This window comes from Populus trichocarpa, chromosome 1 (genome assembly GCF_000002775.5).
Source record: "Populus trichocarpa isolate Nisqually-1 chromosome 1, P.trichocarpa_v4.1, whole genome shotgun sequence".
Lineage (NCBI taxonomy): Eukaryota > Viridiplantae > Streptophyta > Magnoliopsida > Malpighiales > Salicaceae > Populus > Populus trichocarpa.
The window spans coordinates 10142803-10285025 of NC_037285.2; the positions used below are offsets into that span (position 1 = coordinate 10142803).

The following is a 142223-nucleotide window of genomic DNA, read 5'->3' on the forward strand; positions in this document are numbered from 1 at the left end:
TTTATTTCATAAAAGGTTGTGTGTAGAGTTTTGTGTTGTGCAGGAACATGGAGAAATTCTTGGAGAAATTAAACTTAATGTAAAGCTATTATTTTTGTCAATAGTAAATACAAACTTCAAATTTGAGCTCCATGTATAATTAATACGCTCTGCATTCGGTGTTTGTGCATAAGGTGGAGAGCATTCTTCTGGCTCATTGTTGGCTCCCCACCAAATTCTTAGAAGCAACTGTTGATTTTTTTCTGTTGCAAGCTGAGTATGGCCTGCATTAGCAGTAACTATAGGGGATGATACATGCAAGAGGGGCAAGGGCTTGGGATTTAGTGTGAGGGAATTCAACAATACAGAGTAAGAGAGGGAAGATTGGAAGCAAACTACGGATAATTTCAATTTCACGCCTGAGTTGCTCTGCTGACTTTATGTGAACATCGGGCTACCATGCTCACAGCACTTTGCCTTTTCCAATTTCCATTCTACATTCACTTTTAATATGCTGTTAGACTCGTAAAAAAAATAAAAAATTCAAGCATACCATAAATTCTGTAAATCTTCATGTTGATATAGACTCTTGAACACAAATTGATCGAATAACTATTATTCCACTTAAGTAATGAGCTTAAGCTTGGCCTCTTCATATGAATAGGAAGATGAAACCGATAGGCCTTTTCATTGATCTCTTGTAGTACTTTAAAAGGATCAATCTTTCTCGCCCAAAGCTAGTTAGTAGTTACACTCCACATGAAACCTATAATGAGTAAGCAGTGAAAATTGTTTGTTTAACTTGATCTTGCACCTTACAAAGGTAATATGTCATATCTTCAAATTAAACACTCAGTCAACCAACATGAGGAATAGGTGCCAACTCAAGCACACTAGATGGATTTTATCGATAAACAATAATCTCAAATAGGCTCAACCGAGGAGCCTCCTTCCTAAACTTGTTATAGAAAAATTGTCTTCTGGCTTGTTTTGTCTATAGACTATATAGTATATTTCCTAGGCTGTGACTCACCACTCTGTTTGAGAGTGGTAAAGGAATACTGAACATCAAATAAGTTCCTAACTCACCACATAAACTCTTCTAGAAGTTGTTCCATGAACTTGATATCTTGGTCAAAAGTTACGGATATAGAAACCTTATGTAAGCGAATCATCTTCTTGAAGCATAGATGAATAAAATAGGAGGTATCCATGATTTTTTCTATTTTTTTTTAAGTGGGGTTATTTCGATCTTATATCTCGGCTCACATGTAAGTATTATTAATCTGGGTTGACTCGAGTTTTTTTAAAAATACTTTTTTTGAATTGATTTTTTTTTTCAATTTTATCCGTCGACATTAGGTTATTGAGCCTTGAGCTTTGTGATTTTTTTTGCTTTCTTTTCTGTGAGGTTATCCTGATCTCATACCCTTGATCACGAGTTAATCGAGTTAACTTGGGTTGCTTCTGTTTTTTTATTTGATTTTTTTTCAATTTTATTTTTTATCATTTATTTTACTTGATAGTTGACCTCCATTGCTTTATTCAATATTTTTTTTTGTATAGGTGATACTAGTCTCACGATCGGGACACAAATTTGGCATGCTGATTTAGGTTAGGTTTTTTTAAACATTTCTTAAAATGTTTTTCCTGGTTTGTTCTTCAACATTTAATATATTGGTAATTGACCTTTGATTTTTTTCAATTTTTTTTAACTCTTTATGAGGTTATCTTTTTCATTTTTTCATTTAATTTTTTACTTTATTATAAAATAAGATCGTTTAGATTTTTTTTCATAATATTGACAAATATTTATTTTTTTTTATTGGTCATTGGCATTCTCTTTTGGGTTTTTTTTTGTCCTTTATTTTCTTAATCATATTATTAAATTAACTGAGATTATTAAACTTATCTAAATTGATGACCTGAATCCCAAACTTTTCTTGCTCTTTTAAAATTGCTATGACATTCTTTTACATACAACATACCACATTACTTACTAGTTGGAAACTACACATGATTAAGTGATAAAAATGAAGGCCCAACTAGCCAAGTTGATCAACTCTTTCTTTAATTTTCTTATAACAACTTGCTTTATAGATGCCAATTATTGATTATGTAAGTTCGTAGGGAGTTAAACTCGAGTTATTTGAGGAAGAATTGAAAAAAATTTAATCATGGATAAATGAGTTTAAATCAAGTATAAATCAAGTTTCAAGATTCCTGAAGAAGAGTTTATTATTTCTCTTATGTAGAATGAAGAATACATGCAAATATATATAGTACTGGATCAACAAATCAGATCCTACAAATTACGAAAGAAATAGTATTATTCCTGTAATTAATCTATCACCATATACATTAATACTAAAAAAGAAAAGAATTCTGCAGAACAGGAAACCTGCAGAAAGGGAAAGAATCATAAGGAAGAAGAAAGAGTCATAATATTTCAACAAAATTAACATAAAGCATTATTTGCACCTTTTTTTTTCTTTCTAGAAGAGTAAAAGATGAGTATGATTAATTATAAAATACTTTTAAAAAAACAAGTTAATCCTATCCGGTAAAGTTGTAATTTTTAATAAAAAAAATCTTTAGTCATTAATTATAAAACAATGATAATCTTTTTTTATATATATAGTTCACGTAGAGGATATAAAATATTATTAGCTTACAAACTGTAATTTTTTTAAAAATAAAAGTATTACAAGTATCTTATAATTTATTTCATTTTATACTTTACTTTTTAATTTTAAATATTACAAAAAGCATCCTTGATAAAAAAAAATTCAAAATAAACCCGCGTAAATTATATTATAAAACCCACCAAGAGACAAACAAAACCTAATCCCTTTCTCTCTCTTCAGCTTACAATTTCTCCGCTCTCTCTAGAATTTTTAAAAAAAAAACCCTCATAAAACCCTCAATAGTTTCAATTTTTATTGTTGTTCAGAATCCAAAAGAGGTTTTCGATAGCTAGAAACAATCAATGTTGTTTTCTTGTAAACCCCTAAAAATCTCCAAATTAAAAATTAGAGTTACTGTTTATAGAACTCTAATTTCAATTCTTTTCCCAAATGCTGATGTGGGTTCTGATGGTCCAGTGACAAGAACAGAAGTAAGTTGAAGATTATTTACATTTCAGGCAAGATGTGCAAAGAGCTCTTTTGAGGGCTGATTATCTAGATCAAGTGAATGATGATGATACACAACTCAATGGAGCTGCCGCTCAAACTTCATTCTCATCGGGTGTCAACGATGGAGTTTCTGAAGCAACAACCATGACTGGAGGTGGTAAGGAAAATAACAAAGGTAGTTCTACAAACACTCTGGGTGGATTAGGAATGCCCTTCACAGACTTCAAAACACCATGTGATTCTTCTTGTTATTTCCCGAATTAAATAAGAAACTAGAATTCATTGCCAATGGCGAAGATAAGAAATGAGGGTACGGTTGAAGAAAGATTCCTTATGTAAGCAATAGTAAGAGCAAGATTGTGTGCAAAATAACCCTAGCTGAATTGGTTACATCACGAGTTTTTTCAGAATTATGGGAGATTTACATTATTATTAATTTTAATACTATAAAATTAGTTGAGATATACATAAATAAATAAAAAATAAAAAAGATTGTGTGTAAAATAAAAAAGAGTGTCCAAGAAAGACTAAAATCCCCTCGCAGCTACAAACCCGTAGATTTTCCCTTTATGAGGAAACTACAGAAGCTGAGAAATTTTATGAAAAAACTTTTGTTGAGTAAGATTCAAGTATCCGATTCAAGTTTTCTGGTCTATAACAAAACTGGCGAGGAATTATTTAGTTATTAAATTAAAAATAATAGCAAACTTGTAAATATTTAGATATTTTTAATGGAGTTTTTAATACCATATAAAGTTTTTATAAAATTTGAAAAAAATGTAAAATAAAATAAATTAGTATTTTTTTCCTATTAAGCTATTTACCTAAATTAAATTCTTCAATTCTTCAATTTTACAAGTTTTTGTTTTTTCAATTACTGTTATCAATCAAATATATATACGAACACTCTCTGTTAACCCAAAACTAGCACAGGTATTTAGAAAGACCCATTTGCCCGACCCGACCCGACCCGCTAAAGTTTCTCTTTTTCTACCACTACATTTATCTCCACCTTAAACCCCCGCACGCTAAACCTCCACACTCCTCCTCGGGTTTAGGGTTCTACCACATCGGGAATCAATCCACCACCATGACCCGATTCCAAAATGGATCACGCCTCCTCTCCTACACCTTCTCCCGCTCCAAAACGAAGTCCTCAGTGTCTCCAACCACCGCTCTCCTCCAGGGCAACTTCCAAATCCAGCACTCCCGCCACTTCTCCAACCTCGCAAGCGCCACCACAAAAGAAGAAAAGGAGCCATGGTGGAAGGACTCGATGGACCGATTAAGAAATATTGGTATCTCAGCTCATATCGATTCCGGTAAAACCACACTCACTGAACGCATACTGTTTTACACTGGTCGAATTCACGAGATTCATGAGGTTCGCGGCCGTGATGGCGTTGGGGCCAAGATGGATTCCATGGATTTGGAGAGAGAGAAAGGGATCACTATTCAATCCGCTGCTACTTACTGCACTTGGAATGGATATCAGGTGTTCCAACATTTCAAACCTTTCGAATATTCTCTGCTCAATTTAAAAACGTTTGCGAATTTTGTGTGAGTTTGTGCTTGTTTTAGCTTACAAACAATGAGCAGTTTCAATGTTTGTCTTCTTTATTTTATCTGGGGATTTTGTCATTGTCAATTGTGGGTTTTGTGAGGGTTTTCTTTATTTGGGATTGAAAAGATTGGATTTTTTCGGTTTGATTGGGTAGCTTATGTGTTAAAAGAGGCAGCTTTTGGAGAAGAGAGTTTTGCGTTTTTGTTATATTTGGTAAATTTAGGTTGATCTCTTCTTTGAGTTGGAGAGCATGCTATTTTACTGTTAATTGAGTTATATGTACGAGAGTCTGAGATAATATGAAATGAAGGATTTAGATTTTCTTTGCAAGGGGATTAATGTTAGCTAAGAGGTGTCAATGGGCAAGTTAGTGACTGGGTGGAGAGTTAGAGAAAGAATTTGCGGTTTGGGTGTATTACTTTGGATTGTTAGGTTGGTTTGTTGAGTCTAGTGCTTACAGAATATGGCTGGGAAATTGTTTTGATTTGAAACATTTTGAAATATTTTTACATGAATTCGGAATGTTTTGAGTATGAATTTGTTGAATTTTGTGCATATTGCATTCTGAACTGTTCTTATACCGGTAATGTATGCAATTATTAGCTAACAGATTCTGAAGCATTTATTGGTGAATTAGAGCCTGTTTTAAAATAGTGATGGTGTTTTCTGTGGTGGTGTAGGTGAATATAATTGATACACCAGGACATGTGGATTTTACAATAGAGGTGGAGAGGGCACTGAGAGTGTTGGATGGTGCAATTCTGGTTTTGTGTAGTGTGGGCGGAGTGCAAAGTCAGTCTATTACTGTGGATAGGCAAATGAGGAGATACGAGGTGCCTAGGCTTGCTTTTATTAATAAACTTGATCGAATGGGAGCTGATCCTTGGAAAGTTTTGAACCAGGTAAACTTGTGTTTCTTTTTAGTGTATTGTGGGTGTTATTTTATAATAATAAACTCAATTAGTGTCATTCTTTAGGTTTTTACTAAATTTGATTTGTTAATGAATGGAAGTTTTATGTTGTTTATTGTTTATAGTGTGGTTATTCAAATTATAGTCACCATAAGGTCATCAACGACACCAAGTAAAGTCCCCACTCTGGTCACCATTGGTGATCTTTCTTGATGTTGTTGCATTCGTCTCGCCGAGATCTTTTTGACAATACTTGTAGTTTCGTAATTGGAGCTTCGATGTGCATTAGAGTCTCTTTTTTTCTCTCTCCTCTTTTGTAAATGTAATTGTTCACTTGCCTTTGAACGGAAAGTGTGGCCCGCTCGTACACCGTTGGTGACCTTCCTTGGTGTCATTGCATTTGTCTCATTGAGATTTTTCCAATCGTACTAGTGGTTTCGTAATTGGAGCTTCAACATGCCCTAGGGGTTTCTTTCTTTTCTTCTTCCTCTCTCCTTTCTCTTCATTGCAATTATTCACTTGCCTTTGAACAAAGAGTGTGGCCCACTCTGGTCACCAACACCTTTCTTAGTGGTGTTGGATTCGTCCCGTCGAAATCTTTCTGATGATACCAATGGTGTTATAATCAAAGCTTTGGTGTGCCTTCGAGGTCTTTTTCTTTCCTTTTTCTCTCGTTATTGTAATTTATGCCATCTCATTTAACAATTTTTTTGAAATGTCGCGTTTCCCATCAACGACAATTTTAAATTTAGCATTTTCCAATCGCAACATGTACTAAACTGTGCTATTTTGCCACAAAAAATTTCAAATTGTCATTTTTTTTATACTAATTTTTTTTATACAAGGATATGAAAACATGTGTCATATAAAGATATATTGATAGGTTTTGCCTTTTTTTTGTTAGTCTCTCTCATTTCTGTCTTTTGTGGTTCATTTTCTTAGGCAAGGTCTAAACTAAGACATCATAGTGCAGCAGTTCAAGTTCCAATTGGGTTGGAAGAGGATTTTCAAGGCCTTATCGATCTTGTAAAAATGAAAGCTTATTATTTCCATGGCTCAAATGGGTGAGTACATGAACATATGATGTTGGATTACTTTAATTTGTCATGTAACTTTGTTTTAGAATTTAATTTCTTTTGCTTACTATTCATTTCCTCTTTTAGTGAAAAAATTGTCACTGCAGAAATACCAGTTGAGATTGAGGCCTTGGCTGCAGAAAAACGGCGTGAACTAATAGAAACAGTTTCTGAAGTTGATGATAAACTTGCAGATGCTTTTCTCGCAGATGAATCTATTTCAACCTCTGACCTTGAGGTATATCCAAAGACAAAAAATGTATTTCTAAAAGAAAAGTAAATATTCATGAACAATGATTTTTCATGCACCTCATCATCTAGTATAGGAACAAGATATCCAACCTCCTAAATCATTTTTTCTCTTTTCCTTGACTCGCCAGTTGGTGGGGCTTAACTTTAAATTTTCTGTTTGTCATTATTGTCAAATGTCTCATCAACAAATGCAGAGCTCTAAAGATGACTTCATTGCTCCTTGGAATGAATTTCATTTTGTAATTGCATGTATTTATTGTGGTCTTAAACTTCAGAATTTTTAATCTTGTTGAGTAGGAGGCAATTCGCAGGGCTACTGTAGCAAAGAAATTTGTTCCTGTATTCATGGGCAGTGCATTCAAGAACAAGGTATTTTATGTTCTCTACTACTGTATCTTTGGGTCTTGGGTATAATTGATGGTAATTATTTGTTGTATTTACTTTGCTGTTTATTCATAGTCTCTTCATATTTTGTCACCTTTTCCGTATAGGGAGTGCAGCCACTTTTAGATGGTGTACTTAGCTATTTGCCTTGTCCCCTTGAAGTTAGTAACTATGCTCTTGACCAAACCAAGGATGAAGAGAAGGTATTCGGTTTAACAACTTTATCTCAATTTATTTCTCACTATTTCCCCCTCAAAATACTGATCAAGGGGTGTGTAGGTTGTCTTGTCTGGAACTCCAGATGGACCACTTGTGGCATTGGCTTTTAAATTAGAAGAAGGGCGTTTTGGTCAGTTGACATATCTAAGGTATGGCTTATTGCTGGTTTAGTTTTCATTTAATGATCTTGCAAGTTTTGCATGAATATGATCTGCTAGATTAGTACTAAACAGTAGACATGTTAACATTTATTATTTTTGTTTTTTCTTGAATGAAGAATCTATGAGGGTGTAATTCGCAAGGGTGATTTTATAGTTAATGTTAACACAGGCAAGAAGATCAAGGTAAGTTTTGGGCACATAATGTGATCTGGCTTCTTTTTCATACTTGTTACAATCCTAATATTTTTTCATTGCAGGTTCCTCGCTTGGTTCGGATGCACTCTAATGAAATGGAGGTAAGTTTTTGCACTGAGATTTCTCTTAGGCCCCATTTATTTGCTGGAATATAATGTCTTTTTGAAAATTGAATTATTTTTCAATGTTTGGTAATGTCATGGAAAAGAAGCTGGAAAATGATTTATTAATGTTTTTTTCAAGTTTATTAAAAGAATGAAGATTAAATCTGACAAATAAAAAAGTTAAAGGAGAATGAAATTGAAAAAAAAAATTTCATAAATAATTTCAAATAAAATAAATAGAAATTAAAAAAATAAAAACCAAAGTTAACAAATAAAAAATTAAAAGAGGATAAAATTGAAAAAAAATCAATTTCATAAATTATTTCAAATAAAATAAATATCAATTAGAAAAATGAGGACCAAATCTGATAAATAAAAAAATTCAATTAAAAAAAGAATAAGAGAAAAACAAATTACTATCAAAAGAATGAGGATCAAAGTTGGTATAAAAATCAAATTAAATCAAATTCTAAGGAACAAAATTGCAAAAAAAAATTAAAATAAAACATATAACAATCAAAAGATTGAGGATCGAATTTGATATAATTAATAAATAACAAGATATTTTTGAATTTTTTGCAACTTCTAGAAAGTGTTTTTCGCTCAAAATAAAAGAAAATCAATTTTCTGAAAATCAAACTAAATTTTTCTTTGATTGAAAAATGTTTTTCATTGACTAACTTTTCTAATGATAAACAAACACATGAAAATTCGAAAAGTGGTTTCTAGAAAACCACTTTCCATGAAACAAACAAGCCTTAGTAGTCTGTCCAAATGAACCTTTTCCTTTTGTATTTATGTCAATATGAATGAAGATTATTACATGTCTTCTGCTATATGCTTAATACATTTTCTCTTCTTCGGGGAATTTTATGTTACAGGACATTCAAGAGGCACATGTTGGGCAAATAGTTGCTGTATTTGGTGTTGATTGTGCTTCAGGTCAATCCTTCACATGCCGAGTCACCAATTGTTTTATTTTTATCATTTTTTTTCATTGTTCTTTAAGGAGAATGTCCACGGCAGTCAGAAGTCACTTCAAGTAAAATGTCTGTTGCTGGAAAAAGAGAAGGGCTTGCTTCTATACTTGGGCATGGGACAAATTTTGAGATCCTGTGATTAGTTGGGATGGGAGCTGAGACTTTCGTCTTATATAATGCATCATTGTTTCTTTTCCTCGTTATTATTCAATATTTTTTATTAAATATTTCTATTTTTATCGGTTAAACAGGTGATACTTTCACAGATGGATCAGTTAGATACACTATGACATCTATGAATGTCCCTGAGCCAGTTATGTCACTGGCCATTCAACCAGTTTCAAAAGACTCCGGAGGACAAGTAAGTACTAAGGAAATGTATTTTCTTTCCCCTGGTTTTGTTGAACTCAATTTATAAATTATAACCATGACATCAGGGTCTTAGAGGGAAAAGGTTTGTTTGCATGATATATTGTGCCCTCCAATTTATATGCATTTTTCTTTTGGAATTTTTGCAGTTTTCAAAAGCTTTGAATCGTTTTCAGAAAGAGGATCCCACTTTCCGTGTTGGCTTGGATCCTGAGAGTGCTCAGGTTTGTTTTGGTAAAATGTTTATATGCACTGTTTCTTTAATCATACAGTAACCTGTTGGTGTGATGTAATGATGCTTTTGTGGTTAGACCATAATTTCTGGAATGGGAGAGTTGCATTTGGACATATATGTGGAACGGATTAGGAGAGAGTACAAGGTATCTCTGCCTGTTATGATAGTTTTTTCCATTTTATTGGTATTCTGGTTAGAAATGATCTTTTTATTAATTTATGTTCCTCCACAACTGTTGCCTTAAAAGGTTGATGCAAGTGTTGGGAAACCTCGTGTGAACTTCAGGGAAACCATTACTCAGCGTGCTCAATTTGATTATTTACATAAGAAGCAAAGTGGAGGGCAAGGACAATATGGACGAGTATGCGGGTGAGTGTTCAGTATTAATTTCCCATGTTGAAATCCAATTGTTGTGGTATCTAATTTGGCCTAATGATATATTAAAAAAGTATCTGCTTCACCCACCTTTTGGCAATATATCTATCTATGCAGTAGTTGTGTATAGAAAGTGTCAAGCTGCTTCCTAGGTACCCCTGTTATTGCCTAGTTTAATGTGCTAATTGTTTGGATTTACTTTGTTTTTTCCAGAACTATATGATCAATTTCAACTGAAGTACCAACTTTATAAATGTGATCCCTGGGATTGCCTTGCTGTATTTTTCCATGTACAGGTACATTGAGCCAATTCCACAAGGGTCAATGACTAAGTTCGAGTTTGATAACATGATCGTGGGACAGGTTATACCATCAAATTTTATTCCTGCAATTGAGAAGGGCTTCAAAGAAGCTGCCAATTCGTGAGTAGCTTTTGGCAAGAATAATGATCATAGTTTTGTACTTTATGAGAAGGTTCCTGTTTTATCCTGGAAGTATTTTAGAAGTTCCCTCTTTTTAGTCTCTCCCTCGGGTCACAACAAAAATTCATGGTGAAAATTTAAATGAGAACTTTATAACTAGAGTTATTTGAAGTCTTGGCATATGGTGTTATAATTGTTTGTTTTGAGAACTAGGTTGATGCTACTTTTTCGTTCCATTTGTAATATAAAGGTTTGCACCATGTGTGATTTCAGATGATTAAGTTGTGACCTCTTTGCACTTGCATGTACAGTGGTTCTTTAATAGGGCACCCGGTAGAAAATCTTCGAATTGCTTTGACTGATGGTGCTGCCCATGCTGTGGATTCTAGCGAACTTGCATTTAAATTAGCAGCAATATATGCTTTTAGACAGGTACTTCCCTTATCATGTGTTTATTGGTGAATTTCTTTATGAATGGGCTGTATTTGGAGGCTTCTAGTTCTGATTTTCTCTCTTCTTTTTTTTTTCTTTCAAAATTCTATTAAACAGTGTTACGTTGCTGCAAAACCTGTGATACTGGAACCTGTAATGCTGGTGGAACTGAAAGTACCAACAGAGTTTCAGGGTACAGTTGCAGGTGACATTAACAAGTGAGTGACTTTTTTTTACCATGTATTATCATTGTTTCTCTCATTGCTTTTTTTAGAACTCAAATTGCTTGTCTTGTCGTGTGATAGGAGGAAAGGTGTGATAGTTGGAAATGACCAGGATGGGGATGACTCTATAATAACAGCCCATGTAAGCACAGCTTTCTCCCCTTTATTTTTTTAGTATCTGAGGCCTACTTTGATAAAAGAAAAAAAAGTTAAAGGATGAGTGGAAGCGTATACCATGATCATGAGATCTTTGGTGATAATTTGACCCCAAACTAATTGATTCTGAGGAGTTCCTGTGATTGACTTTTCAGGTGCCTTTGAACAATATGTTTGGTTACTCGACTGCTCTACGTTCAATGACGCAGGTGACCATAAATGGGAGATTCAAGTTTCTTTCCTTTTGGAAGTGCGAAGTGTTTCTTGCTCAATATTTGTCTGTGCATACTGATCTTTTTCATTTTTTACAGGGGAAAGGGGAATTCACAATGGAATATAAAGAACATTCAGCTGTCTCTCAGGATGTGCAAATGCAATTGGTAAACACCTACAAGGCCAGCAAGACAGCTGAATAGGAGAAGATTTCCATAAAATCATATGCCCCTGTAGTCCTTACACAAGCCCCATGGGGTTTTTGTATTTTTTTGATGACCAAGTCTACTGTTATAGTAATATTCATTAGTTCGATCAGATTTGGATCAATCAGTTTTGGAATATGCCGTGGGGCACTTTCTTCAATATTCTTGTTATAATAATGTTTATTGTATTATTTTATTAATGAGTTAAGATTTTAAAGAGTTTAAGAATAGCTCAAGATATAAATTGATAAATCAATAAATCAAGTATAATTTTTAATTTAATTGTTGAATCGTGGTGATAGAAGATTTTGAAGGTTTTATTTTCTATTAAGTTAAAATTTCATGATGATTGGAAATCAGAAAGGCTTTCAAAAAAAAAATCTTGAAGTAACTTTGTATAATTTTTTTTATTTACCTTGTTGTATTTGTTTTTTTTCTATTTAAATTAGGATTTTTAATTTAATTAGTATTTTACTATTTAAAAATCTTAATGTTAGATGAATTTTATTTGTTAGCTAAGTTTTAATTAGGAATTTTTTTCTATAAATGATTCTAGATTTAGAACTAGAATAAATAAGGATGTCTATTATATTTTTAGAAGATTTATATTAGTATTAAGATTCAAATTTTATAAAATATTAGAGTTTTTTCTTTAAATTTCTCTACAACTTAATTATGGAATCTTAGGGTTTGAGAACTAGTTTTATCCATGTGAGCAAGTTGATTTATTTGATAGATAGAGATGGTAGCAACATACCCCGAGTAAAGGCCATCTAGAGTGTTGTGTGGTGTTGTGCGGTCTCAAAAGGTGGTGCATAATCAATTGGAGCAAATTGTGGCATGATTATTGCATAATGTTCTTGTTGTCTACAAGAATGGAACGAGTCCTTTGGTTGATGGAAAGCGCAAACAAGGATCGTGAAAACAAAAAGAAGATGCTTGAAGACTTACCTCAAGTTAGGTCGAACCCATATCTATTTCTGGATTTGGTGAGATTCCTTTCTAAAATGAAATTTTTTTATAAAAAAGATTTGTTAACTGAATGACATAGTTGGAAGTTTGCTTTATTTCAATAAGTTTCCTTCTTATTAAAAAGTATGACTTGTCATACACTTTTTTGTAGTGCTAGAGAATGGTGATTTGAAGTTCCAAAATATATATAACTCGTATTGATAAGCTTTTAATTCCATCATGGAAAGATTTGAGACAATCATTAATCTTGAAGTTTATACAAGATGAGGAGATTTTATATTGGTTAGATAAGCAAATAAATTGTTATTATTTGCTTTTATGTTCAACTTTCTCAAACGGTAAGGAGGAAAAATATATAGGAGTTTTGTGAAAACAAAATTTCAAAGTTATCTAATCATGTTGAAGATAACATGATTAAATAGGATGTTGACAAACAATTTCAGTCTTTTGACCTTGAGTTAGAGAATAAAATGGCTAACAATGACCTTTCAATTAAGAATAAAAATCTTGCTAACAAGGACACGAATGACAATAATTTCTAACAATTCTTTTAAAGATATTATGAAATATTATCTTGAAGTTTATGTATAAACAAAGGTTAAATTATTGGAAGTTATAGATGATGATGAGGTCAAGTTTGAAGAAAAAAATGCGTGAAGGAACTACAAGTAGAAACGAAAAGTATAACATTAGATCTGGATTCTTCTTTAGCATGTACACATCATAAATTAAATTTTGAAGCTCATAGGTCAAAGATATGCTACTTTGTGAATATTTTGGCTATAATGCTATATTTAAAGTATTCGTTTTTCTTAGAGTGGAAGAGTTCAATTCTTGACAAATAACTCGAGAACGAGTTTTTCAAAAGTAGAGAGGATTGATGTGAGACACTTTCTTCAATATTATTGGAATAATAATATTTATTGTATTATTTCATTAATGGTTACGATTTTTAGGTTTTGAGGAGTTTAAAAAGAGCCCAAGATGCAATTTGGTAAATTAAATATAACTTTTAATCCGACCATTGAATCGAGCTGAAATTTAGATAAAAGATTCTAAAGGCCCTTTTGTTTATTGTGTTAAAAATTTCATAATGATCGAAGATTAAAAAAAAAACCTTCAAATAAGGTCTAGAAGTTACTGTGCGAGATTGTCTTTATTTATCTTGTTGTATTTGGACTGATTTTCCTATTTAGATTATGACTTTTAATTTAATTAGTATTTAACTCTTTAAGAATCCTAATGCTTAATGGATTCTATTAGTTATGTAAGTTTTAATTAGGAATCATTTTTCTATAAAACAATTCTAGATCTAGAATTAGAATACATAGGGATGTCTAGTGTGCTTTTAGAAATATTTAATAAGTGAAAATACTCACTTAGATTAAGAATACAACATATAAGTTAAAGAGGTCACATTTTATAATCAAGTACTTCCTTCCATGCATTATAATATATTGTATCCTCAAAATAAGCACTTAATTAGCAAAAAAAACTTTATGAATGAACTTTTAATAAGTCATTTGAGTCTAAGTTCTTATATTCCAACAAATATAGAAAATAATATTTTATGCACACGAAACATCACTTTAATACCCAAAAATAACATAAGAAAAATGTTTAGACAATCAACTAAACAAAATGAAGTCAAATGTCAAATGGGTTAGCTAACCACATACAATTCATATGATCTCTATATTGTTTTGTTAGTAATGCTTTAGTTATGGGATTTGCAATTATTAACTCAATGCTAATATGCTCAATGAGCTTTTCATGTTCTTTCATTTTCTCTCTTATAATGAGATACTTTATATCGATGTGTTAGTTTCGGTTTCCTTCTTATTATTCTTAGGGAAAAAAAACTGCAGCTGAATTATTACAATATATATTTACTAGTCTTGATATGGAATCAACAACTTTAAGACTAAAAATAAATTTTCTTAACCAAATTGCTTGTGTCGTTGCTTCATAGCATGCAATGAATTTTACTTCTCTAACATGAACTCCTATTGCAAAAAAAAAAAGTGTACCTTAAAGTATACTAATCACCTTAAGATAATCAGTATGTTTGTAAATCAACTTGCAATCCTATGTTTGTAAATCAACTTGTAATCCTTGGTTCGTTGTAGGGTTAGGTATTGTACAAACTTATATATACATCAAACAATCAATTGTAAATGTATAGGGAATGTTACTCTTTCGCTTCTTTTTCAATGCATTTTATGGGCATTAATTCTGATTGAACTTGTCCTATTTAACAATGGGTGCTAAAAAAGTACCCAGTTTGACATCCTAAATCTTTCAAAAACCTTTTCAATATAGGCCTTTAAGACATTTCTAATATACTTTGAGATATGTCTTTGTCAAAGATATAAGAGGCTTCATCTAAATTCTTCATATCAATTTTTTTAAAAAAAGATTTGCTTTGTATCATGTAGTAAATCCAAGTCGTTGCTTGCAAGTAGAATATCATCTACATATAGGATAAGAAAGATATATTTGCTCCCACTAACCTTAAGGTATATACATTAATCAATAATGTTTTCAATAAACCGTATGAGATTATAATATTGTGAGATTTAATATATCATTGTTCGGAGGTGTGTTTTAGTCCATATATTGATTTATTTAACTTACAAAACAAATGGCTATTTGTATCATCACAAAAACCTTCAGGTTGATTCATATATACCTCTTCATCCAAATTTCTATTTAGAAATGTTGTTTTCACATCCATCTAATGTAAATCTAAATCAAAATGAGCTACTAATGATATTATTATTATTCTAAATGAATCCTTCTTAGAAATTAAAGAGAAGGTTTCATGGTAGTCTATGCATTCCTTTTAAGTATAAACATTATTTATAAGTCTAGCTTTATATCGCTCGATATTACCAAAAACATTTTTTTTTGGTTTTATAAACCCATTTACAACTAACAATTTTAAAACTTTCTAGTAATTCAATGAGGTCCAAAACTTGATTTTAGACATATACTCCATTTTTTTTCTTCATGGCATTATACCATTGGTATACTTTTCTCCATTAATGACTTATAAAAATGAATTTGGATCATCTTTAGGCTTAACATCAAATTCAGACTCTTGAAGGTACATAATATAGTCATTAGAAATTATTGGTCTCTTTGTTCTTGGAGATCTTCTTAATTCATTTTTTTCATTGGGTTTACATCATCAAAAGCTAGTTGGTCTTGAACTGCTTGCTCTTGAATTGGTTGTTGTTCAGAATCATCTAAATGATTTTCTTGAACAATAACCATAAATCTTTTATCTTTACGCAACTTTCCTTAAATTCTATCATTCTAGAAAAATTACTCCCATTAAAATTAAGATCTTTAAGGAATTTAACATTTCTTACCTTTACTATTCTTGTCTTGTAAGAAGGACAATAAAACATATATCCTTTAGAGCTCATTGCATAACCAATAAAATATCCACTAGTTGTTCTTGGGTTCAATTTCTTTAATTGAAGATTATAAATCCTTACCTCAATAAGATAACCCTATATATGTGTATGACTTAAATTGGGTTTCCATACATTATATAATTAAAAAGGTGTCCTAGACATAGCTTTGGATGAAACCCTGTTTAAAATATACAAAACAATCTTTGGTGCTCACTCCATAAGGATAATGGTATACTAGAATTATTAATCATGCTTCTTACCATGTCCATAAGTGTACGGTTTCTTCTTTCGGCTACACCATTTATTGTGGTGTGACTTGCATTGTATATTATGCAATAATATCCTCTCTTTCAAGAAACTTTGCAAATTGACCTAACATTTGTTCTTTTTTCTGTGTACCTACCATAATACCCTCCACCTCTATCTGACCTTATAATCTTTATGGTTCCTTTTCTTTTATTTCTCTATTTCAGCCTTATAGGTCTTAAAAGCATCAAATGCTTTAGCCTTATCAAATAAGAGATAAAGATATATAAATCTAGAATGATCATCAATGAATGAGATAAAGTATCTCTGACCATTCAAGCATGGAGTATTAAATGGTCCACAAATATCAGTATGTATGATTTTTAAAATTTTTAAGCTCCTCGTGACACCTTTAGTGGTCTTGTTAATTTACTTTTCCTTTATGCAATCTACACAAATACTAATATCAGTAATGTTAGCAGTAACCTTCATTTCCATAATGTGTTCACACACACCCTTGTAATAGTAAAATAACTTATCTGAAAACCTTTTCATTAAGGTGCTGGCCAATACCTAATTAGAATGAATAAATTGTTCATCTACAGTCTTCAAGAAATCTTTTGCTTGAGAGCATTGAAGGATAAAACCTCTAATACTTTTACTTATACAAGATTTTATGAGCATTAAACTTAAGCGATTAGATCGCTCCCACAACTCATAATTAATCTTTTTCTAAGCATTACTTGATTCCGTGAGGATATGTGGTTCATCCACATGTAAAGCCAAATCGACACACCCTAATAAAAAATGAATACTTTCATTACAATAAACAACATAATCACCATATGACATTGGAATAATAGATATATCAATAAAAGCAATAGAAAAAGTTGTAATAACCAAGAAAAATACTCTAATGCTATAAAACATATACTTATATGAATTAATCAATGTCAATTTAGTAATAAATTTTAATCTCTACATCATGCATAGAACTTACTAATTATTTAATAATAATACTAATAAATTAAAATATCAAGAATAAAATTTATTCACACCCAATAGCCTAGAATAAAATTCATCCTTAATGTCCATGTATTATTTTATTCCAATTAAATCATAAAAATAACAACCTCTTTATTGGGCCAAGTTATTACTTTTATAAAATAATTGCAATTAAATTATGTACCTTATGAGCACGCACGCTAATTAAATAAATTTTAATGTGATAATCAAAATAACTTAAAATGTTATGGCTATTTCTAAATTAATTAACATAACGATCTCATCATAACATATTTAATTATCAACTAAAAATTTTAAGTTGATATACTTTAATAATTATATAAACTGCATAGTGATCTTAGCAATTTTCTACAAATAAATATATTAATAATCCCAAAATATTTATTCTTTCTTCACATGGAATTGCAATATCAAAATATTTAAACAATTTATTCATGCTTATGCTAACTGTATTACTTTTGCATACCAACCAGATACCATTAACTTAAGATTTATACGTAACAACACACTTGCTAAAGAAAAACAAATCACAAATTTTGCAGTACCATATATGTCGATCAAGTTGCTTCTAACAGTTAAGAAAATCATGTAAGATAATTTTAATATGCCAAAGCATATAAACATATAAACACAATAGAAAATTAATAGGATATATATTTCCTGCCATGATTGATTAAGTGTTCAAGCAATTATCTAGAAAACTCTGTGCTGTCAAGAATACAGAATTCTAATCTGTGTTAAACTTTAGGATTAATGTATTGATGAAAAACAAGGAATTTTTCATAACATCTTTCTCACTAGACTAGAAATCCTTTATATATAACATAATTCTTGCACCTTCATCTATCACGGGTGATGCTAGACCCACTACTAGAATCCATTGAACTCTAAGTTTTAATTCTCAGTTAATTTAAAAATTTTAAAATTCTACTTGACATGTGCAACTTAAGGATATTTCCCAGCATGAAAACCATTGTATCAATCTGTCAGAGCAACGTTAAAACATGAAAATCACCTGACCTGGACTAGGAAAAAATGCTTTCAAACATGAACACAGAAATTAAGGTTATGTACCAAACAAAGCAAATGCCTCAGTAGCTTGCTGCAGAGTTTAACTCTCGGGGCTGGCTAATTAGACAAACTATGTGTATGTTCAACAGGCCACTTGCTAATGTAAATGCCAAAGAAAGTCATACTTGTATGCATTTGCCCTATTGCCCTTTCAAAGAACAACCGTCTTTTCTTTTCCTCTTGAATCAAACATATGTTGCTGGATTTTCATGGTCAAGATAAAGAGAGCATATCCTCAACATTCAAAGATTTTTTTCCTGAAAATACGGATTTCTTTTTTCCCAAGAATTTCCTGGTAGTGATTACTATCTGAAACTATTTGTATTTAAAATGATAGTTATTAATCTTCCAATTGTTTATTTGTCCAAGGTCATAATATATATACAGTCATCATGGGGGAAGCCAAACACTACCAGATCGGCGATCAACATTACTGTTGGTTCAGGTGATAGCTAGTCACGAGCCTTCTTTTGTCTTCTTTAGCTTTTGATTAATTAATTTTGAGAGCTATCAATCCAATCATGAAAGAGAGTCAATTATGGAATCACGGAAGCTAGTGTCAACGCCTGTTAAAGTTGCAAGTCACCTTCAAATGGCTCCCGTCCAAGGAAAGAACAAATTTGGGTACAAAATTTATGCTCCAAGAAAACAATTCCAGTTGAAGACAGCAAACATGGCTCACTCTTCTTTTACTACCCTACAAAATCGCTATACATGAATGATTTGTCCTACATTTAAGAGACTTTCATGAGGAACATTGAGAGCTGCACTGTTCTGTCTGCATATCTTCCTAAGAAAAGCATATATATGATCGATTGCTATTTTCTTATAGAACTTCGAATCCCTGCGTGCCAGAATCTCTGTATTCCCCAGTATGTGCACAACACCGGCATCTCTACAGACACCCAAAAATTCTAACTCATTTACCTCAGCTGGGTTGCTTAGAAGACCAGATGATGCGACGGCAGTGTTATTATGCATATGGCCATTAAGAGACACGATTGAATCTCCTGATGAAATCGTTCCATCCATGTTCAATGGCATTGTGTTGCTAGAGTGATTCAGAGGAACATCATTCGGCTGCTCAGTTTCCTGGTCACATATACTGTAGTCATCTGAGTCTGAACACCCGTCCATCATGGACTCAAGCCGGACAAATGTGTAAAGACCTTCGAAGAGTTTTTTCTCAAAACTTTCATCTCTTTTATGGAGGTCTTTATACCCATATCTTACAACACAACGGAACATACGGAAATTAATGGGTCCTATTCGCTTTACAAGGAATCTCTCTCCTTCAGGAACTGTGTGGACAGGAAGGAACTTCACACAGACAAAAACAACTATTGAATGGATGGCAGGTAGGTTTGTGATGAAATGGGAAAAAATGTGTGGTACTCCTCTTGCTAGTTCAGTGTATACAAGTCCGATTCCAGGGACACGAACTAGTCCTAAACTGGGACCAAGCCCCAGAATCCATGCCATTGAAACCTTACTGTGCACCTCAAACTCGTAACGTTTCTTGGTACCATAATGCCACACATACATGATGATAAAAAATGCTAAGGCGATCACAAGAGGAACCCAACCACCTTGATTGACCTTGCAGAGCACAGAAGAAAAGTAAGTACCCTCCACTACCAGTGATAAACCCGTGAATATCAGGACAAGAATCCAATGGCAGCGCCATATTAATAGCATGACTAGAATCATAAGCAATGTGGTCACCAGCATGACTATGACGACTGCAGTCCCTGTCATGACATGAAATAACATACAGAGTTTATCAAATTTTTAACCAAAGATATAAAAGATCTGATTAACTTCATAACATTTGACAAAGCATGAACATACCAGAAGCATTTCCAATTTGGCTTTGATTCTTAAAACCAGCTGTCACACTAACACAGAGAATCATAAGGATCCAATTAATGTCTGGAATATATATGTGGTTTAGAAACCTTTTTGATGTATGTATAATTTTAACTCTTGGAAAACAACCAAGTGCAAGGGCCTGCTTGATTAATGAAAAAGTTGCACATATGGTGGCTTGGCTTGCAACAACAGCAGCTGCAGTTGCAACTAGAAGTACTGGCCAATAAATGCTATCTGCAGAATGATAAACGTTACCAGATTTAAATTATAAGAAATCCATCAATCATATTTGACAAAATTCTGTAGATTTTCACAAGAAAAAAAATCTATGTAAATACAGAAAAGGAAAAGATGTTTTTGGATTAATAACTAAATCATACTATCAGAGACTGCTTTCTTGGGTTTTTGTTACACAAAGTGCTGGGCCCATTCATTTGTTCAATTTGTCAATTACTTCAGAGGAAAGGATTAAAATACATAGTAACCATGTTAAAGTAATTCAGTTAATAAACAGAACCAGCTCCATTAAACCTCTTCAAAAATTTATAAGAATTGCTTCTCTCAGAGTTTTTGAGAAGATGTACCTATCATTAGTGATTTGCTATTTGTCATTAACACATGTACTCTTCTTGGAGGTAATAATTGTTAGTGTTTATAAGAGAGATTCTTGTATAAGCTCGCAATTTTCCAACAGATTTAGGTGTAAATACTTTCACAGCAATGGATTTAACTGTTCTCTGTTCCCAGTGCTTTCTATCCATGTAAGCACCATTTGCTGACAGGTTTTTCCGACTTTTGATGACAAAAATCATGTTCACATATTATTTGATGGCCCTAATTTTCTTTCTCATTTCCATGCCATTCCAGTCACAATAGTCAGGCACCCTAGGAAAACAGAAATGGAGGAAGTCATTGTAAACCTGGAATAGAGCTGTAAAATGCATCAACTACATGATTTGTGTTCTTCATGAGGTAGGCAGCTTGTCCAGAATAGGCCAAAAGTAGGCAGGGAAAAACAACTGTTGTGAAAGCAATCTGTATAGACGGTACAGGAAAATGAGATAGGTCGGCAAACAGGGCCTCGGTTCCTGTAATATTTCAGGACAAGTAAAGTCACCAGTTTATTGTACACAAGTTTGATGAATGTCAAATGGGTTAAAAAGTATGAAAGCAAAAATAAATCAAATGAAAACTCAGAGTTCACCTGTTATGCTAAGCATGATACCTCCGAGGGACAGCCAACTGTCTCTCCCTCCCCTTCTGAAATAACGATATATGTACACCGGTGAAATGGCTTTCAGAACACCCGTATCATATTTCCAAATGTTGAATAAGCCAATTCCTCCAATCAAGAGAAACCAAAGGAGCACAATTGGTGCAAAGAGCCAACTAACCCTATCCACACCATGGTGCTGCATGCTGAACAAGCCTACTAATATGACAACAGCAACAAGCACGACTACATCTGATGCACAGAGAAATAGTAACTGGTTGATACTTTAAAACATAATTTAGTGGACAAATGTTAAAGTTGATGTAAATGCAAGAAGTTATTCAATTTCAGTAGGAAGATACCACTACTCATCTTGGGGTGGTCTAACTTGATTCCTTGAACAGCGGACAGCACTGCCACATGTAGCAAAGAAAGAAAGATACATGTATTAGCCACATAATTGTCGTTGATTTATCAAAGTTGGAATGAAGTTTTCCATATGTGGACTTATGTGCATAAGCACTAAAAGACAGCAACGTTTCAATTAGTCCAGAACATAACCCAGGGTATCTGAGCATATGCACTGTTCATCACTCCAATGGTTTTTAGTATGGCACTCCTATTATGTTTTGCTACCAGACATAATGCAAATAAATTTATCATAGTTTGAAATGTGTTCTTACAAATGAAAATTTTGCATCGTTTAGTTATTTCAATTAAAGCAAAGTACTTCTAATCCACCTTTATTTTAAACCTTTGACGCACATACATAAGCACCTGCATTATGTTTGCCTTGGATGACTTTGATGGATGGTTAAGTAATTTTGTCACATTTGATGGTACTTTGAATTTTATATATTTTCGAAGGTGGTGAAGTCTGAAACTAAATGACAATTTGTTTGTGCTCTGCTGAGTTATTTAAACAAACATGACTACGTATCTCTGCAAATACTAAAGGAGTTAATTCACTCTAACCACTGACCAAAATCCATATGTTAAACTATTGGTGAAAATTTGTTATCAGAGACAATGAATTTTTCTTCTCTCATCCAGGGACCATCCCACACCCTGCAATTCATTGCTTGTATTTTCATGGCATATACATGTGTTGGATTATAGATACACTGTGCTTATCTATCACAATTCCATGAAACAAACAGCTCTGGTAAAAAGATAGGAGGACAGATAGTGGTTCTAAGGGAAGGAAACCTGATATAGCTGGTGTAAGAATCCCATCACCAATTACCATGGAAGAGCCAACAAGAACAAGAACAAGAAGCGCATTCTTCCTGAAGGGATGTTCCTCCAACCATCTCTTGGTCTTTCCAGCAAAAGATTTCTCATGGAAAGTAGAACGACTATAAGTAGTTAGCTGCTCATCTGTATGATCTTGATTAGGGATAGTCTTCACTTTTGCATGTCGACATAGTAGCGAATAAAGAGCAAATGTCCCACCTGCATGATGAATGGGATAAGTTCCAAGAAACTTACTAGTTCTTTACTGGCTTCAGATACAAATACATTCCTCGCTAAAAGAAGGATACTGCTACATTATGCTTAACTTTTTAGGCAGGAAGTGAAATCATTGAATACATGGTAATATCAGAGAAAATAGAAAGTTAAAGAACATAAATCACCTTTTACATATTAGAATAAAAATGAAAATCAGTCCAACCAGTCTGGAAAATTGGAACTTTTGTCAGATCACAGCAAGATGTATATGACACTCCATAACAAATAAATCCATGTTTTTTTCCAACTTGTGTAAGAGAAGATACTTAACTTTCCTTTACATTAAGATTTTCAAAAGTCATCTAATATTCTATGCATTTTATTTACATAACCAGAAAAAAAATATGTGAGAATATCATTGCCTTCAAGATGGCTGGTTGGAGATTATTCTTTTCGTTTTAGTACATACATACAAGCGGAAGTCTAAAGCACCCTGTATTGATTAATCATGTGCATTTGGTTTTAAATTGCATGTCGACATGTTTGAGCATGTTAAGTTTCACATCTTCGACTGTGTCCCTCCACTTTCTTTCTTCATCAAACTAAGGTTTCCTTGAACTGTCTGGGGTTAGAGTTACCAGGAAGGCAATCGCCACCAATTTCTAAAATGGTGGTAAAAGATCAACACTCCTCCAGCTAAATAAAGAGATATACCAAATAAAAGTACTTTTATTTTTATTAATGATCATTTCCACTATATACACAAGCCGGGACCATATTCAAAGTTCCAAAAATATCCTGTCATTGCATTCTATACTAAAGTCAATATTGTAATGTAAGCAAATTTTTTCATCTCTTTTTACTGCTATAATTGAATTTCAATAAAAACAAGTTAATGATTTACCTTGGCCATTGTCATTTGCTCTACAAACAATTAAAACATACTTCAGGAGCGGGATAAGAGTAAGGGAATATATGATCAACGATAGAGCTCCAATTAAATCCTCTGGATCTTCAATTCCATCTGGAAATGTATTGTAGAAGACATACAGAGGAGACGTGCCTAAATCTCCATAGACCACTCCAAGGCTTTGGAAAGCAAGCTGCATAAGCAGTAATCGAGAGAATTTCTGAAAGAAATAAAGCAGAATTAGCACAAAGAATAAAAGCAGGGTGCAAATCAACCACATTATCAGTCTTCTTATTTTCATAGTGTAGGCTGGCATGCCTGTATAGCATGCCATCGACTCTAATGCAAACTTTAATTCAACAACATTTATAATATCATTCCTACAGTTTTATCTGTTGTTATTACATTAATAATAAACAAGCTCATTCGGTAAACTGATTTTTTTAAAATACATTGTTGGCTTTTGAAACAGTTCGCTTGGCAAGGTATTGAAAAGAACAAACGATGACATTATACCTTATCCTGATACTTGTTCCTAAGCTTCTCAGCTTCTGCGTCCATGGGTTGATCAAGATTCTGATCCAAAACCCAGATTCTACTTTCATAATCAATTTCTTCATTACTCTTTCCTCCAGTAGCCATTCGCAGCAGAAGTTAAACGGTCCTTACACATACACCAACCCCCAAGTCCAATACCATACAGTCTTCCTCGTGCTTATACCTAAGCCAATCACAACTCAAAATCCGCAAATCAGACAAGAATGAATTCAACTTGAAGAAAATGATACAAGGACCCAAGATTTCTTATTTCCTCAACTACAAGATATAATGCATCAACCAAATCCAAGATGCAGTTGCTTCTTCAGTTCAAATAAACCAATGAAATCCCAATTGAGATATAAACAAAAGAGCAATCACATTATCTACAGAGTAAACAAAATGGGCTCATTTCAGCAAATAAAGCAAGATATTCAAACCTTGACAATAGATAATTAGAGCCGAGTTCACTAAATTCAGTTTTTCTTCAGAGCCAAAGTTCAAATCTTTAATTCATTCAATGCCAACAAGGTGAAGATACTAAAAATTCAACAAAAACCCAAAAACCCATGAAGCAAAAGGAGGAAATGAAGACAACCCAACCCTAGCTTTCGCAAGGGAAGGAAGAAAAATTTCAGTGTCTAGTTTTGTTGGTGCTCTTGTGCAAAATACGTTGTAGTTGTGATGTATTTTATAAAGGTTTCTGTAACTTCAGCAAAGGCTTTTAGCAACATCCCATCATGCCTTTTTGTTAGACATGCATCAGCATTTTTACAGTATATAATATTTACGCAAATCTGTAACAGCTTCGTAAATGACGGCATCATCTAGTAATTTTGAGTTGGCTTCTTTTTTTAATAGATTCAGATATTAATATTAATATTAATATTATGGAAGAAATCTCTTCTTTTCTTTTTTCAACGAGCAAGAGGGTGTTTGTTTACACGGTAGCTTCTGCTTTTAAAGCTCACCGCGTAAACATTACGTTTGGTAACATAAAAATTCACCTGCTTTTCATGTGGGATCTATGTATATTTTTGGTGAAACACCGTTTCGTGCTTCTAACGTCTGCAACCAGGTGAATATAGCATCTCGAAAGTTGATGTTGACTTCTCTGCATCGTACGGTTTGAATGAATAAAAAAAGGGATCCAACGATCCACTTCAAGTATTTAATTTTTTACTGTCGAAACAGCTCATTTGGTACGGAGTTTCCATGTCGGGGTGTAAGATATTTTTCCATAATTGTACTGGAATTGGAAGTAATAATGAGAGTGGGTAAGAACTCTGTGGAGGAGCATTGAATTGTGAGAGCGAGTGTATCAATGCAATTCCTCCAATATAGATATTCATTTATTTTTAACCGAAGTGAACATGCTACAAATGCATGGATTTTTTTTTTTTAAGTAAATATCATAATTATCAAACTCGACATGAAAATTGACCTGATTAAAAAGCCAGGTTTCTAGTTATACAAGTTAAAATGAATTAATCTGAATTAATTTGGAAAAATTAAAAAAAAATATTTAAAATTTTAATATTTCATATAAAAAAATTAAAAAACAATCCATGTGAATATATGCTATATATGTTGTAAATAATAAAGTTTAAAAGATTATTTCCAAAGGTTTTTTATCCCACATTAAAAAGATATTATGTTACCTTTTAAGTTGAAGTATTTAAACCAAAAAAGTTTTTTATCCCACATTAAAAAAACATAACTTTTTTCTTGTAAACATAGAGTATATATACTAAAAGGCTTTAAATCATACATTGAAAAAATAACTTTTTTCTAGTGAACATAGAATATATATATATATATATATATATATATATATATATATATATTAAAGGACTTCAAATCTCACATTAAAAAAATACAATATTCTTCTAGTATTTCTATAGTGAACTTTGAAAGGGGTTAATAACCAACTAAAAGAATATAAAAAAAAGGATCTCCGATTAGAAAAAAAATACATTTAAAAAACCCAGTAAATACAACAACTTGAAGTCAAATGAAATAACTTGGATTTCTAACCAAAACACGGAATAGACACAAAGTAAAGACATAGTTAGTAAAATGTATCTATAATAAGACTTGGGTGTTCATGTTTTGGTCCAATTTGGTTTGAGATAAAAATAATCTAGCCAAACTAGTTTTTTTAATTTTTGAAAATCTTGATCCGAATCGAACGAAAACCGATTCAAATCGAACCAGTTCAACTCAGTTCGGCTTGGTTTTTTTCCTTTGAAAATCAGGAAACCCCAATGCTTGTTTTTTGGGTTTTTAATGGGCCTGTTTTAAATTAGGTTTTAACAATTTCTTATTGGCTTAGGGTTTTTTTAAGTTTTATTAACAAATCTTTTGTATTGGGCTTTTTAAACCAAACCAGCCCAACCTTTAAATTCGAATATCAATAATAATAGATCAAATTTGCTAGTTTAAAACTGTAAAATGGAAATTGACATCTAGTTCTCTCGTACAAATATGAACATGAAGAACACAAGGTATATTTCTCGACAATAAATAGACATCAAGAAACACAAAATAAATGCCTCTAGTTCTGATCACGAATGATAAAGATAAATCATGTTAAACAAAAATATCTTAAACAAAACTGAAGAAATTTCCTTCCACCACTATAAACATAGCCTATTTGGGTTCCTGTCATTAGTCAGTGGTATTGTCCATGCCAAAAGTAAACAATAATCTTACTCTTAGTTCTAGGAAGCATATATGATTTAACAGTCCAGCCAACAAAACAAATATCTTTGGGACATGATGAATGTTCGATCAAACCCAATCAGCAGATATTAAATGGGTTCTTAGATAACTTTCATCCACAAACATCCATTAAAACACAACATCAATGTCAATTATTATTATTATTATTATTATTATTATTATTATTATTATTATTATTATATATTTCAAAAAGCTCTTCAGTTCCAGTCCTTGATAACGAAGAAATAGAAAGTGATGAGAACCTAGTTGGCCAATAAAAAATGTGCATGCTTTGTTTATCATAATCAAATAAGAGAAAGAAACAAGTTATATAAGTTCCTACTTACAAACTTCAACCTAATTCATAACCATAAACTATTTTTTATCTATAACTATAATCATAACATGCATAAGAGGGAGAGAGAAAAAGGCTCTTTAGCATAAATCTTTAAAGTTTTTTCTCATAAATAATTGCAAGAGATCGAAAAGGAAGAGAGAGGAAAGAGGCACAAACTAAAGATGAAGGTTGTCGATGCTGGAGATTGATAGATCAAGAAGATAGAGACTAGAGATGAAGGGTGTCGGTGTCTTTAGCTTTTGGCAAACTGACTTTAAAGGTGGATCCCAATGAAACCCTTAACCAACTAGAGAAATGAGATTGATTTTGTACCACACTGAACAAGCAACCAAATTTATTTGTTGCAGTAATTGTCAGGCTCAGACAGATAGGCCTACACGAATTGAAGACTTGTGTTTTCCTTGCACAACTTTTTAAAAAAATATATTGATTTTGACAAGATCTATCAAATTAGGTTTTTGGATACTGTTATTTCTAAAAGTTAGTCTACTTATTAGTTGGATATGTAATAGCCTCTAGGTTTCGTTGAACCTCACATTCCTTTTGTATGCAAGCTTCATAAGTCTCTTTATAGACTTAAACAAACATAACGTACATGGTTCAGTTGGCTCCACCAATTCTTATTAGGTCTCGAATTTCATGGGTATCAAATTAAACTTCTCTTTTAATATATATATCTTTAACTATTTGCACTATATTTCCTTTTTATTTTGATGTTGTCTAACAGATAATATAGGATGACTAAAGTATTTATTCCAAAGCTATTGTATTCCTATGATGGGATTTATTTCTCTAATTTTATATATTAATTATTTTTTTTAATCTAAAATTCAACCTAGGGATATCATGATCTTTAAATTGATCTTGTCCACAGAACTTGAAAGAAAAATAGGAATGGTTGATACATGATATTATTTTTAAAATATACTATTTTTATTGAATGTGCGAATTTGGACTTGTAGTTCCAGAGTGCTCCCGATAATACACTTTTGATCTACTTTCTCAACTATCCAATCAACCACTGACCTACCGGAGGGATCACTGTCAAAGTAACAACATTTATGTATTTATTTTTTAAAAAAATTACATATAATAAATATTTTGTAACTATTGTTCTAAGCCATGGTTTGTAAATATAACTTTAATGTTTATGTTTATTGTTTATAAAATTTTAATTTTGAATATATGTGTATGTTTATTTAGTTATTTTTTAGACCAGGATATATCCTCAAACTACAATGAGTGAATTTAGGTTGGGTTGACTTGACATCACATTAATTCATGAAGTGTGAGTGGTGACCTTCAAATCTATTTCAATCAATATAATCTTAAAAATGTTTATGTCTATCATTTATTCATCATCCTCTCAAGCTCAATGCTCATATTCTAAAACTGAGGATTGGGTCTTGTTATCAGATTGAGGTCACAAATCATTGTCTTAAGTCATAATAATATTTAACTTCTTAATAATAAAACCACATATAGCAATTAAGGTAAATTCTTAGCATATAAGCACAATAAGTACCTTTTATCATTGAAAACAATCACAAAGTAGTTTATCTTAAGGTAGGATAAGATGGTTGTTACCTTCTCTGTTATATAATCAACTCCTTATCTAGAACCTTTAAAGATTAGTTAGGGTTTTCTGGTTATCATAAAACTAGATGGTAACTATTTTTTTTTATTTTTTTTTACTCTTTTTATATATAATTGGTTAAGATACCCCTTATAATAGAATAAAGACTTCACTAGGGACTTAGTTTAAGGCTAAGATTTTTTTGTTTGTTTTTCAATGATAGTGTGGTAGTTGTGCTTTGATGCATTCTTTGAATACCTTTGTTGTACTTATCTTCCTAAACTGATAATGTGTGTTTGTTGCTTATAATAGAATAAAGACTTCACTAGGGACTTAGTTTAAGGCTAAGATTTTTTTGTTTGTTTTTCAATGATAGTGTGGTAGTTGTGCTTTGATGCATTCTTTGAATACCTTTGTTGTACTTGTCTTCCTGAACTGATAATGTGTATTTGTTGCTTGTTATTATTTGATTTGATATTTGTATCTTTGTTATATATATATATATGCTTGTTTGATTAATTTTTGTGTGCTTTCATTTCATGCACTGTAACTTTTTATTGATTTGTCTAGATTGAATATGAAGTTGTACTCACACACCCACTACACAACACTCTTATCACACACATTGCTTTAAGTTAGCATGGGAAACCAATGGTGTCCTGATAGTCTTTACCTCGGGTAACACTCGTGAAATCACCAAACTCTCATGGATAATCTACTTAGTTGTGATTGGTAGCCGATGTGGCATTGCTCCTATTTATACTTTTTATGTCTTGTAGGCCTCGATTCAGCCTATTGAGAATATTAACTACACAACGAACGACCCTTTTAAGACCAATTTAGTTATTTAACTCACCCTTGTAAGTAGTGGATAAGATAGAACTTTCCAATATAGTTTCTCCTTGATAATCATAATATATTGGCCAAATGTGCGTGAAATCTTGAAAAAGTCATGAAATTTTAAAGATAGGTAACAAGACGATCCAACTAGTGAAATATGCCCTAAAAGATTCGAGAACTATTGTTACTGCTTACAAAAGGGCTACTCCATATCCAATAAGCTACATATTTTTTATGAATATTTTTATTTATATAGGTTAGACTAAGTTTTTATATGAGAGGGAGGAAACAAATACAAAATACATTTTGAAAGTTCATTTTTCTTACAAAACTAATATTAGTCCAAGCCATGAAAGATAAAGACAGAGCTTAGATCAGACATAATCAAATCCATTTCTTAAAAGATGAAATAACTTGGCTAACTGATTTGCTAGAGCAAATCATTCACTCTAAAAGTTTTGAGAGAAAATCTCTACGCATAAAAGGTAATATCGTAAAGCTCACCACGATGATGTCTTTCTTTTGTTCTCCTATATTGGTCAAAACAATATTTTTAATCGTTCCCAACTATCTCCTTCCACGCATCCTTATCAAAAAAGAATTTCAAATGTCAATGCTTGAATCCAATTGATCAAGGCTTGTCATTTGTTACTTTAAGCTCTCTAGGATCATCAAAAGCTTATGTTGTTATGCTTTTGAATCCATTACAAACTATTGTTAATGCTTCTACTTCATTCAAGCAATATTTTTCATTCTTTTCTAGAAAACTAAATACCTCAAACACCTTTATTCTTATGTTAGCATGGATATCATGCTCCTCAAAACATGCAAAGTCCAAGCCATATAAGGAAACTTCATAAACCATCTTTTTTTTTTTGTTCCCTTATCAATATCTTATGAATACATGCTAGATAACACCTCAATTGTTTGAACTCATCCAATTACCTTTTCCTAAATAATACGAGAAAAATAGTATATTTGGCTTAACCATAAAAAGGCACGAGACCATTAAAGAAAAAAACTTGTAGATCCTCTTTCAACTAATGAAATATGTCATGTGTCAAATGCTTACATTTCCACAAAAAAAATCATTTCTAAAGTTGTCAAGTATACAAAAGCTCAATGTCTTGAGACTCACCTTAAAGTTTACTATAGTAAAATGGTTGAAGTTATTCATGACGAGAAATTATTAATCTTATTATTTTAATGAAAGACTTACTTTTAATTGGTGTATAGAGTTGGATAGCTCTAAAATATAGTGGGAAGATTTAGTTGTCATAATTCAATTTTGACCTTTTATTTTTAAAACTTCCAAAAAAAAAGCAAAAAAAAATTAAAAATGTTTTTGGTGCATTTTGATTATTCACACACTTATTTTATGATTTTTTAGCTATTTTCTCTTGTTGATGTCTTTTAAAACAAGTCAAAAAAAATTATAAAAAAATATATTTTAATGCATTTGCAAATAATGCCTGTGTTATAATCTTGTTAGAAGAAGAAGAAGAAGAAGAAGAAGAAGGAAAAGAAATCTTAGTCACATAAAGGTGCAAAGCTGCAAATAATGCAAGATTGGGGAGGGCAGGAGCAGGACTATTATCTAAGAAGCTTTTGATGCATGTTCATGGACCCATGTAGTTAAATGTATAGAATAGAAGATATAGGCCTACTTGGCCTATTTTAGAGTGGACTTAGACTATGAGTTGGGCTGTTTGGAGACTAGTAAAGTATATATACAACAAGTACGTAAACAGAATTTTATCTGTGTCTGCGTCTCTCTGTCTCTTTGTCAACCTCTGCTTCCTCTTGTTCTCCTTTTCCTTTCTCTCCATAAAAGCTTGCCTTGTTCTCAAATTAACTGCATCAGCTTTAGCCTTACTTTGCAACTATCATAATTGGAAATGCTTAAGTCGACTCGAGACAAACCCACAGGTTTAGGATCAAGTTGGAGCCAGCCACTTAAAACCTATTTGATGTTGTTTGGGAACAGAGACAGTGGCACTCACGACCCCTCCCCCAAAAGAAAATAAAAAATCTTTCAACGTAAAAATAAATAAATAAGATCTTCAATTGATGGTTTTCTCACTTGTCTCTGGTCCTAAGTTACTTGAGGGCAAGGAAGGCTTTCTACTGAACATACGAGACTTGTTAGTTTTAGTCCAAGTTTGTAGCGAAAACTCCAGGACGCCTTTTTTTTTTTTTTTGCAAAAAAATAAAAAACATTTCTCATTGCACTCTATCACGCTACTAATATTCAGTATTTCTCAAGATTTAAATGGCATCAAAGACCGCATATTGCCTGATTCCTTCAAAAAACGAGACGGCATACTTGATCTTATTACTGTTTTACAAGAAAAAAAATATTTATACATAGAATATCTGTCCGACATTCAAGAGACTCTCATGAGGAACATTAAAAATCACACTGTTTTCCCTACAAATTTTCCTAAGAAATGCATATATGTAATCAACAGCTATCTTCTTGTAGAATCTTGAATCCCTCCTAGCTCTCACCACTGTATTCCCCATTATGTGCACCACCCCAGCATCCCTGCAATTATTCAAAAATTCTCTCTCGTCAACCTCAGCCTGGCTGCTTGTTTGACCAGACGACCGAACGGTAAAATTTGCATGTGATGGAGACTTGATCTGCACGATCGAGTCAATGGATGAAATAGTGGGATCTGCAAATGATGAGGTTATATTTCCATTATTATTAATAAGGGCTTCTCTTGAACGCTCAGTTTGCTGACCATATAGACTATACTCGTCTGAGTCTGAACATCCCTCCATCATAGACTCGAGCCGAACAAACAAGAAGAGGCTATCAAAAAGTTTTTTCTCAAAATCTTCATCTTTCTTGTGAAGGTCTTTATATCCATACCTTGCAACACAACGGAACATGTGAAAATTCTTTGGTCCAATTCGCTTGACAAGAATTCTCTCTTCTTCAGGGACCGTGTAGACAGGGAGGTACTTCACACAGACAAAAACAACAACAGAATGTATGGCAGGTAGATTTGTGATGAAGTGAGAAAAGATGTGGGGGACCCCACTTGCAAGCTCGGTGTACACAAGTCCTATCCCGGGGACTCTCACCAGTCCTAAACTGGGGCCAAGCCCTACAATCCATGCCATGGAAACCTTACTGTGCATCTCAAACTCGTAGCGTTTCAATGTACCATAATGCCAAACATACATGATGACAAGAAAGGCCGCTGCAATCACAAGGGGAACCCACCCACCTTGATCAACCTTGAAGAGTACAGCAGAGAAGTAGGTGCATTCTACTACCAGTGATAAGCCAGTGAAGAGCATGACAAGAATCCAATGGCAGCGCCATACCAATAACATGACTAGAATCATTAGCAAAGTGGTTACCAGCATGACTATCACAACTGCTGTCCCTGTTGTTGCACAAATTGTTTTTTCAATTTAGAGCAATGCGTCATAAACAATAAATTGAAATGCACCAGCATATTGTAGAAAAAATTTAATGAAACAAAATATATGAGCAAAATCTGGCCAGAGAAATTTGGCTTGGATCTGCTTCTTAAGTAATCACGAGTTACTTTAAGCAAGAGAGTTGGAAAAGCACAACCTGTTACTCTCCACAACTCATTTTATAAAGCTCTTGGAACTCGTTCCAAAAAAGTTAGGAAAAGCGCCATCGCAACGGTTAAAAGGTTAGCAAAACAAAAGAAGATTCTTGTTTTTTTAAAAAAGAATCCAGAACGAAATCACACAGGATCAGGCTAGTTTCATACCACTTGTCCACCCACACAGAAATCACACTCTTTAATAAACTTACCATAAGCATTACCAATTTGACTTTGGTTCTGGAAACCAGCAGTGACACAGATGCAAAGAATCATAAGGATCCAATTCATATCTGGAATATATATCTGGCCCAAGAACTTTTTTGATGTATGTACAACTTTGACTCTTGGGAAGCATCCAAGTGCAAGGGCTTGCTTGATTATTGAAAAAGTTGCGGATATGGTAGCCTGACTTGCGACCACAGCAGCTGCAGTTGCAACAATGAACACTGGCCAATATATACTTTCTGCAAAGAAAGAAGTGTGAATTAGCATCTGTCCATTGACACACCTTTATCAAAATTTTGTATCTTTGGGAAGAGCAAGACTATTGTGAGGATGGTATCACAACCTTACTAAGAACTTCAAGCTACAATAAGAAATTCATCGGGGAGTGGAGCTACAAAGGCCTGAACAGTCAGAGTATTAAAAAATAAAACTATGGCCAACACAAGAAATTGTTCTTCGAGCTTGGTCCCAAAATTTTTATGGTCGAACCATATGTTTGTGGTAAAGTACGCCGTGTGGATTTTTTTAATTCCATATTACAAGCATTTAGGATAACTTCATGCAAATCCATAAGGATTCCATAAAGCTGGATACTCTTGATGGACTTTTCCTTTTCTGAGATCCTTGAATAACTACTGATGTTTTATTTCAGATAAACGAGATCTGAAATTCCCACATTAGCCACTTTTCATGAATCTCAAAATCAAAAAGAGACTTATAATTCTTAAATATGTTTTGTGCTTCTCCAAATAAAAGTTATTCTAGCAATTCGTTCAAACAACCGGGATAATAAATTTTCAAACAATGATTTGCAGTGACCATGAATCATTTCTTATCATATCATATCTGAGAGTTTCACCACAGCCTAACAGTGAGCCCAACATATAAAATTTTGTAAATTGAAAATTTTGAGAGTTTAAACACTGGATTTCCCAGTCTCTCTTGAGTTGCAAGGTATTCTTAATCCCCAAGATCTCTCTTTGAAGGAGAACTTATAAATTTTCATTTCTTACATATAATAAGTGCAGGCCTCAAAATTCACAGCCTACAAGAGAACTTATTCTGTTACTCTGTGCTCTCATTATTTCTCTTGCTCTATTTTTGAATTGCATATCACTAAAATGCTTACATCAAATACACCTCACTATAAGAAGTTGCAGGAAATGAAGCAAGATATCAGAGACAGATGAAAAGTAATCAGAGAAAAAGAGAAGCAACAATAGAAGTCTAGGAAATTCAACTGCGAAAGAATTTTTACCTGGTATAGAACGATAGAATGCATCAACCACGTGTTCCTTGTTTTGCATAAGATAAGCAGCTTGTCCAGAATATGCTAAAAGAAGGCAAGGAAAAACAACTACTGTAAAAGCAATCTGTACAGCTAAAACCGGAAAATGGGCTAGGTCAGCAAAAAGTGCCTCTATACCTGTAACAGTTCAGAATAAAAATCAGTATGCAGCCATAATCTTAGATTTTATTTTAACAAATGTTAAAAGGTTTAAACATTAGGGCAGAAAAGGATTTGTGTACTTAAACTTCAAACAAGTATGGAGCCACCAATTCATTTTGATAATTACCGGTTATACTGAGCATAATCCCTCCAAGGGAGGTCCAACCATCTCTACCTCCCCTTCTAAAATACCGGTAAATATATACAGGTGAAAAGGCTTTCAGAACACCAGTATCATATTTCCAGATGTTGAACAGGCCGATACCCCCAATTAACAGAAACCAAAGCAGCACGATTGGGGCAAAGAGCCAGCCTACTTTATCCGTCCCATAGTGTTGCATGCTAAACAAACCCACCAATATTACAACAGCAACAACTGTGACTACATCTGCACCAAAGAAAACAGATTGGTTTAAAGATTCAAAACTTCAAAACTGCTAGAATATCAAGGCAAAGAAACAACACAATTAGTTGCAGAGAGGAAAAAGTAAAGACAGGGTTTTGTTGACTGTCAGGAGTAGAAAGATACCATTACTCAGTTTGGGGTGGTTTACCTTGATCCCGCCAGAAGCTGAAAGAACTGTCATAGAAGTGTGGTTAAGCATTTCCAAGGGAATTGAAATAAATAAAAACTATTATGAACTGATGGTTAAAGAAACACAGGCTACATAACCCCAGATATACCACAAGTACATGCTAATAGCCAGATTATCGCATGAAACTTTCATCCTTTAATCGCTCTTCAGGTGTAAATACATCAATTGGATTTCTTTACCAACAGATCCCATTAGTAACCCAAGCATCCGAAGACATTTTCATAATAATAAATCAAAAACATTCTAATGTATAAAAATATGTTGTTACATTGAAGCACTAGGAGAACACTTATTAAAATAAATTGTAAAATACACATTAAACAAACCACTATGATTTCTTCTCAGGATAAGAACTAGATATCTTGCTAATTTTTGAAAGATTTTTACATATGCACAAACCTGCAATCACACACATCCATTTTATGTCAAAGCAATAAGCATTTTATATATGGACAGACAGACACAAACAAAATTTACGAGTTAGGCATCAAGGTACCAGATATTGCTGGAGTGAGAATCCCATCCCCAATCACCATACAAGTGCCAACAAGGACAAGAATAAGAAGCGCATTCTTTCGGAATGCATATCTCTCCAACCATCGCTTAGTTTTAGCAGCAAAAGATTGTTCATGGAAAGTGGAACGGCTGTATGTTGTAAGCTCTTCATCTGTCCGATGTTGATTTGGAATAGTTCTTACGTTAGCATGCCGACAAAGTAATGAATATAGAGCAAATGTTCCACCTGTTCCATGAAGAGGATAAGTTCCAGTACTGTGTCCTTCATCATAGCCGAGGCAGGAAAAATTACAAATGCATGCTCCCCTAGGCACACATTCAAATTAAAATATACTGTTGAAACCTGACATTCTTACATGAGTTTTTACAAGAACATCACTATACTGTGCATGTTTAAAACGAGGTCAAAATGTTTTCTTTCCGTTCACTGGGCTATATCAGACAAAACCTACTGAAAAAATTATGAAGGAAACAATTGATCACTTGGGAACAGGCATGGTTAACTATCAAAGTCTGTAGCAATGCAAGGAGAACTACAAAAAATTATGAAGACCACTACTATTCGAGCAACAAAAAGGAGAAAATAGCAAGATAGCATCCACGCTTCTAAAAGTATTTTCTTTATGATTGGGATTTGGAGGTAAGCAAAAATGGAAGAAATCATCCCAGTACATCATTAGGTATAGCACCATAAATTCACTAATCAAAATCATAAATCCACAAAATCAGAGCTACGTGCAATCAGCACAACACACAACTCCTAAGTCATATGCATTGAAACTGGTTTACCTTGACCATTGTCATTTGCTCTACACACAATGAAGACATACTTAAGGAGTGGGATAAGAGTGAGCGAGTATATGATCAATGAAAGAGCTCCAATCACATCCTCTGAATCTTTGATTCCATGAGGGAATGTATTGTAGAACACGTACAAGGGAGAAGTGCCCAAGTCACCATAAACCACTCCAAGACTCTGGAAGGCAAGCCGTAGAAGCAAAAGCGCTGAGAATTTCTGAAAGTAACCAAATTGTATTAGCAAACAAAATAAAAATCAGCATCAAATCACCAAAATCAACTGAATTAATTAAACAATAATTGATGCATCTATAAATTAGAAATATCGTATATATCCAAAAATGTCAGCATCCTTGTTGCGAGATTATAGCTGATTAAATTCATTCATTTGTGATTTAAGGAAAAGGTTAAACGGGTCTGAAAATGGAAATTCAGGCAGATATAAGTGTTTTGGTCTCTAAATCAGTTCATCCCAGGAAGGGGAAATGGCATTAACAAGGAGCATGTGTTGTCTGACGTCAACAAGCACAATTGAACTCCATTTATTAGTTTGCAGTTTGAGGGAGAGAGAAGGGAAATTGTAATACTACAGTACCTTTTCTCTGTACGTATTTCTGAGCCTTCCAGCTTCCTCATCCATGGGTTGATCAAGTTTCTGATCCAAATCCCACATACTTCCTTTATTGTTGTCACTGTCTTCCTCAACCTCCACTCTTGAAGTCATTCCCATACTCAATTCCATATGAATTCTCTATCTTTCACCAAACAATCCAAACTCTATCTTTCTCTCTCTCTACTAAAAACCATAAAGTCCACACAAGAATCTCCAGCCAGCACCAAGATTCCAAATCTCAAAAAACAGAACCAATATGATTTTTTTAAAGAAGAAAATTGAAACACAAGTTTAAAAATCCACTCTTTACTTGAAATCCATCCCAAATCCAATAAAGAATTAAAACTCACCACTAAACTATAGAGAAAAAAAGAAAAGAAAAGTAACTTGGTATAAAATAAACAATTAATGTTTACTTGATTTATTCAAAACCAAAGTTAAGCTGTGAAATCGACATCCATCAAGAAGTTGAAAAGAAAACAAGAATACAGACTTTAGAACGAAAGAGAGCTGTGAATAAAGCAAAATCCAATTATCCAACGAAACAGAGACACTCAATTCAGGACAGAGCAGCTCAAAAACATCTCATAAAACAAAAGAAGTGATGAAAGCAGAGATAAATTTCTTAGCTTTGTCACTTTAAATTTCAAGTGGGGTCACTTCAATCTCAGCCACAGGAACCAAGAAAACCTGTAATAAAAATCTACCATAAACCCATGAAGTGAAAACCAGAGACTGACAAACCCAAGTCGGGTTTTGAGGTATAGAGGCGGAGAGATGGAGACGAAGGGACTCTGTAACAAGACAGAAAAAAGAGAGCCAAGGAAGAAGTGCTTTAGATGCAGTTGTCAATGTCTTTTTTTTTTTTTTTTTGCTGTTAGCTTATTTACTAAACGCAGAGAGAGAAAATAAATATTTTGGTGCCATTCTGGACTGTAAAGAAAGAAGTCGAATAAAAGGAGAGTTTTTGCTGCATAAGCAAGAGCTTATATCCTTTTCTGTCTGTATTGAGAAGATTGGCTATGACCTTTCTTTTCTCTTGATTATTTGGTTCTTGTTATTTTCACCTGATTATTATTGAATGATTGAAGGAGTTTTGCATAGCAAAATTGAAGAAAAAAGGAAATCAAGGGCAGTGATGACATAATAAGTATATGGGGAAGGTTCTTTCTGAGTTGTCTGACGGAGTTACATGAATTAGTATATTTCAAGTTAATCAGTGTGGCATAATAAATGATTACCAGCCAAATACCTTAGGTAAGAAATTTGCAATTTTCAAGTACTTTCGTATCATTGCCATAGTTTTAAAGCCCGCTCGGACCGGCAGATCAACCCATGACCCGGCTGTTTAGAGCTAAAATCGGGTTAGGTTTAAAAAAAATAAAGAAAATTAAAAATCTGAGTGACCCGGTAGGTTAACCAGTTGACGCAATTGCAACCCGTTGATTTTTTTTTAACTAAAACGATGTTGATTTGATTTATAAAAAAAATAGGGTTGACTCGGGTGACCCGATGACCTGGCAAAACTTGTGACCCGACCTTTGAGTTAGGTCGAGCACTAGGCCGAGTTTAAAAACACTAATCATTGCCCCTCTCTTTTTCTTTTTCTTTTTTGAAGTAGTAATAATTTTGTTATACTATCATCAGAATGATAGAAAAAACATTTTGTATCTTAACTGGAATGAACTTCAATGCAGTTATTGTTATTTTGTTGAGATATTAAGTTTTATTTTCACCCTATTTATTTTTTTAAAATAAAAATGTTCAAAATAATTTTTAGTAATTATTCTTTTTTATTCAAGGTAACTACCTTTTTATTTTTATTTGAAGGATTTTATACCATGTAAACTCTTTCATTCACCATTTATGTTCAAGTCTAGACTTTATCAAATCTAATTTGTAATTAAGTTTGATACGTTCTTTCTAGTCCATACTTCATAACTCTTTAGTCGATTTTAATGTATAATAACTCTATGAAAAGGGGGGTAATTGCAAGCTGTCTTTTAGTCCTTGTATTTTTTTTTTCACAAAGTCTAGATAAAAATTTGTCGATTGGCCCTTTTAATATTTTTCTAACTTATCCCTTAAGTTTATTATATTTTGTTCTTTATTTTATCTATTCCCACAATTTCAAATAAAAATGCATCAATTCCCTCTATTTTTTTTTCCTTTTTCTTTGTCAATACAAAAATTCACCACCTTAACATATATTTTTGATGCTACAAAGCAATTCTCACTTTAAGTTTTCATACATGGCATGATATGATTGGCCGATAATAAGTCACTAGAACCCGGGTTGTGTTCATGTGTCGAGATAAAATTTCTCGTCCCTCGGTAAAAAGCACTTTGTAAAAAAAATTAATTACATTATCTATTTCATCTTTAGTGCTTTTCATAATGCATGAATTTTATAAAAATCAAATTCTAAGGAATAAAATTAAAAAATCAAAATAAAACATATAGCCATAAAAAATTAATGACTAGATTTAATATAATTAACAAATAATAAGATATTTTTTTATTTTTTTACAAGTCTCTAAAAAATAATTTTCGCTTAAAATAAACAAACAGAAACCACTTTATTAAAAATCAAACCAATTTTTTTAACTGAAAAACATTGTTAATTTTAAAACATTTTCCCTAGCAATAAATAAACACAGTACAGATTGAAAAATGATTTTCAAGAGATCTGTCCTTAAAAGCAATCGTGTTTCTGTGCCGCTAAAAGTTATTCAGCAGAAATGATGATAGACATATGATTAAGATGGCAGATAATTAAAGAGAAAATAGAGTGCCTAAACTTTGGAGTTTATCAGATTTCAGTCAGAATAATTGCGACTTGAAAAGAATATTCCAAGCATTTCGACCTGAGCCCCAGTTGCCACTGCAACGAGAATTCCTACTTGGAAAACGACCTGGCGTTTTTGCCTTTTCTGGAATTTCGGCCGCAATAACATCCCACGCGCAGATCTGCGATTTAATAACTCAGTCTCCCCCCTTCCACGCTCTATCCCCCCTACTTGCTTCAACGTGGCCTGAAGAGACTTTTCTGGGCGCGTGATGGAAGCCTGGATGGTGATTATCAATGCTGATGGATCCACGAAAATTGGCCGCGCCAGAGCTTTCTGTCCCCCAGTATCCGTAGGTGCAAGATGACCTGTATATTGGGTTTCCGGTTTCGGATTGATATGCTGTGGATTGGTTGATCCGTTGCATCAAGCCAGATTTTACAGGCATCAGTATCCATTAAACATTATTAATTATCCAACCAAGGAAAAGGACACGGAAAAAAATATAATTCAGGATTTTCCTTCCCTTCACATTTTAGACTCTCATCTTTTAATTATTATTATTATTACTAATATTTCAACCCCCTAAAATAAATACTTGGTGTTTTGTTTAACATTTCTCTTAGAATCCATCAATTTCAATAGTTGAATTTTACAAAATAACTTTCTTTGACAAACCTTTAAAGGTTTCGGCTATATTAACTTGTTTAGAAACACTTTTAAATGAGATCCGATGAACTTTAATAAGTTATGCTCAATATTTATCCGCATAGAATGAACTTAAGTGGACTCAAGAGTAGAAGAAAATAATAGAAAAACATGTACAAGAAAAACTAGATAAATTGTATAAAACTTTTTATCTATCCGAGATATTTATTTATAAAACTCGAGAATCAAAACATTAATTTCTCATCATTCATCAATCTTTATAATTTATGAATTTTTGTTAATTATGATGAATATTCATATATTTCATGAAAATATTAATGAGTGTTTATACTTAATGAATTATCCATGATAACATTTATTATCATAAGATGATTAATGTATTTGTTCTTGTATTGATTATTTTAATAACTAAAAGAATTATTGATCAAACAGAACTTAATAATAAATATTTTTTTGTTGATCAAACACAAGCCTAAACTCATGAGCTCGCAAACTTACTATTTAATCCACAAAACTATTTTGGATTAGAAACTTTTGTTAATCAAAGGTTCTCTAGGAATAATTTTCCATTTATGTTTATTGATTTTTTAAAATATATTAATATTTCATGTTTAAATATTCATTTTGAATTACAAAACTTAACATGATATTAACGTCGGTTGTGAGTGGACTTCGTCTTAAAAAAAACTCATTACATGTTTTATAATCCAATTCCATTAATTTGTTAATTTCAAAGTTCCTATTGACAAATTTTTTCCTTGATAAACTAAAATTCAATCATCCATATGTCTGTGCCCGCCGGGACTGCATATTCCATCGTGAAACCGTTGACTAGTGTAGAACTGATAGACTAAAAGGAACACCATTACTTGGCAAATTAAGAGCTTAAAAAAAAGCACCGAGGCTTGTAACTCAGCAGCAGAGATAAGGTTTTCTTGTCTCTGTCACCTGGGTTCGAGTCTTAGCGTGCACGCCTGTCATTCCCGCGGTGTCTTACCTGTCTGTTGGGCTTGCAGGGTATTCAATGAATCCAGAAATTAGTTGTGGTGCATATAAGCTAGTCCAAACACCCGGATTACCAAACCAAAAAAAACAAAGAGCTTAAAAAAGATAAAGCCAACCTCTTGCTATCACTGTTTGTGATCTCGATAGATCGAGCAAGGAGAACGAAAGTCAAGGAAGATTTTTTTCATAGGAAGAAAAAGATAAAAGGTCCTCGAAACATCTTGCAACGTGAACACGCTGTCATTTCAAACATTTAAGTGGTGTTTTTTATTTTTCTTTGTTTAGTTTTTAAAGTATTTTTATTTAAAAATATATTAAAATAATTATTTTTTTATTTTAAAAAAATTATTTATGATATCAGAATATTAAATTATTTGAAAACACTAAAAAATATTATTTTAAAAAAAATTAAAATTTTTTTTAATTTTTTTTAAAAATACTTTTAAAACGCAAAAACAAACGAGCTCTAATATCGATTATGGTTGAACTGAAAAATATTTTTAATTAATTTTTTAATTTTTTAAAATTATTTTGATAGGTTAATATCAAAACAAAATTTTAAAAAATAAAAAATATATTATTTTAATATATTAAAAAAAAAAAACTTTACCAAGTAATTAATTAAAAATCATTATCATACTAACGGCATAGATCGAAGCATCAAGCAACGAGCAATGATATGAAAATTATAGATTTCCGTGCAGCTAATATTTATCAAATGCATAACCCAGAAATGATACCTCCATTATTTTAATGATCACATGCGGTTTATTGTTATTAAATACCAGCGTTAATACGACGGTCGGAGGTATCATATAATTTGCGTGCTTTAAACTAATCAGAACTAGTCCACAGAAATTAATCTGATGACGAGATCACACGTACATTGGACAGCACGCCTTATGATATAGAAAATATAGAGTACGTCAAATTATAGAAAGTGATAGTACGTCAAAATTATATTTTCAATTCAATTATATTTTTGGTATTTAATTTAATTTTTATGATGATGATAATAATAAAAAAAGAAGAAGGAGAATTTAGGGAAGGAGATAAAAAGAAAAGGAGACCAAAGGGAGTGATGTTATTATGGACTAGAATAATAATAATAGGGTATTATGCAAAAGAGAAAGAGAAAAATAAAAATAAAAACAAGAATTAAGCAAATTGAAAGAGATCCTACACATTAAAAAAATCTAATTAATTAGAAATATAGTTAAGAATAAAACAATATAACATTATTTTTTTTAATTTAGTTTTCTTTTTGTTTTACAAAGAATCTTAGGCAATATAAATAAAAGAGGCATGTACAAATTAAAGAAGGAAATACTCGCAAAAACCCTAGCTAAATAAAGTAAAGGAAAAAAACTAATTGTTCAATATTTTCCCACGGCTTGCTAAGCAAACTAGTCTATATTGGATGTTTGGGAGTGAATTTCAACCTGTTTCTCAAAAATAAAAATTTACTTTAAATTATTTTTTTAGTGTTTTTGGATTATTTTGATGTGCTAATGTCAAAAATAAATTTTAAAAAAATAAAAAAAATATTATTTTGATATTTTTCCAAACAAAAATTACTTAAGAAAACAACCACTACACACTCTAAGCCACTCTTTTCACGCTATAAACCCAACAAGATTCCAGCCAAAAAACTCCACCACTCCCGGCCAACCTCCACGCAGCCACTAAGCACCACTCATGGCAATTACTCCCATCAGCCAGTGGAAACAAGAGCAACATAAAGGCATTAAAAACACAACAACAAAAAATAGTGCAATGTTGAAAAAGAAGAAACCATGCAGAACTTTGTAACCACTAATCTCACACCGTGTGAGTCACACACTAAACATCGCTCGCCAATGTATGAAGTAAAACGGAGAGAAGGAGCAACCGGTGGACCAGCTCAGACAGCCGCGGACTCATTGGAGCAGGAGAAAAACATGCCACAACACCGATAGCTTCATTGCGCGTTCATCCCACGTGCTAGTATTTTTTTCTATTTTTCCATCAACTTTCTTTTCATTCCGGTCATCTCTTGCGACTCATGAAGGGTTAGTTTTGAACCTAATTTGTGATTTACTTGTTTTTATAATCATCAATGGCATATTTGGTGGGTTTTGATTTGTTAATGCGTGTTGAATATTGTCATAATTTAATAATATATGCTCATCATTTTTTATTCAAGAACTCAATCCAATATTAGGCTATATGTTATTAATCTCTATCTTTAAATATTAAACCAAGTTTTTTTATACGGTGTCTGTAAAACCAGAAAGGCAATTAATTTCATGAATAATATCCATCTATTTGTTTGTTTCGTTTCGTTAGATATTCAGAATCTTCAGGTCCACACGTACGTGGTTTCACTTCATATTTTGGGACTCGCCACTAATGAGATCTCTGCCCAGTACGTACTGCAAGTCATCAGTAATTAAGAAGTTAATTTATTTATACGATGCAAGCAGACGACAGATCCGTGTAGGGACCGTAAGGCATTTGAATTAATTAATTCCTTTTGCAACTAGCAGCAAGTAAAATTAATAATCCCAAGTGGGTACCTCTCCTTAATTTCCAAGGGGGGGAGATCGATCTTGCTTTTGAGGTGACCATTTGAGTTAATAATTATGGTGGTGCTTCCTTCCTATGTCAACTAATTTCAAGTAATTTTTATTTAAAATAATATTTTTTTATTTTTTAAAAATTATTTTTAACATCAGCGCATCAAAATGATCTAAAAACATTAAAAAAATATTAATTTAAAGTAAAAAAAATAAAAAAAATTTAATTTTTTTCAAAAACACTTTTGAAACGTAAAAACAAATAATAAGATACAACTGTTTTGAAAGTACGACTTGAATAAAAAATTTTCAAATTTATTTAATTTTTTTTATTTAAACTTATTTTTTATTTTTAAATTATTTTATTGTGCTAATATTAAAAATAAATTTTCTAAAATTATTATTTTGATGTATGATTAAGTAAAAAATACTTTAAAAAATAATCTCATATTAACACCCTCTCAAACACACATGATACTTGAAACTAATTTCTCAATTTTGAATTGGATCCCCTTCCATCTATTTTCTTTTTATTTGAAATTGATTTTTTCTGTCAAGTTTTCATCCATTTCAAAAGTGTAAGTGCACGTGTCTTTTATGTGTTGACTTCTCAACTTCACTTAAGAAGCTAAAATGTCCAAAAATTGATGAAAGTTAGCTTTTTTTTCCCTCCAAAATTTGTTTCTTTCCTCCTCTAAAATGTTCTTTAATTGCTAGGTGCTTAGCCTTTAGGAGGGGGAAAAAGTTCTGAAGGGTAAGTACAAAAGACTTGTACCTTGTTGACTTTCGAAAAATTTGAAAGCTAAGCTTGCTTTTCCCTCCAAAAACTTATTTCTCTCGGGGGGGAGCATGCAGAAGTTTTGACGTGTTTGTAATTGCTAAAAAAGTATAATTGCACCCATAAAATTGAATAAAACTTAATAGGAAGACTTAGTTTTAAATGAAAAACAGCTACAGGAAAGTCCAACCTAAAATTAGAAACTGTGATGCTAATTCTCAAATAACTTAAAATTCAAAAAAGATTTACACTATTTGGAAAAAGAAAGAAAAAGAGATTAGGAACTTGTTCTGCAATAAAAAAAATTATTTATGAAGACTTTGTGTTTGGACATGAAATTGGATAAAAGAAAAAAGCAGCATGAAGGGATAAAAAATAGAGTTATGATCAGATAAGAAAATTAAAAAAAATCATAAACATAAAATAGTATATCCTAGTCTTGGTGGTTGTATTTTGTTGTGGAGTCAAACTATTTTTTTGGGTATAAAAACTGATGTTTAGTTGTTATAAGCGTGTTTTAAAAGAGAAAGATAAATGTGTGATTTGAATCATGTATCCGACTCGATCGAATAAGCTAGATTTTTTTAAAATTAGACAAAAAGAAAAGAAATGACAATAGATGGATCAAGTTTGACAAGCAAAGTTATTAGGATAACATGAGAAAAAATATATTTTTCAAAAGAGAACAAACAAAATATCTCGATTTACAGCCCATTAAAAACATAAGAACAAAATGGGGTAAGAAAAGGACATCAAAAAATCAGTTATGATCAACCCAAGTTAAAATTACAAACCTGTAACCCCGGTAATCATGGCCGAGCCAACCTAGAATATCTCGTCAAAAACACAGCCTAGATCATGAGATTGTAATAACCCAATAAAAAATTTAAGAGAACTATAAAGTTTTTTTTTTAAAAAAAAACTCATATTAACTTTTTAAACATGTGACCCGGGTCATTAGTTCGAAGCACCCTGTTTGAAAAAACCATGAAGTCCAATCTCAATAAATTAAGAATTGAATGATGAAATTGAAAAATAAAATTCAATTATACAAAAGGATTAAAAAAGAATGAGTATCAAAATCTATATATAAAATAAATTTATATTTGATTGAAGGGATAAATTGAAAAACAAAATCTATTTAGAAAACTAACCTTAAAAAAATCAAAAGGATGAGGGTAAAAATTGATAAAAAAAAATAAAAACAAGTTTTTTATTGAAGATGAAATTGAAAAGAATAATAACTTTTAGAAGAGGACTAAGAAAAATATTAGATATCAAAATAATGAGGACCAAAATAGAAAATATAATACATTTGATTTGGATTGAAAGATAAAATTGAAAAGAATAATAACTTTTACAAGAGAACCAAAAAAAATATTAGATATCAAAACAATGAGGATCAAAATAGAAAATATAATATCATCAGTTTAGATTGAAGGATGAAATTAAAAACTAATAAAACTTTTACAAAAGGGCCAAATAATAATAATTTTATATTTTTTATTTGGTCAAATACTAATTTGCCCTTGAGTTGATTTCATAATAACAAAAAAAACTATAATGAAGCCCTTTACTCAAATTTTTTTTTTGTTTTTAAAGGTATTTTAGTCGTTTCACAATGCTTTTTATTTTTATTTTTTATTTTTTATATTTGCTCAAACCAAATTGCCCCTCACATGACATTATAATAACAAAAAAACCATCGTGCAAACACGAAAATACCCCTTGATGTCAGTTTAGATTTTTTTGCTTCAAATAGTACTTTGGTCGTTTCACTATATAATTGCAATGACAAAAAAGTTATTTGTTTCTAGTCAATCTAGTAATGACTAACGAGCCATATAAAAAGATTTTAATGCTTTTGGAATTCAATGTTAAATTTTTTAGATGAAAAGACAAAATCATCATTATATTATTCTAGTAAACAATATTTTTTAGTGTGGAGGTATAGTGTTTTCCCAAAACTAATTTTAAATTCTTTTACTTTTGTATATTAAACCTTTTTGATTTCATAAAACAAATTAATAGTCAAACAAAAATTAAAGGAAAAGGGATGTCAAACATGTATAAGTACATAAAATCTCTCACGATGATTTCAATTAACCTAGTATTTCCATGACACTATAAATTAAAAGGAATATTAAAATATTGCATTCCATACCATTTTCACAAGAACTTCACACCAAACTACATAAGAAGTCGCAAAATGAAGAAAGAGGGGAAAAAATGTCAAATTAAAGAACTAATCAACATCAAATGCTGAAAATCTATTTGATGCAATTCCTAATAATGTCATTGTTGAAATCCTCGAAGAGGTTTTCCAGCAACAATCAGAGGACTACAACAATGCAAAAGTAAAGTAAAATAACCCCATCATATTTTTATTTTAATATTTTCCTTCAATTTTAACAATATCATAAAAATAGAAATTATACAATAATAATAACTAAATAAATAAACACTTGCACAAATCGCAAGCCTATGACAAATTTTACAACATAACTTAGTTAAAAAACAATTTGAATAACTGATAAAAACATCGTTTAACTATAAAAAAAATGCAAAATAACATTTTTTTTAAAATATTAAGTTGGCAACATACTAGATTGACTCAACATTTTTTAAAAAATATTAAATTGGCAACATATTAGATTGACTCTGGTCAACTCAAGTTAATTTTTCAAATCCTCAACTCGGATCACAAGATCGTGATAACTCCATGAAAAAATTAAAATAAATTATAAATTTAAATTTTCAATCGGTTTAATATTGAATGATGAAACTGAAAAAAAATCAATTTAAAATATAACAAAAAAAGTGACTCGTGCCAACTTGAATTAACTTGCTAAACCCTTGACTTGAGTTATAAAACAAAGATAAATTCATAAAAAATAAATTAAAATAAATTATAAATCAAAAATTTATAATCAACCTAAAATTAAAGATAAAACTAATAAAATTAATTAAAAAACATTGTGATATGGGTGGAATCAAAGTGAATTCCGCTACTCAATTAGTGTTTTTTGGTTCGTCATGACCAATTAAGTTAAAGCACCAAGAGGTAAAAACTACTCGAAAAGAGGGGAGGGAGAGAGAGAGTAAAACGGTAAAGAAAAGGAAGCAATAGGCATCCACATCCAACATTATCATTAATAATAATTAGTTGGACGTCCAAAAGAGGTTAGGTATAAAATGGTGATGCCCCCTCCCACTCTCATTGTCAACGCAGCTAAGATTATAAGGAGCATATCAGTCTGTTATGAGAGGACCACCGCTCTGCTTGGTGGCCTGCCTGACTTTTGTAGTACAATGGTGGAGCTAGTGGTCCTAATGGCCCTCATATCTCATTGCCCAATTCACTCCTCTACCAAATCCAAGACACAGAAAGAAACATTGCCCACTAATGGAGTTCGAACGATACGATGTACTTTTAATACACAATAACAGGAACTATACTGTATGCATAAAGGGCATAATTATATAGCCTTGTAATTAATTCCTGCTTTGTTTTCAATCAAGTTAATATACTCTTCCTCTCGGAGGCCTGCTATTCTCTATGCATGACTCAAATTCATATTATTATTGTTTTTTTAAATATATTTTTTAAAATGTATGAAAATAATAATTTTTTAATTTTTCACACTAGTATTTCTACTAGGAATAAGGTAATTAAAAAAAAAAAAAAAGAGTTACGAATTGTTGGCCATTTGAGAATTTCGGACATGCCGAAAGGAATGTAAAAAATCCGAATATCAGCCAATATTTGTTTTTGTTTCCTAGCTACATCAATATAATTATGAAAATGTCTTATTCGTGGTTGCTATTTTTGCTTTTAGGTTTTTTATGACATATTTTTATGTCATTTTTTCACGTACGCTTTTTTCTTACATTTTTAGGGTAGATATTTGTGGTTTTTCTGAATATCCAAATTAATAAAATGTCTTAAAACGGTGATTTAGAGAAAAGTATTCCTTTGATTATTTTATTTCTTTTTTTTTTAATTTTCTTATTATTTTGTTTGGATGCTCCAATAAAGAAATTAATCATATGGATCTCTTTAAGTTTGCAACTAGAAATGATACCAGGATCATAAGAATATTAATAACATTTCACTCATATATATATATATATATATATATATATATATATATATATATATATAGATAGTTTTCACCCATAATTTGAAACCAAGAATATACAAATGCCAATCTTAGAATAGTTTTGTGTCAAGAATGATTACTCTTGAAAAATAAATCCCATCATGTTTAATAATGACAATCTTTAATTAAGCCTGACTTTGCACCAACTTTCATGATCTGTCATTATTATTATAAATAATTTACTTTCAAGCACCAACCTAACTATCAATAAAATATATGACACACTAATTAATGATTTAATTTTATAAAAAATCAAATATTCTCCATCATGTTAAGTAAGCTTATGCGAACCCAAGTATTTATAAATAACACAAATTATTAGACAAGAAGAGAGGCTAAGGCTAAGATAGGTAGACTCATGTTGACTTGACTCCAATATTACTTTTCTATCTAAAACACCTTTGTTTTCATGTTCCATACACTTTCTTTTCATGCACATTTCACTTCTTTTACATTTATGTAACAATGATAAAGTAAATATTTATTTTATCTGCGATGAAATGATAAGAAATTTATGGATGAGGGAAGAGGAAAAAAACGGGGACAAAAGATGGATCGTTGCATTGTATAGTTGTAAAATTATAGGCTTCAAAACTTGATTAATTATTGTCAAATTGCCCACGCATCCAAAGAAAAAGAAGTTAATATTAAATTTGACAATTAATTAACAATTCAATCCATCTCACACGCAACTTTTTAAATTTTTATACAATTCTATTTAGCTTTCTAATTTCTAATTCTAGGGCGGAATAAAAAAAATTCTAGTTGTCATGGAATGACATAAATAACTGGAATTTTTCCATCCATTTAGGTTAAATGGCTGGAATTTTAGGAGTCAGGTATACAAACTTTTCATATACATAATTTTTACACATAGACATGTTTTTCTATACATTATATGCACTATTTTCTACATCAATAATACTATTTATCACCAATATTTTTAGAATAATACACCCGACACAATAATTATAATATGACACAATAACCAATATAACCACCATAATTAGCTCATGGGCAGTACACCAATTTTTCTACCAATAATATATCTTTTTCTTCATAAGAAAAAGTTCAAGATATAATGTATAAATACACTTGTTTACCTAGATCTCATCCTTGGCCACACAAAGATAAGAAAAAAAAAAAGAAAAAAAAAAGATAAGAATAAAAAATCATATCATAAGTCAGCCATACAAAGGTGCATGTCACACAAGTTCTAACCACACTAAAGCTAAAAGCTAGAGCATGGCTATATATGCTATAAATGTTTTAGCAACTACACCTCTTATGATCACACGTTTTAAGGTATTTGCTGTGATTGAAGGAAATTTTATTGTTTTTACCGTGACTATAATCATGACAATGAATAATATCACCCTCTGAAAATGAAGATGGATATCCATAAAATTCAAAATGTAAAGAAAAAAAACTTGAAAAAAGAGCAAGTGTTGTGGCAACTCCGATCGATCGAGTATATCCTAGAGAAAACGATAGATATTCTTTCAAAAATCATTTATAGTTTTAGAGGTGATATGTTACTCGGCCACTGCCTCCTTTCTGCGATATCATAATTTTTTGGGGGGTCAGAAAAGCCAATAATGCTGCTTTTATTGGTGGCTATTTTGAGCTAGGAGACAACATGGGTGCCTGTATGGCATGAGACACGGAGGTGTGAACCTATCTTGTTGAGCGTGTATCCTGTCTGCAGGCGCCTGAGATATATATAATGGTTATCGTCATCTCTGCGGCTCTGTAGAGTGGAGGCGAGGACATGATCTTTTTCCTTTTTCCGAGATTCAATGTGGCAATGAGTGGCTGAGTTGTCAACATGTAATTTGAGGATGCATTACATCCTCTCGTCCACAATTTTATTGGTTCGCGGTTGCTATGATTTTTTTTTAATGAAAACTAGAAAACGTGGCAGCGCGTCGTCGCTCTGAAATTATTATTATTATTTTTAGATGTTTAATACATTATTAACAAAATTTAATTGAATCAGATCTAATCCAGAAAGGTATTGTTTTCTACTCTAATTAAGATTTTGAAAAGCATATCACACTTCATTTATTTAAAATTTTCACTGAACAGATTAAAAAACTTCCACAACTTTTGCAAATATCAAAGAAACTAGGATAACCTAGGTAAAGAATATCCATCACACACAATTCTCAATTAATTCATTTATAAAAAATTAAATTAGAAAAAAATTTAATCTGAAAAAAATACAATAAAAAAACTTGAGTTAACTCAAGTTAATTCTTAAAAACTTGTAATTCAGATTATAAAACTGGAATAACATAATAGAAAGTAAATTGAAAAAAAAAATCACAAAATCTAATTCCTAATCAATTTAATTTTGAAGAACAAAATTGAAAAACATATCAGTGAAAAAATGAAAAAAATTAAGTCGGCAGGTTAACCCGTTAAACCGATAACACGAGTCATAAGACCGAAATAAAATTGCGTTCCAAATAATATTTTTTTAAATTTTAAATATTTTTTGCTTAAAATTAATATCTTATATTTTTTTTGATCTTTTTGATGTGCTGATATAAAAAATAATTTTTAAGAAATAAAAAAAGTATTTAAATGCATTTCCGAACGAGAAAACACCTTGAAAAACAACCGCTATCACACTCTTAAACAACCAAATAATTTAAAAAATCAATATAAAATTGACTGAAAGCAACTACTAGTTTACCAGTCGGAGAAGGTAAAGCATGATTAACTCAAAAAACAATTTCTAATGATCAAAATTATGCCGTTTTAGCTAAGTTTTTTCTTTTAAAAAAACCAACGGTTTTTTACTTGTTTTTATTTGGGTTAATTGGATTGGTGGTCAGTCTACGTTTTTTAACCAGGTTAAACAAAGTCAATTCATTTCCTTGTTTTTTTTCAACATTGACCGCGATAGGCTCTAGATTCAACCACCGACCGTATTGGACTTTATAATAGTGCAAAACAAGTTGTGAAAAGAGAAAGTATACAAAATTGCAAAATGGTACCTCGTATAAAATTTCTTTACCTAACAAGCCCATTTCAAATAGGTCATTCGTCAAGGCTTCCTCAAGCCTACAAGCTACAACGGACCATGGGCAATTAAAAACCAGGGGGTAAATATTTTAGGATTTAGGAAAAAATATCAATGTTTTGACAGTTTAAAATTAGAATTTATTATTTTTTTATAATTATATCATGATAGGATAAAAATTTCCAGATATAAAATTCGTCAATGTTGAATAGAAATATATTGCGTCTAATTATTGGATAAAAATACAGATAAAAAAAAAGAAAACTGGAAATTAGAAAAAAATAATAACTGATTAACGTGCGGCTAATTATAGAAAAGGAAATACAAATAGTAATTAATAGATTTTAAAAAGAAAACAATTAATACAGCTACTAATAATTAGCTTTTACATAACAGGAATAAATATTATGTATTAAAGTTCTAATTTAGTTAATAAATTAATAAAAATAACTAATTATCTTAAAATTTGAACTAAAAAATAAAAGAAGAGAATATATCTTTTTTGTTAGAGAATAATATAAATCATATTCTAAGACCTCATCTAACAAAATTAAGCCCATTTGAGGGGGTGTGTTAGAGAATAATACAAATCATATCCTGAGACCTTACCTAACAACTTAATTTCACAATCTCTATTTATTTAATAAAAATTAAATATAAAATAATATTATTCTCACTATTCTCGTTTTTTTTACACATTTATTCGCAAGGCCAAACATCATAGAATTACGAATATTAAATAAAGGAAAAGAGAGAACGAGAGATACATGACAATATATATATAAATAAATATAAAAATTAAATCAACCATCCAGGCATGCATCAGTACATCAATAAGAAAATATTTCATGAGAATAGGTTTGGAGTAATGTAATGAGCATATGCACTTAATTAACATCTCTAATAAGCCTTCAAATTACGGTTTTGTAGCCCAACATGAGTTTAATTATTATAAACAGAAAATCATATGACCATTCACTTTCATACTCTTGCGTCCTTGGAACAATTAGATTCATGAATGAAGGCGGGACCGACCCGAATTCGAATATCCTATAAGAATATACGCAAGATTGCAAACTCATGGGAGGTTTGTAATTACGTTAGATATTTCTAAAAAAATAATTTTTTAATTAATTTTATATTTTTTGATTTGTTTTGATGGGATAATGTTAAAAATAATTTTAAAAAAATCACTATATTTTAAACATTCCTGTAACTTTCTAGAGAAGGGAATTGACAAATTTTGCTTCAAACAAATCACACCCTCTCCCATCGTGGATCATTAGACACTTGCAAGATGAATATTTTAGATGATGAACAAATAGATAACATTTGACATTTGAAAAAAAACGAGGATATATATATTAATCAATCCATGATTAGGACTCAATTTATTAGGTAATACAAAGGTTATTTCTTATAAGCACTTATTTATAATATGCAGATTTGGACCGTTTCTCAAGACCTGAATATTCAAGTAATTAACAGGTTTAGCTTAGTAAGGTTTTTTTTATCTATTGTATATTTCGATCTAGAACCTTTGATTTGATGTCTGCGTGTTCTGTCCAAAACCAGTGGTTTAATTGAAGTGCTCTGTACAATGTACATGTGCCATTGTACAAGTCAAGATCAATACCTGTATAAATCAGGATCCAGTCAACTCTCTGATGTTCTTCTTGTCATCGCTCTCTGTTTTTTTCTTCCTTGAGAAATAAACAACTTTAATGTCCAGCAGGAAGATTGTCAGCAAAACTCTTAACTTTAACCCTAGAGAAAAACAACAAGTCCTTTTCACCAGGCCCATTTAAACAAGAGTGGGAGAGCTGCAAATTATAAAACCCCAAGAACAAGATGCGGGAGGCCATTGATTGTTCGTGGTGAGCCCCACCATGTGCCTGCAATATGTACTGAAGCCCTAAGGGCTACGATCCTCTAGTTATGATTAAGAAGGTACATGTCGCTTCTATTTCTTATGTAAGCCACTGAATTCCTTTCGATCAATCCGTTTAAATTAAATTAATAAGACAGCAGAACTGGTACGTTATGAAGTTGGTTTTGAAGACGGTTGCAGCACCATGCCCGCCCGTCTCTTTCTTGCTGTAAGTAAGTAAGCAGCATTAATGGCAATTTGATCCGAATCTCGATGAGCTTTAATAAAAATATTGTTTAGATAGTAATCTTATCCGATAAATAATGAATATAATATTAATATTATTACTTTTTTTAGTACAATATATATATATATATATATTGAAATACGATGGATATTGTATTAATATATAAATTTTTTACCCAATAAATAATAGATAAAATATTAAAATTAAAAAATTAAACCCGCGGGTAGCTAGTATCATCACTACAGTAGTCAATATAATAAAATTAGAAGCTAAAATTTCAGTTATAGAACATAAAATAAATTAAGACTGCACTTTCTCTTGAATGTTTTGTTTTAGATTTGCCAGCGACCTACTCAGAGGCTTGAGGCCCAGTTCTTGGGATTGGCCATTGGGCCATGGGCTCCCACGTTTATTAACATATCCAACACTTTGATAAAAGGGAAAGGTAGGCCTTTTTTATCATGAGGTTGGAAGATGGGACGGATAGCACCGGGTCGGGTTTCTCCCTTTTTTATATTTTATTATTTAACAGATAACAAATTAAATATTCATATTATATTTCTTGGATTTTATGTACCTACTTATACATTCATTATCTAAAAAATTATAAATATTACACACACACATACATATATGTATGTGTAATACGCAAATATTAAGATATTTATATATTATATTTGATTATATATATATGGTTAAATTTGATAATATTTATTACTTATTGAATAAAATAATTATCCATAAAAAAATATTCATTCAAATTAATATTCATTAAACTCGAATTAAATCGTGAAAAGACGGAGAACTTGTTAGAGAATAATATAAATCTTATCTTGAGGTCTTACTTAAAAACTTAAGTTATTGGGTTTAGATGATTCTTTGACGTGGTATCAGAGCCTTGATGACCAAGCGGTCACGAGTTCGAATCTCACCATCCCTATTTATTTGATAAAAATTAAACACAAGGTAACATGGACCCGTGCAAGTTTCAAGTTAAAAAGGCTTTCACTTGAGGAGGTGTGTTAGAGAATAATATAAATCATATCTTGGAACATCACCTAAAGTTTAAGCTATTGAGTTGAGATGATTATTTGACATAACTATCTTATATAACAATTGAGTTTTTGCGTTAAAAGAGGTGGGCTAGAACTTGGATAAAGTACATGGGCTTGCCTAAAATTAAAATAAATATTGTTGCTACTTTTTTTTTATTCCTTAATTTAATTATATCTTTTCATTTTCAAAATAATTAATTGTAGTCTTTTTTTTTTACTAATAATTAAATTTAATTTCAAGATAGATTAGCTGTTAGATTTGAGTTAAAATTAATTACACACTAAAAGCAATATTTATTTTGATATTAATTACACAACTAAACCTTTTCATACACACACACACAGATACAAACATACATACATACATACATACATATATATATATATATATATATATATATATATTAACAGTTGTTTGCAGTGAATTTCTATCCTATTCCGAATCTAATGTAGAAATAAAACTCTTTCGAGCAATTTCTCCCATTATGTATGGGATAAAGTTAGACAATGTATTGTCGGCCCAAAATTTGCTCATCGCTATCCCTAATTGCTGTCCATAAATTAATTCTAACAAATAGTTCCATCCTGCAGATTAATTAGTTATCGATGACTTATTAACAAACTAGTTAGTTTAAACCTTAAACTAACCATCTTTATCCCTTTTGTCCAGCCTTATTCTTGCCTTTCACGTGTTTTTTTTTGTGCATTGATGGGGAAAAAACCCTTCATCTTCGGTTGAGCTATCTAGGTGGTGGCTCAGTTATAAGAACTTGGAATCAAGAGGTTTATTCTCTTTGTGGTCTCAGGTTCGAGCCCTGTGATTGCTCATATGATGGCCACTGGAGCCTTACATGGTCGTTAACTTTAGGACCCGTGAGATTAGTCGAGGTGCGCGCAAGCTGGCCCGTCTCCCACGTTAAACTAAAATAAAAAAAATAATTTCTCAAAAAATATTTTTTACTATAAATCATTAATATATATACATCAGATTCGTATGAATCAAACCAATCACATGTAAATTTATTATAATAGCTGATGATAGTGTATTATGACTCATTAATTATATCAACTAATTTAAATTCTCATGAACATCCATGTAAGAATTTGAATCTTAGCTAGTGACATGACTTGCGCCACCCAATAACATTCCTAGCTAGAGTAAAGTATCCTCGAGAAGATTCATGTATTACATAAGAAAACTCTTCTAGTTCAGTGAGCTTATAAGTCACGATTTGTCACGATAAATGATGGCATTGTCTCTTGAAATGCCAGCATAATTTGGTCGCAACCCCCAAGATTTACTGTGGCATGTCTAGCTCGAGTAAATTACGGCGTGCTAATTCCATCTCCGATGTTTCTAGCTTGATGTGATTTTCTTCACCATCTCAAGTTTGTCACTTTGCATATGTTCGGCATCGAAACTTCTCTTGGGGATTTGAGCATGTATTTATTAAAGTTTGATTGTTCAAACTTTCTAAAACATAGTGCTTCCACTTTTTTGCCTTGATTTTTGTAATAGGGCTACCTACTGTGCTATTACAACTGATTAAGATTTGTCTGGGTCGGAGACACTCTTGAAATGATAACCATCCTGCTGTCCTGTTCCTTTAAGAAGCTATCGTTAGTCTAACCCTACATTCCCCGAGTTCAGAAACCCATGAGTATGTATAGTCTACTACTTAGGTAATTCAACCGCGCTACACCGCGGGTTATGTTCAATTTAATTATAAGATGGTTTTCTTGAGAATACTATTTTTGAATTATAAAACAAAAATAATATAATAGAAAGTAAATAAAATAAATAATAAAATTTAATTTCCAATCAATTTAATATTAAAAGATAAAATTAAAAAAGAAGATTTAATAAAAAAAAAACTTGAGTCAATTGAGTTAACTTGTCAAATCTATAATTCGTGTTATAAGAGTGTGATAACTCAATAAAAAATAAATATAATATTAAAGATTAAAATTAAAAAAAATCAAAGGTTAAAACAAACAATATACATTATTCCAATAAATAATATTTTTCTAGAATGAGTAAAGTAAAACCACCCTATTTTTTTAGTTTATAGTCAATTATAGATAAATTGTTTAATTATGAAACTAGAATAGCAGTACTAGACAAATGACCACAAGTTAGTTTCTTCTACTGTACTTAAAGTTTTTAAGAAATTACGATTTCTGCTTGTATAAATTAATAGTTGATTTTCTAGACGAGGGGATTAAAAGTTGGATCTCTGTTCTAAGTATAACTGATGCGTGTTCTTATGTTCCATGACCTCAAATCACATTTGAGCAAAGTTTGAAAAGTGACTTTCAAATCATTAAATTTAATGCCTTTCTTGGTTATGAATTAATGTGGCTATATATAGCTCTCATCCATAAAAAGACGAGCTTGCTAGCTAGGTGATGATTAACAAGCAATATTGACTTCAAGGAGAAAAAATAATTAAGGTTAATTATCGAAACAATTCATCGTTGCCCTGAAGGTTATAAAATTACCAGCTAGCTAGGTGAATTAGACCTACCATAATATTATAAGTTGTATGGAGCTAGGCGAGACCATTTTTGATCTCTCGTAGCAGCCTACCTCTCCTCTTGCCAATTGCTTCTGAACAAGGCTTCATAAATCAGGCCTTCAAATTGACGGTGCCTCTAATATTATGACTTGTGAGAGGGTTCATGGAATAACTCTTATATCTTATTTTAAGTCTTCATCGATCCTATCAGTAACTGAAAGGCACAAACCACCCACCAGGGCTGGGAATGGAGGGCACTGGGAGGAGAGTGGGGAGTGGCCTGGGGCCAAAGATCTTTTTCGTTTTCTTTTTCTCTTTAGTAGGGGAACAAATCTGTAACTCAACTTGAGATTGCAGACTTTGCATGATCTGGACTCTGCTATTATGAAGTACGACGGCTACATTTACATGTCAAGCAAAAGTGAAATGTTTCTTGGTTAGTCCACTGTTCAATCTACTGTTAAAAAAAGATACCATGAATCAAAATTATCTATAATCGCTGATGAAGAAAACATTTTTTGACATTTATTCTAGGATTCTTGATTGTATATATATATGTTTATAAAAGTACAAAATGAGTCTTGGACTACACGACTGGATCCCTCTACGTGTATGATCTGTTCTTTTTTTATTTCATTATAATTGAGAAAACTAATAGCTTTATTTTATTTTAAAAACCATTTATTAATTACGCAACCATCTGTTAAGAATGGAATGTTGGTTTGGTTCATGAATATTCATAATTGCATTCATTTATCGGTCCATAATTAATGTTTAATTCGTGTATTTTTTAGTTCTTGAATGTTGTATAATAAACTATATTGTATTTAGTTTTTCTACGTACGTACAACAAGAATAATTTGTCACAACAGTTTTTAGATTTTTTCTCTCAAATATATATAATATTGCTCTTTCTTACTTTTATTGTAGTTTTATAGATATAATTACAAGGTGGTTTAATTGGCGATTACTATAATTATATAATTAATTAGTGGTCAGATAATTTTTTTTTTGCGAATTGAAAGCATATGAGCTCTTGCTAGCAACGAATATCTAGATCACAAACATCCCTTAACGTAATGTACGGACACTCAAAAGCACTACTTAATTATCACATTTTCGCCGTTGGTCACCATTTTTTTTAAAACAATTAATGAGCTCATGAGATTTATTAATTTTCAAATCAATGACAGGAGAAGAAGAAGAAGAAGAAGATAAGATGGAATATATATCCCACTTCATGAGAACCAAAAGATAAGAACAAATATTATTACAACATTGAGGGTTCCCTACGTACTAAGCCATCCGTATGCAATACCCATCTATATATATATATATATATATATATATATATATATATATATATATATATATCCTGGCCAATGCTAATTGTTCATCCTTCATGCATGCTTGCTTCTACTTAAATCTTTTTCAATCTAAGAACCTTCTGTTTCCTATACCAAAGAGAGTGTGTGGTGGTGTGTGTAGTCAAAGTTGTAGAGACCATTAATTTCGTTTTCATGAAATACTATATTAGACAGCTATAACTAAGGTTTTTCTATTGTGAATTGGTGGCGTCCGATGTGGTGGTTCATAATCTATCACCTCAGCATCCTCTTCTACTTCGTTCTCACCGGATTCCATGGCTTTCTTGACATTATTGGAACCAAATCCTGCTACTGATAGTGCTCGCCTTGTTGAATATCCCTACATGAACAACACATCATAATCTCCATGTTATATATATATTTTGGTGTGGCACATTTCCTTGGTTTCATTCTTCAAAATATGTGATCACAACTTCAATGATGATCAATTTTATATCTCTAACACAGTAATCAGTAAATATCAATTATTGTGAGAGGTCGCTGATCAATTTCTCGGTGAATATGATTGATCAGTATATATATGATGATGATGATGACTATTGAGTTCTTCTTCCTTTTTCCTTTTCTATGAATGAAGTTTATCAAAAACCATTTTTAGTAGCCAAGATAGCCACATCAGACACCAAAATTGATAACAAAACTTGTGCTATACAGTTTGCACACAGCACAGATTTTATTTCAAAAGTACTTTACTGCTTCATGCAATGTAGCCCCACTAATGCTTAGAGGCACCTGTAGATAATCATGCATTGATCAATTTCCCTTCTCACTCTCATCACGGACAAGATGAAAGTGATGGTTCAGGAGCACCTGCTCACTTTTTTTACTGCCCTAGGCATATATATAAATAACGTCAAAAGCATTAAGTATCATTACCTCTATATTCATTGCCTTAAGCGATACCACAAGGCCGTTAAGAGACTTAAGAATCTGAATACCTGCATGTTCCATCCCTATCAGAAAATAGTACTGTTTGAAAACGTAATTGATACAACTAATTAATGACTATAAGAAGATCAAACAAACAGCATGAGAGACAATAATGGATCATATAGAAGATTTTTCCGTCCAAAACTGGGTGAGAAACTAAGCAATTAATATACTGGGATACTGGCTGTAGTTATAGCAAGGCGAAGAGCAGTAGTAAAATAACAATCTTACTTAATTACTACATTCTTAATTAGTATAATAAAATCTCAAAAAGGTAAATATATATAGTAGAATAGCTTCATAAAGAAAAGTAGCTTCTCAAATTTGTAAGGACAAAAATGCTGTGTTGGTTAAGGACTTGCTCGAGCTGTATGGAATCGGTGCGTGTCTTGGATTAAAAAATTGCCAGTGTCTCGGAGAGAAGTATATGGGCTATATATTTTGGATAACTTCGTTATCAGATAAAGAAATTGTGGGCATAAATGCATAATGTAAGTGTTAAAGAGGGAATTGATCAGTTATGAGAAGGTGTTCGTGTTCTGGCTAGGCATAGCATAATTAATCTGAGTGAAACCCAGCAATTTGACGGTGGTTCTTGTGAGGCGCATACCAAGAAACTGAAACAAGAGGCTTGATGGGATTTTGATCATGACCTGAACTTTTGGTGATAGCCTTTGAATCCTTTGATTCTCGAGTCATAATTGCAGCACCAGGAGCACTACTCTTTCCACGGATGGCGCCCTCTCTATCATTAGTTCCATGAACTGTATCTGTGCTGTGTTCAACTTTCTCTCCAACCTGCATGCACCAGGCCCAAAAAAATAAAATTACACGCACAGAAGGCGAAGGCAATATCTAATCAAAGAATCCACGACATATGTGGTAATGGAAGTTCAGGATACCAACCTTGGCAGAGAACAAGACTTTTGCATGAAAACCCTCGTTCACCACCCCAATATTTCGAGCATTACATATTGCGTGCATGGAAAGAGACAAGAGAAAAATGAAAAGTGAGGATTTGAAGGAGTGCATGATTCGTAGAGAGACAAGAAACTAGAAAGATACAGTTAATTAGTGTGTGGGAGGTGATTAAGAAGTGCTCGAGATATTATATGTGATGGGATGTAGAAGACTATATATGTTGCTATTTATATTTGTATTCAAAAGGGTTAATTTTGTGGGGCCAAGCAGAGACGTATGAGAAGGGAATCTGAGTACACCGATATGATGAGACTCATGAGAAGGAAATTTAGGGTATGGTGGCCTTGTCCCCCTAATCTAACCAGTCATTTTCTCAGCAAGGGACCTCCAAACCACAGTGGGCTTCTCTCTTCTAAGAGAATGGAAGAACAACATATCAGGAGAGAAAAAAAGGCTGCAAATTTTTCACTTTTTTCTTGATTTATTCCCGTATGGTACTGACTTTGCTTATTAAACTAATCGTCACCCATTATTTTCTCCGTAAATGAGCTAGTCCCTAGTGTAGTTTTAAGCAACTGGTGATCGATTAATTTTCTCCGACATCTAGATTAATAATTAAACGAACTAATATATAAAATGAAAAAATAAATAAGTAAAACACAGAGCTATAATGTCGCCATACGAGTAAAAGAATATTAATTACCATGGGAGAAGCAAGATATGTGCATGCAAGTGGAGGAAGTCAAAAGAGAACAAAATGTTAGGATTTCAAAGCTACAGAGCAGATGAGCCTGCGCATTTGTTAATTTCCTAATTACCCAATAACACCAAATCTTGTCGTCTGGTCTCATGCCCGTGGCTCCGTGTTTGGAGCTCTTGCCCACCATGTTACCTTGACGTTACCGTTCTAGAAATTTGCATGCAAATATTTTACTTTAACTGCATTAATGTGGCAATAAATTATACAGGCATTGAAAAGGTTGGTTGTCTCTCGAAGTGCTTCGAAGGTTACCCCATAACAATCAACTTCCATTACATGCAAAGCTCCGGCCATATAAGGTATTATAAAGCTCGGGAAATTAGGAGTGATCTGTGGCCTGTTTTTACCTCGTTTAATGTAAATTTTGTTTTTAGATTAATGTGGGTGTCCGGGTCAGCTTGTGTGTATCTCGATTAATCTCACGGGCCATGAAGTTAACGACCATGTAAACTTTCAGTGGCCATGAGGTTTGTAGAACTCGAACTGGTGATTTATAGGGAACAAATCTAGAATTTAACTAGTTGAGCTAGCTACACCTCTTAGGATTCATTTAATGTAATTGCTCGACGCTTGATTAGAAAAAAAAAAAAATTAAATCATTTTGTAAGGAAAGAAAAATCAGAATTCACCTCCTACAACTTTCATCAATTTGAAATTGGATGATTTTATTAGATTTTGTGAGGATATGCTCATTAATTAAGGTTTGAAAATCACCATTTATCTCTCTACTATTGAAATTTGATCAAACCCAACCCCTCTACAAACAATTTGATCATATTAAACCCTTTACTTTCATATACATACATATATATATTACTTTAAACTACCCATCCATTTTTTTGCTAGATTGGATACGAGGCATCAACTGACCAAATCAAAGTCTAGGTAAGTGCCACGCGCATGACTTAAAATAAAAATAATTTTTTAAAACAATAAATTAAATTGTAAAAAAACAAAAAGCCAAAAATTGAAATATTTTTCTTTTTCAATTTTTATGAAAAGAAGAGTTATTTATTTTTTATTTTTTATAGATACTTTTATTACCTTTTTAAATATATTTTTTATTATTTATGCTCAAAAGGCAAATTCATCTAAGACTTCAGAAATAAGTAAATAAATCAAGGTTTTAGATCAATTTGTGCACAGATCATGTGACTTTCACTTGTAAAAATGGATGGGAGGTTTAAAGGAACCAAAAATTAAAGGTAAATGGCTAAATTGTTTGTGGAGGGTTGAATATTTGGATCAAATTTCAATGGTAAAGGAACAATTAGTGATTTTTAAACGCCAAGTAATGGACGCAAACCTACAAAATCTAATAGAATGACTGAGCTTTAAGTGGACAAAAATTCTAACTTCTTTTTTTTTTTTTATTGAAGGATAAATTCTCAAATGACTTCGAATTTAAAAAAGCTGGCCCAATTATTTATGCTAATAACAGTGTTTATTATTGCATGACCATGTTCTCAAAAAATCTTTTTTTTTAATTATTTTAATATGTTAATATCAAAAATAATTTTTTTTTAAATAACAAAAATTATTTTAATATATTTCTTAAAAAACATTTCAATAAACAAAAATTCCCATACACATTCTAAATTTGAGAAATTGACCAAAATTTTTAAACAGTTGGGGGTGTGTGTTTGTGTGTATCATGTGGAAGTTGCACACAGTCAAAGCAAAGCCAAAGGAAAACTCATAATCCATCATTTGAACCACAAGTAAATTTACAGGTGGCTCTCACGGGAACCTCACTGAACAAAGGTCTCTACAATCTGCAGGTCCATTCCATGATTATTCAGTAGATGTCAAATCCTTTTAAAGAACCGACTGCTTTACTCGGACAGAAATCAAGTGAATAATGGATTTGGAAGACAACCATTTGTTATTGGGTGTTGCATAGGGCAGAGGCAGACAACATGAAACAGTATTTTATGAATTGCAGACAATTTCATCAACAAAGAACTATGCGGATGCTAAACACAACTGGCTGCAATATTTCGATTGAAAACTAGCAATTGATGAGATGCTTTAGAAGTAAATCATTAGTTTCCTCAGAATCTAACCGGAGCTACTCAGATCAAACAATACACTTTATTCATATAATTGTACACTATGTATGCAGAACAGAGCAGTGCAGCCGCATCCTTTGTAGCTTGGAGTAAATTGACTTGATGTGGTAAATTCTCTTCAGGCTCCTAACACATACACCTACCTCAACCTGCCCATCTATTTATATGTATCGTAATTTATTTTTCCACATGAAACCGAGAAACTAACACTAAATTGTGCCTTCTTCCTCCCCTTTCTTTTCCATCTCAAGTACAAATGCCTTGGTACATATATTGAAGCTTATGGGTAATTGAAAGGGTAAAGAGCGGTCTGGGGTCATTGGCAAAGTCGTGCTCAACCCAAACCGTCAGAGATACTCAGTATATGGAAGGACAAGGTTGACTAATGAGCACATGAAACCATTACAGAATATTCATCTCACCTTTGCAGGAGATTATTTACAGTAACAGTAGCAGAATTTGTTCGCTGCAAGTCCTGCAAAGTTTTGATGCGTTGGATTCTTAATTAAACAAACCATAGAATACTACATTAAGAAAATGAATTGCTTCGACATGTAATACATGAATACCAAAAAAGTTGGGAGTCCAGAAAATATTTTCCACTATAAATCCCATCTCCTAATTCATATGAATGAAAATGCACCAACCCTAATCCTTTTAAGTCAACATTCAATCTTGTGAACAGGTTTCCAGAGCAAACATCTAACACTACAGTACTGAAGACTAGCAACAGAATGGAGATGTGTTGCATAGGATCATCACAAGTAGTGAAGCAATGCAGAAGACGAGGAAATCAGTACAAAAAGAAAAAAAGAAAAAGAAACACGCAAGGAAAATGATAGGAAATGATAATGACAAGTGACAACTTACTTCACAGACATACTTCATAACTAACCACACAAAAGCACACACAAGACAAGGAACAAATGAATAGCCTAGGGACATGTTAACAAAAGTAAATCCAAACAGTACCTGGAGTATCAACTCATCCGGGATGTGGGGCAAAACCTCCCGCACTGTCTCAGCCATGGCAAGTATGTTTGCTATGTTGTCATTTGTGGTGCGTGATGTGGTGCTCACATGTAAACCACCAGTGCCACCAGGGCGTCTTCCACCAGCAGCAGGAGGGATGAAAGAGGTAGATGGAGTAGCGTGAGATGGATTCGTTGGCCAAAGGCTCCAAGCAGCATCTTCAAGGGCAGTTTGTGCATAAGTTTCTCCCACAGATGCAAGATGCCTCATCATCATCTGAACCCTACCCAATCCAACAGATCTCATAGCTGTTGAGGGACCAGCCCCATCTCCACCCTGGCTGGGCCAAGTGGGTAGCCAACTTGAATCCAACCCTGCACTTCTATGGTACAAGAAAGAGGGAGATCACAATCGTTTATGGAAAAAGTGACACCAATATTTGAAATCACAATCTATGCAATGACCATTTGCCATTTCACTTAAGATTGAATGCTTTTTATAAAAGATTAGACAGACTAAGTTAGATGTTTGAAACTGCAATTTGAGCCAATTACAGATTAGGATTTAAAACTTGAGTCACCATTCCAGGTTATCTGAACTCTAAAGTGTACCATCTCTTTTGCCTCCATCTACCTCTTTAGGTAGAAGGAAACATGCATGTGTTGGAATTTACTTTTTCTGTTTTCTAAAGCATGATGTTTGGTTAAAGTCAACTTAAACATGACCATAAGATCTAATAGAATATGACAGCCAGTCAGCTAAAGAGTTGCCACAGAGTCATACCCCGAGCAAATCTCCATTCAAGATTTCCAAAGAAGCTAGAATTCCTTAGTTATCACAAAGGAGCTACTTCTAGGTAACAGACTAACCATTGCTAAATAGCAGAAGGTCCACTGGCTCTTAATTTCAGAAATTCCACAGCCATCTTAAAAGGGAGGAGGGTGATTATTTTTCAGCTAGAAGAAGCAATCTGTACTCATTTCTAGGCAATCAAGAAAGACTGATGATCGAAGGCAAGGGTCTCTTACCTCCAAGGGCTGCCTTCCATAGAGTTCCGAATCTGGTTAGGGAATACTCCAGCAGACAGCACATGACCTGGAGTGTTTTGCCGATCACGTCCTTCATTTATTTGATGAGCAAGTTGTTCATCTGTTAGAGCTTCTCCAGTATGAGTACTTGCTTCATTTTCAGGCCTGTCTACAAAAAGTGGCTTCCGACAAGTGGGGCATGAGTATATCTCATTTAAACCCTGATCCAACCTGGCATTATTGAGCAATATTCAGCATTTATTGAGCATCATACACGCTGAATTGTCAAAGAAAAGTGCACATAAGCGAAAAGATTCGAAGCCATACCAAGATCTCAAGCAAACAAGATGAAATATGTGACTGCAATGTAGCCTTTTGGCCTTAGCCATAGGTTCCTGTCATTTGCAAAATTCATTACACTAAACAATCCAATGGAAAACTAAAAAGGAAGCAGAAATGAGCAAGCATACCCTACAGATAGCACATTCATCATCATATGCTCGTAGCTCTTCAGATGTTGCATCAGGAAGTGCTGCGTGAAGGGCACCTAAAGCTATTCTAAGCTTGATGAATCCTTTTATACGCTTTATGATAGCGCTTAGCAATGCCTGCTCAAATTACCAGAATACATCAAATCAGTGTGTCAAAATAAATAAATTCATTCATTTTAAACGGTTCCAAATAAAAAGAGGAACAAAATACATACACGTATATTCAAAAAGAGAACTGCATCCACAAGATGAAATGCCACACCATGAAGCCACCATATATACACATAATGACCAAGTGCCATTAATAAGGTTGCCATGTCTAGCGAAAAACCCAAGTTCCGGATAAGAACGCCTTTCCACTCCAACAATGAACCTGCAGTCACACTCAATCAGGAAAATGCCATCACATTCATCCACTAGAAGCATGGTAAAGTTGAATAAACTAGCTAGTATATAAAATAGGACTACCAACCAGATTCATTAAAATCATATCTAAAGTACCCTTATAGCACACAATTTGAAGACCATGGAAGAAGCAATTTTTACTTTGTGGCAAAGGGCATTGATTTGCATACGGTCTAAGCAAAAAAAGGAGCACTCTTTTCATCGAAGAGCTAAGCACTTAAAAAATGTGCTTTATTGTTTTCAATTAAGATCTTTAAGCTAGGTGACCAATTTTTGTCCTTGATCAACTTTTGATCATTAATTGTTAACTATTCATACATATACACTATCCGTTACACTATATAGAACTTTCCATTTGTTCATTTTGTAATAACACACATATCCATGTGATTTCAAGAGAAGACAAAAGTCACTGGACAACAAGTGTGAAGTGCAGATAAAATGCATCCCCCCCTAAAAATTCTATTTCTTGTACCAGTCCCTCACATTCACAAACAATGTAATTGCACACTACAAACTTTATGCAATTGAGCAATGCTTCGTCTTTAGGGCAAACAGAAAATACACATGATTATGTTTCATCTTGGTATTGGATCCGCTCTTCTGTTAGCATGAAGATGAATTATCTTCTATTCATCCTCTTTATTCTTAAGAGAACCCCCCACCCGAACCTTTCTTAAGACCACCAAGTTCTCTCGAATGAGTTATACTTTTTTAGCTTTCAACAAGCAGGAGGGGGGAAATACTGCACTCACTAAGACGTGAAACTGTGTGACTAGATCGTCCTGAAGACGGATGCGACGGGAAGAAGTGGCATTTAGAAGTGTTGCTAACTTAAGATATAGGTTTCGGCATAACAAAGCTTGCACTTCACTGTTTTAGATTTCTACAATAAGTGTTGAATTTTTAGGTTGAAATATTTAGCATTGCATTTTGGAAATTGACTTTGTTCAGGCAGCTTCTTTACATTGTGCCTGGTCTCCAAGGTAAATTGCCCTCTGTAGTATACTGGCCATATTAAAAAAAACTGCAGCCAGCCAACCAATTCAATCTAAGATACTGGCATTCATATAGCAGAATAAAAGTTCAGGAAGTACCTGCTCTCATTGCATCAAAAAACTTGAACCTTTGGCAATTTGTGCTATTCCCAGCCGAATGATGGAACCAAATCTCAAGCAACTGAAATCCATGAACCAGCATAGCCTAAAGAGAATATAACCTTGTCAACATTTGCTACGGTCTCACTGAGATTTATATAACAAATTAATGTATCAAACTATAAAATATATTCTTCAGAGACATTACTTGCATGGTCTCAAAAGCAATACTGAAAGGCTCAAAGAACAACAACAGAAACATGGACGAGCCCGTACTTCTGTATATCACGAAACACATCTGTATCCTGCAACCACCAAAATGTTGTAGAAATAAAGTGTTTTCTCATGATTCAATCAACAGAGTCAAATGCAAACAGCTTCCACAGAAAAAGCAAGTTAAGCAATTCCCTCATATGCGACCATGTGAAAAATGTGAGAATTAGTATATTATCACCTTCCCCATATAGACCTGTTATTTCAAAAAGATAAGTTGTTTCTGATACAGGTGCAGCCCCCCATGGGCCCCGCTCAGAATTTAGGAACAGAATGTTTGTGGAAAACGGAGAAACTAAGCAACCTAATCCACCACTCTGTCTCGGTTAGTCAACCATCATGACCACTCCCAGCCACTGCTCCTCCAAAACCACCCCATCCATTTCCACCAACACAAGGTTAGCACAAATAAAACAAAAGGAAAGTTAATTTCATATGTGCAGTGCCAAAGAAAAACGTTCTCTCTTAATTGAAACAAGTGGTGCTGTGCTCCGGTCTTCTACTTCCCAATATGGTGTCCGATACACAAGTGTACATTATTTTTATAGCTTTTACCAAAAGTCAAATTGTACTACCCATTGCAGATATTTCAAACAGTGATGAGATCAGGTTCTCATTGAGCTTTATTGCCACTATCATAGAAAGAAGGGCAAGAAGTGAATTTCCAAAATCATGTTTATCAATACAAGATTAGGTTACCAAAGAATACCAGAAAAAGTCAACAGAGAGGACCAGCAACAATGCTGAATAAACACGAAGATATGTCCATGGAGTTGCAGAAGGAGATGCATTCAAACGTTCAAGTCGATCTCTAGCTAGTGCTTGAAACATCTGCAACACCATGCAAAATCCCAGCAATTTTATTACTTCTATGATGAAATTAAAACGACAGGTTTTTTTTTTATTAAAACAAGTGCCACCAACCTTTAAAGAACATAGAACAGTCAACCAAATTGACCAGAGACCTGTTTGAGAAATTGTTGGTGGAATAACCAGTGGCAGAAAGGTTCCCTGTACAATATTCATGAATAAAAAAAATACAGCAATTACAGAACTACAAACACAGAGTTTCAACAGACTAACTAGCCTTATCAAACTTCAATTCAAAGATACCCTATTCCAAACCAACAATCAAATCATCATCATGAGAACTAATACTTTTCCCAAATTCAAAACATTTACCAGCCTGCTAACCAAAATTACAACTTGACAGGCAGATTGCATAACAGCAGGCCCAAATGATTCAAAAAGAAAAGAAAAAAATAGCAAAAGGAACATAAAAAGAGAAGCAAATGCTAGATATTCTTGTCTCTGAGAAGTTGGTGGTGCAAAAATTAGGAGAAAAAAAGAAGGCTGAACAAACACTTAAAATCAAATTGTCTTATACGGCCTTCTTTCTCATTATTTTAGCTTGTTCAATAAATCCTGACTGTAGGCCCAAGAAAGTATTACTACAAACTCGAAGTGCAAACAGAGCTAATACAGTGGTTTGAATGAAGTAGCCTGTCCAGTACTATGGTGAATAATAAAAAAGTAAAACACTTTCCATCTAGACACTTGGTGAGGATACTTACCTTGTAAATAGCATAATTAATAAGACGTTCCACTAGTTTTCGAGTTTCAGAAGAATATAACTCTCCAAAGAAAATAGTCTGCATGTTCAACAACAAAACAAGAACCATCAAAGCAATATTTATGAAGGAAAGCAAGTTCATCGATATGATAACCAATGAGGAATCAAACACACAATTCCATATTTGAGCTATTTCGCTCAATTGATATGGGCTAGACACTATATAAAAAAAAAGGCAGGAAACTTATAGAAGATTAATGTAAACAATGCTAGGTATGTTAGTGATGCCACTTGCAAGATATTGAAGCTTGAATTCAAATTTTCAGTCCATGGATTCCAAGAATATCTTTTCCTAGTTCCAGTAGCCTTGAGTTTGTATAAAGCTCATCTCTCTTTTTCAAATAAGAAGATTTTACTGGAAAAGAATGAAGCAAAAAGTACAGCGAGGACATAACATCAAGTAGTGCAAGTAAAGGTGATCAAATCAGAAGGGCTTCCTGTTACATATCTGACTTTGAAACTCCCCTCAATTTCTCTAAGCAATAAATCATAAAAGACCAAAAGAAAACATCCTATGTGCACAATAATTTATCATTCTGCTTATAAACATACAAGAACAAGATGGCATCCCATTTCTTTCAGGCAGCAATTTATGTGCTAACTTCTATTCTAAAGCAATAGCCTTGTTCCTTTAGACACAATATGCACACCATTAGACATGCAATAACAACCTAGCAAGCATGCAAACTGTAGAAAATGATAGTATAAATTTATAAGAATCGTATTTCACCATATTTTTGTGTCAGAACTTAAAACTTAAGTAGATCCTCCTACACAAATTGCTCAAGTCACTACATAAATCTCTGAAGATAAATATTAAAAAATCAATAGTTATAAACCAGAACCCATTTGGAAAAAGTTGAAAGAACTCACCTTGAGACAAAGATTGAGTAGTAGAAATACATTGAATACAAAATTCACCAACAATGCAATGGTTGCATAAGAACTGAACAGAAGCTCAAGCGCGCGGTTGACATTCTCCGAGTTGATAAAATTCTCACCAATCAAACCATCTGATCTCAATCTATCTAAAGACACCTCTGTCCACCATTGAAGACCCACAAAACTCAAAGCCGTACATACTGCTGAAATCGCTATATAACTCACACCCATTTATAAGCTATAACAGCCTTAATACAAAAACCCACCTCCCAAAAAAAAAAAAAAACCTAAATTACATGCCTCTTCCCAACCAACAGTCACAACTTCACATTAAACCACAAAGAGCAAGACTATCAAATGACTCGATTAGCTTGAAACTCGAGCCAGAAACCAATATATTATATTACCGATCTACAACCCCCTCCCCACACACACACACAAAAACCTGCAGAAAAAATAAATAATCAGCAATCAATCATTAATTTTGAAACAAAAGATGAACATAGAGTTTTCAGTTTTCAGCATCAAATCAATTTGATTAAGAAAAAAAATCCCGAACCCCGTTTTTATTTAGACAGAAACGTTAAATAAAACAAGATGATCACGTGTGACAGGATCAATTACAATTAATCAAACTTACAACCAAAATTAGGCAAAAAGAAAAAAAAAAAAAAAACAACCTAGATTTACATTAAAAAACAGACATTGAGAATCATTTGATTGATTGGAGAAATGTTAAAGGAACCTGATTTGATCCAATAAGGAGAAGAAAGTGTTGGTGTTGGTGGTGATGCTGGGGCTGGGGCTGGGTGGCAGAGAGAATAATAAAAAGGGCTATTTTTTTAAAGAGAGGGCGAGGGGAGGGAGATGGGACTTCTGCGGGAAAGCAAAGGCGAAATAAAGAGCTTCATGTCGAGTTATGTGTCATAATACATAATTACATATACTCTGTTTTTTATTCAATTATTTAATAAATGATATTTCAAATGTTGACAGTATGGTAAATTATATTTTTAGATCCCAGTGGCCAGTACTCTGTTTTTTTATCTGAGTAAAAAAATATTCTAAAATCAGTATAATCCAAACTAAGCTTAAATTTTGATTGAAGACTTACTTTTTCCTATTCACAAAGACTTGGAGTACTGCGACTTTATAAAATGATGATGTTTCGGTTTTGTCCTTGCCTAGGGGTTGGTAGCTCGTCAGATTCTTGTTTTTCATTCCATATATTGTTCCTTTCTCGGGTCATTTTTAATGGCAAGCTATCCTCTAGAATTTTGGTAATGTTTTAATATCGGACTTAATGATACAGAAAAATTCAGAAATTAAAAAAAAAAAATTGGTGTATACATCGCACTCATTAGCCATGTTGGTCGTTTAGGCTAGGTCCAAACGACTAGCATTTCAACTATCAAGCGACATGTTTCTTAGTTGTTTGGGGTCATGCTGGAACAGCTACAAATTTAGTATTTCGAGCATTGATTTAATCTTGCATTGCTTTATATATGCAGTGCAGGCACCGCGTTTCTAGCCAATAGTTATTTTTTAATGCTATAACTAGCCAACATCTTCACCGATGACGCGCATGTCATAACACTCCTCAACTTTCTATGAAAGTTTTGCCACAAACATCACCATTAATGGCAAACATGGCAATATTCAGTAATTCAATTTTCTAAAAAAATATTTTTGTTCTCCATGAAGTAAGTTTAAGAACCGGGTGTATAAATACCGCAGTTACTTGTAAGAATAAACAAGTCCTACTTCTTTGTCTTTACACGAAACCATTAAAGTTTTGGCCATGCAATCTTATACATGACCATCAACCACCCAACAATCTCAAGAACCAACAATAACCATTCACGACTACTAGAGTCATAAACAACCACCAAACAATTTATAGAACCACAAACAACCACTCATTAGTTTATATAACATATAACTTCTCTTACATTTTCCTGTTATTTTTCTATTTACCATACATTATTTTCTCCTATTATATTTTAATAACTTAAGCATCGGAGTGTCCCCTATGCCCACATGGGACTTGTTTTGCAGGAAAGCTTACGGATCAGCCCAAGATTACAAACCTTGGAAAAATCAATTCTTATATAAAGTTTTTCTCGACTTCATAGTGGCACCATCTGTTGAAACTGAACAAAAACTAGTTCATTCTCTTTCACCAAAAGCTATTTCAATGGCTGGCGAAACTCTAGGATATATGAGAATAATTTATCTCACCATTATAATAACTCCCTCGTATCTCCATCTACTCCATCAGTGCAAGCGTTAAAAAATATTGTTCTAGTCATATAAGAATAGCTTCTCACTTTTCTATTCCATCAATAGAAAATACAACACACGACTCCATCATGTACACTAAATGCATAGAGATAACTCAAACTTCATGAAGAAAGAGCATAAAACAATATGTAAAGCATGGATGATATTTCAACTCTATAAATAAGGCATTCTCGATATAAAAAGCACTCTTTAATAGACAATAGCCATAACAATGGCTTTCACCATAAAAGATTTTTTAAAATCTCACTCACATGCTCTTAATAAACAAGACACAAACACAAATGAGATTAATAAATACACGAGTTATTAAGGATGAACATCATCACCACCAAGTATGAGACTTTTCATCGTGTCATCGAGTGTTACACACTTATTTCTTTAAAGACAGTGTCTCTACAAAGGCTAACCTAGGCAACTATAATGGTCTTATAGATCCTATAGAGCACATACAAAATATAAGAAGCATCATAAAGCTTGTAATGCAAAAGAGTAATGTTATGTGCAAAATCTACTAATGATATTCTGTAGATACGCTCAGGTCTAGTATCACAACCTTAAGTTTAACTCTATCATTGGTCTTCATGATTTTTATGTTAAGGCTCATCTTTTATCTCGTCACTAGTATTTCAATTAAAAAAAGCATGCTTAGAGTCTTTTCTATCACCCGATAAAAAGATCAAAGCATCCAAATATATCTCTAGAGATTTTGACAAGGAAATGCTAAACATGAAAGATCTTATAACGGCCTCAACATTTAAAACATGATTTAACATATTCAAGGTATAAAATAAATTATATCTATTCTTTCAACTTTTCATTTCATATTCTACATACTAATTACTACACATTTATCTTACAAAAATTTAACATAGACAAGGTATAGAAGAATAGTAAATTAAATCCCATATATTTCTATCTATAATATAAAGGAGTAAGATTTTACACTAATATTTCAACGAAACTAGAGAATTTAAGTTTATATAAACATTTTTAATATTAAATTTACTTACATATCAAAAGGCTTTATTAAAATTACATTACATAAGAAGTTTATGATATTCCTAGATATAACATTAAAGACTACTATCCTAAGTAAAAATAAAATAGTTTATTGCTTAGCTCGAACTTGTGAGAATATTGTAGTCAAATTAACTTACATTATAAGAAACATTATCTAACAATTAATATATCTAATTGGAACAATATTTATTAAATTACGAACATCGTTAACTAACACTTAAATAATTTGATTAATCCATAAATATCTAACAATACTATTAATTTCTCTAATATCATTCAAATAAATTAGCCCAACACATCATTATGGACATATGTCACTCCAATGCCTCTAATCCTTTTAAGACAAATCAGTCACATAAATTCTCGATCATCTGATAAACTAACACCTCTAGTATCTCTCAGGGTACTAGTCAATTTAAATTCTTAGTCGTCAGTCATATTGATGCCTCTAGTACCACTGAGGTTACTGGTCAATTTAAATTCCCGATCATCAGTAACACTGACACCTCTAGTACCACTTAGGGTACTGGTCAATTTTAAACTTCAGGTTGTCCTATAATGTGTGATCATCCTGCAACACATATAATCACAAAATAATAAACGGATTCAGTACTTAATTTCATGAAATGAATTTGATAATAATAGGCAAGATCAATAACTTTTTACATCCATATCTATATTCTAACTTTTTCATTCCAAACCTTATTGCTAACTTCATAAATTTTCCTTTTAAATTCATTCATATTTTTCTCTTTGGTTGTCCTTACCAATGACCATCTATTAACACTCTACTATCATTAGATATTGTCAATATTTTTAAACTTTACCATTCATTTACCTCCGTCTATGACAACAAACTTAACATTCAATGACTTCCGTACAAGGCAGTAAGTTTAACACTTATTGGCTTCCATCAAAGATGGCAAGCTTGTCTTTCATTGGCTTCCATCGAAGATAACAAGCTTGTCTTTTATTTCACATTTTTCTTTCACCTTTTTCTTAACCATTTCCATTTCTATATGTTACCTTCATTTCTCATATATCCTCTTTATTACCCTTTTTGAATACCATAATAAAACAATATAAATTAAAGAAACTTATAACAATAAAATAAAGAGATAAGGTGTTAAGCACCTACATGTTTCTCTAGCTGAAAATAAAAAAACTTATATTTTCTCTGTATTTCTTCTTGGCTATTGGTAATTTCGTACAACCTTCATGAGCTCTAGTTTACCTAAAGTTTAATCTAAGGTAGAACAATATGCCGGGAGACTACTTCAAAAATTTCAGTCTGATCCAGCAATTGGATTGAGAGTTATGTCTTATAATGTAAAACTAGACAATAAAAAATATTTTTACTCAAAAATCCAAATTTGCATATTTTTTTATTTATTTAAATCATTAATATTTTCAAACTAATTCATTAGAGACTTTCATCCCTATTTATCCCTAATAAAAACTCCATTTCAATTAATTACATCTTTATTTTATTTTTATTTATTTCTTATAATAAAAGTTTACCACTAATTGATAGAACTCACACATTTTTATTTTGTACCGAAGAGTTTGTATTTATTTTTTCCGATTAATACATATTTGAATTGATTTAAAAGCTTTTCAATAATTTCTTAAAATTTCAATCTAGGGGCTTGCAAAGAGTATTCCTAATTTTTGCATTGGTAAATATAAACATTCCTGATTCTGACATAAATAAATATTAAGATGATATTCTCATTTTTAGCATTGGTGGATATCAATTCAAGTCGTTATTCCTGACTCTAACGTAAGGAAATAAAAAAAATGAATTGAAAATATTTTTTCATGAAAATTTACGAACCGTGTTATTATTTTTATTGTTCCAGATGGCTTGCTATGAGTCCATTTCTTAAACATGAATAACAAATATCTTTTATTTTTAAAAACACAAGGTTAATGGTTTTATTATTTTGAAAACCTAGGTATATCGGTCTAATGGTTTTAACAAACTTGTTATTAAGTCCAAATATGCATGTAAAGAATTTTTGTATTTTCTTCATTCGTTTTTTTTTTGTGTGTGAAAATGCTAAAACAAAATACTTTATCAAATGATGTCATGTGCAAATATGTTGCTTCTTCTTCTTCTTTTTTACTTTGTAAAACGGCTAGAAAAAAGCATAAATAGATGCAAATGCATTTTTTGGGTGATTTGTTTTAGGACTTGGCCATGCATTAATTTTATTAAAAAAAAAAAACCCTTGATGAACACTAATTTTATTTCGAAGAAAAAGGAATTTTGCCGACCCACAAATAAATTAATTGCAACAATTGAAAGACCATCTCCACAAACCTTAAGAATTGGCCCACCCTGCCTTGAGGTCGTGGCATAGCAGTCATGGTAGGGACTTGTTCTATTTTTCAGCATTCAAGTTTGACTCTTTATGTGTACATCTATCATTCTCGCAGTGTCTTACCTGTCTACTGGATTTACAGAGTGTTCAGATTAGTCACGATGCGCGTAAGCTGGCCCAGACACCCCGGATTAACAAAAAAAAAAAAAAAATTGGCCCACCATCTGCATTTTTTGGGTGATTTGTTTAGGACTTGGCCATGCATTAATTTTATTAAAAAAAAACCTTGATGAACACTAATTTTATTTTGAAGGAAAAGGAATTTTGCCGACCCACAAATAAATTAATTGCAACAATTGAAAGACGACCATCTCCACAAACCTTAAGGATTGGCCCACCCTCTGCTCAAATAAAAAGATAAAACGTGGACTGAAGCATACAGTCCACGTGCAGAGAAGAAAAATTATGACAGCATGATGAAGAACTCAGCAAATTAATGAGACAATGAAAATAATTGAGGCTGTATTTTCACATGACAAGAATCAAAAACAAAAGAAACGAAAATCACCATCACTCAGATAGGACCACACCACCTACTTGTTCCTGCCCTAACATTGTTAAATGGCGTTTACCAGGTCTTGAAAATCAGCATACAGCACCCCAAAAAAAAAAAAAAAACTCAAGCACTTTAGGTGTATATGAGGACGATAATTGTTATTTTTCAAAGTGTTTTTTATTCAGGAATGTATTAAAATAATTTTAATATGTATTTTAAAAACATTTTAAAATAAAAAAACAAACCAACTCCTCCGTGTATAGAAATAGAAAAGGAAAAAGAAAGAATTACTTTTACTTTACAAGCAAAGTCATGCACCAAACAGCTATTCATCCCTTTTGATCCAAGATTCTTCTTATTACCGGAAAGTTTAAAGCTTTCTCCCCATGCTATCATACAAAACAAAACAGTGAACCCTTACACCAACATGGTTATGGTTATGCATCACTGAGAAACCCACCCGTTCATGCTCCTTTCCACAAAACTCCTTGCGCTTATAATAATCTTTTTCAGACCCAATATTAATATATATTCTTTTACTATACACACTTCATGGTCTCAGCATATATAAAAGTCTAAACATGGTCCCAAAAAAACATGATCAAAGGTTGATAACATAAAGATTGAACTTTGGAACAGTGAATAAACTTAACATGAAAAGGAAAGGTAGAAACTTTACCTGTCAAGGTAGTTTCTTTTTCTGTTCAGATGAGAAAATAAGGTCCACGATGTACATTCCAATGTGAAATTAACCAATGTTAGAGCAAGTGAGCAAACGGGAGAGGCTTGCAGTCTTGAAGTTAGAAGGATTGGCCCAGCTAGCAGCGTCTCCTCCTCAAAAGTTTTCTTGGATTCTTGAGGGATGGTTTGGGGGGTGGAGGTTGGCAGTGGTGTTGGCTGTTTTTTTTTTTTTTCTTTTTTTACAGTGGAGAGATGAGGCTTGTATTGCTTTGACCAAATGGAAGTAGTGATGGCACGGTCCTCCTCTTTTCTCTTTTGTCTCTCTTTTTTTTTCTTTTTTTTTTTGTTAGTAAAGGTTTTCGTGTGGTTTTATAAGGAAGGGTAGGAAGATTTTATAAGCCATGGGTAACAAGATGTTGTTATGGAATGTGACAGTGGTTGTTTTTTAAAGTGATTTTTGCTCGGAAATGCATCAAAATAATATTTTTATTTTTTAAAAATTATTTTTGATATTAGCACATCAAAATGATCTGAAAACACCAAAAAATATTAATTTGAAGCAAATAAAAAAATTAATTTTTTTAAAAAATACTTTTAAAATACAAAAACAAACATGCTCTTAAATTTAAACCTTTTGACATTGTTTGAGGGATAAAAGCCTTTGATTGAAGATAATAACAAAGATTCTGACTAAGAGGATATTAAAAGTCCTATCAATTTTTTACTCTTGAGGATGGGTATTTGTTGTGTCAATGGAGCATTTCAAGGGCAAAGGAAACATATCACATCTATGAGAATTGAAAGAGGTAATCTAGGCTATGATTTGGGGAAGATTTGGTGCATCTTGGTCGGAAAATTAGGTCGAACCAAAAGGACTAACATGGCTACTCGAGTAGTTGTTTTATTGGTTCAAAACATGATAAATCAACCATAAAGACAATGAGCAGTACTAGATGACAAATCATCTAATCTTTTTTTTTTAAAAAAAAATATTGAAACGACATTGTTTCTCTCCAATACACACGACTTTGCCCTAAAACGCACCATTTCATCAATGTTGTTTCTTTAACCTATGTTGATTAGGGTTTTAACCTTTTCCAAGTCAATTTTGGTCCTTGTTTTCTTGTAATCTCACAATCACACCTCCAACTGGTCCCAATATTTGAAAATATTTTTAATTATGCCTTTGGCCTTCTTTAATTGAGCCCTCAAACTTTACTTCCTTTTACAGTATGGTCTTTAGTCTTGAAGTTCTTCAAATTTTCCCTAAATTGACTTCTAAACTTTGATGTTTCTTCAATTAAATTCTTGATTGCTTTAATTAGACCAGTCCAAAGTTCAATTAAGTCCTTATACTTGTTCATTCTTCTAATTTTGATTAAAATAACTTCCAAACTTTATTTATCTTTCAGTTTAGCCCCTGATTAAGCCAATTAAGCCTTTCCAAAGTTCAATTAGGTCTTTCGTTAATATTTGCAATTTTGCCTTCATCTTTAACTTTGTTCTTAATTAAGCCTTCATTTATCAAAATTGGACCGCCAAACTTTGCAACCTTGTCCATGTTAGTCCTCAAACCTCCAATTTATGCAGTCTTGACAATATTTTCAGTCCATTTTCTAAAATTTCTTCAACAAGACCCTAAATCATCCATCCATATAGCATGCTGACCAGTTGTGAATTAAATGCATGTCTGATTCCGATTCAAAGTGTTATTTTTTTAATATTATTACTTTTTCTTCTTCTTTTTTTGTTTCTCTTTTTTCTTTTTCTCTTTTTATTTTTTGAAAAACATGAAAAATAGGAAATTTTAGGGAACTTAAAATTAGATTATGACAATTGTCTTCTCTTTATAATATTTATGGTGCAAAAGCATTGAAAATTTTATTTTTTTTGGCTCTGTGCAGTAAATTTGTAAAGAAAAATAAAACAATAAAGTGAATTTTTTTTTTCCTTGTAAAACTTCAAGAGTGGCCGGAAATGTAATTAATGAAGTAAGTTTGGTAGATTGTGTAATAGCTCAAGGCGGAATTGCGGATTAATTTTTATAATGACTTTTTTTATCACAATATTTGTCGTGACACTAATGTATCGTTATGGATATATCTTACCAATATATCATATACACTTAAATCAACCATTAAACGTAATAAAATTAAAATTTCTAATTAGGAATGTGTGTTGTTAATATAATCTCATCATAATAATGCTCATCTAACTGCAAAATGCAACCAATGAGCTCCAACTAAACTAGCATTAATATCCCATCTTCTATTAAAAAAATCAATCTCCAGTTCTAGCCTCTTTTTTATATATAAAAAAATTATTAAACGCATAAGAAATTTTATAAAAATTCAAGTGTTTATTGTTGCAAAACCTTCCTTATATCAATGGAAAATATAATTATATTACCCAACCATTTCCATGCATTGTTCGCTAAGCTTAGAATTCAACTGGCCGGAAAAAAAAAAGGTTTTTTTATCCAAAAACTTATTTTCAATTCATTTTTTACCTAAAACATTTAGGAAACAACTTAAGAACCTTGTTAAATTAATCCATGGCCTCAAAAAACATAAAAAATAATCCAAGACCTGAAATCAACCCTAAACTCAAAAATCTTCTCAAGTCTAAATCTGTTTTTTAGGAATTTTTCAAAGTAAAAAAACACTTAATCGTAACTCTCCTCGTCATATAGAACCATCTGACACAAAGAATGACTATTTTGATGGTTGAAATCGTCACCAACGATAACTTTCTCTCTCTACACTCGAATCTGCACGACTCTCTCTCTCCTTCAACCAAATAAGGACTTAAAAATAACAAAAATAAAGTTCTAAATCAAAATTAAATTTTTAAAAATTATAGAGACCAGTAACATAATATCTCAAAAAGATGAGGAACAAAAATGAACTTCCTCAAAAAATTTCAAACATGCCCTCTATTCTACCTGTCTTTTTCATTTTAGTCCCCTATCTTTCAATTCAACTCTTTCTCTTTAAAAAAATATGTAATTGGAGGCTAATTTGGGTTCAAAAGAGCTAAATCGCAAAAATAAAAGTTTGAGAACTAAATTAAAAATTAAGAAAAAACACTGCTTTAATCCACAGTGTTTTGTAAAAGAGTGAATAGTAACCAAAAAAACTGATATTTTTTCGTATATTGTATAATCTAATAATATCTCTTCTCTCCTCTCTTTTTTCTTTCTTTTTATTAAAAAGAAAATACAACATCTCAACAGATTGCATTGAATTCAAGGGAAAAAAAACACAATAGTATATATAAATATAGGTTGTTATTTTATCAATAATTATTAATATATATGTATAGGCAAGTAAATATGATAGCTTTCATGCACATGTATATTTTTATTATTATGTAATTAAATAAAAAATTAATTTCAAAAAGTAAAATTGCTAGAACCAATTGAGTCATATATTTGATGAATTAATCTAAATTAATCCAAGATATTATTATCTGAATATTTAAAAAATATTGTTAAAACACCATCACTTTGACTTTTTTTAAAAAATAAAATTAGGTTTTTGCTATGTCAATCATGTCGCATTTTAACTCTGAGTTGGTTTAGTTTAAAAATCAGGCCAAAAAATGACCCAAACCAAAAAATCTTCAGTTTTATTTGAAATTAATTAAAGTATTAATAGCATCTGCAAATATTTTTTTTGCGATCAAAACTGACTTTTAATCTGACTTGCAACTGAGCGCATGTAAACTAATTTTGGATTTTAATTGTAATTCCTTTTTCTGGTCCTTCATTTTTTCAATCCAAATTATTTTAGTTTTTTTATTTCAATTTCAACCAAGTTTTTTTTTATGCTAGAAAACATGTTAGAAACACGTACATGTTATTCTTTTACATTTAAAATAATTTTAATTCGACCTGTAGCACGGTAGTTTATACTACAATGATTATTTTTCTCTATTTTATTTTTCCATAAACAAAGCTTCTAAAAACTCTATTTTTTTTTCTAAAAAAAAAAATCAAACTCATCATGACATTGTTATAGGATCTTAACCATGATCTTTTCTTTAATTACATAAAAAAAAAATTGTATCAATTTTTTTTTAAAAGAAAGAGGAATACTAATAGCAGTTAAGTTATAATTCACGTACATCGTAACCATTGTTTTACTTTTTTTTTTTTTAATATATATTAAAGTGTTTTTGTTTGAAAATATTTTAAAATAATATTTTTTAATTTATTTTTTATATCAAACGTATTAAAGCAAATCAAAAACATAAAAAAAATTAAATTTAAAAAAAAATCATTTTTTTTCTAGTCCTTCAATTTTTTTATTCTAATTATCATAATTATCTTATTTTTTTATTTTTAAAAATTTATTTTTAATATTATCATATAAAATAATCTAAAAATAAATAAAATAAAAAAATTTAAAATAAAAAAATTAAAATTTCTAAAAACTCGGTCAAACACCCTCTTAACCTGTTCATTTTTATATTTTAAAAATATTTTTAAATATTTTTAATTTTAAATTAATATTTTTTTAATATTTTTAAATCATTTTAATATACTAATTTTAAAAAAATAAAAAAAAATATTATTTTAATATATTTTTAAATAAAAAATACTTTAAAAACAGCATCAATACTTCCAAACCAACCAAAGTCGACTCCTAACCTCAGCTACTCCTTTTCTTATTTCTCCCGTTCTCTTCGGCACGTGTCTGCCACGCCTACGTCGCCAAGAAAACTCCGGTCTCCTCTACTTGGGTTCCCGATCTTTCCACCAACCAAATAACATCATCCCCGAAAAACCCTTATAGTAGAAGCAGCAGCAGCCGCGATGGGGATAATCAAGAGTGGCTTCTCGTTCATAGTAGGAACTGTGTGTGGGGTTTACATTGCTCAAAACTACGATGTACCCAACATCAAGAAGCTTGCCACCACTGGACTTTTCATGGCTAAGCTCGTTGAAGAGAAATATCGCAAGCCCAAGTCTCGAAATGATGGCGATGACTAGTTAGTTACCTTCTCAACCATCCCTAGGTCTTTCGTTTTTTGTAATTCTTGAATTGATGGGTCATAATACAAAATTTGTTGAAAGAGAACGTATATAAAATGGAATTTGATGTTAAAAAGTTTACTTTAGATCACTTCGTTGAATGAATTCTAGATATTTACTTGCCCTTTTGAAAAATAGATGTATATTCGAGAATGGATCCTGATTTTTATTGGATCCTTAGTTTTTTACAAATTTTTATGTTTGATAGCTGTCTTTGTTTGTTTAGAAGGCATAAAGGGTACCGTGTGATTCAAATAATGGTCAAGCTGTTGAAGTGGAGGTTTGCTAGAGAAAAGGCTTTCAAAATTTTAGATAATTGAAAAGAAGATGCTTTTGTGGACAAATTGAATAAGTTGGTTGTTGAAGAATTTAGAGTGCTCAATTTGAAGGGCACAATCTATGATTCTATTCTGTGGCTGGTATCTGCCCTACTTGGGCTGATTTGATTTCGCAATTCAAAATGTAGGTATTGCTAAAGCAGGTGCAGACTGACTCCTGTAAGTCACACCGTATATCAGTCTGATTTTCATTGTTAGTTTGAATTCCTTCATTATATGTAGTAAATTCTTTGGCACCACCATGCTATTGTCTCCCGTAAGTTATACAAGTAATCACTGCTAGGCAGCTGGTATCTCTAGTTGTGACAGGCACAATACCAAAATTGTCGTGTCTGGTTTAAGCTCCTTTTCCTATTCCTTTTCTCCCCAATGGATCTGGTCCATAACCATAGGTTCCTGTAACCTTTTTCCGCTGGTTTTGAGCCTAGAATTATCACCATCCCATTTCAGCGTTTTAGTCATTGAAGCTAAAGCCAAGAGTTTTCTGGTTTTAGAAAGTAGTAATCTTGGTTTCTATTCATAGTTTCATACCACCAATATCAGCTCTGCTGGATTTATAAAGTAGTACAATAGAACACCTGGTTTGTAGTTTACGGGGCAAGTGTCCTGGTCATGGTTCACATGGGGCAAAAGGAGGCAGTGGATGTCCAAGAACTCATGAAGAACTATTTGCATACTAACACTGACATAATGCTTTAATCCTAAGTCTTAACCCCATAAATGTATGTTCATCTAAATGCTCTGACCTTAGGCTCAAAGTAGGATGCTGTGTCTCCTGAGATGTGGATTTAAAGGTTGTTGGTCATGCTCATTGCCTTGTATGATGTATACGTTTGTGGCCTTTCAGATTAGAACCAGCATGATTCTAAGGATTTTCAGGTTGTTTGGTTTATTCTCACTATAAAATCTATATCTTATCTGGTTCTTGTGCTTATTCTTTAGTCTGAAAGTAGTTGGTGGTTCATTTCCGAAGACATTTTCATTCCCAAGTGTTTGGTTGACTTAATTTGAAGCCTCCACTACATAGTTGCTGTAGATTTTGTTAAAGAAAGTGTTGCAGGGGACTAGTATCTGTGCATTCTTATTTAGATTCTGCAATGCAAAGGTAGATTCTGTAAATTCTGGACATGCTTGAAATTACATTAGTCGAGGCTAGTAGTTTTTTACCTCGTTTTTCTTTTATTTCTTACAATTTAAATCTGTTTTCCATTTCTAAACCTCTAAACTAACAGATTCCATTTAAAACCTTCCACAAATTTTCCCATGAAGTTTTCCTTTTGCATTTATCCAATTTGGTTTCACTCAATGTGAGGTCTTGGGGAATTTGGAAACAATTCTAGACTGATTTTTATTGTATGAAATTACTGTCTTAATGCTTGAACTTGCATATATTTGTTGCAAGCTCAAGTCTTTTGACTTGTGGTTGCTAAGCTATCAAGAAGTTCACAAATATGCAAAACCACCAAGAGTCATAGATGGGATTTAAAATGCAGTGTATGCATTGGGCATTTAAATACTTGAAGAGAGAAGATGGTTTCATGGGAACAAGTTGGTTGATGAATTTAAAGTGTATAAAGACATGGATCTATTCGCGTTCCACAAACTGTCCTATCTAAGTTGAATCGATTTGGGTTTTCAAACGGAGGTATTCTGACCAAGACAGTGTTTTGACCCCATCTCGGCCTCATCTTGGCACAAAATATGATGTTTATATAATTGTGTCTGGCCTTGGGGGTTGAAGTTTGGTATTTTTTGTGTCATTTGCCACAGGGATTTGGACTCTTAGTCATTGACAATTTTTTGTACAGTGCATGTGTTTTTGGCCTTCCCAGTTAGCATAAGCATGATTTTAAGCGCATTGTCACAGTAAAATTCAATCTGTATCTATTCTGGTGTTTGTGATAACGAGTGAATATACTGGTTGTTCATTTTTTGGAAAATTCCATTTCTTTTATACATTTCCATACGGTAAATTACAGTAACAGGATGCGTTAGGCAGTTTCATTTAGCATCATGTTTGGACTTCAGACATTTCCAGATCTTTTACTTTGCCTAGGTTCATTTCGCTCAATGAAGAAAATCGTTGACATCTTTTCTGTCATAGGATGGTCGTATTACAACTAGGAAAGAAAAGGGCGAGAGGAGTATGGTAGAACTTCTAGTACTTTGTATTCCAAACAGTACTTCTCTCTCTTGCTTTTTGATGAGTTCGAGACAAACAGCTAAGGTTTGGAAATGAGCTTCTATCTATACGTGGTTTTGTTTTTATTTAAACTGGTGATCAAATTGAAGTGCTGCAATCTTAGCCATGTGAATTATGATCAGCACAACGTTGTCGTTTCTTGGAGGATGTGAGACCCCAAATACTTGGGGAACAAGTTCCTAATTATAACCATTGAAATTATAGTAATGGTATTTTAATATAGAAATGGCATCATCATAAATTTTTCCCATGTTTTTTACTTTAGTGGTGACATAACTGTACAAATTGCATAATCATAAATTTGTAGTTGATAAATATATCAAGAATAAAGAAATTTTTTATATATATTTGGTATATTTATAATTTTTTTTAGAAACGGTCTATTTGTCATCACTTTTTTTTAATATATTTTAGTTTTTCTTTTTTTATTTACATTTTTTTTGGAAAAAAATATTATTCTGTATTCTTTATATTTTGAATATTTATCACTCTACACTTGATCTATTTATATTATTTTTTTGTTCTTATCTTCATTCTTTTGTAATTTTTTTTTATTTTCTTCTTTGCACTTTTTTTTTTTGAAAAATTATCATACAAAAATTAAGTAAATGGTGTTTTACTCTAACAATTGCAACATTATTTTATTTTTTTACTACGTGAAAATTAGTTCTAGATTTTAGATATTTTTATTAACACATGATATTCACTATATTTTATTATATATGAATATTAATTTTTTTATTTATAATTATATCTTTTACTTGATATTAAAAAATATGTTAATAATATCTATATATATTAATTTTTTTTAATTTTTTATATTAGAAAAAAATTTACATAATTGTTAGCCGGTATAGCAACCTTTTGCCATTTACGCGCACAACTCAAAATGTTAGCCGGTTTGTTTGCTATGTTGCACCCTCCATCTCCAACCACCGAATGAAAATCATTGCTGTGCCACAAAATTTCTTCTTAATTGACACCAGTAGCAGGCCATTGTACACGGAATCAAGATTTGATCGGAGGCTGCCAAACATTCTTTGTGCATAAATTCTTCAAGCACACTTGTTAGAAAATGCAAAATTTCCCTGGTACTACTGTGTAACCTGTACTAGAATTCTTACATAGGTCATAAAAAAAACTAAAACGGAAGGTGGAATCACTGTTGCTCTTGACATAAACTACTATTCACTACAGCAGTGCTTGTTATTTTGAGTTTTGGGATCCTCTTGCCTGGGTTCTTCTTGGCTTATGTTAGCTTCTTTGGCTTGGTTGTGGGGGTTGTGGCTTCTCTGCCCAGGTTATCTCTATATAAACCTCCATGACAGGCTCTACAATCCTTTTCCAATCACAATCCATTATCGCGACCAAGCAAGTCTCCCATTGAGAATCCCTTGTACACCTAAATCTTGCCTGGGTTCCTGTTATCTTATGCGATGCATGGATTTGGGTGTTATCTATTTTAGCTCTTGATTTTGTTGAGAAGGAGATGAAACAATGATTCATTTCTTGGATGAAATAGTGAATCATGTCTTCTCCTTGCGCCACCATGCAAAAGCAGCTTGGTCGCATGTAACCTAGGCTACTCACCAGACATTCAAAGTCATAATATTTAAAACTTGGTTGTTTGACACTAAACATCAATTGAGTGGCTGTTTGGTAGTGTGGCTGCGAGTGAGGTTCACCCGCAACCACACTACCTAGTGTTTGGTTAAAGAAAAAGCAGGGTGTTTTGCTAGTAGGGCCCACTGATATTTGAGGCTGCACCGCAGGTTTTGAGAAGCAGCAAAATGCTGCTTCTCATGCTGCTGACCCAACGTTAACAGTGGAGCCATGCTCCACTGCGCACTGATCACGTGAACAGTTAGTTTTTTTTTTTTTTTGAAAAACTAGTGCGCAAAGTTTTTTTTCCTGAAAAACTAGTACAGTTAATTAATTGCACTCGTATTGTTCACGTGAAATATATATATATATATATATATATATATATTTTAAATAAAAAAAATAGTTTAACGTAAATTAAATTTATTCGTACTATAATCTCAATTTTATTCCTGATAATATTTTACTTAATTTTATTGCACGCAGGATAAATCATGATAACTGTAGTTATTGTCGAATGAATTTTGTACATAATGAAATTGTTGATTTTTTTTTAAAAAAATTGTGTTTTACTCGAAAAATTAGTACTTAATATTATTTAATAACACTATATAAATTAGAAGGATATCGCATAATGACGTAGCATTTGTGAAATTTGATCGCAATTCCAATTATGTTATTGCATTAAAAATCATTAGTATTAATATATATATATATATTTTAATTATTTTATAACCTCAATTTGAAAAGCATTTTTTTAACCAAACACATTAAATTACTTTTTCTTCAACCTCAATTTCAACCACAGTTTTAACCAAACACCTATTTTTTCAAACTAACCTTAACTAAAAATACTTTTTATAAAATAATTTTTTTCAAATTACAATCACAAAAGCTACCGCAATATCAAACACACTCTGAGATTAATGCGAGGGGGAGCCGGCTGTTACCCACAGTACATGTATGTGCTGGGAAATTTGGAAAGCCAGGACAAAATGGGTATTGGAAGGCAATGAAGCAGAGCCTGTTGGAACTGCCGATGTAGCTGAGTGTTTTTCGAAGGAGCTGATGGAAGTAAAGTGCTTTTAATTTCCACCAAAAGTAAATCAGAGCCGAGCCTTGAACAGGATACCTACTCAATGGACGAGATGTGCTTTTGACCTGGATAATGGTAATATCAGACTCTCTCTTGTTATTGGATTACATATACAGACCGAGCATTTTGTTTTCCAGCAATTTGGTTGCCTGAGATTTGTTTTTTCTGTTGTACCTCTTTCCATAGCCTCCATACCAACAACAAATGACGAGTGTTACAGTGCTCGCTATAGCACTGTTCACAAAGCTACCTCAGAGAGCCATTCGAAGAGCAAGGATAAGCTTGTTAGAGCAGCGCGCTGGTATGCTAACTTTCATTCGGGGTTCAAAATCCAAGGAAAAACGATTGAAGTTTTTCCTTTTCTTGTGAATATATCAACCCGCTGTAAATCTTAAGATGAAAAGGAAAAAAAATAAAAAACAATGTATCGTTCCAACCTTGTACCATAGCTTGTAAGTTGGTTTCTTGAAAGATTTTCTTTTCTTCTCCCTCTTTTTTGACAAGGATATCCAGGCAAATCTTTTTGTTTATAAAAATGGGTTGGAGTTGTTTTCAATAGTAAGAGCGTGATAAAAACAAGGATCCATTATTCGGCCAGCTCCATTCCTTCGCCTCCTTGCTCCCGTGTGGATTTTGAATTTGTAACAAAGGAAATGATTTTGGCCATTGATGCTGAGCATACTTAGAAAAGGCAATCTAGCCTTTTTATTCTTCACCAAGGAAAATATCCCCAAGAGTTGACCCAACCTTACAGAAATTTCTTACGAGAATTGAACCCAAATCCTAGTTTAGCAGGTGTATAGCCAAAGTTTTACCACTGACCCCAATGGATCCTTCGAAAGTGCAACTTGATGCAAAGAAGACAGAAGCGAGCCATATAAAAGCACCTCATTATTGGTGCTCCAAACAATTCCCTCTTGCTCATTTTTTAAATCAAAAGCATCCTGCAATTAATCATCGGAACCCCGCATGCAAAACAGCAATCGATAGTCTTAAGAAGTTAGCAGAATCTTAACAGCCCTTCTGGGTGATGTTACATTGCTTAAATTGATATATAACGTATGAAAAAATGTACATATACACAAAAAACATAGGAGTACAGGACAGACCCTGTCTTCCCTCCATTTCTTCCCTACCTCTACCCCCGGTCAAACTAATTCATGGAGAAGGTTTAAAAACAATCCTCTCTCATCTTCATCCCCATCAAGTGATTTAGGTTTAAAAGCATCCTCTCCCATCTTCAACCCTATCAAGAGGAATTTTCCTCGTCATTTTAATCAGCAGAGCTCATAAAACACTCTGAAAACCACTCGCAAATATAGATATAACCCCTGTTACCTCCCTCCATAAATCACACATCAAATGCAGCTGCTTGTGCTTTTGATGCAGGAGATCCTTGAGACCTCGATTCAGCAATCTTTGCAGCCACTTCAGCCACAACAAGTCTAGTCAATAGTAGACCTGCAACTAGAGCTGCAGCCATTAACATTGTGAAAACTGCACTCCAGCTCTTAGCAGAAATGTAACCTGTTAATAAAGGTCCGATTGCAGCTCCGACCGAGCCTGTTCCGTCTATGATTGCCGTAACAGTTGCCAATGCCCTCGAGTTCCCTTTCAAGGAACTGTGAGTTCCCAAGTCAGCCGAGACGGCTGTTGTTATAAGAGCATAAGGACCATTCACAAGCATGCCAGTAAGAAGCATAAAAGCAATGTTTAGACCCAAGGAAAGGTGTCCATAGCTCCGGTAGAAGAAAAGAGCAGGGATGGAACAATACATGAAGCTTGCTGCTGTAATTGCTCTGGCATCTAGGCGATCAGAAATGTGCCCAGCTAAAATCCCCCCAACCACCCCTCCAACATCAAAAAATGTTGACAAGTTCCCAGCAGTTCCATCAGATAAGTACTTTCCGTCAATGGCTGCAAGATTGACGAGAATTCATGAGACCTCATCATAGATACTAACATGCGAAAGAGCAGCAAAATGAACACATTTCCCAGTTACAAAATGACAAACACCAATATTTTAGATCTAAGATTATGAACGAGTATATTAGGATGTTAAGAGTTTCGACCAGAGTCATTGAAGTCTCATGAAACCAATGAATCTCATGTTCTCCCTTCATGTTTTTAGCACATTAAAGAATGCTACACAAATTCAAATTGATCACTAAATCAAAAAAAGCTAAGCAGCCCATTTTACCTGTTTGGCTAATGTAGAAAGGAAGCCAGTAGAGAAAAGTGTAGGCCACCAGTTTGGCAAAAAATAGACAGAGAGCAAAGGGCGCAACTCCAGGTATTTTCCATGCTTCAATGAACCCCACAGCTTCCTGTTTAACATCAGAGTCCGATACTAAAAGGGGCTCTGTAACTTCCTCCCCAGCTTTATTTGGAGAATCCAATTCATCTTCATCTTTGTCAGCTCCAACAGCCTCGGGACTAACAGGCAGTAGTGTAAACACAAGCAAGCCAGCAAAAGCAATGAGGAGACCAGGCAAAACAAAGGACCAGCCCCATCCATAGCTCAACATTGCAGCAGCAATCAACGAGCCTGAAATATTCCCAACAGAAGTGTGGGCATTCCATATACCCATAATTAGCCCTCTCTTCTTCTTCCCAAACCAGTTACCAACCACTGCAACCACTGAAGGCCATCCAGTTGATTGGAACAGCCCAGCAAGCATTTGCACTATCAAGTAATAGTAAAAGTTATGCACATTTGCCCAAAATCCAACACCGAATAATGAAGTAAATATACCAGTTCCAACCATTCCTATTGTCAAAAGGATCCTTAAATTCATTCTATCACCCAGGTGCCCTGAAAAGTACATTCCCAAGGCATATATAGCAAGGAAAGCCAAGTCGAGTTCACCAAGCAAGGCTGTCCCATCTGAGGCATTAAATGGAGCCCAACCATCTCCAAGTTTCCATGAAAGACTTTTTCTTTCAACTGGTTCACTTGAGTAAGTAATCCTCCATGGGACAAACTTCAACTCCACCTTGGAAGACTCTGGATCAAGGGTGCTCTTGACAATGCTCGTGGTTTTCCGAGCAGCATGGTAGCTAGTGTATGCCAAAAAAGTTACAATCAAGACAATGGCTTGGTGGGTTCTGTAGGAAAGCCTTTTCTTCTTTATGCTCTCTAAGAATCGAATACCAATAGGGGGCTTATTTTGGTTTCTTTCAGCTGCTTCGTGAAATGGACCCATGTAAGGATTCTTAACTCTTCAAGGAATGAAGAGGAGGTAGGGATTCAACTTCCTCTCTTAGAACAAAAGCAGCACGCTGCAGCACAGATAAACAACAACGTTTAACATTTGTTTACAATCATAACTTGGTAACAGCAGCAAAAGGAGAAAAGCACTCAAGTCTGGAACTCTTCTTATATAGAGTTCGAAGTGACTCTTTGCAGACTCATGAAATAGAACATCACGAACTTCACATACTGCATACATGCATGAACTCCGAACAAATGACTCTGTATTTTCTAGATCAATTCCTAACACACAATCCAACTCTGAGTATTATACAAAATTATATTTTTTATACTATTATCTAATTATATGAAATAATTTCTAAATTACAGAAGTTATTTTAGTCTGATACAAGCTTAACACAACTCATAGCAAATCAAACGAAGAAACTCAATTCACACAACTTGATAACTTTTCATTGTTGTATAAGAATGATAAATGAAAAAAAAATACTCAAATTAAATTTGCATCAATTAAGCAGAGGAGGAATTCAATTACAATTTTTTTTATATATAAAAAAAAAGAAACTCTAAAACTCTGTCAGTTAATATTTGAAAAAATAAAAAATAAAAAACCCCTGAAACTCTCTAAAAGCTACTGATATCTCCAGTTTCCAAAGTTACTGTTACACCTATGTCCAGAAACTATTTTTAAATTCGGGTCGAGTAAAAGCCGTGTTGAAGAAGACAACAGAAAGAACTATGGAAACCAGAAAAGACCATCTCTCAGGAAAAATTTCAAACTTTACTTCTGCAAACACAAGACTTGATAGTCTATGTATCCACTATATTATAACAGATTGAATCAAGAAAAAGAAAAAAGTCCACAATACACAACAACCAGAAACAAAAATTCAGTCAATGGAAAAACTGATCAACAATCAGACACGAACCCAAATTTTTCTTTGGCAGTAAATTTTCAGTTCAACAAAAACCCATTTCTCAAAATCAACACACTCTCTCCTTGACAAAAAGAAACACCAACAATGAAATTAATAACCAAATTTCAAAACCGAAAATATGAAAAACATACATGAATAAACATAGAAACTGAAGAGTAACAACATACCCTGTTTTGGAGTAACTGAGCTCACAGGAGATTGTTTGCTGTTGCTTTCTCGTTGTAGAAAACTATCAATTTCTCTCTCTGAAAATAAAAACTCCCCCTGCTTCCTTTTCTTTGTTTCTGATTCTTAACGAAAAAGAGACGCTGCCCACTGGTTGCTTATAACGGGTGGATTCTTAAGCCTGGCGTTAACGAATATTTTTCTCCCTTTTCAGTTGTCGACTCTGTCCTTGGCTTCATTTAGCTAAAAGTTGTTTTGCTTTTATTTTATTTTGTGTTATTTAACGGAAATGCCCTTGACTAACTAAATCTCTCCGGATTAAGGGAAATGGATTATTTTATTTTATTTTTTAATGATAGTATTTATTAAGTAAAAATTAATCTTTTTTCATTGTCGACCCGGGTACCTCGTACCTTTTTTAAAAGATTGGATTAGTTTCATTTGAGGTTTCTTCCTATCCTTTCTAATAAATATGCGTCGTGAGGATAAAATTTATGTTTTTATTTTTGCGAGATATAATAATGTCTTAAACACTAAATAAATAATCAAAAATTAATCTGAAAATACTGTTTTCGTTACAATTCCTCCTTTATTTTTCTTTTTTTCTCCTCGTGCTGCATTAAAAATGACTTTTATCATTTTCAAATCGTGTTTATGTGATTTGAAAGCAATTGATTGCAATCCAATGAGGGTCTAATTTCCTTACTAGGGTGCACGCACGGTAGGGTTTTTTTTTTTTTTTTTCTCCCTTTGGTTTTTTCTTTCATTATCGTTAATTTTACCTTTTAATATTTATTTAATTTTAAATTTGTTTTTATAAATTGATTTGATTTTTTTTATAAGATTAATAAAGTTTCAAACAAATATCTCTATATTTTATTTGTATTTAGTTTGTATTTTATTTTATAAATATTTATTTTGATTATTGTATAATTAGTAAAAAAAATTAAAAAAATTTTAAACTCTATAGAGTTCATCACCTAAATCACAGATTTAGTTGGTTAAGCCACGAAATCTAGATCGATTCAATATGTTTTAGTCTCAATATAAAAAAAATTGTCTTGAATTAATTTTTTAAGTCAAATAACATTTTTTTATCAGTTTTTTAGGTTGTATTTAGACTTTCCAAATCAATTGAATCATATCAGAATAACTTCTATATAATTTAATTATAACCCGGCTAGATAAAGCAGCAGGTCAGAGAATTTAAAGTTGACCCATAGATAAATATTTAATAACAACGTTAAATAATTCTCAATAACTTATATATTTTCTTTATATTTAAGAACAGATTTATTCAAATCGCAACATAGGTGGCTATTTAAACTAATTATTATGAAGATATTTCATTTCCTTTCCCCCCGACTAGGAACATTAAAGATTATCATTTAAAAAATAAATTTAACTTTTTCTAAATGTATTAAAATGATTTGAGAGTATATATTTAAAATTATCAAAAAGGAATCTTGATTTTGATTCACGTGTAAATTAGTTTAAAAATATTTCTAAACATTGCAAAATTAAAAAAAAAAAAAAAGAGTTTGAAAAGGGTTTAAGATGACATTATAATTATTATTTTTAATATCTTGGTATGATATTTAATCATGTTTGCGACAAATTTAGTTCATTTAGATAGAAAAAATAAACAAAATGATAGGTTGAGAACTCAATCATTTTACAAAGATAAAATTAATCTAGTTAAAGATACAGAGATAGATTTAAAACTATATAAATAAGGATGATAATAGGTATCGGGTTTCTCTATATCTATATCTTATCGGACAATGAATTTAGATATTCATGCTCTGTCTCTCAAGTTTCAAGTATTTATTATTTAATATTCAAAAAAATTATATATATACATACATCAAACGCTACCCTATAAAACTTTTAGACACCTTAATAAAATCGTTAATGGCTTTAAAAAACTAAAACAACCACATAAATTAACCCTAAACCAAAAATTTTCTCGAGCTTATTCATGTTTTTTCAAGTAATTTTAAGTCGGAAAAACACTCAAGAAGAACTCCTCTTGCTAAATAAAACTCATTGCAACCAAAATCATTGTCAATGGTGATTTTCTCTATTTGTTACCAAAATCCAACATTTTTCTCTATCTCTTCTCTTAAACCATGAACCTAAAAATAAGAAAAATAAAGTTTTAGAGTAAAATTTATGTGTTTTGAAATTCTAAAAATTAAAGAGACCTAATTTTTATAATTTGAAAAGTACATGAACTAAGTTGAATTTCACTAAAAATCTTAAAAACCACCCATTTCTTTGTTTTTTTCACTTTGATCTTCTATCTTTTGATTTACTCTTCCTTGATAATTTTAGTTAAATTAGCATTCAATTAGATCCCTAACGAAGAAAATTAAAAGAAAAAAAAGAGAAGGGATGAAAAGAAAACTCTAGAGCACAATAAATTTATAGGGTTTATCAGTGTGTGTATATAGTGTGGTGGGGAACCGTATTTATCCTCTTGAGCACTGTTTGGAAATGCGGTGTTCCACAAAAATTCAAAAAAAAAATGGTTTAAATTTAATTTTTATATGGTTTTAAAATTATTTTGATGTGTTGATGTTAAAAATAATTTTTAAAAAATAAAAAAATATTATTTTAATATATTTTTAAATAAAAAATACTTTAAAAAACAACCATATTACATTTTTAAATACCCTCAAAATCTTTTTAATAATAATTTTGTAAGATTGGCAGGTGAGTTCAAATGATCCAAGCTAGTGCTGAAAGCTAGCATTGAGCCCACCCCATTCCGACTTTGCCCGTACGCTAATGCCAAGCCCTCCTGCCTTCTGTTATGATGAACGCGAAGCTTCAGTTCAGGACCACAGAAGCGCATACTTTTTCTCTTTTGCTTGCATGAGAAGCTGATTCATGTCTGTTCGTTAGGTGTTCTGGTCAGCTGATTAGTTAAGACATCACTTTCTTGACAATTGACACTGTAATTTTCAAATAACTTCAGAATTAGTTGTTATCTGGATTATTTTCCTGGCGGGTGAATCAATTTTTTAAAAACTTTTAAAAAACTATTCAATGTATTGCTAACATATTTTCAGGAATTTTTTTTTTTGAATTTTTCAGAGATTAATATAATATAACCGGTCTATTTAGTAAGTTTAAAAATAAAATATGCAATCGGAAAAAAAAAACATAATTTAATTAATTTTTTTAAAAAAATGATATTGTTTTAAAAAAATACTTAGACGATAAAATATTTTATCAACCCGGATCAACCAAAATTAATATGTAAAATCTGCGATCCGAGTCATTGAATTGTGACAACTTCATAAAAATTAAATCAGAAAACATATTGAATTCCAATTCTTAATTAACCCAATTTAAAAAAAAGTTAAAAAAATCAATTAAATAAAAAAAAGATCCAAGTTAACATGGTGTAACCTGATAAACCTAAATCATAAGATTATGATAATCTAATAGAAAACAAATCAAAATAAATTATGAATATTAATTCTCAATCAATCTAATGTTGAATGATGAGATTGAAAAAAAATCAATAAAAAATAGGACAAAAAAAAACTAAAGTCAACTCGTGAAACCTTAACTCGAGTAATGAGACTGAGATAATATCATGGAAAGCAACCTGGAATAAAGTATGAATTTTAATTACCAATCAACTCAAATATTGAATGATGAATTTTATTTTTTAAAAATCAATTACAAAAAAAGACAAAAAAAAACTTGAGTAACCGGATTAACTTGTAAAACTCATGATCTAAATTATAAGACTGAGATAACTTTAAAAAAAGTAAAACAAAATAAATAATAAAGCCAATCTCTAATAAATTTAATATTAATTTTTTTTTAAAAAAAATAGAAAGTAGTCTTTCAATCAAATACTTTAAAAGAAGAATAACGGTGATTTCTCACCCTCAATTAGTTGTGGTTACTAAGTAGAGGGAAAAACGAAAACTCAAAGCAAGAGAATTGAATGAACAGAGGACTTTCTTTGTTCTGCGAAAACCCCTTTTCTATTTAATCCAGAAATCACCCAAAAAAAATAACAAGAACAGGACTTGACATCCTGCGAACATAAAGGTCCCAGCTCGAAATCCAGAAGGGCAGATTAGTGAAGATGCATAAAATTATTAAACAGGACGCTTCGTTATTTCACAATCGCAGCAGGGCTATTCTTGTAATTCCAGCAGCAGCGCAACTTATCAATAACGGACCGCGGGAACGCATATTCGCATATCCAAGAAGAATTATACTTAAGGGGCAGAGGATATCCTCCAGCCAAAACACTCCACGGCCCCGTGGAAGTACGGAAACATGACGTGGCGAGATCGATGGATGCAGCAGAAGAGGGTGATGGGTGCACGTGGCAGCTGGCACTCGTTCATGGTTATGCAGAGAATAGTTGTCTGTTTCAGAAAGAAGATGGAAACTTCCTTTTCTGGCTTGTTTCGATGTCCATTATTATACGGGAGCTTGTTTCTACTGTATTGGTTTTTGGATCTTGCGCTGGAGGGTATTTGGTCAGGATTGTAGGGGCAATCCCACCCATTCCTCTTGTTCTTTATCCATTCATCTGATAAGTTTTCTGATAGCAGAGAGCTCACAATTATCGAGCTTTGCGATTTGTGATTTGAACCCTATCGATTGAATTAACGTCGTAGGTTGTCATTTTTTTTAATTAACTGTTCAGATTGTTTTTTTATCCAGATTTTACATCCTATGATTAAGTTTTTTCGATCAATTGTTAATTAGGCTAATCAAGATTTAATAGAAACAAAAACAAAAAATTGAGACTGGTTTTGAACACAAGATTAAATCCACAATTTCTAGACTGTGGATTGTGTGTTTGGAATTCAAAATGCTTTTTACATGAGGAGGTAACGAATTGATTTCTCTGTTTTCTTTTGCTTTTGATGGCAATCACGTGAAGATGCCTAGACCATTTTAAAGAAAAAAAAAAGAAAAAGAAAAATTCTACAAATTTAAACTGTTAGATAAAATTTCAAGATATGATTTATATTATTTTCTAACAAACTTTTCAAATAAAAATTCTTCGAACTTGAAAATCATATATGCATACATTATTTTATATTTAATTTTTATCAAATAATCTAAAAATTTAAACACTACCATGTGCTTAATTTTCAAGATGGTATGTAAGGTTCAAGATATGATTTATATTATTTTCTAACACGTCCTTTAAATTAAAGTCTTTCGAACTTGAAACTTGTATAGGCTCATACTACTTTGTACTTAACTTTCATCAAATAAATGAGATAATAAGATTTGAATTTGTGACTATTTAGTCATCAAAATTATGATATTATATCAAAGAATTAATTTAATTTAAAAATTTAAACTGTTAAGTGACAAAATATGATTTATATTATTATAACTTTTATGGTTATTTGAAGATATTATAATTACATTACTTAAATTTTATTCAAAATATTTAAACAACTGATGAAAATTAGGAGGATCAGAAATCTAGTTCATAGAACAACCTACGCCTAACAGCTCCAGCAAACCAATCTGCTACACATTTCGCACTTGTAATGGTAGCTAAAATTATGACTTCAGGATGCTGTGCGAACAATGGTCTGAGATCCTCCACAAAATCATCCATCTCGCAGTGAACAACTCCATTAATAATAATAATAATAATAATAGAATCACAGCACTGTCTCCAAGCACCTAGTCACTTACTTGAAAAGGAAGAACAAAGGAAAAGTCTCGGCATGCCCATTTGCAGCCCGCAGGATGGGGCCTTTTGTACCATGCGAGGAAGGCTGCTTAGATAAACGCCGGCCATGTGCAAGCTACTATTTGTTAAAGATATATATGTTTGGAATAATGCAATTTATATGTTTTAATAGTGCAACCTCAAAATAAATAAACTCAACATGTTACATGTTAAGATATAGATAAAATAAAATATGAAGATTACGTTGCTGGGAAATAATGCAACTTGAACAAATATTTTAAACATTCATTAATTTGGACAAATTCCTCCACATTTGTTTTTAAATATTCAATAGATTGTGCTATTAAAAACAATTTAATCTTAAAAAATATACGTTGTTTTAAAAAAAATAGCTTATATATTTTATATAAAAAAACTAGGTTATTTCTCTGTAGTCTTAGGTTCAAGTCCTGTGGTTGCTAATATTGATAACCACTAGAGATTTACATGGTCGTTAACTTCAGGGCCCGTGAGATTAGTCGAGGTACAAGCAAGCTGGCCCGGACACCCACGTTAATCTAACCAAAAAAAAAAAACTATGTTAATAACAACACAATTTATACATTACTTTGTTCTAACACACAATACATGAACATGTAATATTTCACCAAATATTTTTTTTTCTGTGCTAGTTGCCAAAATTATTTTAATCAGTACTATTTGTTTTTTTAAAAAAACATCAATTAAGTTCCTCATTCAAAAGTCAGGCACGCCACCAAAGATATAATTTTTTTTTGTTGCTTAAACCGCACTATGATTTGCCACAGATAGCGCACGTTCTTCAACATAAATAATTTGTGAGACATGTAAGAAATGTTCCTTCTAATCTCAACTAGTTTTTATCCTAAAAGGAATGTTAGTTTAATCAGACACAAATGGAGGTGGGTTTTTTTTTGGCTTTCCTAGCTCTAGACAACGATAAGTCAATTTCTTGGCACCACATACGAGGGCAGTGGTGCTGGTTACATTAATCCGAACTTCAATTTGCAGCCAGGCCAGTTGAAAGTAATGGCCATGGATTTATGCCAATCAATTTCCGTGATGGATGGCCCTTATGAGCACAGATACAAGAAAAGGTGGTCTACTGTTCTTCATGGATGGTGATATATAGCAGATCCAATATATTTGGATAAAGAAGAAGAAGAAGCAGGGGTCGTGTATACATATAACTTTAATGGGCTGGCTAGCCTTTGGATGATGATTGAGGTGATTGCTGGATTGGATTCCAGTCGAAGAGATATACGTAGATAGCCAGGTCGTCTTGATGCTGGTTTGTGGACAGGATTGCTTTCGTTAATGGCAAATCGTGGTCCAGCATGAACATGGCAGGCATATTCATTTTTCAATGAAAGTATTTTCGAAGCTGGTTACATTTTTTCTCCCCAAGACAGTCCTTTTACAGTCAGCTTTTAGACCCGTCGTGCAACCCTTTGATTGGGAATATGTTTGCTTGAAATTACTTTGATAGCATTACAATTACAAAAGAAACTAAATATTTAGGGTTTCTGCAGAGCAAAAACACAATAATGATGATAATAGTGCCACCTGTTCTTTTTTTTTTCTTCACCTAAGTTTTTCTTTTCTTTTCAAGTTTTTTCTTTCAAATTAGGTTGATTGCGGACCAAATTAGATGGTTTGCATTTGATTGGTTTCATGTGGAGTTATCGTGGTGTTGGAGAAAAAAATATGGTATTCAGCTAATGATTAATTTGACAAAATAAAGTTTAATTTATTTGATTTAGAGCAATTAAAGCTTTAAGACCCGAATTTAAAGCTGAAATAAGTGTTCATAGATCAAATTGGTGGACAAAAAATAAAAAAAATAACTTACGCGTGTAACACGCACACTGACTACCAACGCCCTTGGCCGGCCACAACTTCTGAAGACGGCCTTTCTAGGCACCGTTTGATTCTTATAGGCGTGATCTTCCTTTCAAGATGGTGAGTGCACACGTCGAAGCTTTGATTAGGCTTCGGTGGCTCATTTTATTTATTTATTTTTCTTTCCCTTTTCTCTCTCCTTTCCTTAGTTCACACACCTCACTCTCTTCAAAATAACAAAGTGGGCTATCGTTTATTTTTTGATGTTAAATTTGATCATTATTCTTTGGATTTAGTTTTTTTTTTAATTCATCATTTAACATTTGGCTGGTTGGAAATTGAGTTTTGTAATTTTTTTTACTTATTTTCTATGGGGTTATCTCGGTATCATGACTTGGGTTGCATGTTAACTCGGGTTGTTTTTTAAATCATTTTTAATTGATTTTTTTTTAATTTCATCCTTCAACATTAGGTTGGTCGAGAATTAGGCTATGTGATTTTTTTATTTGCTTTTTATAGGGTTATCTCGATATTGTAACCCAGGTTGCGTGTTTGGAATTTTAGTCCGGATTGACTTGGGTTATTTTTTTCTAATACTTTTTTTTTTTTTCAAGTTCATCCTTTAATATTGAGTTGGTTGGAGATTGAGTTTCATGATTTTTTTTAATTGCTTTCTATAAGCTTATCTCAGTCTTATAACCTGGTTGACTCAAGTTTTTTTTTTGTTATTTTTTTTAATTATTTCCAATTTCATTCTCCAACACTGAGTTGATAGAAGATTAGGTTTCATGATTTTTTTTATTTAATTTGTTTTCTACGGGATTATCTCATTTTTATGAATCAGGTCGTAAGTTTGAGGGATTAATCCTAGTTGACTTGATTTTTTTTCTAAAAAAAATTGAATGTTTTTTTTTTCAGTTTTGTCATTCAACATTTTATTGATTGAAAAATGAGTTTCATCATTTATTTTGATATTTTTTATGAGATTACCATGAACTCATGACCTAGATTACGGATGTCACAAGTTATTTAAGGTTAGCATGAGTTGATCTAATATGTCATCGTCTTAGTATTTGTTTTTTTAAAAAATATCATTAAATATATCACCTTCTCAATATTTAAAAAGGGTGATATCCAATGTGCATTAGATTTTGAATTCATGATAAAAAAATTTCCTTCTAAATAAGACATTAACAATGCTTATGCTTTTTTTTACGCAAACAAAAAATTAATCCAGCTTGCAGCATAGCACGGGTCAATGATCCAGTATATACTTAAAGATCTAAGTTTTTTTTCCCGTGTGCTTCACTGTTCATATGAACATTGAAGCAACTTGGGTTTTTTCTTTCATTTTCAAGCATCTTTTTCTCATAATTGAATCCTTCTATAGCCTAATTTGATTGAAATAGGCTTAAGATTATGGAGAAAAAATACTAAATTAAAAAATAGAGGATTGAAATGTTAAAAAAAAAAGAGAAAAATATGCCTAATCCCACATTCTCGACAATTCTCATCTTGGTTCAAAAGTTCATTTCATTCATCTTTTAGTTCCTGAATTTGAGAGAGGAAAAAGAAAGTCACCAAAAAGAGAAAATCATTGGTTGGACCGCTTTTTGACAACAAAACTTGTCATTCTTGGTGTCAATGATTTTTATTCGAAAAGAAAAGTTTGATTAAGGTTATTTCGAACCTTCATCTTGCATAGAAAAACAAATCAGGGTTGAGAGAGAATAGTTATTCTTGATTTAATATTGTATTTTTGAGTCATTTTAGGGTTTTTTGGCTTGTTAAATTGTTTTTTTTTTAAATATTCTAGGGGTTTTTCATATCAATAAAATCTTAACCTTAATTTTCTAGCTATCATAGTGGTTGCTAGATTCTAGACAGGAAACGTCTTGTACCTTAATTTTTTTCCAAAACAATTAGGGGTTGTCTGCCCTTAACAAAATAAAAAAAGTCAGGTTGGTTTAGGCCCGCAAGCCCACCCATGCTTATGCTCTTGGGTTTTTTTTGTACGGTCTAGGCGCATTGGGCCACCAAGCTCATATATCTGACCTGTTTTTTTATCATTTGCAATACCATTTTTTTTTGTTAATTGAGTTTTTTAGATAATCTAGTTTTACAGGAAAATAAAAACAAGCAAGATATGTTTTTATATATATAAGTAATATGGTTATTTTTTGTTTAGTATTTTTCTTCAACTTTGTTTTTTGTTATTACAGTATATCTTTTCAATCTTTCCTTCTTACATCTTTTTAGAATATATGTTTTTACATTTTTAAGTAAATTCTCAGTTTGTTATTTTTAATTGGATGATAATTTTTTATTGGTTTGGGTTTTTAAATTTATTTCTTATTTTTATTTTTACATGTATAGTTTTATTTTTTAAGTAATGATTTTATTAGTCAATGTATAATTTTTTGACAAGTGTCATATGATTTAACATAATTAGTTGAATAGAATCCACAAAAGATTTTCTTACAAGAAAAAAATTCCACAAAAAAAAAAAAGAATACAAGGGAAAACATGCCATTCACCCGTTTTAATTGGTTAAATGCATAGATAATTAACACTTGGTCTATTAAATAAAAAATAAATAAAAGAACATAAATTTTAATAAAAGTAGCTTTTTATACATATGATCAATAAAATATATATGGTGACATTGAATCTTCAGAATTAAAAAAAAAACATATACCTGGACTTGTTTGGCCATTTAATTACAAGTAAAAAGAATTTCATGAAGGTTATTCAGCTAAATCACTTGAATTACATATGAACTAGTGAATTTTTTTTTCCAATAAGTAAACTATTATGACATAAGTACATCCTCAACCGAATCCTTAAATTGAATTTTTTTTTGTCAACAGGACTCTCATTAGTAAAAAAACTTGCAACGCCGTACTTTTTAGGGTGGATGATCACCGCGACGCCGCACACGTGCGACGACACAAATTCACTCGTGTCAAGAGTAATTTCTATACAAATATTAATAGCCATCACAACTATTAATAAGTTTGAAACACATCAAACCTTGAAGGGTGTAGCTCAACTAGTCAGGTCCTGGGTTTGCTCTCCGGAGATCATAGTTCGAGTGCCACAAACCTCAGGACCACTGGAGACTTACATGGTCGTTAACTTTAGGACCCGTGAGATTAGTCGAGGTGCGCGCAAACTGGCCCGGACATCCACGTTAATCTAAAAAAATAAAATTTGAAACACATCAAGTAAATATAAAAACAACTCTATTAAACGGTGATCTTGATGAGAATGTTTACATAAAACATACCCAAGAGGTTTGTTGTTAATGAATGATAAAAGAAAATATGTACCAAACCATTATATGGTTTGAAACAAGTACCCATACAATGACATATAAAAATTAACAAGATTATGTTGTCAAATGAGTATAAAATCAACGAAATTGATAAATATATTTATGTGAAAAATACATAAAAATTATATTATTGTATGTTTTTATATAGACAATATGTTTATTTTGAACATAATGACTACATGATAAAATCTACTACAAAGATATTAACTAATAAATTTGAAATGAAAGATTCAAGGGGTTGTAAATATCATACAATTAATAAATATTTCTATGATATCTAGTAAAATATTTATGACCTCCTTCGTAAGGTTGGCCTTTCTAAACGCAAACCTCCTCCTCTACAAGGATGTATATTTCGTTCATCAACATAAATAAATATTTGTAATATATTAAAATCAATAACATGACTCTCCTAGTAATTCTATTTTATTGAAATGTTTTTTTTTAATAATGATCATATATATATATATATATATATTCTATTTTGTTGAAATGTTTTTCTTGGATTTTTCTTTAACATGATAATTTATAGTTGAATTAATACCCGTAATCTTCTCTTTTAAAAGATTTGGAATTCAAACATCTCAATCAATAAATAAAAAAATGATTTGATATTCAAAATTTATCGTGAAATATATTTAGTTTAATGCACGTGCATCCACTAAGGCCTGAATTACACTAGTCTTAAAACATTCCACAACTGATTTATTATGGAAGGAAAATATTAATTGACTTTACAAGAAAGCAAAAGCAAAAGCAAAAAAAAAAAAAAAAAAAAAAACAATAGGGAAGTTTGTTTTTCCCGTTTGGTTACAAAGGAAAAAGAAAACCGCCAGAATAATTTTCCTAAACCAGAACAGGAATATACCTGTATCCAATCCGAGGAAAGAGATATTAAGCAAAGCCGCACCATTCTCTCGTCTTCAAAGATATGACACCCTATCCAAATTCATAACCAAACCCTAAAAAGTAACAATTCCACTTTCATTTTTCAATCCTAAAAAAAAAAACCTAGAAAAATTAAAAGAAATCCATTTTCAATATCAAAAACCTGTTATTTATCCTAATATCAGTAATTCGCACCATTATCAGCTCATGGACCTTCAACGAGCCATGCTAGATGAACTCATGGGTGCAGGTAATGAAACCCTAATTTTATTTTTCAATTTCATGCATTTACATTGACGAAGCTCTGATTATTTGATTGATTGTATGGGGCTGTTAATGTGTTTAGAATTTTGGGTTTTTTTCTTCTTGTGTTAAAAAGATCGTAATTTGACGGAGGAAGAGAGAAAAGATTACAAGGAAATAACATGGGATTCAAAGGAGGTTTGTGCTTATTATATGGCTCGGTTTTGTCCTCATGACCTCTTTGTCAACACCAAAAGTGATATTGGTAAGTTATTGTATCTTTAAGTTGACTAATTTTGATTGGATTATGTTAACTTTAGCTTGTTTCTAAATTTTGGAGATTTGAATTCTCATTATATCTGTGCTTGATTTGTACTCTGGTGATTAAGTTGAGCTTTGGTTTTGATAATTTGGTGATTTTTCGCTAATTGGTTTTTGCTCCTTTTGTTTCTGCTGCCAGGACCATGTGATAGGGTTCATGATCCAAAGTTGAAAGAAAGGTAGTTGTGGGTGTTTTGATTGACAATGCCATGACATTGCTGCATTCTAGTTCCAGTATGTTACTGACTAAACGTTCTCTATGGACCTGTTGCCTGAGATCAGAATAATGGTGGTTCTTGATTGATTGTTGATGTGTTGCAGGAATTTACCAAGTGCTATGTTTGTTCTTAGTTGTTGAGCTCTGTATTATGTCATTTGACTCTATATGTTTATTAAATTAACTACCTCTTGATACTGTTGTGTTAGTTATTAATTTGGTTCTTTATAAGAAACTAACTGCTTTGTAAGTGTAACTGAAGATGAATCTTGGATCTGCAAAACACTGTTGGTGTGATATTTTTTCTTCTTGATGTAACTAAACTAAAATGTTCATCAGGTTGTTGTAAGAAGAGGAGAATAATTTGTGCTGTTCAAATCAGTCCATAGCGTCAGTGATTTACATATTTTGATTTTATTTTGTTTTGATACTTGTGCTTCTAGTGCATGATTGGTCAAAATTAGGTGTTCTATTAAAGTTTAGTTGGTCTTCTTCATCAGAATTTTCTCATACTCTCTCCATATGTACTCGAACTTATCTAATGGCTCTTTTAAATATTTTCTGACTTAAGCTTTGAGAAGTCCCCAAGACATGATGCATATCTGGCTAAATTTGAAGCAGAACTTGCTCAGAGATGTGAGAAATTGGTAGGTCTCTTACTTCTTGGTTTTGGTTGCTTGTTATTTGTGATATGTAGTTTTATATGTTTACATGGGATCCTTTTCTATGCAGGTTATGGAATTGGATAGAAGAGTTAGGCGTGGACGAGAACGCCTGGCACAAGGGGATGAACCTATGCCACCTCCTCCGCTGTCAGCTGACAAGTCCGAACGATTATCTGTGGTGGAGGAGAAAATAAAAAACCTGCTGGTGCAAGTGGAGGCCCTTGGCGAAGTTGGGAAGGTGGATGAAGCTCAAGCGCTTATGAAAAAGGTGTTCTTAATTTGTTTCTAATAGCAGCCCATTCCCCACCCAGACCTGAAAATAACAAAAATATAAAAACAATGCATTCATGCTTTTATGTTGCAGTTCCTCCTTTAAGTTTGATATTGTGTTAAACCTTCCTTTTCCTTTTTTTTTTTCCTGAAATATGAAATCGCTTGCCCAACCAGTGACTTAAATCCTGACTTTTTGCGACTCTTCTAACAGGTGGACGAACTTAATGCTGAGAAAGCATTGATTCAATGCCAGAATGATAAAGTATTGGTGGTTCCACAGGAGAAAAAGATGGCTTTGTGTGAGATTTGTGGTTCCTTTCTGGTTGCAAATGATGTTGCAGAGAGAACCCAGTCTCATATCACAGGGAAGCAGCACATCGGATATGGGATGGTCCGGGATTATATCACCGAGTACAAGGTGAGTTAACTTCGCTGTATGAATTCAGTGTACAATATATTTGTTTGTTTTTTAGTGAACTGAGAATGTGGAATACACAGGAAGCTAAGGAGAAGGCAAGGGAAGAGGAAAGATTAGCAAGGGAAAAAGAAGCCGAAGAACGGAGGAAACTGAGGGAGAAGGAAAATGAGAGTAGGAGGAGTGGTTCAGGTGATAGAGATCGGTATCATGATCGAGATAGAGAAAGGGAGCGGGACAGGCACCGAGATCGTGAAAGGTCAAGGGAGTGGAATGGTAGGGGTAGTCGAGATGATTGGAGGGCTAAGAATGGAAGGGATGGTGGCAGGGATAGGCACCGTGATCGGAGCAGGTCATGTTCCCCTGTTAGGCATGGTCGCAGGAGGTCACCTAGAAGTCCAGTTCGCCCAAATTAGAGGATTATGTTCATAGATATCTGAGTTTAAAATTATATGAGGTAGACTTTTTTAATCTCAAAGTTTCATGAACATGTGCTTTTGGAGACTCACGTTAAATGTCATCATGGGTAAAAAATTTCTTGTTATCTCACAGCTTTATTGAGAGTTTACCTCACTTTCATCAAATATTATTAGAGGAGAAAAGGGTTGAGGTAGGTATTACTTAATGCTGTTGTAACTATTTTGTGTTCTTTTTGGACTTTGTTTGAACAAATTTTTTACGCCTGTCTCTGGAACATTGATTCATTGTCTAGTATCTGTCTCCTATCTTTGGTCATTGATGTTCTCATGTACTTAAGAGTACAGATTCAAAATATATGCTTGAGTGACACTGCTGCTGAGACCGATGATGGTTTAGTGTCTCAATCTCAAGGTAACAAATAAATCTTGTTTTCTAACATGACTTGCGCCTATAGGTTGACTTAGCCTTATTGTAGAAGGTTTGGGGGAGGGGGGGGGGGGGTTCAAGCTGGGTTGGCAACTGCTTCTTGGTTGACTAGACAGGGAAAGAAATTTGGGAATCCCAAGTTGTAGTGTTATTAACCATACCCCATTTTAATTGATCTTGCATTTCAGTTTTAGCATGTTGATGATCTAGTAGGCAGGAAAGCTCATTTGTCCACTCAATTTTGCGTGTACCATTGTCATATGGAACTCGAAGTGACTGGGCTGTGTGAGTGCTTTGCAAATAAATAGGCAGTCTTTGAGGCCAGATACATGTGTTTTTGGGTGGTTATCCGACCTGGAAACCTCAAGAATTCAATTTCATGGAAAACTGATTTTTTGTCTTACAGAGTAGTGGGTACCTTTGGAGTAAAAAATTCAAAAGCCAGGATCGGCCAACAATAGGTAACTGCCCCTTACATAGTATCTTTTAGAGCCAAGATGTCTCTAAAACTCAATTACTTGGAACAGTTCTTTCTATGCTTGTCTGGAAATCTACTTCAGCGGACTGGAACTGGATGCACTGTAACTTGAAATGGTGCGGGAACTGGAGGTAACTTGAACCTGTATGAAATTTCAAATAGCATATTTCTGTGACCAGCTTGCAGGAAAGACATGTAATCTGTTGAACTTGGATGGTAGAGTTGCCGCCGGTAAGTAAGCTCCTGATGTAATCTGTGGATGGTTTGTGCATGGGAATATTAAAATTAAGTTAGTGCTATCTTATTGGAGGTTCAAATTGAACAATGCCGAATTGGAAAGCTCCTGATGTAATCTGTGGATGGTTTGTGCATGGGAATATTAAAATTAAGTTAGTGCTATCTTATTGGAGGTTCAAATTGAACAATGCCGAATTGGAAAATATGTAATGACAATTACCTTGCATTGTTTTTTTTTTTTTTAGATTAATGTGGATGTCTGGCTGAGTTTGCACGGACTAATCTCATGACCTGCATTCTTGAAATAATCTAATGTTGTGATGTGTTTAGATTTCATTTGATTTGTCAATCTGATGCTATCGTTTCAAAAGGTTTATTATCACACATTCCCGGTACGACTTGCTGCTTGAGCTTGTCCATGTTAAGCGACGATTTTTTTCTCTTTTGAATTGGAAAACTGAAGGATGTAAGTTAGATATCACTCGGCACATGTCAGCAGCTCCATCTTTTGTCAGATATCATCTTTTGTTAAACTCCTTCCTCGTTATGGAAGGTGATAAACAGCTGATGGTTGCATGCTCTAGCCCCTGCTGGTACAACGCTATTGATTTGTCTTCTCGTTGAGGACTGTGGCAACCCCGCAGAACTGCAAAAAAGGTGGACTTGAAAGTGAGAGCTACAATTTTATTTTACACCTCTTACAAGTCTGAAAGGAATTCACACTTCTGCTTTAGCCAAAATTCTGAAAAAAGCAATTGACAGTTAATTTGCACAAATTATTGTCAACTCCATTATTTTGGGTATAACCAAATAGGGTTCCTTGTCATCGAAAAATGTAGCAGTTGCCTGACTGGGTTTACTAGAAAAATAAACATTTAGCTGGCGGCACAAGGGACCTTTTTTAACTTCTCCCTTTTTCGTTTCTTCCCTGGAGGGAGAATGACTTAATTACATTTGGGTTCTACCTCACTTCTCACCACAAAGTCCAGTGTAACAGGTAAATCATCTTCATTGTTACTATTATGCAACCGACAATAGTCAATGGAAGCTTCGTTGTACACAAGGCAAAGAGGGCCTACAATCAGACAGCATACAAAAACATTAGTAACACAATAAAACTACTGGTAATGAGGAGGGGCAAAACAAGGTCCAACCATTTGTGTACCTTTACGGAATTTTATCCATGAAGGACATAATCTGTGGCTCTCGTTTTAGGTTTTTCATTGTTCTCAAACACTGCTAAGAATAGCAAATGAATAACTTTCCATCGAACTCATCACCATCACCAACAGCAACAATTACCATTTAGCATCTCAGGGCTTCAACCATGAATGACACAGTGGACAAGCTGGTCATCTTTCTAGCAAAGAGAGATGGCATAGATAAGCTTGTCAAGACTTTCCAGTATGTGTCCAAGCTTGTTCACTGGCATGTAGAAGCCACCCATCCAGACGCTGCAATGAGATTCAAGCAATGGGAAGTTGCTTCTGGCCTTGGCCGGAAAGCCTTCAGAACTGGCAGGTTTCTCACTGGCTTCAATGCTCTAAGAAGAGGCCCTGGCGCAACCCCGACGTTAAAGGTCTTAGCTGTTCTTGCTAATGCAGGAGAAATGGTCTATTTCTTTTTTGACCATTTTCTTTGGTTATCAAGAATTGGAACTTTGGATGCAAAGTTGGCAAGAAGGATGAGCTTCATTTCAGCATTGGGCGAGTCTTTTGGCTACATATTTTTCATTATAGCTGATTTTATTATAATGAAAGAAGGGCTAGAAACAGAGAGAAGGCTCTTAATCTCTTCAAAAGAAGATGGTTCAGAAGATGCGAAAGAGAGCACGAGGAAGATCAGAGTAGAGAGAGTGATGAGGTTGATGGCAGTAGCAGCTAACGTTGCAGATTTGATTATTGCACTGGCAGATATTGAGCCCAACCCATTTTGCAACCATGCTGTTACTCTTGGTATTAGTGGGTTGGTGTCTGCTTGGGCTGGTTGGTACAGAAATTGGCCCTCGTAGTCATAGTTCAAATACCTACCACCCAAGTCTTGAAAATGGGGGCAAAAAATCTCACTTGTGTTGTAGTTGCGATGGAAATTATACTCTTTTACGTGAAAAAATCTTGCAACTAAGTGTTCCATTTTATCATCTTATTGGTTCATGGCTTTACGTGGAGAGTTTCTCAAGTCGTAGCAGCCAATTCTTCAAGATGGATGGAAAATTTTTCATTTTTTTTTGTAGGCTTTGGAAATAATACTCTGCAATTATCATATTGGACTAAAATGATTTATGTCATTAGAATTTGAGCCTTTGGTAAGTTGAACCGAATGAAATTGATAAAATTGCCATGTAAAGAACAAAGCAATCGGGTTCGATTAAAAAATAATAATAAGAAAACATCATATGATAATTGTGCCTCTCTATAGACAATTTCGAAACGTGTTTTTTAAAAAAAATAATTTTTTTTTTTAATTGTTTGATAAATTGATGTTGAAAATAATTTTTTAAAAATAAAAAATATTATTTTGATATATTTTTAAATAAAAAAAATAATTCACCACCAAATTTCAATAATTTAGTCTCAATTAATTCATGAGCTTTGTTCAGGTAATTTTCACAAATTTAAAATTGAAAAAATCTTCAAGTTATATGAGAAAAAAGAAATCATTTATTTTACTAAAGAAAAACGAACGGGGGCAGTTAATTTTAACTCGCAACATATTCTCCTGGTAGGTACCCAAATGCATTCGGGCCAGGAAAGGGTGAGTCAAAGCCTGGTAAGAAGTCGTAGTCTTTGAAGAAACCGAATGCCTGCTCCACAATCCACATTCAAGTGTAATAAAGATGTAGAAAGTTGACCTCGTAATCTCCTTATACTAAACCCCCCACCTATTCCTTCTTGATCGGAATGTAATCTAGCATTTCCATCACTTTTAATTATTAAAATTAGATTAAATATTCTCTTTTGCAGGTTTGGTTTTCTATTTTTCACCGTTTTCCCACAGATATTTCTTGCAGTGTGGTGTTTGCTTCTAATCCCCCGAGTTTAGCATTAATCAAGATTAACTTTCTTTTATATATAAAAAAAAAACACTAGAGTTTGGCTTTTTTCTTGTTGGGTTTCTTTTATTTTGCATCTCTCAGAGGCTAAACAGAGGTTTTCTGGGTTTTGTGAGATTAGATGGCTGAAGGAACCGCTTCAAGATATGTGAAGTTAACAAAAGAACAAGCTGATGTAGAGGAGATTAAGCCCGGTGAGCTAAATCAGCCCATTGAGGTTCCTCAGGTCTCAATCTTTCTCTCTTTAATATCAGATTTTGTCACCTTTTGTTTCAAGTCTTGAAATTTAAGTAATTTTAATGTTTTACTGTCAGATGGGATGGTTTCAAAGTTTAGAAGGGTTTAGCTTTTCAACTTTGATCTGATATTGCTGTATCTACTTCTCTTGGGTCAAATTATAAATGTGTTTCTTTGTGGGATTTGAATGTCGAGGCTAAATTTGTGTAAAGATGGGATCTTTTGGATCACTGATTTTTTTTCGGTGGGGCAGTTGACCGTTCGTAAGTGTAATGAATGTGGGCAACCTTTACCTGAAAACTTTGAGCCTCCAGGAGATGAGCCTTGGACTACTGGGATTTTTGGATGTGCTGATGATACCGAAAGCTGTAAGTACGTTTATAATTTAGTATTATATAGTTTTCAAATCAATGTTCTATGATGTGGGGGTATCGCATTTGGATACGTTCAGAACTTGTTGGAGATGAATTGCTTCTGTTATTGTGATCTATGTAGTGCTTTGCTGCTTTTCATTTTATTAAGTTAGAATTTATGACATGGACATATGTACTTAGCTGATCCGCTTTGCCCTTAATTCGGACGTATTGAACTATCTGGTTATTATCCAGTACATGAGATAAATGGCTTTGGCCAAATCTGAGTTTGTGCTCATTGCATTTGGTTGAAAGGAAAGTCATGGCAGTTTCTCTTGAAGCTCCTGCCCTAGACAGATTGTGAGCATTACTTTCTTGACGTAGTTGTGCCCCTGAGCTAAGTAAACATCTGTTGGAGACATAATTTCATCCGATAAAAAATTGTTTATCTGCCCATATGGTAGCCCCATTTAGGATTTGAATGCAGGCAGTTCACTTGTTTCTGTTTTTTGTTGTTTCCCAAATCAATGATTTCTTTTATTTGTTTTCTTTTCTTCTCATTTTTCTCAAATCCTTGTGGATCTAAAATGAAATTCTTAGACTTTTTCTATTACAACTTGTCTCTTGGTGTTATTTCCCCATTGCTGTTAGTAGAGAAGAAATAGTTTTTCCACAACTGTGGTACTTAGATGCATGGATGCCATTTGAAGAGAGCGTTTGGAAACGCGGGCCAACCCGCGTTTCCAAAAAATTCAAAAATTGTTTTTGCTAAAAATTAATTTTCTTTTATGTTTTGGATCGTTTTAATGCGCTGATCTAAAAAATAATTTTTTTTAAAAAAAAAACATTATTTTGATGCATTTCGGAATGAAAATCACTTTGAAAAGCAACGGTAACCACAACTACACTCCCAAACAGGCCGGTCAATTCAAATTTTTTATTCATTTAGGAACATGGTTTTGAAAAATGGCTTTGATTGACCAAATGAATCGTGAGATTTTGGAAATTGATAGTTATTGTGCTCTTGTGTTGCTGTCACTTGCCATAACTGATCAAACTTTTAGGTCTAATGTACTTCTCAATGCTGAATTGGAATTCTATTTTGAAGTTATGATCTAGTGAAATACTTAAAATAGGTATCATTTAGAGTTTCATGCAATGTACAAGTCTGCAAACTCAACTGATTTAAACATATAATCCTTTGTTTTCCTAGTTTTTCTTTTTCTTTCCTGTATTTATTTTTGAAACAAAATATAACTGGATATCGCAAGTAAAGTTTTATGGACGGTGTTAAATTTGTTTCTCATAATTAATAATGTGATGATGACATAGATAGTACAATGCATATGAAGACAAAGGGTATTCTCTAGAAATCAATTTATTGACTTGATTCAAAATAGTTTGTACAAAGTTCTTATTTAAAGGAGAATACAAGGCATGAAATCAGGAACCAAATCAAATCATATATCCTAATTAAGAGTGACCCCTAATTTATATTCTATTTCCTAATTTATAGACAATCTAATATAGGATCTGCTATTTTACAACAGCATATTATTTTAGAATCCACACCATGCTTGGGAAGGTGTGGTAGGCTGTCACTAGTTTTTGTTATTCCTTGGTTAAGTGGATGTTATTGTCTTTTTGGCAACTTTATGCAATTCATTCTCTTGTATTTCATAGTTTCTTCAACAAGTATGGGAACCATTTTTTGAGTGTTTTAGCTAGTTATTTATGCAAGGCATGATGAATTAATACTTCTTATTTTACACCTTGAAAGGCTGGACAGGACTATTTTGCCCTTGTGTTCTATTCGGTAGAAATATTGAGAGCTTGAGAGATGATACTCCCTGGACTACCCCGTGCATTTGCCATGCTGTGTGTGTTGAAGGTGGCCTTGCACTGGCCGCAGCAACAGCAGTTTTCCATGGCTTTCACCCAGGGACATCATTTCTCATTTGTGAGGGTTTACTTTTTGCATGGTGGATGTGTGGCGTATACACTGGTCTTGTCAGGCAGTCTTTACAGAAGAAATATCATCTCAAGGTAATCTCAATTTCTCAATTTTAATATTCATTGTATGAATTGAAGACGACACTGATCCTTGAACACTTTGTTAAGGTTAAAAAAAGCATCACATGCACATTTTGTAGATGCAGACAAGATGACTGCTTCTGAATTCCTTTTGTATGTCATGGAGCACTAATAATTATAAGAGCTGTAACATATGGAATACTAGGGGTGTGCATAATTCGGTACCATGAACCATTACCCAAGAACTTGAACCTGAACATGAGAATCAGGTTGATACTTTTGTGAACCTGAACCTGACAATCAAAGAATCTATAGGTTCGTTTAACCTAAGTTCAAATTTGGTTTTCAGGTTAACCTAAACTCATCCTAAACATATGCAATCCTTCAAATAAGAACTTAAAAATCGTAAGTCATAGGTTAAGCTTTTATAATCCAGCGGTTAGTATTGGATATCATGTTCTTAGGTTATTTTGAACACCCCTATGGAATACTGTAATTAGTGATATTATTCCTTGAATGACTTGATATTTTAATGTGCTCTCTTATGGTGAGAATTACTTTTTCAGTGCATAAATTTGTTTAGTTCGTGATAAAGTGTGCTGTTGGAAGTTGATGTCAATTAACAAAGCATAATGAAATGGTAGTTATATAATTCTGTAAATTTAAAGAGCATTCTATTCCTTCAGAAGTAATAAAATATGAGAATCGCAGAAGAAATTTTTTTTGGCCAATTCAAATCGAGTAGTTTCAAAAGCAGCAAAGAGCATTAAATTTGAGCTTTTGCGAAAAGGATGTCAACTGCTTTTTTCAGTTAACCAAAATCATGTAGCCTGTGCGTGCCAACAACCAGCATGGCTTCCACTGTGCTGCCGAATGGAGCCTTGATATTTAGGGGGTTGCTATAGTGCCAACGCCTAAAGCTTAGGCATTGCATACTCCCCATCATTATTTACATTACTGTTTACTTGCATTTGTTTGGATTGCAGAATTCACCTTGTGACCCATGCATGGTGCACTGCTGCATGCACTGGTGTGCTTTGTGCCAGGAGCACAGGGAGATGAAAGGTCGTCTATCAGATAACTTTGTCATCCCAATGACCGTTGTCAATCCTCCCCTTGTTCAAGAGATGAGCGCCACCAACGAAAACCAGGATTCTACTCTTTCCTCTGATAAGGGCACCAGCTTGGAGATGCAGCCTCTGTAAAATTCAGTCATACAATGGCATACTATGAAAGCGAATTTGATCTTGAAACTGGTTTTTTCTATCTGTTAGAAACTATTTCCTTACACAAGAAATTACGGCATCCCCCTGTGCATTAAAAGATCCAAACAGTTATATTTTCTGTCCTTGCTGATGCTTTTTTGTAGAGTGAACTTTACTTTTGATTAATGTGGATGCATTATCAGTCAGACCATCTGTTTATACATCCACATCTTTTGAACTCAATGCTATATATGTTCGTACCTCCCGGTTGTTGTGATGAACCAGAAAGAGTTGCTTCCATAGCCTCAGCCTCAGCCTCAGTTTTTGTGTTTGTGCATCTAGCTTATTGCACAAGAGAATCTGTTGGTGCTGAATTTGGTGATTTAGTCAAGTAACTTGAGCATGGGATGGATTGATTGATCCACCATTCTCATGTCCAACACACCACCAATTAGCCAAATAGCACTATTCTTTATGGATAGTTGCTTCACCAAGTCTTTACATGGAAGAGGCCTGCAATGCTTCCATAGTGGATGGAATCATGGATTATTGGATTAGAAGAAGATAGTTGGTGTCGCTAGCCCTATGCTTTCTGTTCACTGAATAAATCAGGTGTATCCAGTGGCCTGTAATAGTAAAGTAGGATTCACAAATGATAGACACAAGTTGTTGTTGTCACAGCTTCCAAAGCTGAACAAGCTAAACCAAGGACTGTCCCACAGCTCGGTTTTTTTTTTTATTATTATTATTCTATTCGCATAGCAGTTCAAATTATTTCTCAAATTATCACGCTTAGAAATATATATTTTACTATAACACAGTAATACAAGTTACGCGCATGAGTATAACTTAACTGGTCAGACTTTAAATTTGCTCTCTAGAGATTATTAATTCGAGTCTTACAAACTTCAGAGTCACTAGAGATTTATATGGTTGTTAACTTCAGGGCTCGTAAGATTAATCGAGGTACGTGCAAACTGACCCGGATATTCACGTTAATAAAAAAAAAAATTCGCATGTAATGCAAGCTTCACCTATTAACATGCATGTCTACTGGTTGGAGAACATGTGCGTCTTAATTGATCGCTTATGCAGTATATATGTCATCTATAACAAAGCTAGTTGTTTATGTCTCAATACTTTTAGCCCCCGACCAAGAAAACAATTTCAAAGACAACAAAATCACAAAAACAGCAACTCAAGCTCAACGAGTTCATCACAACAAAATTCAACGCAACAATTTAAAAAAATTTACCTAATTTCATAGCAACTAATTTCATAATTAAAGAAACTAAATTACAACACCAGAAAAATTCATTACAATAAAAAATATCAATTCAATTATAAATTAAACTATATAATTACATAATTATTCTATATCTAACAAATTAACTCATCGATGGGCTTGCACCATTAGAACCACGAGTATGTCGTCGTTGTGCATGATAAACAACTTCATCCTCCTCTATTGCATTGTCCAAACATTAAGTCTCCCCAACATCTTCAAGTGAAAAATGACATGATGAAAACAAAGTATTGAAAGCATCATGTACAACATCATCGGTAGCATCACAAACTACGATCTCAGTTCTTTGACCCTTGTATATTAAAAAATTCACCTAATATATGAGAAAAAAATATGTTATCATTTATAAGATATAAATAAGAATTTTATTACAATTTTTTAAAAAAAACTAATCCATTCATATTAATTTATTATATCTTAGTGCACGAGACTCATAATTATCCAGAATATATTTTGGCTTACACGGAGTGTCATGTTGACATCTCATAACATGTTCTCGTAGTGGTGTTATGAATCGTCTTGTTATGTTCATATAACAAGATATATAGAGATCTAACTCAATAGGCGGGTATCACTCCGTAAATATGTGATCTCTTATCGCATGCCAGAGATTGATATATTCTACCAGAACCATCAACCAATCATCGTCTAATGATTAATAACATGTAAGTCATCAAGTGTATCGACATCATCATGTATGTGTTAATGCAGTCTAAATTGATGTATTGCCCAATCAGGACAATGCACCTCAACAATGGCAAACAATGTATAAGGACCATTGATAGTCATAAATCAGTACCCTTCATGTATAATGGAGATGCTCTTCCAAAAACATTGTCGATGCACAATGTCCATATCACCTATAAAACCATAATATATATATATATATATATATATATATATATATATATATATATATAACATCAACACCCAGAAAAATAAAGTTAAATAAAAAATTAAATAATTGAGTTCACGCACATTTGGTGAGGCTTATGTGAATCCAACTCGTCCTAATTGAACTCGTGAACATGAGTGAGATTTTCTGTAAAACACCTAGACGTCTCCCCAACCTAACTAACATGAAAAATAATTGTAGTTAATTTAGACATTTCTTTTATAGAAAATTTAAATTTTATAAGGCATCGCTCCAATTGAGAGTTGTGTTCCCGTAATCATGTCTAGTATTTGATTTCTCCAAAAATCAGGGTGACCAATGTAGAGATGCTCCTACAACCATAGCTTCATATTCACAATAAAAAAATTAGTAAATATTTAAAATAAAAATATTTTATAGAACTTAATATCAAATCATACATGTAGGAACAATAAACATCCACCAATTTGTTTCATGTTTGACATGCATGCGTGACAAAACTGTCAGTACAAATATGCAAGTATCATCAAACCTCAACCATAGTTATGAATGACATTAAAGTTTTTTAGAAGTGGTAGAAAGTAACATGGAACTAAATTACCTGTCAAACTAATGAAGATCACGGCCTCAAATATATGCATTATGTATGCTCTAGCATAATAATGCAACACAATCTTTGTCGCACCCTCTAGTAGAGTTTCAAACTCTTCTTCAACCATGGCAACCTAATATAATCTCCTTTATATCTCTGAGGGGAAGATAGTAGTCCCAATAGACGAAGAAATAATTAACCTTTATTGAAAGCTTTGAGGCTTGTAACAAGAGCTCCATCTATTAGAAGGCTTAGTAGCATCTATTTTTGACATCCTTCAGCACCAAAGAATGTAACCAAAACGGTTATATACATCATCCAAAAGCAAGTGGACCCCTCCACGTTTTTAAGTCACGTGTGTGGCACACTCTTATTATCATTACTTATATTTTTATCTTGTATGAAAACACCTTCTCTTATTTTGCGTAAAATGGAACGCTGTTTCACTCACCTGTCTCTTTCAAAACCAGAATCAACGCGAAACAAAGTACTTGCCCCCAGTCAAAGTTCAAGTCCAAAACATTACTAATACCTACCTAGTCTCTCCCCCCCTCCCTCTGTCTCACTCACTCACTCACTCACTCACTCCCTCCCTCTCTCTCTCTCCCCCCGAGACATTTGCGACTCGGTCCAGGCTTGATTCCATGGATAGACCACAGTCAGAGATCGGAAGGAGGTGGAGAATGGCAAAGAATAAAGAAAGGGTGCAGTGCCTGCCACCTGTGCCACCCATGGTGAGACCACCACCACCCAATCCAGTGAAGCTAGCAGCAATAGCTGTAAACTTGAACATACGGCTGAGATCAGCAGACATGCCTGATGCAATGCAAGAGCGTGCATTTAGGTGCACTAGAACACTCCTTGATGCTACAAGCCTCGACAGCAAGAAGCCGAATCCCTCACATATTGCCATGTGTCTGAAGAAGGTATGCAGACTTTCCATGGCTTCAGCCTTGATAAATGATGTTTGTGTGTAAAATTTGCTCTTGTACAACAGCCTGAGTAATTTTTGTAAGCATAACTGCATAAGTTCCAAATATAGCATCTTTCTGATAAAATGAATGTGGCTTCTATTGATACTAGCTAGTTCAAGTGAATGCACATGTCAATTTGCTGGTAGGAAAAAATTTGCTAGTCTCCCTATTATTAGTTTATTAGATGGCTCATTAGCAAGCAGATAGGTCAAGTAGCCATACCCCCACCTCCTCTCCTCCCCTTCTAATACTTTTCCTGACATGAAAAAGATTGCCCCACAAACGTTAGCCATGACTAATTGACTAGTGAGATCAGTCATTGAGGAGGAGTACAAGTATTAAGGGAGCAACTTTTTTAGGGAGAACCTATAATGACTGTCAAGTTAGGCAGCTCTAAAGACCGGATAAAATAGTCTATGGTTATCAAGTTAAAAGGAGATTATAACTTAGGTTTGAATTACGCATCAATTCATGATGTACAGATTTTAGGCTTTAATTTGTCGTTGCACTAAACAATGTACCTTAATTTCCTTACTGGCATACAATGAATTTTTGTTCGAGATTCTTGGACAATTAACTATGAAGCCCCAATGTTTGCAAACCTTGTTGAGATTTCTTGATGTAGCTTAGCTGCCAACAACCAAAATTATTTATGTAATTGACCTTAATTGGCTTCAGCATCTTCTCCTTGTCTCTTCTTAACCAGTCCTTACTTACAGGCTTTTACAAGGAACCTTTGGCACTATAGGTGTTCATCAGGCAGACCAATTTTTTTTCTTGTTTTCCTTCTCATTTTCAGGAGTTTGATGAAATTTATGGTCTGGCATGGCACTGCGTTGTTGGAAAGAGTTTTGGATCATTCATTACTTGCTCAAGTGGTGGGTTTGTGTATTTTTCTGTGGACAACCTGTCTATTCTTCTATTCAAGACAGAGGTTCAACCAGTGAAGAAGCCACCTCCATTGCGCAAGCTCGATGCATAAAGTGGTTATGCTAATGTAAATGTCTGTTTCAATTTTAGGCCCATGAGTCTGCGTTTTGTGGTCAAGGAGTAGGTTGTGCTATTACAGTATATGTTTGACCTGTGCAAATTATAATTCTGATGCTTTATTAAGTACCTTTTCTCCTTCCTTTCTTCATTTTTTGGTACGTTTAGTTTCCATTACAAGTGACTAGATTTTCTTTATTCGAGTAACATTAAAATCTTATAAATCCTATTTGAATTTGGATTCGGGTCTTTATTACTAGTATTGGATTACTACAAGGCAAAGAACCGGCAATGTTTTTCAAAAACTACACTCTGACTATAATTGATTTGATCAGAAATCTCGTTAGTTTCTCGCTGCTAAAGAAATATGAAGAACGGTGAAGACAGTCAGCCAATTTCCTTCATGGCAACAAGGGACGGTGATCGTGATCCGTGAAGGTGGCACAAAACCATGCAGAAGCAACTCTGCTTATTGGGAATCCTGCAAACCTTCTTTCCAATGCGTTGATTTGGGATCAGAAACTGTTGTAGACAAGAAAGTTATGGAATGGGAGACCAAGATAAACAAAGGAGATGTGGTGTCTTCTAAGGAGTAGAGGACAGAGATCGGGAGCTCCCTAAAAAATGATGGCTTGTTTCAGATTTTTTGGTTTCTATTCTGTGCTTGATAGCGTTCTATAGGTTCTATATTCCAATTCTGTTTTGATTCGTCTCAGCGAACTAAACTTTAGTTGCTGGTTATTATGTCCAGGATTCAAGGCTGTTTTTTTAGACAACCTTGTGCCAAATGTGTTTTTTCTTTCTGATTTCATGGCTAGCCACTGGCCAACTTTTCCTCATGTTTATTTGATGATGATATCGTTTGATTAATCAACCAACATCGATTGCTAATAATAAAATGGTGGGAGGTCGCGGATGAGGAGGAGAATGTGGATGTGCTGGTGGTGCTTGTGTTCGGGATGATTATTCTAATTATCGCCTTTTTGATGATGAAGCAGTAGTGCAACCTATGAACCAATTATTTTCTGTACACTATAGCAATACTATAGTTTTGCATTGTGCAGTGTTGATGGCTCTTCTCCTTTGCCTAAAATCCAATGATATTGCTGCAAACAAGAATGGACAAGGGATGTGATCTGCCTTCATATAGTGTTTCCAGTTCTTAAATATTTCTAGCAGCTGAATTAATTAATGGAGAGGAACAGAACATCTTTTTTGTTTTAATTCTCTCTTTCTATATGTGAACATTGTTGCAATCTCAAGCAATTTATGTAATTGCTCTCATTAAAGAAACAACAAATTGACAAAATATGAAATACTCTTTGCTTTTATTTTTCTTTGGTTCAACTCTCTGCGAATTCAAATCCAAGATGATAACCTCGAAAATAAACCCACATCCCACCTAAGTCAACATGTCAAGGTCTATTTTACAGAAAACAGGACTGTGATTGATTTATTTTTTTGCCGTTTTCTGAGAATTAGAAATTTTGATCTGCATGCTATTGAAATTGACGAGGTTCAACAAAATTGATCTTATACCATGATAACTCTGTTAGTGTTATGTTTTGAAGGAAAAGTTCATCTAGGGAATTTTCACAAATACAGAAGGATGGCAACTGTACAAACTGCTAATCACAGAAAGTAGCAATGAAATTCTACCACGTATTATATAGCGGTTAATTTTTGAATCATGGGTTGGCAACCCTGAACAGACGCACAGATATGTAGATGAACATTGTTGCAATCTCTCTATAACTGCTTTACATAAAAAAGGGTTCGGAATTTCTCTCTGATCTCCTGCCTTTGAAAAATCCTGACTTGAAACTCTTGTCTTGGCCACATGTTGATATTTGGTAAAATGGCACCAACATCACTGACTGCACGTTTCCAACAATCTGTCACTCCTGCTTCTCTTAGAGCCTATCTTGCAGAGTTCATCTCCACTTTCTTTTATGTGTTTGCAGTTGTAGGATCTGCCATGGCTTCAAGTGAGTGTTGAATAACACTTGTATTCTATTTAGTTAAAAGGGGTTGTCGTGATTATCCATGTCTTGTTGTAATATGTCAGTCTAAATAATCCTCGTTTGTATTTAAATCAGTATCGTTTTGTTCTTTTTTCGAACGCAATACTAACATGTAAAATGGAAATTCAGGACCATTTGTCAATTCTGGTATGGTTTGTTTGATGATTTGTAAACAGAATTGAATTGGTTGGTCATGAAATAAGCTTAGTTGTGGACTTCTGTGGTTTTGTTCTAATGACATGCAGAGGTACTTCCAAAATATTGATCTGTGTTATCATATCAGAGTGACTAGCTAGAAAGTTTAGTCCCTTTCTTCTTCTTTCGCACTTGAAATACACTAGAAAGAGCAAAAGACATGATTTAGTACTTTTCTTGCAAGTAACGGTTGACAAGTTTCAAGGCTGATGTTTGATTTGGGTGTGTATGTCAGGGAAATTATTGCCAGATGCAGCAGCAGATCCATCCAGCCTAGTGATAGTCGCTATTGCGAATGCTTTTGCACTTTCCTCGGCGGTGTACATTGCTGCAAATGCCTCTGGAGGACATGTAAATCCTGCTGTCACATTTGGCATGGCTGTTGGAGGCCACATTAATGTGCCCACTGCTCTATTCTACTGGATTTCTCAGTTGTTGGCCTCTGTTATGGCTAGCATTTTCCTGAAAGTGACCACTGTAGGACAGGTAATAAAATCCCTTCGCATTTTTTGCAAGTTGGATTGGATAGCATCTTCTACCTGATTGGAATTATGCACTAACAATATTTGCTTACATTTTCTTGTCCTGCACCATCACTAAGATGTAATTTCTATTCTGGAATTTTGTAGCATGTTCCAACCTACACAATTGCAGAGGAAATGACAGGATTCGGAGCATCCCTGCTAGAAGGTGTGATGACATTTGGTTTGGTGTACACTGTTTATGCTGCTGGAGACCCTAGACGTAGTTCATTGGGTGCCATTGGACCTTTGGCAGTAGGTCTCATGGCAGGAGCCAATGTCTTGGCTGCTGGACCCTTCTCTGGTGGCTCGATGAATCCAGCATGTGCATTTGGGTCTGCAGTTATTGCCGGAAAGTTCAAAAACCAGGCTGTTTATTGGGTGGGACCCTTGATCGGAGCCTCAGTTGCCGGGCTTCTCTATGACAATGTTGTGTTCCCTACGCAAGCTCCTGATTCTGTCAGGAGGGGGGTTTCAGAAGGTGTTGGAGTTTAATTGCGGTTTGCTGTGATTGAAACTTCGCTATATATTTTCTTATTATTTCCTGCTTTTTTGGTCTTATTTTTAATCTTAGTGATAACAATGTTCCTATTTATTTAACTTCTAATCGTTAATTCACCATTTATTATTTGTTTTTTCGTGTATTGAATCGTGGTTGTTTGCTCATGTTTACTTCTCAATATTGATAATATTGAATCGTACTTTTTATATTGATAATATTTTATTTTCTACTCCATAAATAAATTCACTAGTAGTTTCATGAACTGTTTTCTTATAAGATGACTTTGTTATTTTTCATTCACTTCTTCCATATTTATATATTGTGAACCCTCTTTTTTAATATTAAAATAAAACAGTGTAGAAGTTTCATAACCGAAACCAACTCTAGTTTTTTCAAAAGTTATTTTCTCTCTCAAGCCTTTTAGTTTTTGTAGAAATTTGTTTGCCTTCTTTTCGAGTCATATTGTGATACTTGACTAATTTATTAATATCTTCGTAGTTCTAATCAATCTTAGCTAAAAGCTTATAAAAACCACGATCAAATCCATTTGCTTGTTTATTATAGAGTTCTTTGAGATTTGCAATCACCGACACTCAACTTGATGAACAAATATTTTCAATAAAGATTTTAAAATTTTAACAAATATGAGATTGATAGTTTACAAGGTTAAGTTTTTTAGTCCTTTGATAATCTCCTTTTCATCATTCGTGAAAGAAGATTGACTCTCTTCTCTTTATGACACTAAGATATAGTGTAGTATCATGACCTTACTTGATATATTAAGTTTTTTTACTATCTTTTCTTTTTCTTTATTTGTCATTGAACAAGTCATTTATTTATTTGAAGATGACTCAGGCTTTTTTGAGCTCCTAGAATCAATTTTTCCCTCTTTTTAGTAGTCAGGTGGGAATCATAATTTTTTCATTATAGTTGACTTCAAATATAACTTTGTGACGATAAAGTGGATTTCAGCTATGGTAAAGGAGTTGTTATCTGCCACTATCTTCCTCACTTATCAATTTAACAATACTTACAACATTGGTGAAGCGTTGAGGAGATAACACCATTTTCGTGTGTCCATGGTCATCCAAATACCATGTCATGGGTAGTTTTAGGGCCTATGACATGAAAAATATATTGGACCTCGTATCTTTCATGTGTATCACGAGTCTTATCTTTCTCATGGCATTTTGCCTTCCTTGATTAAAGTATTGAATCATTAGATAATTGAGGAAGAGTTAATTTATAGAAATCTCAAGCTTTCATGGTTTTGAAAGGTAATATGTTGACAGTTAAGCCATCATCCACTAAAATATGATTCATCATCTTTTTGATAACATAACCTTTGATAAAAAATGATGAATATAGAGTTTTGATCCAAGCAACTAGTCTTCATTGTTGAAAGATATCTCGATGGAGCATACATCGTGAAGTAGGTTTGGAGAGTCATTATGGCATTTCTCTATGGCTTGTTCAGTAAGAGTTTTCACTCTATCAAATTAATGGCAAGCAGCGAATCCATTTTTCATCATTCTTAGCTTTTTTGGCATGTACCCATTCAATGTATTGAGCTTTCTTAAGCTTTAAGATGGAAAAGTATCCTCTCTAGCTAATATAGACTTTCATTGTATCTTTCTGTGTATCGACTCGTTAATTATATTTTTTACCATCGAGATTTTTATTATTGTTGACTTTGTCATCTATACATGTTTTTTCCTTCCTTTTCTACAAGTGAATAAAGTTTATCCTTCGTTGCCACAATTCACAGATGAATTAGTCTTTAAGTGCTAACTTGAGGTATAAGGATTATACGCGAAACTTGACTTTAGGACACAATAAAGCTCATAGGAAAAAGGACATTAAGTTTTATAGGTTCAAATAAGACATAACTTATTGTAGAGAGCGAACTTAAATTCATCATAGTCGTGGTGCTGGAAGCTTCTATTTCTTCTTTGAAAACAATATTTTTATTCTCATGTAGCCTCATTATCTTGTCCTTTTATCACAAAATATTTCTCTACGGATGGCTAATCAGGTGATGGTAATTGTAATAATTTAGGTTATTTATTTGGTTCAGTTTTTTAGTATTTTGATAGCTTAATGAGATTTGCTTTGAGCAAATCATCTAGCATCTTGGATATAAGAAAAAAAATGTTTTTCTGTGTCAAAATGCAAATAATTCCCTAGAAAACAAGTAAAATTGAATGCATTTTCTATTATGTTATTTTTTATAATATAATATAATTACATTTTTCAGTTTTCTAAGTTGAAAAAATGTTCTGAAATTCCCAAAATGAATAGTTTTTTTTTTATTAGAAAAAAAAATAAAAAAAGGAGAAGAAAACTAAAAAATAAAAAATATTTGTTTGTTACTAAATATAGCTATAGAGCTCCTGGAAGAGCAGCAACGAAGCAAGACTTGATCCCACGTCAAGGCTTTGTTTGACATTCAATCTAACTATGTTTTTTTTTTTTTAATATTTAATTTAATTTAAATTTAAATTTTTATTTTTTATATTGTTTTGATATAATAAAGTAAAAAATAAAAATAAAAAAATATTATTTTAATTTATTTTTAAATAAAAAATATTTTAAAAAACAACTTCAGTACAGACTAAACACTCTGAAAGAAGCTCATGGTAATAAATAAGCAGATCCTAGAGCTTAGAAGAACAACTTTGATCTGGACAAATTTAAAGTGTAAGATTTAATTTGAACAGGCATAAAAGTATAAGGACCATGCATGATTTTTAGCCATTCACATAATCCATCCTCATCCATTATCGAGTTAAAAATAAAACCCCGCAACTCCTCCCCACATAAACCCTGTCTTCTCCGCTTAACGGTCATCCATGGCACCTAAATCCCTCTCCGCATTTCTCTTTCCACTCTCTCTCCCCCATAATCTCACATACTCCACCCCTAAATTCCTTAGAATTTACACCAAACCCTCTCCCATCCTTTGCAAATCACAGCAAACGCCAACAGCGACAGCCCACTCCTCTGTTTCCATACCCGACCAGGATGGCACCGGGGCAGCTGCTCCTTCCCGAGGAGACCAGTTCCTTGAGCGTCAAAAATCGTTTGAGGCTGCTAAGTTGGTAATGAAAGAGGTGAAGAAGAGTAAGAGAAGAGAGAAAGGGAAGGCTTTGAAGCTCAATACGGCTGTTGCTAGTTGTTATGGATGTGGAGCTCCGTTGCATACCTTGGATCCTGATGCTCCGGGTTTTGTCGACCCGGATACTTATGAATTGGTATGTTGAAACAATGCTATTTGGTTAAAAGGATTTTGTGGGCTTTGTTTATTTGGTGATTTTAGCAGAGAGACATTTGATTTGTTTGGTCTTGAGAGCTGGGATGCTTTATTTTGAAATTGTGTCCAGACGATAAGTTAGATATCAGTTGATTATCACATGTGAGAGATTTATTGGCATGTGAAAAAAATGTGCAATTTTGATAATGTGAGAGTGGTTATTAAAGCTTTGATTTTCTTGGGGTTGCAGAAGAAGAGACACCGCCAACTTAGAACAGTTCTTTGTGGAAGGTGCAGGCTTTTATCTCATGGGCACATGATAACTGCTGTTGGTGGAAATGGCGGGTATTCCGGTGGGAAGCAGTTTGTTTCAGCCGATGAGCTTCGTGAAAAGCTGTCTCATTTGCGGCACGAGAAAGCCTTGATTGTCAAATTGGTAAGTGCTTACTGTTTTATTACATTTTCTTAGGAATAAGTTAATGCATTACTTCGAAATTTTTTGTTCCTTTCTTGTGGGTTGAAAATGAGATTCACAACGTCGCAAATTGTTGTTATGATGTGCTGATGATACATGGGCATCTGATATGCTATGGATCTCTTGGAGAAGTAGGTTGATGTTGTGGACTTCAATGGCAGCTTTTTGGCTCGCTTGCGTGATCTTGTTGGTGCCAATCCAATAATACTAGTTGTGACTAAGGTAATATTCTGCAGGTTGGTGATTTGCAGCTTTGTAATGTGAATGTTTGGTTTCTACTACAGCGAAGTTTCTCAAATTCCTCATTGATTTACTTTCAGGTTGATCTCCTTCCTAGGGACACTGATCTTAATTGTGTTGGTGATTGGGTTGTAGAGGCCACCACAAAGAAAAAGCTTAGGTAAGTGTACTCACTCTGTATAGGTCACGTAAGTACTATGGTGTTACGTGAGTTCATCAAATATTTCTTTGAAAAAGTTATGCATGTTGATTCCTTTTACTTGGTATGGAACTTTGAGGTGTTGTTTATATAAATCAAATAAAGTTGATTTTTTTAAAAGAATTTAAAACTTTCCATAATAAGGTTACTAGTATCTTATTATGACTTGAAAGCCTGGATTTGCATGTTACTGAGACAGATTGCTTTCATTGCAGTGTTTTGAGTGTCCATCTCACCAGCTCCAAATCATTAGTTGGGATTGCTGGAGTTGTGTCAGAAATTCAAAGGGAGAAAAAGGTTTCTACTTTTCTATTGCCTTGTATATATGTATGTTCGTACCCATAAATATGTAGCTTAAATCGCTACTATTCCACTTCATAACAGCCCATGGTTTGGCTGAGCTTGATGGCAGTCAAATTCTACCTTTTGGATCCTATTTATGAGTTGATTTCACATTACATACAGCGATGTTGACATGTAAAGAAGGCCAAATTTGTTGCAACCAGCTAGCCAAGTTGTCTTTTTCTTGGTCATCGTTATATACCATCTTTATACCTCTCTCTTATCATCTTAATTTATTACTACAGACATGCCTTTCCTAACTTGCGATAGCGTGATTAAACTTGGATATTATATAAGAATGATTTGTTCTCTTTTTTCTTGAGGTCAATTTATGTTCTGAATGTTGATTCTTGTGGTGCAGGGCCGAGATGTTTACATTCTGGTTAGTAACTCTCTGAATTACAAGCTTCACTTTAATTTGCAGAGCAGGGTTGAAACATCAAAATGTTGTCTGTACTAAGTAATCATGGCATCAGCGCCCATGTTTCATGGTCCTCTCTCAGTGATGATTTGAATGCTTGAACAGTGAGAAAGACTAATTAATGTCACCCCTTTTTTGTTTTCTTTCCAAGAAAGGGATTAAATTTGTAATTAAAAAAAAACAGAGAGAGGCTAAGAAGCAAACCCCCCTACTGATCAGAAGGAAAAATAAAATGCCCTCTTGCAAGCCTGTCTCCTAGTTTAATTGATTGAATGCAAGAATTTATTGCTTTTATCATTATGGTTTTTGTTCTCATTTTCTTTAACATCATTCAAGTTTGAATTCCTGGAGACATGGACTGGTGTCTTTTTTGGAATAATGCATAGGCATATAAAATCATCATTCCATTCAGCAACATTTTTATGCTCTAAAGTTATAAGCAAGCAAAAAAGGAAGAAAAGGGCAGGTTTTACTTGGACACTGTTTGCTTTCACAATAAGAATGAAAGTATTGTATTAGATTAAACGTTTTATTACTAATTTGTTTGGGAAGTGGGGATATTTGGTCTGACACCAGCCTGGCTACTTGTGATAAAAGTCTTTCTGTGCCTCAGGACCTCAAGTACCTGGTCTCAGGAGTTCATTGTCCGTGCTTTTCAGCAATTTTTTAATTGCATAACTATGAGTTGGCTAATCTAATAGTTTAATTTCACCTTTTCTGCAGGGTTCAGCTAATGTTGGGAAATCTGCATTCATCAGTGCTTTACTGAGTAAGTCAATGCTATTTTCCTATTAAGTGGAAATTTAAATGAGAGAAAGCGTGAGTAACAACTTGTATCTAGGGAATCCAATTTCAAAGATAATAGGAAGGTCAAACTCGAATTATAACTATAAATTGTTCCAGAAGCATTATCTTCATCTTCCTTTTGAGTTAGGTTCATATCTTCCTTGACGTTAGAATTCACAGTGGGAGCTGATCAAATGTTTCGGTTTATTTATTTATTTATTAATAATCCAACCCTGTAAGAGGGAAAACACACACGAACCCTCAAGCAGGATCCTACTCTTCATTGATGTTTAAGATCCTTTGCAAGTCTTTTCCACTTCTTCCTCTTTTTTTTTACTTGCATTCTTCTATACCTCAAGTCATTTAAAGAGATTTTTATTTTTATTTTTACTTTTATTTCTTATTCCTTTTTCCCATAGTAAGTGTTTGCCCAATCTTTTAATATTTGGTTATTGTTTAACATCAGAAACAATGGCACTTCGGGATCCAGCTGCTGCTGCTGCTCGAAAATACAAACCAATACAGTCGGCTGTTCCTGGAACAACCTTAGGTCCAATTCAGATTGACGCTTTCCTTGGAGGAGGGGTATGCTGTTTTAGTCAGTACTTATATGTACTCTAGGATGCTTCCCTTATGTAAATACATTTTGTGTTTTGATAGTGGTTTTGGCGACAAGTTATAGCCCAGATAATGGGCAGTAATGAAGTTTTTTTCTCTTATATTTGTTTAAATTAGTGTTTTTTCCAAGCCTGCAACTCAACCTCTTTTTCTGCAGAAATTATATGACACACCCGGAGTTCATCTCCACCATAGACAAGCTGCAGTGGTTCATTCAGAAGATTTACCTGCTCTTGCCCCTCGAAGTCGTCTCAAGGGTCAATCTTTTCCTGTATGTACTCATCCAAATAGACTAAAACACTAGCCTTCCAACACTACACCATTTGAAGTTTATTAATGGCTTTTGACTGTACTGTACCAGAACTCTAAGGTGGCCTCTGAAAACAGGATGGCAGAAAAAATCCAATCCAATGGCTTGAATGGATTTTCAATTTTTTGGGGAGGTCTTGTAAGAGTTGATATCTTGAAGGTTATACTCTGATCTTTTGGATTCTCTGTAGTCAGACTGATTTTCCTTGCCTGACATTTTTCTGGACTTAACATGCTGCAACTATTGATGCTTTCAGGTTCTCCCCGAAACATGCTTAACATTTTATGGCCCCAAGGCTCTGCAGATTCATGTAGTACCCACTGATAAAGCTGATAAGTTTTACCAGGTAATTGAAATTTGGTCTGAGTAATCATCACTCATGACTCATGCATGTTTATCATTTACCATTCTTCTGGTGAATTACTTGCTGTGGGATCCCGTACTGTTTATTTTGGCATGGTTCAATGAAGACATGGAACCCTCGTAAGGTTCTTTGTTTAGCCAAATCAAATCATCAAGGGTATATACTTCTTTGTCCTAGGCTATTATTTGTCTTCGCATTTGACTTTCTATTTATCTTGTGAACCAAATAGTTTTATTAACACTCTCTGTTGAACAATCTAAGTTGCACCCGATATATGAATTAAATTTGAAGGTGCATTAACAATCTTTGTGTGATAAGATATTTTTTGCGTGTCATGCTGCACATGAGCTCTATGTTAAACTTCCTAGTGCCACTGAGTTTGAAGCGCAAATAGCTATCCTGTGGTCATAATATGTGGACATCAACTCATACCATGTGTTACTTCATATGTTGGGCAAAAAAATGTCATTTGGAGGACTTCTATTTTTCCCCCCAATTCGTTCATGTCCTCTGGATGTCTGGGCTTTTCATATTGCATCATTCAGAATTTACCATCTACTTTCCAATGCTAATAAAGAGGTTACCTAATTGTTGCAGAAAGAACTTGGAGTTCTATTGACACCTCCAACTGGAAAAGAGAGAGCACAAGATTGGAGAGGACTTGAATTAGAGCAGCAGTTGCAAGTAAAATTCGAGGAAGTGGAAAGGTTTAATCTACACTAATAATTGTTTGAAGACCTTTGGTTGCCTTTGCTTTGTAAAGCGGTCATCTAAGTCTATGAGTTTGTTTGTTCTTACCTTTTCCTTTGCATGGACAGGCCTGCTAGTGATGTAGCTATATCGGGTCTCGGATGGATTGCTGTGGAACCGGTAAGCAAATCACTTAGGCGGTCGGATATAAATTTGGAAGAAACTATCAAAGAACTGCATTTAGCTGTGCATGTACCAAAGCCAGTGGAGGTTTTTGTCCGGCCTCCTTTACCAGTAGGCAAGGCTGGAGCACAGTGGTATCAGTATCGAGAGTTGACAGAGAAAGAAGAAGAATTGAGACCAAAATGGCACTATTAGTGGCTGTGCCTCTTTGATGTGGTCTGTGCAATCAATGTGCACTGTTGGATAGATAAATGTCATATTTCATTACAAATTTTGGAAATGTAACTTAACCGAAAATCTACCAACTTTGTAAGAAATTTGAGCTATTATATAAACAAAAAGTCCCTGCCAAGCTGGATGTTGAAAGTCTTCTTTTTTTTTAAAAAAAAAAAGTTGTTGAGGGCTGACCAAGTTGAACCCCCGTTGGATTTATCAACCTCTGCGCTTTTTTTCTGAGATTGCAATCTCTGTACCTACTTCGCCACATCCATCTGTAGCAAACTAGCCTTGATTATAAAATATTACGAAAAATAGATTTGACAAGATATTGACCGACTCTTAGGAAAATAACTGCTGGTTTTTGTCGCGCAGTTGATAAGAGGAGAGGGTAAAAATGCATCAGAGAATATTGTGGCCTAAGATTCATTACTCTTTGGAATAGAAGAATGTAATAACGTTTTTGTTCTCCAGACAAAAACCAAGTGAACTGGCCTCGGGGAATTTTTCATGGATACATCTGACATTATACAACGACATAATTTAACTGGTTGGAAGGGGCTTTGACGTCATTTTAAAAAAAAAAAACAGTAAATTGACCTTAATATCCTTAAAGATAGAAATTATAAGGCTAGGGGCTTTTCCAATTTTTTTTTCATGTGGTTTTTTTTGTCATTAACAATTATGGCATGTGTGCATGCACCAGCATGTAAGCTGCTCCTGTACCTTTCAGGTGACACATAAGCAACTTTCAAGTCATCGAATGGAAGTGTTTGATTCGCCGCAACATTTCTTTCTTGAATGGGTGACTTGTATGGTTAGAAAATCGTCATTTAACGCTGATAGTATTTTTTTTTCTCTTTCCACCTTAATTTTCAGATCTATCCTCTAACTTTTCAAATCAGCCCTTTAATTAATATTTTCCTTTACATTTGATTTCTTTTCTTCTAATTACTATTTGCTCAATTTTGAATGATTATGTAATTGGAATTTTTTTTAAATTTTATCCCATTTTAATTTTTTAAATGATCAAATCTCATTATTCTGGTTGTTATTTTATTTTTTACTTGGGATGATTTTTGAAGTTGATTTTTTTTTTTGTGATTTTATCCTTTATTTTTTTATATGAAGTTTGATCCTCATTTATTTTATTGTTTTAGTTTTTGCTTATGAAAGATTTTAAAATTGATATTTTCTTCTTATTTTATATTTCAACATTTAAATTTATTGAAAATTGAGTTTCATAATTGAGTCCGGATTGGGATTTCACAGGTTCCGAGTTTGAAATATTAACTTAAGTTTAGAAGATTCATTCATGTTTGATTTTTAAAACTAATATTTTTCTGGTTTTAACCCTTAATATTTATTTAAATAGAAATTGAGCTCAATTATTATTGTTGTTTTTTGTTTTCCATAAGATTAAAGATTTTTCATTAATTTTAACAATGGCCCACTCTAGCTGATAAAAATACTTGTCTAGTTCGCTGGCCCAATTAAAAATGACAAATAACAAAAACAAAAATCATTTTCCCGCTTCTTCTGCTCTAAATTTCAAAATGTATTCAGAATCCCTCCATCCAAAAAAGAAAAAAAAATCTGCACACAAACAAACCCCTCCATTTCTCTCCGATCCCAACTAACTGATTTCCCGGGTTTCTCAACTCGGAAACCCTAAACCGTCCGAACCACCACAATTCCTTCAACTCACAGTACACACTTAAACTCCCTATTCAAATCCAAGGTTTTTCTCTTTCAATTAAGAATGTATGTAAAGGAGATATGTTTAGAGGGGTTCAAATCTTACGCAACAAGAACAGTTGTACAAGGATTTGACCCCTTTTTCAATGCAATCACGGGGCTGAACGGGTCGGGCAAGTCGAATATTTTGGATTCGATTTGCTTTGTCTTGGGTATAACTAATCTGCAGCAAGTTAGGGCTTCGAATTTGCAGGAGTTAGTGTACAAGCAAGGACAAGCAGGGATCACTAAAGCAACAGTGTCAATCGTGTTCGATAATTCTGACAGGAGCAGGAGTCCTCTTGGGTACGAGAATCATTCTGAGATTACTGTTACAAGACAGGTTAGTTTTCTTCAAAAAATAAATTAAGGGTTTATAATATGAGGGCTTGGTGATTTTTTGAGAGAATGTAGTATTTTTGTGCAAGTAATAGCTATTCTTGTCAGAGGCGAGAGAAAGGTTTGGTTTTGTTCACGCAATCACACATTCTGATTAATAAAAGTTTCTCACTCATAAAATAAATAAATAAATAAATAAAAATTTTGCAAGTGGGTTTTTATGGTGAAGCTGGTCAGCCTCCATAGGCCTTGTTTTAATTGAAAAATTATGGTTCAGTATGTTTTGCTGTATTTGGTGATCGCTTCAAAGACCAAACTAGAATGTTACTGAAGTGAACAATATACTTTAGACATGAGAGAATGGCACTGATACCTGGTGATTGCGTATCTTATGCTCAATAAATAAAGGTTGGTGGTTATCACGAGGTTATCGAGCAACTCATGGAAAAAAAGACACTTTCATGGTCATGACTCTTTGATTTTAATTCAACTTGTTTGCTTTGATGGGGTTGTTTTGATATGTGAAGGATTTATATTTGTATTTGTATTTGCAGATTGTGGTTGGTGGAAGGAACAAGTATTTGATCAATGGAAAGCTAGCCCAGCCTAGCCAAGTTCAAAACCTTTTTCATTCGGTGCAGCTGAATGTTAACAATCCACATTTTCTCATTATGCAAGGACGTATTACTAAGGTCTTAAATATGAAACCTCCAGAGATCTTATCTATGCTTGAAGAGGCTGCTGGGACAAGAATGTATGAGACAAAGAAAGAGTCTGCATTGAAAACACTAGAGAAGAAACAGAGCAAGGTGGTTGAAATTAACAAGCTTCTTGACCAGGAGATACTTCCAGCTCTGGAAAAGTTGAGGAAGGAGAGGATGCAATATATGCAATGGGCCAATGGCAATGCTGAATTAGATCGACTCAAAAGGTTTTGTGTTGCTTATGATTATGTTCAAGCAGAGAAAATCAGAGACAGTGCAGTTGGTGAGGTGGAACAAATGAAGGCCAAAATTGCTGAGATTGACCATAATGCAGATCGAATGCGGGTGGAAATACAACAAAAGGAGACCGAAGTATCAAAACTGACTGCTGAAAAGGAAGCCAGTATGGGTGGGGAAGCAAAAACTCTGTCAGAGAATGTAGATGTGCTCGCTCAAGATCTTGTGCGAGAGGTATCTGTGTTGAATAACAAAGAGGATACTTTAAGGAGTGAACAGGAGAATGCTGAAAAGGTGATGAGGCAATGCTTGCTAATTTGGATGTTTATTTTTTTTTATGTGCTCTAGCTTTGTGTATTTGCTTCTAGTAATTGTTGAAGTTTTCCTCTTGTCGTTTTGTTTTTTAATGATTTTTTCAATGACCTGGGAGTTTTCATATCACATTTACATTTGGCATTTTGATGCTACCAGATTGTTCATAGTATTGAAGACTTGAAGCAGTCTGTAGAAGAGAGGGCCACTGCTGTTAAAAAGTCTGAAGAAGGAGCAGCTGATCTCAAAAAGAGAGTTGAAGATTTTTTCAAGAGTTTGGAAAATTATGAGAAGGAATACCAAGTAAGTATTCATGCTTGCTTATTTACTTCATTTTACTCCATTGAGACAGATAGCTAATGCATTTGATGAGCAAACCAAGTAATGAATTGAGAGAGTTTTAGTTTCTATGGATAGGGTGTACTAGCTGGGAAGAGCAGTGGTGATGAGGAGAAATGCCTTGAAGATCAACTGGGTGAAGCGAAGGTTGCAGTTGGAAATGCTGAGACAGAATTGAAACAATTGAAAACAAAAATTAACCATTGTGAGAGAGAGCTGAAAGAGAAAACACATCAGTTAATGTCAAAGTGTGAAGAAGCTGCTGCTGTACAGAATGAGCTTAGTGCTAGAAGGAAAGATGTGGAAAATGCTAAATCGGCAATGGAATCTCTTCCATATAAGGAAGGCCAGATGGAAGCTTTACAGAAGGTCTGCTTGCTTCCTCATGATGACATTTCGCCTTCAGCACCTATACATTTCCTTATAGTTAAATGCTTTTGTTAATTAAAACTTTTCTTCAGGATCGTGCATCTGAATTGGAACTAGTGCAGAAGTTGAAAGATGAAATACGAGACCTTTCAGCGCAACTATCAAATCTTCAATTCACATACCGGGATCCTGTGAGAAACTTTGATAGGTCAAAAGTAAAAGGCGTGGTAGCTAAACTTATTAAAGTAAAGGACAGATCCACAATGACTGCCCTAGAGGTCAGGAATGCATATGTCACATAATTGGTTTTGTCACAAAAAATTTGTATGAGTAACAGCTCTTACTTGAGTTGATTATCAGGTTACTGCAGGTGGAAAGTTATATAATGTTGTTGTAGACACTGAGAGCACTGGAAAACAACTTCTTCAAAATGGTGATCTCCGTAGAAGAGTCACAATTGTCCCCTTAAATAAAATTCAATCCCATACTGTACACCCTAGGATTCAGCAGGCTGCTGTTAGATTGGTTAGTTGTTGCTTTCACTACCTTTCCATGATTTAGTGCCATTGTTTTTTTCTCCTTAGTTGATTTTTATCATTGTATTTTCAGGTTGGCAAGGAGAATGCAGAACTGGCACTTTCTTTGGTTGGCTATGATGAGGAATTGAAGGTGTGTCACCCCAGGCCTGCTCATCACATCAAGCGTGTCCACTTCATGCTTCTCATTTATAGTTTGTTGGTTATGCTGATTGTGGAAGATCCACAAATTATTCATGCCGTGAACGAGCCATGTCATGCAATTATTTGTGCCAATTTTTTAATCTACCTTTATCTGAATCTAAATCTCCTGTCTCTTCGGTACTGTTTCCCTTCCACTTTCGATTTTTTCTGCAGACTGCTATGGAATATGTTTTTGGTTCAACATTTGTTTGCAAAACCATGGATGCTGCAAAGGAGGTATGACCATCTTTGCTAAAGGACTTGTCTAGATTGTTTGAATGTGTGAGAATCATTGGGGATAGGAAGTTGGGGGGGGGGGGTGTATTGTGATAACCTTGACCATTTAGAACCATTACTATTACAGAGTTCCTGCAACTTTGTTTCTTCTTTGCTTATAGTTATAGATACATCTTTCTTCCCCATCATTCTCAGAGCAAACTTTACTTAAAACTTTTTCTTAGGTTGCTTTCAGTCGAGAAATCCGCACTCCTAGTGTCACTCTTGAAGGCGACATCTTCCAGCCAAGCGGTCTTTTAACTGGCGGAAGCCGCATGTAAGTTGCTTTTTAGCTTACTTTTACAGATGAAATTCCTTACAGTCATGAACATGATGTGAAAGACCTTTTCTTTTGATCTGTCACCTAAATTTTAATTGTTTTCTTTTTTCTATTATTTGCTTCACCAAACCACAGCTATTATTTATTTAAATTTGCATTTAATGAAGCTTTCAAGGTTATACACATTCTTTCTGTCGCAGGGGTGGAGGCTATCTGTTAAGGCAACTCCATGAATGGGCAGAGGCTGAATCAAATCTTCTACTACGTCAGAGAAGGTTATCTGAAATTGAAGCAAAGGTAGAGTTCATTCCCTTTGGTCATGCATAAAAATGAAAGGAATAGAAGAAGATAATTATTGTACTTGTAAAGATATTTATTCCCTTTGTCCAACATTTGAAGGATGCTTTCTTACTTCACATCACGTGGAATCTATCTGTCTATTTGAACCATTTATATCCTTTCTGAAGCGATCAATTGGCATATTGATGCACTATGTGTTGAATAAAATATGTCTCACTCAAAGCGATGATTAGAAATTGATGGTAGGATTTGCTGGAAACTTTTCCTCATTAAATGTTGATACAAGTTGCTCCATCAGCTGCTTTCTGACATGATTCCTATGTTGTAAATCAACTATACTCCCCAACTATTATTTGTTTATTATGCCAGCATTTGAGAGTTAATGCTGTGATTGATACATGGAGGATGCTGATTTGTGCTTTATTTTCCTTATTTAATAACACACCTTTCATTATCATTTTTAACAGTTCTGAGTTTTGACATTCAAGATTCACATTGCTTCTCATCTTAAAATTGCAGATTACAGAGCTCTTGCCAGTTCATAAAAAGTTTGTGGACCTTAAAAAACAGCTAGAACTTAAGTTGTATGATCTTTCGTTATTTCAGGGAAGGGCTGAGCAAAACGAGCACCATAAGGTTTGTAATTTTTTTTTATCTCCTTCATAGCGTGTCTTAACCAGTTTATTTTGGTCATCATGCTGTCCCCTTCAGGTGTCAAGCGTAGGTTCACTTACATTTTTTGGTTCTTGTTTGTTGGTTTCTTTTGTGGGGGAAATAGCTTGGTGAAGTGGTAAAGAAGATTGAACAGGAGCTTGAAGAAGCAAAGTTTGCAGCCAAACAAAAGGAAATTTTGTATAATGAGTGTGTTAGTACAGTGTCAAAGCTTGAGAAATCAATCAAAGAGCACGATAATAACCGAGAAGGCAGGCTCAAAGACTTGGAGAAACAAATTAAGGCTACAAAAGCACAAATGAAGTCAGCTTCAAAGGACCTCAAGGTAGGTTTCAATATTTCTGATCTTTTACTGGACTTTTTGTATGGAATTAATCTGCTATTCTGCATATTTTTTACCTTTTAAATTGTCGCAACTCCATTATTTCTCACACGGCAATTAATTTTCCCTAGCCAAAAATCCTGATCAGCAATACTGTAGTTCTTCATGCCAGTTACTTGTTGAATTTATGATGCATTAAGCCTTTATTGGACATCAATATCCATTTGACCTTTCATATGTTTGTCTCATCAATTTGAACTTATAGTCCCTTTCCACAAAGTATATGTGGAGATAAATCTAGTTGGACGTGTACTTTGGGACAGTTGAGGAAAGGACACTTGCTTGGATGGAGGAAAGAAGGGAAATTAAACCATTTTTTGGCAACTGTAACTTGAATCCTATATATGCTGTCTTTTTTAGTCAATTCGGTGATTACTTAATAGCTCTTTAACACCTCATGCATACTTTTTCTTGCTATTAGGGGCATGAAAATGAAAGAGAGAGACTTATCATGGAACAGGAAGCAGTCGTGAAAGAACATGCATCTTTGGAGAGTCAATTAGATTCTTTGAGAACACAAATCAGCCGTCTCAATTTTGAAATAGAAGAACAAAAAGCCAAGGTAAACTGGGATATCTGATTTGGAAAATTTGTCAGAGCCTGATGTACATTTTATTGCAATTTTCCTTCTTCTTGCAGGTTGCTTCCACACGCAATAATCATGATCAGGCTCAATCTGAGCTCGATTCAATCCGTCTAAAGATGTTGGAATGTGATTCCCAAATTAGTAGCATTCTCAAGGAGCAGCAAAAACTTCAACATAAACTTGGTGAGACAAAGCTTGAAAGGAAGAAGTTGGAGAATGAGGTAATTTGTTTAGAGCCCTCCATATGTACTGTCCAAACTGTGACATTTTATTTATGCATTTCTCAATTTATGCAATAGGTGAAAAGAATGGAAATGGAGCAGAAAGATTGCTCTACGAAGGTAGATAGATTGATAGAGAAGCATGCCTGGATTGCTTCTGAGAAGCAGCTATTTGGGAGAAGTGGGACTGATTATGAATTTATGTCCCGCGATCCCACTAAAGCAAGAGAGGAACTTGAGAGATTGCAAGCGGAGCAATCAGGGTGTGTAACTTGCAAAGTTTTCAATTTGTGATTGCTCTAGTTATTACTGTAGTATCACTACTAATATTGTTATCTTTTGTGTCTCAAGAACATTTTTTTACCAGCCTGAGACCTTGAACCTTTTGATTCTGTGTCACATTTTCTTTTATCATTTGCAGACCAGAGAGCTGATTTCCTTTTCTTGTCTTTTTTTCTTTTATTTTTTATGCTGTATTTTTCACTGCTATGTAGGCTTGAGAAAAGGGTGAACAAGAAAGTTATGGCAATGTTTGAAAAAGCAGAAGACGAGTACAATGATTTGATGTCGAAGAAAAACATTATTGAGGTTGTTTACCCTGAATATACAAGCATTGTTGTGCCTTAGCTTTTCTATACTTGTGCTAATTTTGTGTTTACCAGAATGACAAGTCTAAAATCAAGAAGGTGATTGAAGAGCTAGATGAGAAGAAGAAGGAGACTCTCAAAGTTACATGGGTTAAAGTAAACAAGTGAGGGTTTTTTTTTCCTCAATGCAAGATTTCTTGCTTCTGATGTGGTGTTTTAATTTTACCCCAGCACTCAATTGTTTTCAATATTTGTGATGGATGTTCTGATTCTGGATTTTACAAATATGGCCATACACATGCTTAAAAATTTCAATATTTTTCAGTGACTTCGGATCTGTCTTTTCCACTCTGTTGCCGGGCACCATGGCAAAGCTAGAACCTCCTGAAGGTTGCAGTTTCCTAGACGGTCTTGAGGTTCGTGTTGCTTTTGGAAGTGTCTGGAAACAGTCGTTGTCAGAACTAAGTGGAGGCCAACGCTCTCTGCTTGCTCTATCTCTAATCTTGGCATTGCTTCTCTTCAAGCCAGCTCCACTTTATATTCTAGATGAGGTATACTTAACTAAAATATTGCATTATTGTTTTGGCTCTTGGAGAATTCCCCTTAACCTTTTTTACCCTTTTAGACACGTTGGATTTATTACTAAGTATATGTCATATTATGCCAGATAACTCCATACTTAATTTCCATAATAGCTACTATACGAAAGAGAACATTCTTTTTATAGTGGCTTTGTTGACAGAACTTTGAAAGGCTCTCAATGCTTGTGTACATCAAAAACACACATGCACAGGAACAAACTCACGATTTTTCTATGCCTAGCTATTTTATGGAATGCTTATGGTTTTATTTTTTGTTGGCCTCATGCTTGCTGGATTGTAGTAGAAAGTTTTTACAAGATTGATTTGTCAGTGATCTGATTCTTGAGGTTGTTGACAGGTTGATGCGGCTCTTGATTTAAGCCACACACAGAACATAGGGAGAATGATCAAAGCTCACTTCCCGCACTCCCAGGTCCAGTGGTTCTCTTCCGTGTTTAATGATAAATGAAAAAAATTCTAACACTGATAGGGCATCAAGTCTGAGTTATAACTAGCAATAGTGCAAAATTTCTTTCCTGAAGTTCATCTTTATTCTTAAGCCTACTTATGCCTTAAAGTTCTTTCGTTTGGATTGTATATTGTAGTTTATCGTGGTTTCACTGAAAGAAGGCATGTTCAACAATGCCAACGTTCTTTTCCGGACAAAATTTGTGGATGGTGTTTCCACTGTACAGAGGACTGTTGCCGCTAAGCAGAACAAGTGATTGCTTTACTATGGTCAGGTTCAATTGGTTATATTGCTGCAGTAGTATTTACAATCACTCTTTTATCGTTTACAGGGGATCTTATTTTTTTCAATTGATGTTGCCACTGATTATACTTAGGCAGATAGTGTAATACCAAGTTACTATTTTTTTTTTCAAGAAAAGGTACGAGGAGTTTCAACCTTCTTAAATTCATGTTCTGAAGTTGTGTGGTTTGTAATTAAATGTCACTCGATAATATTGATGCGGAGTGCTTGCCTTTCAGTCTCATGCAACTGTCAAACTAAAATCTGTGCTATATGATCCATGGGATTTAGAAGCTCTTTTTATTAGCGGTTCATTTTCCTCCATCAATACTTGACCATATATTGTATTGTTTATCCACCATTGCCAAAAACTGAAATTGGAGAACTACATCAACATGATCCCTAGCAAGGGTTGATGGAATGATTACAATAATGATGATGTTACATGCACATTTGATTTCTCCCTTGTGATTGCTTGTGTCCTAATGATTCAAACTTTTGCTTGTTATGTTTATACAGCTTGTTTGTCCCCTAACTTGCCAATGGAGACTGCCATGGGGGTGCTGAAATTTAGCTGATTTTGAAATGCTGATGTTTTGTTTCAATGTCTCATCATATCATGTTAATTATGAAAACATCTCGTTCTCTGTAGAATGTTGTATTTTGGTACCTCATAACTTATCTTACTAATGAATTTTTCACTAGTCTCTTTTAATGTTGAAGCTAACCCTTGAACAATTGGGATTCTAGTGACTAGTGCCATGGATGAGATGAAGCTCCGTTTGACAATCATTTCTTTTGATCAAACTGGACAGTCTAACATCTTCAGTGCAAAATCAACGAGTTTGCTGAACCACCCAACTTTAGCAGAATCTGAATTTGAGATGATATGGATCAATTGGCTTGCTAACTTCACATGCACCACACGTTATAAGCCCAAGTGTGTTTTATACGGTGTTTTATGCTACAAATTGATCAACTTCTGATGGTTGCTGTCCTTCAAACTGAATGTTGTTCATTGTTTTACCAATTATTCACAATAGTCGACCGGCCACCATATATCATTGATGATGGACTATAGTGCCGGTAAACCGGACTTTGATGGGTGGCGTGTTGATGATGTTCCATTAAAAGGCATTCTTATATCTTGCATGATACCCTATCTGTTAAAGTTAGTAAAATGACTGGGTATGCAAACAAATATAGACTAGTTTCAAAGCCCTGAAAAATATTGTTCTTAAAATATTTATTTATTTTATCTAGATATAATATTTTCAGGATACAACTAAGTTATCTAAATGTTTTAAAAAAAATAAGAAAAAAAAAACAGAAAAAAAAAAAACATGTTTGTCTTTTTATATAATTTTTCTGTGTAATAACATGTTTGTATAGATTTGAAACATTATAATGAAATATTATGATTATTAATGAAACTATATTTGTGTTAAAGAAACAATTATATTTTGAATTAAATTGAATAATTGTTTATTCAGTTTTATCCTAATAATTATAAATATCAAAACTAATTACAAAAATTAAAAGAAATAAATTCAAAAATAAATCAATCTCACATATTGAGTTTCAAGTCTCATGTGTTATCTTTTGATATTATAAATATCTATATAATAACATTAGGAAGCTCATTAGAAGAGTTCATTCATCATGATTTTTACTTAATTTACTTTACAATAAAAACCTACACTTTTAAACACTTGGGAGGGAGTTTTTCGTTCGAATGTAGAATAAAAATCTTTTTTATTTTTATT

The 142223-nt window shown here is 33.2% G+C and overlaps 14 protein-coding genes and 1 pseudogene across 18 annotated transcripts in view; 10 read left to right on the forward strand and 5 right to left on the reverse strand.

Moving 5' to 3' along the window:
- The window catches only part of LOC18094000 (uncharacterized), an 8199-nt gene extending 8073 nt beyond the window's left edge, over positions 1-126 (forward strand). The window contains exon 9 of the mRNA XM_006368150.3: positions 1-126. This exon is cut by the window's left edge and continues 253 nt beyond it. The gene's annotated coding sequence lies outside the window, so the exon portion shown is untranslated.
- A 2772-nt stretch (positions 127-2898) lies between these two features.
- Positions 2899-11824, forward strand: LOC18094001 (elongation factor G-1, mitochondrial). Its single transcript, XM_006368151.3, has 20 exons — positions 2899-4611; positions 5361-5582; positions 6534-6655; positions 6755-6905; positions 7217-7288; positions 7411-7506; positions 7583-7671; positions 7800-7866; positions 7941-7979; positions 8864-8924; positions 9214-9323; positions 9481-9555; positions 9643-9711; positions 9814-9935; positions 10238-10363; positions 10675-10795; positions 10913-11013; positions 11101-11161; positions 11331-11384; positions 11487-11824. Exons 1-20 carry the CDS (start codon positions 4207-4209, stop codon positions 11589-11591), a joined length of 2268 nt encoding a protein of 755 aa, XP_006368213.3. The 5' UTR covers positions 2899-4206; the 3' UTR covers positions 11592-11824.
- Positions 11825-18903: 7079 nt separating this feature from the next.
- On the reverse strand, positions 18904-25080 carry LOC18094002 (potassium transporter 10). The gene is made up of 9 exons (XM_006368152.3): positions 24759-25080; positions 24298-24502; positions 23776-24001; positions 22629-22874; positions 21782-21832; positions 21411-21671; positions 21127-21294; positions 20186-20440; positions 18904-20085 (listed from the first exon to the last, which is right to left on the reverse strand). The coding sequence occupies exons 2-9, from the start codon at positions 24421-24423 to the stop codon at positions 19043-19045; spliced, it is 2376 nt and encodes a 791-aa protein (XP_006368214.2). The 5' UTR covers positions 24424-24502; positions 24759-25080; the 3' UTR covers positions 18904-19042.
- A 7036-nt stretch (positions 25081-32116) lies between these two features.
- Positions 32117-38632, reverse strand: LOC18094003 (potassium transporter 11). The gene is made up of 8 exons (XM_006368153.3): positions 37596-38632; positions 36992-37217; positions 36183-36428; positions 35620-35670; positions 35218-35478; positions 34899-35066; positions 33625-33879; positions 32117-33220 (listed from the first exon to the last, which is right to left on the reverse strand). Exons 1-8 carry the CDS (start codon positions 37740-37742, stop codon positions 32178-32180), a joined length of 2397 nt encoding a protein of 798 aa, XP_006368215.1. The 5' UTR covers positions 37743-38632; the 3' UTR covers positions 32117-32177.
- A 20904-nt stretch (positions 38633-59536) lies between these two features.
- Positions 59537-61955, reverse strand: LOC18094004 (uncharacterized). The gene is made up of 4 exons (XM_006368154.3): positions 61522-61955; positions 61269-61413; positions 60562-60623; positions 59537-60004 (listed from the first exon to the last, which is right to left on the reverse strand). The coding sequence occupies exons 1-4, from the start codon at positions 61645-61647 to the stop codon at positions 59831-59833; spliced, it is 507 nt and encodes a 168-aa protein (XP_006368216.2). The 5' UTR covers positions 61648-61955; the 3' UTR covers positions 59537-59830.
- A 2315-nt stretch (positions 61956-64270) lies between these two features.
- LOC7457713 (E3 ubiquitin protein ligase RIN2) lies at positions 64271-72067 on the reverse strand. The gene is made up of 13 exons (XM_024587221.2): positions 71895-72067; positions 71141-71594; positions 70209-70286; positions 69559-69645; positions 69344-69465; positions 68570-68666; positions 68362-68467; positions 67075-67232; positions 66839-66976; positions 66696-66763; positions 66369-66599; positions 65341-65722; positions 64271-64843 (listed from the first exon to the last, which is right to left on the reverse strand). The coding sequence occupies exons 2-13, from the start codon at positions 71378-71380 to the stop codon at positions 64787-64789; spliced, it is 1764 nt and encodes a 587-aa protein (XP_024442989.2). The 5' UTR covers positions 71381-71594; positions 71895-72067; the 3' UTR covers positions 64271-64786.
- Positions 72068-82677: 10610 nt separating this feature from the next.
- LOC18094005 (uncharacterized) lies at positions 82678-85239 on the forward strand. Of its 2 annotated transcripts, none has more exons than XM_024609867.2 (2): positions 82678-83032; positions 83542-85239. In XM_024609867.2, coding segments are annotated over exons 1-2 (177 nt in total). In that variant the 5' UTR covers positions 82678-82856; the 3' UTR covers positions 83543-85239. The 2 variants fall into 2 exon arrangements, with proteins under 2 accessions (XP_024465635.1, XP_006368218.1); XM_006368156.3 differs by lacking the exon at positions 83542-85239 and adding an exon at positions 83302-83419.
- A 4081-nt stretch (positions 85240-89320) lies between these two features.
- On the reverse strand, positions 89321-92801 carry LOC18094006 (putative glycerol-3-phosphate transporter 1). The gene is made up of 3 exons (XM_024588760.2): positions 92634-92801; positions 90515-91596; positions 89321-90231 (listed from the first exon to the last, which is right to left on the reverse strand). The coding sequence occupies exons 2-3, from the start codon at positions 91518-91520 to the stop codon at positions 89666-89668; spliced, it is 1572 nt and encodes a 523-aa protein (XP_024444528.2). The 5' UTR covers positions 91521-91596; positions 92634-92801; the 3' UTR covers positions 89321-89665.
- Positions 92802-104419: 11618 nt separating this feature from the next.
- On the forward strand, positions 104420-107262 carry LOC18094007 (uncharacterized). Of its 2 annotated transcripts, XM_024589510.2 has the most exons (8): positions 104420-104667; positions 104797-104925; positions 105121-105160; positions 105770-105845; positions 105931-106131; positions 106348-106554; positions 106635-107008; positions 107104-107262. In XM_024589510.2, the coding sequence occupies exons 1-7, from the start codon at positions 104625-104627 to the stop codon at positions 106965-106967; spliced, it is 1029 nt and encodes a 342-aa protein (XP_024445278.1). In that variant the 5' UTR covers positions 104420-104624; the 3' UTR covers positions 106968-107008; positions 107104-107262. The 2 variants fall into 2 exon arrangements, with proteins under 2 accessions (XP_024445278.1, XP_006368220.1); XM_006368158.3 differs by having other exon boundaries at positions 104421-104667; positions 106635-107262.
- A 1925-nt stretch (positions 107263-109187) lies between these two features.
- On the forward strand, positions 109188-110399 carry LOC18094008 (peroxisomal membrane protein 11B). The gene has a single exon (XM_006368159.3). It carries the CDS (start codon positions 109440-109442, stop codon positions 110121-110123), a length of 684 nt encoding a protein of 227 aa, XP_006368221.1. The 5' UTR covers positions 109188-109439; the 3' UTR covers positions 110124-110399.
- A 424-nt stretch (positions 110400-110823) lies between these two features.
- On the forward strand, positions 110824-115204 carry LOC7454898 (cell number regulator 6-like; annotated as a pseudogene).
- A 3067-nt stretch (positions 115205-118271) lies between these two features.
- LOC18094010 (uncharacterized) lies at positions 118272-119877 on the forward strand. The gene is made up of 2 exons (XM_006368161.3): positions 118272-118691; positions 119539-119877. The coding sequence occupies exons 1-2, from the start codon at positions 118410-118412 to the stop codon at positions 119719-119721; spliced, it is 465 nt and encodes a 154-aa protein (XP_006368223.2). The 5' UTR covers positions 118272-118409; the 3' UTR covers positions 119722-119877.
- Positions 119878-121459: 1582 nt separating this feature from the next.
- Positions 121460-123094, forward strand: LOC18094011 (probable aquaporin TIP5-1). Its single transcript, XM_006368162.3, has 3 exons — positions 121460-121714; positions 122181-122431; positions 122575-123094. Exons 1-3 carry the CDS (start codon positions 121567-121569, stop codon positions 122959-122961), a joined length of 786 nt encoding a protein of 261 aa, XP_006368224.3. The 5' UTR covers positions 121460-121566; the 3' UTR covers positions 122962-123094.
- Positions 123095-125751: 2657 nt separating this feature from the next.
- Positions 125752-131201, forward strand: LOC18094012 (NO-associated protein 1, chloroplastic/mitochondrial). Of its 2 annotated transcripts, XM_006368163.3 has the most exons (13): positions 125752-126222; positions 126472-126657; positions 126832-126918; positions 127017-127096; positions 127351-127432; positions 127839-127859; positions 128622-128667; positions 129151-129269; positions 129460-129573; positions 129664-129771; positions 129869-129958; positions 130574-130683; positions 130795-131201. In XM_006368163.3, the coding sequence occupies exons 1-13, from the start codon at positions 125821-125823 to the stop codon at positions 131042-131044; spliced, it is 1695 nt and encodes a 564-aa protein (XP_006368225.1). In that variant the 5' UTR covers positions 125752-125820; the 3' UTR covers positions 131045-131201. The 2 variants fall into 2 exon arrangements, with proteins under 2 accessions (XP_006368225.1, XP_052306076.1); XM_052450116.1 differs by lacking the exon at positions 127839-127859.
- A 1339-nt stretch (positions 131202-132540) lies between these two features.
- LOC7483261 (structural maintenance of chromosomes protein 2-1) lies at positions 132541-141164 on the forward strand. 2 transcript variants are annotated; one of them, XM_024605329.2, is made up of 21 exons: positions 132541-133145; positions 133696-134376; positions 134554-134697; positions 134812-135102; positions 135195-135380; positions 135463-135627; positions 135712-135771; positions 135996-136058; positions 136283-136374; positions 136578-136674; positions 137197-137313; positions 137456-137674; positions 138153-138293; positions 138371-138538; positions 138617-138801; positions 139033-139126; positions 139201-139289; positions 139451-139676; positions 140065-140139; positions 140312-140444; positions 140977-141164. In XM_024605329.2, the coding sequence occupies exons 1-20, from the start codon at positions 132828-132830 to the stop codon at positions 140429-140431; spliced, it is 3531 nt and encodes a 1176-aa protein (XP_024461097.2). In that variant the 5' UTR covers positions 132541-132827; the 3' UTR covers positions 140432-140444; positions 140977-141164. The 2 variants fall into 2 exon arrangements, with proteins under 2 accessions (XP_024461097.2, XP_024461093.2); XM_024605325.2 differs by lacking the exon at positions 140977-141164 and having other exon boundaries at positions 140312-140701.
- Positions 141165-142223: the final 1059 nt, after the last annotated feature.

What these genes read in the sequence shown, in the direction of transcription:
- LOC18094001 (XM_006368151.3), top strand. Translation starts at nt 4,207, where the DNA reads ATGACCCGATTCCAAAATGGATCACGCCTCCTCTCCTACACCTTCTCC. An exon ending in AAACCAAGGATGAAGAGAAG is followed by an intron (nt 7,507 to 7,582) that starts GTATTCGGTTTA and finishes AGGGGTGTGTAG; the next exon opens with GTTGTCTTGTCTGGAACTCC. An exon ending in TGCACTCTAATGAAATGGAG is followed by an intron (nt 7,980 to 8,863) that starts GTAAGTTTTTGC and finishes TTTATGTTACAG; the next exon opens with GACATTCAAGAGGCACATGT.
- LOC18094010 (XM_006368161.3), top strand. Translation starts at nt 118,410, where the DNA reads ATGGATAGACCACAGTCAGAGATCGGAAGGAGGTGGAGAATGGCAAAG. An exon ending in TTGCCATGTGTCTGAAGAAG is followed by an intron (nt 118,692 to 119,538) that starts GTATGCAGACTT and finishes TCTCATTTTCAG; the next exon opens with GAGTTTGATGAAATTTATGG.
- LOC18094007 (XM_024589510.2), top strand. Translation starts at nt 104,625, where the DNA reads ATGGACCTTCAACGAGCCATGCTAGATGAACTCATGGGTGCAG. An exon ending in AGATGAACTCATGGGTGCAG is followed by an intron (nt 104,668 to 104,796) that starts GTAATGAAACCC and finishes TGTGTTAAAAAG; the next exon opens with ATCGTAATTTGACGGAGGAA. An exon ending in CTCAGAGATGTGAGAAATTG is followed by an intron (nt 105,846 to 105,930) that starts GTAGGTCTCTTA and finishes TTTTCTATGCAG; the next exon opens with GTTATGGAATTGGATAGAAG.
- LOC18094011 (XM_006368162.3), top strand. Translation starts at nt 121,567, where the DNA reads ATGTTGATATTTGGTAAAATGGCACCAACATCACTGACTGCACGTTTC. An exon ending in AGGATCTGCCATGGCTTCAA is followed by an intron (nt 121,715 to 122,180) that starts GTGAGTGTTGAA and finishes TGTGTATGTCAG; the next exon opens with GGAAATTATTGCCAGATGCA. An exon ending in AAGTGACCACTGTAGGACAG is followed by an intron (nt 122,432 to 122,574) that starts GTAATAAAATCC and finishes GGAATTTTGTAG; the next exon opens with CATGTTCCAACCTACACAAT.
- LOC18094008 (XM_006368159.3), top strand. Translation starts at nt 109,440, where the DNA reads ATGAATGACACAGTGGACAAGCTGGTCATCTTTCTAGCAAAGAGAGAT.
- LOC18094004 (XM_006368154.3), bottom strand. Translation starts at nt 61,647, where the DNA reads ATGCACTCCTTCAAATCCTCACTTTTCATTTTTCTCTTGTCTCTTTCC. An exon ending in AAGTCTTGTTCTCTGCCAAG is followed by an intron (nt 61,414 to 61,521) that starts GTTGGTATCCTG and finishes TGGTGCATGCAG; the next exon opens with GTTGGAGAGAAAGTTGAACA. An exon ending in TTAAGGCAATGAATATAGAG is followed by an intron (nt 60,005 to 60,561) that starts GTAATGATACTT and finishes TTGTTCATGTAG; the next exon opens with GGATATTCAACAAGGCGAGC.
- LOC18094003 (XM_006368153.3), bottom strand. Translation starts at nt 37,742, where the DNA reads ATGGAATTGAGTATGGGAATGACTTCAAGAGTGGAGGTTGAGGAAGAC. An exon ending in GAAATACGTACAGAGAAAAG is followed by an intron (nt 37,218 to 37,595) that starts GTACTGTAGTAT and finishes GGTTACTTTCAG; the next exon opens with AAATTCTCAGCGCTTTTGCT. An exon ending in ATTCTATCGTTCTATACCAG is followed by an intron (nt 33,880 to 34,898) that starts GTAAAAATTCTT and finishes CTTTCTTTGCAG; the next exon opens with AAAGTATATATTGGCCAGTG.
- LOC18094006 (XM_024588760.2), bottom strand. Translation starts at nt 91,520, where the DNA reads ATGGGTCCATTTCACGAAGCAGCTGAAAGAAACCAAAATAAGCCCCCT. An exon ending in TTTCTACATTAGCCAAACAG is followed by an intron (nt 90,232 to 90,514) that starts GTAAAATGGGCT and finishes TCAATCTTGCAG; the next exon opens with CCATTGACGGAAAGTACTTA.
- LOC18094012 (XM_006368163.3), top strand. Translation starts at nt 125,821, where the DNA reads ATGGCACCTAAATCCCTCTCCGCATTTCTCTTTCCACTCTCTCTCCCC. An exon ending in ACGCTTTCCTTGGAGGAGGG is followed by an intron (nt 129,270 to 129,459) that starts GTATGCTGTTTT and finishes CTTTTTCTGCAG; the next exon opens with AAATTATATGACACACCCGG. An exon ending in AAATTCGAGGAAGTGGAAAG is followed by an intron (nt 130,684 to 130,794) that starts GTTTAATCTACA and finishes TTGCATGGACAG; the next exon opens with GCCTGCTAGTGATGTAGCTA.
- LOC7483261 (XM_024605329.2), top strand. Translation starts at nt 132,828, where the DNA reads ATGTATGTAAAGGAGATATGTTTAGAGGGGTTCAAATCTTACGCAACA. An exon ending in CCACAATGACTGCCCTAGAG is followed by an intron (nt 135,381 to 135,462) that starts GTCAGGAATGCA and finishes GTTGATTATCAG; the next exon opens with GTTACTGCAGGTGGAAAGTT. An exon ending in AGCAAAACGAGCACCATAAG is followed by an intron (nt 137,314 to 137,455) that starts GTTTGTAATTTT and finishes TGGGGGAAATAG; the next exon opens with CTTGGTGAAGTGGTAAAGAA.
- LOC7457713 (XM_024587221.2), bottom strand. Translation starts at nt 71,380, where the DNA reads ATGGGTGTGAGTTATATAGCGATTTCAGCAGTATGTACGGCTTTGAGT. An exon ending in CTCTCTGTTGACTTTTTCTG is followed by an intron (nt 68,667 to 69,343) that starts GTATTCTTTGGT and finishes TGGTGGTTGCAG; the next exon opens with GATACAGATGTGTTTCGTGA. An exon ending in CGGATGAGTTGATACTCCAG is followed by an intron (nt 64,844 to 65,340) that starts GTACTGTTTGGA and finishes AAAACTTTGCAG; the next exon opens with GACTTGCAGCGAACAAATTC.
- LOC18094005 (XM_024609867.2), top strand. Translation starts at nt 82,857, where the DNA reads ATGGGGATAATCAAGAGTGGCTTCTCGTTCATAGTAGGAACTGTGTGT.
- LOC18094002 (XM_006368152.3), bottom strand. Translation starts at nt 24,423, where the DNA reads ATGGCTACTGGAGGAAAGAGTAATGAAGAAATTGATTATGAAAGTAGA. An exon ending in TCTTACACCAGCTATATCAG is followed by an intron (nt 21,833 to 22,628) that starts GTTTCCTTCCCT and finishes TACATGTGGCAG; the next exon opens with TGCTGTCCGCTGTTCAAGGA. An exon ending in CCACCCCAAGATGAGTAGTG is followed by an intron (nt 21,672 to 21,781) that starts GTATCTTCCTAC and finishes TCTGTGCATCAG; the next exon opens with ATGTAGTCGTGCTTGTTGCT.